This window comes from Sminthopsis crassicaudata, chromosome 5 (assembly GCF_048593235.1).
Source record: "Sminthopsis crassicaudata isolate SCR6 chromosome 5, ASM4859323v1, whole genome shotgun sequence".
Classification (NCBI taxonomy): domain Eukaryota; kingdom Metazoa; phylum Chordata; class Mammalia; order Dasyuromorphia; family Dasyuridae; genus Sminthopsis; species Sminthopsis crassicaudata.
The window spans coordinates 100,623,757-100,737,731 of NC_133621.1; the positions used below are offsets into that span (position 1 = coordinate 100,623,757).

Consider the following 113,975-nt stretch of genomic DNA (forward strand, 5'->3'; position numbering starts at 1 on the left):
TTGCATCTGAAAATTGTTTTATCTCTCCCTATTGAAATATTCTCTCTTTGAGAATAAGAATGTTTTGTTTTTCTATTTGTACTCCCAGCACTCACAAGCTAAGTCCTTTTTCATTCATTCACACAAACCCTATTTCACAAACAACAACCCTATAGAATAGGTGTATTATTAGCCTAAGACTCAACGTGGTTAAATAACTTGCACCTGTCACATTTTAAGCATCTGAAGTAGGATTTTATTTCAGTTCTTCCTCTTCCCAAATGTAGCACTCTACTTCTTGGCTATGTTGCTTCTCCCTCTGGTTAGGTAGCATGAAATCTTAATTTCTGCATTGAACTGCAATCTTTTGGCTTTCAAACACTAAACAACCCATTCTTCCGTGAGACTTTGATCCCTCCCTTCTCTACGTGACAATGTACCAATTTGCATCTTAGTTAAGAGTTGCTCAGTCTTTTCCCTGATCAATTGAATCTAGATCTGGACTCCAGAAACATCAGTAGATTTTTTGGGGAAAAATCAAAAGAAAGAAAACTGAATATTATGTCCTACATGTTCTTGGAGCTCTCTGGTCAGTCATTCCCTTCTCCGTGTGCTTGTTCTCTTCTGGTCTGCTCATCCTCTCCCTGGGGGGACATACCCAGAAGAGGCAGCAGCATGACAATGGCAAGAGAGACCTGAGCACCAGGGCCCATTTAAAAGCCATCAAAGCTATCTTCTCTTTTCTTCTTGCCCTCTTTCTAACTATGCTCAATGATTTCTTTCCAAACCCCAAACTGACAGGACTAACTGGGATACTGATTTTTCTGCTTATCTCTCTATTCAAACCTTTATTTTAATCCTAGGGGTGCCTAAAGCAGCATTCCTTGAAATGTTCCATGTCAAAAAGTGGAGGCTAAAATTTTAGGACTTTAAAATTCCACCCAAGCCTTTAAAAAAAAAATGCTTCATTGCCTTTCAATCTGTTTCTGTACTGGGTTCTTTCCCCATTTTCTCTTACTTTTCCAATAACATTTTCTTCTTGGCAAAAATTAAGGAAGTGGTATCATATAATGGAAAGAACCATGGAACTGGATCCAAAAGACTTGGAGTGAAAATTCTGCTTATCTTTGTGATCTTGGACAAGTTATTTAACTATTTTCTTTCATTCTATTATTGACCAAAAAAAAAAAAAAAATGGTCTTGGATGAGATAATCCCTTGGTCCCTTTGGAGCTTTGAAATTCAATCATGATAACTTCTTAAGTTTCAACCCATTCCCTGCTTTCTCTTTCCTCTTCCCCTCTAATGAAATCCAGACTTACCACTGACTATATGGACTTCAGTATCCATGAAAGCTCAAACTCTCATTCTCTGGAAGAAGTTCTTAATATCAGCAAATTTTTTAACTCTGTCAATTGTCTTTAGCTACATGTTAAATAAAATCATATTTTAAAGAAAACCATTATAACATGGCCATGCTGAGACTATTTACAAACTCTAACATGAAATCATAACTGTATACTCTTGCTTAAGCTGAGAAAGGCTGAAATCATAGATCAACAGCTAAAGGATAATTTACAGGTCAACTAGTTCAACACCCTCATTTAACAAAAAGAAAAATGGGAGCCATTGAGTTACTCAAGATCACATTGGTATTAAGCATCAAAGGAAGCATATGAATTTAATCCTCTATTAAATGGAGCTATGGACTATGAAGATTCTTTCTTCTATACTTCATTGAGTTCTGACCTTAGTCATCCACTTTAATTGTACTGCAAATAAGACACCAGGATATTATGTTTTATGAATTGATAAAGTCCTGGCACCCACTGAGATTAATAATTAATAGAGATTATGGATACATTAAGTGAATTTCATGATTCCACCCAAATGTTTAAGGAAAATAAAAGAAGGAATAATAGGATGCTTAGCCCTCTGTCAGTACTTGGATGGGAGAGGGACCGTGTAATCTCTTACAAGTGGAAGTCTCAAACACAATAGGAAAGATATGTGATTTATCCAACACCTGACTCGCCCTTTTTTCTTCTTCTTTTCCATTGCATTTAGGTGCAAAATTAGACCTGTAGAAAGAAGAATTCTGATAGTTGAATCTGTGTGTATAAAAAGGATAAAATTCAACAAAAAGGAATCTCTGATCTTGCACTAGAGCAAGTGGTATCTTCTGGTTCTAAAATTTTATTATCTCTAGATTAGGGTCAGGGAGAGCTATTAATCCCAAACAAAGAGCAATGTTCTTAATGTCTTCCTGCTTCTTTGGTAGCACTATAGGTGTCCAGACAAAGCAATAAATCCCCTTCTAGTTGAGAAAGGACATGAAGATTCAACAATTAAAAACAAAACAGAGCCACACCTGAGAACCAAGCTATGCAAAAGAGTTTGTCTCTGAAAACAGTCTAGTAATGGTGTCAGTTGAGAGAGGAAGGAATCTCATCTAAGATTGTGACATAAAAAGGAATCACCAAAGCATGAGTTTAATATTCATTGTGGGGCCTTTTGGAATGTTGTGTCACAATGTTTATAGATATTTCTCCTATACTTCTTGCTTTTTAATGAAAATTTTTGCATAGTATTTAGGAACACTGAGGCTGTACACTAACCAAAATATAGCACCAAAATCCTCAGATTTAACTGCTTGTTGGCTATGTATAATTAGTTATGAATAAAGAGAGATGATTTTGAATGAATTGATGATCATTCACAGAATATCTCAAATCTAGAGTGGCTTTCTACAGACCTACATGTTAGGGGGACTCTGGATGCTACATGTACAACAACTACAAGTATATAGTTATACTGTTGTATAATATATCTGTTAAACTATGCTGCAGTTCATTTCAGAGCATCCAGTTCATAATCTTTCTATAATCTTTTTTTAAGATGCATTTAAAGATATATTCACTTCTTAGAATTTTGAAGCTATTTGTAGTGTTATTCCTCACTCTGGAGAACATAAATTAATAAATTACTTGCTATAGAATGCATATAGTCATACATATTCATATTTAAAGTCTTTTTTCTCATTAAGATCTTTGTGCTTTGGGAAGTTATCCTCTAACCCCTACAGAATCAGAGTTAACATTCATATATAGAATCCCAAAGAGAAAGTCCATTAACACTTCCTTAATTTGATACTCACTCAGATAGAAAGACCAGAGTTCATTTTACTAATCTTAGTGTTTAAAAGGCAAGTTTAGAGACTGAATTTCCTGGGAAGATTTATATTCTTATTAAATATTGGCTAGAATTCTATATGTTTCATTGTTTCTAGATTTTTTGTTTTTGTTTTTACTCTTAAAATCTTCTGAGGTTTCTCCCTTTTCCCCCAAAATTCACTTCATAGATAAATGTTCATTTGGTCCCAAATGGCTTCATAGTACCTGACATGGACAAGACTATCCTCCTTTGGGGCTAATTTTGAGCAAGTCATAAAACATTCCAGTTTCATACTTTGACTCTCCTTAACCAATCACTGAGTTCAAAGATTTCGAAACTTAGATTAAGAAGAAGAGGTGGCAGATAACACCCTGTTCCCCCATAGCATCCTGGAACCCTGCAGAAGGAAAAGCACATCTAATATGTAAGAGTTGGGACTTATTCTATACAAAAAAGGAAAACTGAGAAACCATCTTTAAAATTGAAGTATCACTACCCTAATAAGGAAAATGCTATACCATAATCCCACTTTGGACATAGATTAGCAGCATCCCACTTTCATCTGCAGAATGCAATAGAATATCCTTTAATAAGTCTCTTTGGGACACATAATTCTTGTGTACGATTTTCCTTTTCCTCTGTTTAATGTGAATGCTAGGTGACAATATAACCAATATTTAAAGAAATTCCCCAAAAGAAGAAATTGAAATGGGTAGGAGAAATTGACTAGATTTCTTTCTCATTTTAAACTCCTGAAAATCAAAAAGTCCTTATTCCAGTTGCTGCAGAGAGTGGTTCTAATTAACTATGGATATGTGATAAGAAATTTAATTTTTCTATGCCTCCTTTTACTCATCTATAAAATCAGGGTTTGGAACCACAATTTCAAGTGCTTCTTCCACCTCTACAATTCCATCTTTATAACTAAATTCTTATCTATTGACATTCAATCCATTTAACAAACATGCGGTAAGGCATTTACAAGTAGTCCTTAAAAAAAAAAAAAACTATGTGATATTAAATATTCTAAACATGACTTGAATTGCAATTCTAAATGTGTTCTTGATTTGAAAGTTGATATTCTCTAAGTAAAAGATCATTCATTCCTATTCAGGTTACCTAGAGACATTGAAGTTGCCAAGTTGGGGAGAGATCATTCTGAAGACCTTTAACAATAATTCCAAAAGTTCTTTAGTTAATTAATCATCTCTTTCTACAGATAATTCCCAAACCTATATATTCAGTTTCATTTCCTCTGAACTCCAAACATGCATCTCCAAATGTTTGTTGGGTCTTTTATCTGGTTGTTCCATAAGCATCCTACTCTCAGTGTGCACAAAACTGAACTCATTATCTTTCTAACTAAAGACACCATTATTTTCACAATTATTTAGGTTTGCCACCTATAAGTTATCCTCAACATTTCAAACTTACTCCTCCAATTAACATGGTGACGGGTATAGAGAATTCACTTAATAAATGTTGATAACTTTATCACTTGCAGCTCTCCATCCAATTCATTCATTTATTCATTCACCAAGCATAAAGAATGTACTATGTGCAGAGCATAGTGCTAAGCACTAGGGAAAGTACAAAATTTAGAGTAAGACTTATTCTGTAGGGGTAGCTAGGTGGTGGAGTGGATAGAGCACCATCCCTGAAGTCAGAAGGACCTGAGTTCAAATCTGATCTCAGACACATAACACTTCCTAGCTGTGTGATCCTGGGCAAGTCACTTAACCCCAATTGGCTCAGGAAAAAAAAATACTTAGTCTGTACTTTTATGGAGTTTACAAGATAGCAGGAGGAGAAAACACAGAGACAGCTATAATATATAACATTAAATAATAAATATGTGCATCTTAGGGTTACAAAGCAAAGTATGAAGTGAGAGAGGATTGTTGTTGGGTTTTTTTAATTGAGAAGAATTACAGAAGATATCATGGTAGAAGCAGAACTTTTATTGTAGATGAAGGAATAGCTAAGAACTCAACAGGTGAAGACATAAGGAGCACCATGAGAAAAGGAATAAAGAAAGAAGGATCTTTGGGACATGTGGGGAACAGAAGCTGACCACTATGCTTTGATCATCCTACACCTTAAGGATAAGGGGATAAAATAAGTCGGGAGAGGTAAAACAGTGCTAGAACTGCCTTGGATGCCAGCTAAAGAAGTCTTGGGCTTTATTCATGAGACAATAGAGTGCCACTAAAGACTTCTGAGCCTAAGAATAATATGAACAAATTGATGTATAAGAGACATTTTTCCTCCAGTGATATGAGAGACTAAAAAATGGAGAGCAGTGCAGGAATGTGTGTTAAGAGCCTACTTAAACAGGTAGTAGTGAGAATTGTAATAGAATAACAGCAATAAGTGTGGAAAGGACATAAGAAGTGAGAGAAATAGCAACGCCCATTTGGAGCTCAAAGCAAAAGTCAAGTCTCGAGCTATAGATTTAGAAGTTAAGCTCACAGAGAAGGTACTGAGAGCTGTGAGCAAATAAGACTGATAGGGGAGAGAGTATAGAGAAAAAAAAAGGGCCAATGAAGAATATTCTCATTACATCATTACATTATGAAATACATTACATTCATACATTACAGAGAGGTGATGGACTTGAAATGCAAAATTACATATAAATACACATATACATATATTTGTATGAGTATGTGTATGTAGACACTACACAGATGCCTATTATATTCAGTCATTAAACTATATATAATCTTTATTTGCTAAATGCTTTGCAAACCTCAAAGCAATTATATAAATACTAGCTATTATTTTTTTGGTATACACACATATACAAATACATATATATTGTGTGTTTATGAGGATACCCCCCAAAAGAGAAAAAAGATCCAAGAGTACAAAAACGTTCATAGTAGCACCCTTTTTTGTAGCAAAGAACTAGAAAATATTGATTGAAAGATGATTGAATTTATCATAGTATATGAATGTAGTAGATTATTATCTTTGCCATAATAATGATAAAAAGTGTGGATTCAAAGAAATTTGGAAAATTTTGTATTTACCAGTGGAAAGTAAAAATAATAAATTACACATTACAAAGACTTAAGGGCTCTGGACCAATGCAGTGACCCACAATGACTGAAAAGAATCAATGAGGAGAGTAGGAGTAGTTTTGTGGCAGGAATGGAGTTTCTTTCCTCAGGTCTTCGACAGCTCCTTGCAACTGGTTTTTTGTGGCACTGGCACTTTTTTCTTTCCATGATGGAATTTCCAGACTTGGGAAAGCACTGTTTCTGAAAAAAACTTGCAAGCAGCTGGATTTTTCTTCCATTAAAAAACTGTAGCGCATGTGATAAAGTCTTCTGTAAAAGCTCTTGTTTCAGTTGGAGCAGCATAAATTCAGTGCTGCATATAAAAAGGATGTGCAGGTCTTAGTGTGTCCCACTTTGTCATGTCCCTATTCCAATATAGGGAGAAAACCGCAGATGTTGTGGTTGGACAACATATGGATGAAGACTGTCCCAGCTCAGGAGAAAAAGATGTTCATACACCAATGTTCAAAGGAGGGATGCAAGAAGAGAGAAATGTTCAAGCTGCTTTGTGATCAGTGTAATGACAAGTTCTGTATTAAGCACAGACATCCTTTGGATCATAACTGCAAAACATATTGGCCATCCCATCTCCAGAGGAGGATGTGTAACTATAATGAGAGCTTCTGAATCAAGTGGAGCTTCAAACAAATCATTTTTCCAGTTGGCTAGCTCAGTGATTAAGAGGGAAACAAAAGATTTGATGATCATGTGATCATCTTTATCACCTGGCAAGGACTGATTCTGTGCATTTTTATATAATTTAAAGTAGTGTGGGCTTTCCCACAAAATCTAAGTTATTTATTTCCTTTTAACTTTTACCTGAAAACATTTTCTTAATGTTTCTCAGGGATAACTAAAACTTTTTATTAAAATTTTGTTTTAAATTATATCATGTAATCAACTACATCAATTCTACTTAGAAATAAAAGTGCCTTTAGATTATAACTTTGTACATTTATACATTATACATTTCAATTATAATTAATTTATAATATGTTCTCAGTACATTTTTATAACTTAAATTTAAAATTTAAATTTTAAATGGCATAAAAAAGAATCAATGAGGAAACATGCTACCTACCCATCTAAAGGAGCATAATAAAACAGATTTTTTGATATAGTCAGTGTGGGGATTTGTTTTTGTTGGTTATGCTTATCTGTTACAAAAGAAATTTTTGGTTTTACTTTCTTAAATTAGGAGGTAAGAGATCTAGAGATCAGAAGGGCCAATGGATGCAAAAAGAAAAAGAAGAAAAAAAAAGAGAAAAAAGAAAAAAGAAGAGGAAGAGGAAGAAGAGGAAGAAGAAGAGGAAGAAGAGGAAGAGGAAGAAGAAGAAGAAGAAGAAGAAGAAGAAGAAGAAGAAGAAGAAGAAGAAGAAGAAGAAGAAGAAGAAGAAGAAGAAGAAGAAGAAGAAGAAGAAGAAGAAGAAAAAGAAGAGGAGGAGGAGGAGGAGGAAGAAGAGGAGGAGGAGGAAGAGGAGGAGGAGGAGGAGGAGAAGAAAAAGAAGAAGAACAAGAAAAAGAGGAGGAGGAAGAACAAGAAGAAGAAGACGAAGAAGAAGAAGAACAAGAAGAAGAACAAGAAGAAGAAGAGGAAGAAGAAGGGGAGGAGGAGGAGGAGGAGGAAAAGAAAGAGAGAGAGAATGAAGAGTTTAATTCCATACAGATGATAAATTTCTATGTCACACAAAGAGAATGGAATATGATCTTGGTACACGAAAAAGTACAGTCCACTGTACTTATATATGGAAATGATAAAAGGATTACACACACCTTTTTTTGTTTGGGAAGAGTCATTCTCCAAAAATTTCTTCCATTCAGTCTCTTCACCCTTCACAAGTTCTAGATACATCTCCAGTAGACTGTGCTTTCTGGTATATCAAGGACTAATTCTACTCGCTTTATGTGACACAAAAATTTATTATCTCTGTGGAACTTGAATCCTCCATTTTCTCTGGCTCTGACCGCTCCCTTCTCTGTGTGATACTAAATCCTGCAACTATTTGCATCTTAGCAAAGAGCTATTGGTCTTTCACCCACTAAATGACATTTTCCAAGTAATGGAGAAAACTCCAAGCTTGGGATCTGAACTAGAGAGCAGTAGCAGGCCAGTTTGAAAGGAACAATTGCAAGAATTTCTGAGCACTTTGGGACAGAGGGAGGGGCACGAGCAAGAGCAAATCAAAGAAGGACATAAAGGTCCTACTGACCCTGTGGGAAAGCAGGTATCTGCGTATGCACTCACCTCAGATCAGAGGAGCTGTAGAACAGGAGCAAGGCTCCAGATAAGCAGAACAATTGCCAAGGGTGAGGAGATCCATCTGCAAACATGCTGGATGTGTTCCAAATCTTTTTTTTATTGATGGCCTTTGGTGAGTTCATTCTGGGGATTTGGGGGAATGGCTTTCTTGGGTTCATCAATTGCATTCACTGGATCAAGAGGAACAAGATTTCCTTATCTGACTTCATCATTATGAACTTAGCTTTCTCCAGGATCATCCTGCATTGTGTGCTCATTTTTGATAGTATTGTCTTGATGTTCGGTCTTGATTTCTATTACGAAGTGACACTAACTACAATCCGTGAAGCTTGCTGGACTTTCAGCAACTATTTAAGCATCTGGCTGTCCACCTGTCTCAGTGTCTTCTACTGCCTAAAGATTGCTGTTTTTTCCCATCCTGCCTTCCTCTGGCTCAAATGGAGAATTTCTCGAGTAATTCCCTGCATCCTGCTGGTCTGTGTGCTCTTCTTTTTCTTCAACACTGTGTTACTGATTAAAAAATACTATATAGCTTTTGCACTCCTAAAAATGAGGGCATTAAACATTATAAACTACACTGAAAACGTCAGAAGAAAGCAAAGAGAATTATATGTCTTCCATTTTATTAACTTCCTGTGGACACTGGTACCATTCATTACATCCCTGTTCTCCTGCTTCTTACTCATCCTCTCCTTGAGGAGACACACCAGGGCGATGGGGCACCGTACCATTGCCCCCAGAGACATGAGCACCACAGCCCACGTGAGAGCCACCAAAGCGATGTTCTCCTACTTCTTACTCTTTGTTTTTTATTTTGTCATTCAGTTCATCGGGACCTCAACTATTCTCCTGAAAGATACCAAGGTGCTAATAATGATTATAGAGTTGGTCGCCCCTGTCTATCCCTCTGTGCACTCATTTATCCTAATTCTGCAAAACAAAACCCTGAAGGAAGCATTCCTAAAGCAGCTGTGTCTGAAGAAGGGCTGCATGAAAGATGGAGCCAGGGGTTCCTGTACCCCCTAGTGTAAGGACAATGGAGGTACTACAAGCTTTTTAAATTCTACTATTCTAGATACCTAGTGGTATAGAAGGGAGAGCACTGAACCTAGAGTCAGAAAGATCTGAGTTCAAATTCCACCTCAGATACTGAACAACTGCAAGTCATTTGGTCTCTGTCCACCTCATTTTCCTCACTTGTAAAATGGAGATGATAATATTTGTACTTAACTCATAGGATGGTTGTAAGAATAAAATGAGAAAATATGTTCAAAGCCCTTCTGCATAAATGCTGGCTACTATTATTATCATTATTAAACATTATACATGATTTTATGTATGTATGTATATATATATACATATATATATATGAGTGCCTATATATGTATGCATATATATATATATACAAAATGATGTCTATTTGGTAAAGTTTTCTTTTACATAAAGTAAAGTTTTTAAGACATTAGATAAAATCTAATTTTATTTCAAAAGATTGTTTTGGTAATCCAATTATTAAAATATGTTAAATAATATGTGTATATAATGTGCATATATTTAAACATATACATGTATAGATATAAATTAAATATACAGAGAGAGGACAAGGGTTTTCCCTTTGGAAGCAAAAAGTTAACTGTGGAGTTCCTAAATTTGGGCAATATTAATGATGGGGTAACCAGTGATCAGGGACAAACATTAAAGTCTTTGAAATAGGCAAGTGTCGCTTGTACTAGGTTCCCATATACTAGATATTTGAAAAGCTGAAAAGGCATAGAAAGATTTTTGAGGAGGAGATATAGGAGGCGGGAGGATAATAATAATGATATTATCTTTTATTTATGTAGTGCTTTATAAAGTGGCTTCATCAGACCAATGCCAGGAGGTAGATAATATAAGTTATCATATCACAAGGTAAAACGAGGTGACTGGGAAGCTGGGGCTCATATAGAAAAGATATGATCCTAGAGGCTGAAAACAATAGAATCATTTTTTTTTCCTCTTTGATTTGTTCCCACCTGAAGTGGGAGGAAATCCTTCCAGGCTTCTAACTGGCTTCTAAGTTTCTCCAAATGTGAATAAAAATAGTCCCCAGCTTCCATATATATACCATGGAAAATACAGAAGGCACAAAGAAGTCACAGGAGTTCATAAACAGAAACAAAGCCCTAAAAAACGCACACAAAAGCCTTCAAAAAACTCATAAGCTCCCTCCAGAAGGGAACTGAACAAGGAGTGACTATTAAGGAAACCTTTGACATTCGAGCCAGCCTTCTTCTTCACCAGATCCTACACTGTACCTGCTCCCCTACCAAAACCTAAAGTACCATCTTGTAATTAGGAATCATCCTAGAAAAAAAGAATACACACAACCACACACACACACACACACACACACACACACACACACACACGGGGAGAAGAAAAACTGGAGATGGGAAGAAAGACAGAGACAGTGACAGAAAGAGACAGAGACAGACAGAGAAAGAGAGAGACAGAGAGACACACAGAGAGAGACAAAGGGGGGAGAAGAGAGACTAGAGACGGAGAGAGAGACAGATAGAGAGAGAAACAGAGAGACAAAGACAGAGACAGACTGAGAGAGACATAGATAGATAGATAGATAGATAGATAGATAGATATGAAAAGACAATTAATGCTGGTGTTAAGTAGAAAAGTCCACTCTACATATAATGAGAGGGTATGGGAAAGTATATACCCAGTGGCAAGAAACTGGAAATTGAGTGGATGCTCATCAATTGGAGAATGGCTGAACAAGTTATGGTATATGAACATTATGGAATATTATTGTTTTACAAGAAATGATGAACAGGCTGATTTCAAAAACTTCTGGAAGACTTATATGAAATACTGTTGAGTGAAGTGAGCAGAACTAGGAGATTATTACAAACAGTAACAGCAAGATTATGTGATGATCAACTGAGATAAACAGCTCTTCTTAGCAATGTGGTGATCCAAGAAAATTCCAATAGATTTGGGATGGAAAATGCCATCTGCATCCTTCGGAAGAATATGGAGACTGAATGTAAATGGAAGTGTACTGTTTTCACCCTTTTTTTGTTTGCTTTTCTTAATTTTTTTCCTTTTGTTCTGATTTTTCTTTCACAACATAACAAATATGGAAACAAATGATTGTACATGTATAACCTACATCATATTACTTGCTATCTTGAGGAGGGTAGATAGGTAAGGAAGGAGGAGAAAAAAATGGAGGAGACTAAATATTTTCTATAATCACTACTAATGCTTGGAGAGGGGAGGAGGGGACAATTGCGCCAGAGGTACAGCAATTATAGCCAAATTCACAGAAGAAATAAAGCAAGATACTCAACAAGGTAACAGCCTCCTGAATTAATAGTGGAAAAACGATAGCCCATATCACATTCATTCAACACCCCTTCCCCACCAGTCTTCAATCTATTGCAGGATGAACAAATCATATCAGTATGAACTGACCCAAGGACTTATGTTTTGCATTTCCCTTCCACTACAGAGAGTCTAGAGGCTCATGCAAATTCACCCCCTTCTTCTTCTCTGGATACCATTCCTAACTCTCCAGATTTCTTTTTCCACCATAATCCAAGTCTTCTTTCCCTGAAAGATCAGTCCTCCCTGTAGTCTTTTTTCTTCTTAGTCAGTTCCTCCCAGACCATTATATTTGAAGTCATATTCACTCCTTTATTCCTCTATGAGCTCCAATATTGACTCTCTGGAATCCCCCAAATGGATACTTTCCTTCCAAACCCCATTTAGTTTTATGTTTCCCTTTCATCAGAATGCTAGCTCTCTGAGAGCAGGAACTGGATCTCTTTTTGCTTGTATTTATATTCTTGACACTTATTACAGTGCCTAGTACATAGCAAGCACAATAAAGACTTGCTGACTTGACCTAACCCTGTGTTTCTTCCCCTGTCTGGCTGCAGCAGGTAGACTTTGACTTTGCCTGTCCTGTGAAATAGAGGGGAAGAAATGGAGATGAGTTTCATTCTAAGAGATCCTAGGTTAGAAACCCCAAGTCTAAAAATCCACCTCACCTGTCCCAACCCTACAAAAAGCCAAAGATAATAATTAAGGAGGAACTAAAGAATGAAAAAAAAAATTGGGGCAAAGGACAAGAATAAATGGCTCTACTGGGCCTGAAGGAAAAGGAACTGGAATCCAGCTGAGAATCCCCAGCTAAAAATTGAAGCACAACCAGAGCTTAGTGAAAATGAGTGAAAAAATAACATAAGAAAAAAACTAAAACTACCCAAAAGTCTCAGGAGATAATTCAATCAAAAAGTAGAATTTAAGCAGACATATCAACAGAGAAATTATTACCATTAGAAGGTAAACAAATAATACTAGAAAAGGAAAACTGAGCCAATGCTTGATAAAACACAGAATCCTATAGTATACTAGAAGAACATAAAACAAAAGCAAAATATTCCATAATAGTTCAAAAAAGAAATTATAATGTTAGAAATTAGAAACAGAATATATGGTTTGCACAGCAAAAATACTTAGTAGAATAGAACAACTTGAATCCATGGTGGCAAAAATCAAGGAGAGTAAAAGAGAAAAACAGACTTGTAATACAAGTACATTAGAATAAAGAGCCATCTAGAAGAAGAGCTGCAAAAGAAAATAATGCTAACAGAACTCACTGTTTCTCTAATAGGCATAAGTTGTTGATCTCAAAGACAGGATGTATACAAAGACAATTTAAAGAGCATATATGTCCAAGAAAAATAAGGCAAACAGGAAAACCATAATGCCAAAAATAATACAAGAAAACTCTCAGATACTTATATGAACTGATGCTGAGTGAAATGAGCAGAACCAGGAGATCATTGTACAAAGCAACCACAAAATTATATGATGATCAATTCTGATGGACATGGGTCTCTTCAACAATGAGAGGATCTAAATCAGTTCCAAATGATCAGTGATAAGTAGAACCAGCTACACCCAGAGAGAGAACTATGGGAAATGAGTGTGGACCACAACATAGCATTTGTACTCTTTCTGTTGTTGTTTTCTGGCATTTTTGTTTTTCTTCCCAGGTTATTTTTACCTTCTTTCTAAATCCTATTTTTCTTATGCAACAAGATAACTATATAAATATGTATACATATATTGTATTTAACATATACTTTAACATATTTGACATGTATGGGACTGCCTGCCATCTAGGGGAAGAAAGGGAGGGAAGGAGGGGAAAAGTTGGAACAGAAGTTTTTGCAAAGGTCAATGTTGAAAAATTACCCATGCATATGTTTTGTCAGTAAAAAGCCATAATAATAATAATTTTTAAAAAAGAAAACTCTCAGAACTTCTGTACACAAAAATCCAAAAGGATTGATTAATCAAGAGTCCCACACATTACCTCCAAAAAAAATTCCTATTCTTCAAACTCTGAGACACATAGTAATTAAGTTTAATAATTCAAATTTTAAAATTGTTTTCAGGTGGCCAAGGGAAAGACCTTCAACTATAAAAGAAAAGAAATTTAAATATCGCTTGATTATTCTGCACCCATTAGAAACTGAAGGGAATATGATAATAAATTCCTAAAAGCAAAGGAGTTCAAGATGCATATCTAAATTATATATCCTACAAACCTGAGCTCAACTATCAATGAAAAAAGATAGATATTCAGTTTTTTAAAAAGACATTGACTAAAATAAAAATAAAAAATAAAACAGAAGGCATTGATAGCATACTTGAAAAAAAAAATAGGATCTGAACCCCAACTTCTGAAACTTCAGCTAAATAAACATCTTCTGCCATGAACTTCTGGTGGAAGTCTCTTATTTCTCTGACTGCTATCATGTCTTGAGCTGGGAAAGCTTGTTCTCAGGAATTTTAGGTTAGTTTATGATTTGTTATGGGCAAAAACAAGTAACTCCCAAAGTAGCTATTCTAGTTTCTCAGTATAGGGCACTATACAAAAGCACAGGTCTCTTTCCTTCCTCCCCACCCATTCTCCTACCTGATAATCTATTCTTTTACAGACCCTTTTGGGCAAACTGTTCTGTCAGCCCACTTTTACTGACCTCAGGAGAAAGCAGCAAATCTGACAGGCATCCATCCTCCTGAGTTTTGCCCAGCAATGTAAGAGTAACCTGTGTCCTCTTGGGAGACACCATTGGTCATACTTACACTTCCAAAAAGAGGCGTTAGTAAAGAGCTTGTTAACAAAAGCCAGCATCCTGTAAGAGTACATTAGGATGATTGGGGAATTCATCAGATTGGTTAGGGACTCTCTGATCAGCAATCCATATTAAATAAATAATAATAATATATTGAAGAAATTTAAAGGTGGGCAGCTGAGCTGCATTACTTGGATGACTTAGAAGGATTTGCTAAAACACATAGAGAAAGGAGGGTGCCTTATATTTCATCTAGCACTATGGTAGACTAATAAGAAGTAGATGTATGGTTTCTGCCACATTTTAAAATTCATATTATATTATTAGTATATACCTTGTAATTCATCCTTCCCTTACTAAAAAGGAAAAAAATTATTTGATTGTGCCATCAGATGGTAATAGCTACTTATCCAAATAAACGTGCAGATCAAAGACTCTGGATAGTAAATAGAATGTTTATTCCAGGAAATAATAATAATAAATCCTCCCTGCTGGCTTTTGCTAGTTTTACACATATAAGTTATGCTCATTCTCAAAAAGAAAAAAGTAAACAAAGAAATTCTGCATAGAAGAAATTAATTTGGAACTAATTCTCTTCATGATGGGAATATGTACATGCACCTAAAATCTTTTGATATAAATAGGTCATAGTATTGAGAAGTACAGGAAAAGTATAAAGGAAACTAAGAAGCTGGGGGCATAATGGTATTATGAAAAGAGTTATGTTTGAGAACTCAGAAAATCTGCCTTCATGTCCAGCTCTCCTAGAACAAGACACGCAAAAAAAAATGAGAAACAAGTTGCTATCAATTGGGGTATAATTGAACAAGTTATGATTGGTAAGTTTAATGGAATAGAAAGGTGTATTGTAATAAAAAAGACAATCTCAGAAAATTCTGAGTGGTATAAATTTATGCAGAGTGAATTAAATAGAACGAGGAAAACAGTTTTCATGGGCAAGAACAATATTGCAAAGAAAAACAGCTTCAAAAGATTTAGCTCAGAAAGGCAATAATCAACCTGTGATGAGGTCCTATGATGAAATAAATGTTACCTACATCCTGACAGGGAAGAGATGAACTCAAGGGATAGAAATAAATATGTTTTGTTTTGGTTTTTTGCTACAACTATTGTGTGGATTTATTTTGTTTGCCCATGCTTTTTTGTTACATGAGATTTTCTTTTTCTCTCTTTTTAATTGGGAGGATTAGAGGGAGACAGAGTATAGCAATAATGATGTCTCCAAAAAGAGAGCTAATGAAACATTTTTTAATTACATAAAAGGGAAGAGAAGTTCAGAACCAAGTTGAAATAAGCAGGGAAGTTGTGGAATGTGTGGAAATTATTATATGCTTTTTTTAAAAGTATTATGAAATAAACATTCACAGGTTTTATATAATCCTCTTTTTGAGTTTTCTCAAGTGAAAAAAAAAACAATATAAAAGACTGATTAAAAAAGAGTTAAACTGTATCTACAACTTTCTCCATTCTATTAGTTTAATAACCCAGTCAAGAAAAGAAATTAAATTAGTCTTATTTGACTTGCTCTTGATAAAGCAGTCTGGCTCTTTATAATATCTGCTCCTTTGTTCAGATATTTACTTTCCATCCCTTTAGAAATCTGTTCTAGACTTTTTCCAGAAATCAAGATCCAAACCCTGTTCCATAGGTGGTAGATTTCACATTCTTCCCTTTGTCAGGTTCAGATAAGAGTAAAAATCACGTGATGTAATTATGTAGAACTAGATATTCCTCTGTTTAAGCCACAAACATTTTCTTCCACGTGACTCTGATCTTTCCTTTCTCAATATGACACTGATTCTATTTGCATCTTACCAAAGAGCTACTTGGTTTTTTCATCTATAATAGAAAGGGCCAAGCCAGATCACGAAGAAGAAAAATTTGAGGGCTAATCCAATGAACACTAACAGGTGACATCTCCAAGCTTGGGCATACTCTGATCAAAAGCAGAAACCTACCCAACACAAAGAAGAAAACATTATCATGAGAGTGGAATATCAAGTATCTGTATCTTCTGAACCCGGGTCAAAGAAACTTAAGTAAAAGGAGACAGATTTATAGAAAATTCAAAAATCAAGGCTAAATATGCTTTTAATCATGCTAAATCTAACCAAAAGTATGTTTTTAGTGGTCTTCATCATTGAGTTAATTCTGGCTTTTTGCTATAATGGCTTCATAGGGCTGTTGAATTGCATCAACTGGGTCAAGAGCAAAAGGATGACATTGTCTGATTTCATTATTACCAGGCTGGCCCTGTCCAGAATATGCTTGCTTTGGGTATCTATAGTTAATATTTTAACACTGATCTATCCCATTTTTATGAGGAAATGACAGTATGTGAAGTTATTGATATTGTCTAGATATTTATTAACTTTTTAAGCATTTGTTTATCCACCTGCCTCAGTGTCTACTATTGCCTAAAGATTTCCAATTACTCCCACTCTGCATTCCTCTGGCTGAAGTGGAGAGTTTCCTGTATAGTTATGTAGACTCTGTTGGGCTCTGTGTTTTTCTCCTTTTTCAGCATAGTAATACAAATCAAAAAATCCGTTGTTTATTTTAGCAGCAGACAAATGAAAATCATAGCAAATTGCACTAAAAACATTACCAAAAAAAGTATTATTTCATTCATTTTAATTTTGAGTGCCCTCTGGATGGTCAATCCCCTTGCAATTCAATGCTCATCTCTCCTACTCATTCTTTCGCTGAGAAGACATACTCAGCAGATGAAGAACAGTATCTCTGGCTCCAGAGATCCCAGCACTGAGGCGCATTTAAGAGCCACCAAAATCATTCTCTTTCCTCTCTCTCTATATAGTATTTTTTTGTATTTTTTATACTTATGTTAAGCAATTTTCTGACAGATGACAATTTGCCATTGATGATTGGAGAGATGATTACAACTGTCTATCCTTCTGTTCACTCAATCATATTTATTTTGGGCAACAACAAGCTGAAACTGGCATTCCTGAAGATGCTCCAGATAATGCCTGAAAGATGGGACTAGGTGACCTTCCTCCCACAGACAAATCTGGAAAGCAATAAAGGAACTGGCTGTTCTGAATCTGGCTCAATCTGGGACTTGCCCCCTCCTTCACCATCAGTTTCCACTTAAAACCATTAAAGACAGACACAGACTAATCTGTCCTCCAGCACCAGGACCATTAACAGAGGATTTTCAAAAGTTGAATGAACAACATAATGAACAATATTAAACCCTTATTGTGAACAACAGGATTCACACATACAGGTTTCCCATCAATGGGAATGACTGAGTGTGGTATATTACTATTATTGTGTCTTTAAAAATGAAGACTGTGAGAAATTCCAAGGAAGTCTTTGAACTGTAGCAAAGAAAAATAACTAGATCCAAAACAGTATGTTCAATAACTATAATAATATAAACAAAAATAAAGAACAATAAAAGGAAACTAAATGCTTAGTAACCATGAAAACTAACCTTGGTTTAGGAGAAAAAAATAATGAAACACTCTCATCTCTGAAAAGTCAGAATTTTAACTACATCAAAAGAGTCAATTCTTTTAACAACTGCTTTTCATTAAATATTTATCTTTGTTATAAGAGAAGGGTTAATTCTAGGTGGTGGTTACATCTAGAAATGTCTATGACATAAAAAGAAATGGCATATAATCAATAAAACATATATTTCTTAAAAATAGAATTTTGCCTATAGGGAAATCTTCACTTGTCACTGCCTCTCTGCACAATACTTTAGAGAAGAAACATTCTCTGGGAAAAAGCCATTACTGTTAACACTGCTTCCTAACTTTGTCCATTTAGAGGGAGAATCACCATCTAATGAGTAATTCTGTAACACCTAATTGTACATATTCCAACTTACAAATTCCAACTTAAAGTTCAGTCCGACTCTGCTTTCATAATATGGAAACATTGAATTCTATAAGAATAAGAGGGAATACAGTGTGAATAACACCACATATTCATTAGGTCATGCAAAGAACATTGAACTAGAAGTCAGAAAACCTAGGTTCTTGTACCGGTTCTACTCTGAATCAGCTATGGGACATATTACTTGTCACTTAAATTCTCTATCCCTCCCTCAGTTTCCTCATTTGTAAAATTAGAGGTTCAGATTAGATAATAATAGGTAATATATCCTAAATTAAAATGTAAACATTTACAAAAGTATTTGGATGACTTTCAAGTTTCTTTCCAGACTCAAATTTCTACCTTTAGATGCTCCTCTTCATTTAGCATCAGGAATATTTAACAGGAATATTTTCCACTTGATGATACATTTGGTTATTGTAACTCTTTTGGAATATTTGTATGATAGCACATATTCTTTTTTCCCCCTGAGGCAATTGGGGTTAAGTGACTTGTCCAGGATCACACAGTCAGGAAGTGTCAATTGTCTGAGGGATGTCATATATTCTTAATAAAATTTGGATGATACCTCATTGTGTCAGTGATATGGTAGGCTTCCTGGATGTATATGCATGCATACATCTCCATACACACACACTAAAGGTTTTCTTAAGGAACTGAAGAGCAATTCATTTTGAAGGATTTTCCTTATTTGGTATGCATCTGGAAACAACAACAGGAAATCTAATTTTCAAGCAGTGACAATTCCTAGCTATCAGCTATATTATCTGTCCACTAGTCTCTTTTGAAATCTAAGAGACAAGATGAGAGGTTTTAAAGGCATTAGGAGGGATCTCAGATTATTCGTGGATCAGGGAAGGCAGAACTAGGCAGCCTCACCCCATTTCTGAGTCCTAGGGTGGTAGTTGTCAAAGGAAAGAAAAGAGAAATCTCCTTTCTCCATCCCCACTGTCACTGTCTGACCATTTCGGCTCAGCAACCAATGTCACTCAGGAGACCACTGAACCTTCCTTCACTCCACTCCAAGGGAGTCTGGGGAAAAAAAAAAAAAAGCTCAAAATACCCTGAGAGCATTTTAGAAATGATCATGCTTTAATTTCTAAGAAATCATGCTATGCAATTCATAATATGCCCGCATTAAGTCCCCTGGAAACTGGGCAAGAGACTCAATAAGGTGGATAAATCACAAGGAAGGGCCTGAACTGCTTTGTAAATCATCAGGGATTAGGTAAATCCACCTGGTGGTTTACAAAGCAACTTAATCCCCTCAGTTTTGTGTTACACTTGTATTTGCCCTTGTTGAGATATTTATTTAAATGTTTATGATGTATTTACAAATGTGGCTGCATGAAGTACCTTCATGCCATTCTAAAATTTAACACAGCTTTTACAAATTGTTCCCAGAAATTATTTATCTCCATTTTGGGTCACCATTTTAAGACTATCAATTAAATAACATACATATGAGGCTAAGGAACAGACCTAAAATCTCATTGGGATAAAGAGCTCAAACTGAGGAAAATTCCTTTTACTAATATAAGTTGACGGGTTTTCTGCAATATATAATCTTAGAGAATTGCCTAGGGTACTAAGAGCTTGTCTGTCAATGAATAAACATATATTAAGTGCCTACTATGTACCAGGTACTATGCTAAATGCTAGAGATGCAAAAAGAAGCAAAGGACGTTCACTAAAGAGCTCACAATCTAATGGGGAAAGCAAATATGTAGGAGCTTATTTACAGGATAAATAGAAGGCATTAGAATTAAGAGGGTTGGGAAAGACTTCCTACAGAAGATGAAAGGGAAGTCAGGGAAGCTCATAGGTGGAAATGAGAAAGGAGGGCATTCCAGTTTGGGAGACAGAGGAAATGCTTGGAACCAAGAAGGGGAATGGATTGTTTGTGGAACAGCAAGGTTGTCAGAGAATATACTGGGACGTAAAATGTTTTGTCCATCATTTTTGAAGAGAACCACTGACATCATGGGGAGGTATCTTGACTTGTCCAGGAATTGGATTTAAAGAGGCAGAATTATACAGAGTCGACAGCCTCATTGTCTCATACCAGCGATGGCCCAGGATGCCATGGATGAATGATCTGGACATCTGTGATGTCCCAAGCTCTAAGCTCTGCATGCTGCTTGCTTTAGCTGCCTAATGACCATTGGAACATCTTGCTCTCATCCACTCATTCCACTGGGTGTTCTTCACATGCTTGGGGCAGATACCCCCTAACACACTGACACCCCCGTGGAACACTCTCAACCTGGTTTGGCCATCTAGCCAGATGGCACCAGGAGGTAAACTACAGCTTCTTGGAGCCATAGATGAAAGCTGAGTGCTAGGTTGACACTATAACCCTTTCCAGGACTGCTCATCCACTTTGGAACATATGGGGTGTTCAAGGAGAATGATCATCTCTAATGTGAAGGTTGCGAAGCTTTTCAGGGCTTATTGTCCAGGGTCACAGAGCTAGGGAAAGATAGGAAAGGTCTAGATTATGAAAGGCATTGAATACTGAAATTGATTCTGGAAGTAATAGGGAGGCAATGGAGTTATTGAGTAGACCTGCTTGTTAGAATAAACAACTTTTTGGTGACTGGAAGGTGAATTGGATACCCAGAGACAAGGCAGACAAACCCACCAGCATGAGACTGTTGCCATAATACAGACATGAAGTGTTGAGGACCTACAACTGAATGGCAGTAGTGTTGGGGAGAATGGAGTGTATTCTAGAGACGTTGCAATAAAGACTCATCAACAGATTGGAAGGAGAAATGATAGTGAGAAGTCAGGGTGATGGACACTCAGCCTGAGGGATGAAGAGACCGGTGTTGCTCCCAATAGTAATGGGGAAATTAGGAGATGGGAGTCATTAGGGGGAAAAATGAGCTCTCTTTGGAACACGTGGAGCTTAACATGTTTACTGGACAGCCTAACTCATTTCTGCGCTATATGACTTGTTCTGATGCTCTATCCATTTTGCTAATTCACTGCCCCAAATTCAAGACATCTGAAAGGCAATTGAAGATTCAAGATAAATGGTCTGCAAAAAAATTAAGGCAAGCTAAGTAGATTTGAAAATCATTAACTATTTTGTGTCTTGAATTCAGGCTTTCCTGATCTAAGACTAATTCTATGCACTACACCATGATGCTTTTATTACATGCATGTAGGACTTTACAAAGCATTTTTCTTATAAGTCAATAAGGCGGAGAGTAAAGGTATTAATATTTCCATTCTGTACTTGAAGAAACTGAGGCTCAGAAAGTTTAAATTACTTTTCTAGGATCTCAGCTCAGACCATGAATGTAAAGTCTGGTTCTCATTCTACCTCATTCCACCGCACTCTCTCCTTCCTACAGTTATCCCATTTGTTCCCATGTAAGAGGATGATCTGGGGAATCCCTGTTCTATTTGAAGAGTTCTTTCAATCAACTTGACATTCCATAACACGGATCATTGTTTGAAGGCAACCAAAGGGAACCTCCTTATGGAATGTGTCTGTGCTCCCAAAATCTAAACAGATTAAGTTTCAGAGTTTAATACTATTCAATCACATCAAATTTTCAGTGACCCTATTTGGGTTTTTCTTGGAAAAACTACTGAAATAGTTTCCCATGTTCTTTTCCAGTTCATTTTATAGATGAGGAAACTGAGGCAAACAGGATTAATGACTTGTCCAGGGTCACAGAACTAGCAAGTACTGAGGCTGGATTCGAACTCAGGAAGATGAGTCTTCTTGACTCTAGCCCTCTTTCTATAAAGATCACTTAATTTCCCTCAGAGCCTAAGACATCTTCCCAATGATTGGCTACATAAAAATCAGTTGCCTCTCTTTGTGGCCTATAAATATGAACTTGGTGGTCTCTCTGATTCTCTTTGAATTTTCCCCTCTGTGTCCTTGAGAGTCAACAATAGCAATCAGTGTGCAATAGATTAAGAAACTATATCTGGGATCCCTATAGTTCTCTATAGGCAGACCATCTTATCTTTACAGTCTAGCATTTCCCAAGGGAAAAGAATGCTGCTTTTTCCATCTTACGTATTTGTGATTTCTCCTCCCCATCATTCCTATTTAATTGTTTCTCCTCTTTGTTAAAATTTCATAAACATGTAAAATGTTTGGATTATGAATTCTTTGCTATTGTGTAAGATATGAAATCGGGAAGACATCTTCATGAGTTCAAATCTGACTTCAGACACTTACTAGATATGTGACCCTGGACAAGTCACAGTACATGAACATTTTACATGTTCGTTTCTCCTATAATAAATCTAGTTTTCACATAAATTCCATGGAACTGCGATTACCTGTTGACAGTGGGCAACCCCAAGTTTAAGAGTTCCCAAAGACAAGATATGGAGCACTGGGTTTTCTGGGAAGATTCCTGATTCAATTGTTTCCCTGAATAAAAAAATAATAATAATAATCTACATAATTCTATACTGTGTCCTTTTTCCAAGTAATTCATCGTTACTTTAACAGTTGCAGACCAGCAGATTACAAAGTCTAAGTAGTCCATCTCTGAAGAACAACTAATTGCCCCACACCTAGATAGATCTCTTGTGAACCTACATGACTGTCTTCTGTATACTGTACATACTTTTAGGAAATGGTTTCTCTTCACAAGTCCACTTGCTTCCAGAGAGAAAAACTTTTCTGAGTCTTTTTATGCTTCTTCCTACTGAAGTTTGTAATTTATATACAAAATGCAGTCCTTTATTGACCCATATTTAAATCAGAGTGGTTCAATGGGAAAAAGTGCTAGGCCTGGAGGAAGACCTGATTTCAAATCCAGCCTCAGACACTTACTAGCTGTGTGACCCTGGGCAAGTCATTTAACCCTGTTTGTCATTTTACCCTGTTTGCCTCAGTTTCTTCATCTGTAAAATGAGCTGGAGAAGAAAATGGCAAACCACGTCACTGTGTCTGCCAAAGAAAACCCCAAATGAAGTCGTGTTTGATTGAAATAACTCAACATCACCAAAAATTCTGCAATCTTCTTGCAAGTCTTCTTATCACTGCAAGAAAATTAATGGAGAGATATAAGTGTAGCATGCAAGCTCTCCATCCATTCTCTCTTGCTCTTGCTCCATGACAGTCCTACTTTCTGCCATTTAATCATTTATTGATAATATGGTATAGCTTACTTATGTTTACCATGAGTCCCTCCATCATCTTTTAGGTAACCCCCAATTTTTTTTTCACTTTTGCAAATAAGCTTTGGTTGATGTTCTTTTGCTTTTTCGCCATCTATACTTCATAATGTGTTCCTACCTTCTCCTCTTCCCAGGGCAGCCAAGTGATGCAGTGAATAAAGGTTTGAGCCTCTTCCTGAGTTCAAATCCAGCCTCAAACTCTTACTAACTGTGTGACTCTGGGTAAGTCACTTAATTCTTTTTGTCTCAGTTTCCTCATCTGTAAAATGAGCTGGAGAAGGAAATGGGAAATTACTCCAATATCTTTGCCAAGAAAACTCCAAATGGCATCACAGAGAGTCAGATACAATGGAACAACAAATAAACTGTATTGTTAAACTTGTCCTTTCCCAACTCTTAAACTCCATGATTTTCTAATTTGTTATTATAAATGATACTGACTCTTCATTATGAGACAATGGCCCTTCTTACACTAAAATATTGGCCATTCCCCATCTCTGTGTGTTTTTATTCAGTATAATAAGAACCAGTCATGTTTCTGAATAATCCAACCATACTTCCACCCCACCCCATCCCCAATCATCTTGCAATCTCCTCTCTACACTTCATTGCTTCTCTTCACCTGACCCTTTTCTTCTTGTACTTAATGTGGGAACCTATCTTCTATGTGGCATTGAATTCTCTTAGAGATACTGATAACTTTCCTCTATATGACTTGTCCTTCTAGTTATGACACTGAATCCCACATCCATTTGCATATCAATAAAGAGCTGCATAGTTTTTCATCCATTAAATAAATTTACAATACAAATTGCTCAGAGGAGGACAGATTTGAATGCTGAACTAAAGAGTAATAGGAGACCTGCTTTGAAGGAGCCTGGGTTAATTTCCTGAGGTCAGCTACAAAGCCAGTCTTAAGGGTTAGAGGCTCTTTGGACAGTTGTTGCTCAGCCATTTCTAACTCTTCATGATCCCACTTAGGATTTTCTTGGCAAAGACAAGAATGGTTTGTTATTTCCTTCTCCAGCTCATTTTTCAAATGAGGAACTGATGCAAATAGAATTGGCTTGCCCACAGTCACAGAGCTAGTGTCTGAAGCCAGATTTGAATTCATGAAGATGAATCTTCCTGATTTCAAACCCAGTGGTATACCCACTACACCTTACTACTTGAATGGAGCAGTTGGAATCCCTGTGTTCTTGACTCCGTTATTTCAGTTATATCCGACTCTCCATGAACCTATTTGGGTAGTTTGACATTTCGTTCTCCAGTTCATTTTACAGATAGGGACACTGAGGCAAACTGAGTTAAATGACTTGCCCAGGATCACATAGCTAGGAAATATCTAAGGCTAAATTTGAACCTAAGATGAGTCTTCCTGACTCCAAGCCTTCTGTTCTTGACTGAGTTCAAGGAAATTAAAGAGTAACAGAGAGGATAGAAAGGAACAAAAAAATCATTGATAAGCAGAGTGATCCAGAGGAGTTAGGGCTAGTTGTCCTTCTGCAATCATGGGCAAGTTTGTCTAATTTTATCAACACAAATCTGGCTTTCTCCAATATCTGCATGCAATGGATTATCATAATCAATAAGTATTTGTTGTTATGCTATCACAATTTAGAGAATAACTTAATAATACCAGAAATTCCTTCTACTCTTCAGTTGCTAACCATTTAAGTACTTGCTTTGTTACCTATTGCTCCTGAACTGCCTGGAGATTGCCAGTTTCCCCCATTCAGCCTTCCTCTGGCTCAAATGGAAGGTTTCCCATGGGGTTGTCTTGAGCTCTTGAGCTCTATGGTCTCCTCATTCTTTAGCACAGTGTTACTGGCCCATAAATGTAATATTTATTCTGCTCTCAGACAAAGAACACACAAAGCAAACTGCCCTGAGTATGTGAAAAGAAAGAAAGAGAAAGATCATGGCACTTTGGACCCCAATCTCTTTGGCTGCATCCCTGATCTCCTTCCAGCTCATCCTTTTTGGGGATTCCCAACCCAGAGGTGCAGCATCAGTCACGTCACAGGCTCCAGTCTCGAGTTTCCTCTCCTTTCCTCTCCTTTCGCTTTTTTTATACTTTGTTACTCTCCTCATTGAGACAGTGATTTCTTGCCAGATCCCATAAAGATGACAAGGGATATTATTTTAGCTACCTCACCCTCTGTAAACTCATTTATCCTCCTTCTAGGGAAGAAAAATCTACCTGAAATAGAAATTCCTGAGACTCCGTTCACAAGGTCAAGCCAGCTGACCTTTCACCTCATAGAGAAACTTGGGGGAAATGGATGAGTTCAGAAAAGACTGGATTTCTTTGCCCTCTACATCCTCAGGTCCTTCTCCCATAGCATTAACTTCCACATATAAATAACTAAAACAGAGCTACTGATCCATAATGGCCTTGCTTATAATGAAGTAATTATTTAATATGGTCTGTATGTCTAGACTTTGTAGGAATTTTTATTCTCTGGTAAATACTATCATTAGAAAATTCTTTATTCCTATATAAGAATTCAAATGATTTTTTTAAATGTCATTATAATGTTTGACTTTCTATAATAAGCCTGCTGACAAATTGGGACCTCCTACTGTCATTGATTTGTTGATATGGAAAGAGTTTGTTAATACCCATATAAGATATATGTCCATATATCCATAGTATTAAAAAAAGGTAACTGGACTAAGCTTCAAAAGACCTGGATTCTGGTATAAACCCTGCCATTAGCAAATTATCTGACTTTATCCAAAGTGTCAGCTTTTTCCTCCAAAAAACTTGTGATAAAAAGAGACAACAGCATCTAGAGAAAGAACTATGGAGACTGAATGTGGTCAAAGTATAATAGTTTCATCTTTTATTTTGGTTGCTATTGTTTGTTTGCTTGATTGCTTCCCCCCCCCCCGCCCATTTTGATCTGATTTTTCTTGTGTAACATGATGAATATAGAAATATGTTTAGAAGAATAGCACATGTTTAATTTATATTGGATTGCTTGCTGTCATTATAGGGGAGGGAGGGAGAAAAATTTGAAACACAAGGTTTTGCAAAGATGAATGTTGAAAATTATCTTTTATGTATTTGAAAAAAATTTAAAAGCTATTAAAATTGTTTTAAAATTTATTAAAAATTAAAATCAAAAGATCTTTTCAGCTTTAAAATTCTGATTCTAAATCTTTGTCCATTTAGCATTCATCCATTTATTAATGAAATTGTCCTTTTGATCACGAAATGTTTGTTTTTTAATGATGATATCATCAGAGTAAAAAATTCTAGATGTAGAAATTTTCTTTGTAAATGCAGATCAGCCACTCATTTAAATTATAATATCAGAAAGTTTTATGAGGCCTTAAGTGATTTGTCTAAGATCATGCAGTCACTATGGGTTAGGGGCAGAATTGAACCTAAGTTTTTCTAATTTCAAAATCAGTATGCCATTGTTCACTCCAAAACATGAGGAAATAGGTGATGCAATAGGTAGAGTGCTAAGCATGAAGGCAGAAAAGCCCTAGTTCAAATCCAAACTAAGGGTACTCTATTACCTGGGTAAACTATAATGCAAATTATTTAATCTTTGTCTGCCTGAGTTTCCTCACCTAGCTGTCAGGATTGTTGTAAGGATCAAATGAAACATTTTTTAAGTGTTTGGCACTTGGCAGGTACTAAATAAATGACTATTTGTGTTCCTTATTCCACATTAATTCATCTTCAGTTCCGTAAGTTTGAATTTTATTTCTAAATGTTATATGATTTGGGAGTATATTTGTAGCTGTTCAGTTGTTTTTCAGTTGTGTCCAACTTCATGATCCCATTTGCAGTTTTCTTGATTAAGATACTGGAATGATTTTGCTGTATCCTACTCCAGCTCAAATGACAAATGAGGCAAACATCCTTAAGTGGCTTTCCCAGAATCACATAGCTAATTAGAATCTAAGGCTGAATTTGAATTCAAAAAGAAAAGTATTCCAGCTTCTAAGTCTAATATCCTACCCAATATACCACATAGCCATCCAATTAAGGTACCAGAGCTTTTGAATTAGTACAACTGTTTTGTAAAAGCAATTTGGAACCATACCCAAAATTCACAGAACATTTTGACCCAGTAATGCTTTAACAATAGGTTGACCTCAGAGAGGTCAAAAAAGAGGAAAAGAACTCAATTGTACAAAAAATATTTATAGCAACTCTTTTCTTGTACTGGAAAAGAACTAGAGACTAAAAGGATGTCCATTAATGGGAAAATGGCTGAACAAATCACAATATACGAATGGGATACAATACTCTGTGCCATAAAAAATAATAGGTTTAGAGAAATTTGAGTAAACCTGTATGAAGTGACACAGAGTGAAATGAGTAGAGCCAGAAAAACAATTTACCCAGGAACTACAATCATATAAAATAAAACAAGTTATAAAGACTAAAAATTCAGATAAATACAGTAAATAATTGTACAATAAACAATGCAAAAGAGATGCAATAAACGGGTTCAGAAGATAGATGATAAGGTATGCCTTCTAGCTATTTTGTGGTCTATTGTATTTAGGGAAATATTATTATTATTTTTTTTTTTTTGGTATTTAAGTTTAAAATAATCTTTTTTTTCCCAAAAAAAATTTAGGTAACAAAGTACCATATGGAGGCTAAACATTTTATTTATATGTGTGTATCCAAATACACACACATATTCATATATATATATATATAATACACATATATGTATCTTATCTCTTTAAGATTTTATATATATTTTTAATATTTTATATGTGTATAAATATTTTATATATGTATATTTTATTTTATATAGATTTTATATGTTTTACATATATACATGTAAAATATTTATATATGTACATATATATATTTTATACATGCATAAAAATAATATCTCTTTTACCTAATTAATCTATATATTTTTTACCTAAACATAATCTAGTTCCCAACCCTGTCAGGGAGGGTAGCCCTTTGCTACATATGGCACATAAAGGGAAATGTGTATCTTAACTGGGACATTGAGGCATCTGGAGGGGAAATCTTCTGTGTGAGGCCCTTAGGCTACTCTGTCCTGGTTGCAAGTGGATGGTTTAGCAGATTTGCTGTAAAACATTTAAAAGCAAATACAAAAGGCAATTTATAATACACTGAGCCCTGAAAAGCCCTAGGATCTGGCTGCTATTACCCAGCAAGGAAGTCAGTCAGAAATACCAGCCCTAAGGGAAACTAAAGCAGCTGTCACTCCTTTGCCTTAAGAGCAGACCTCAACCCTTTTAAAAATGAGCAAAAAAGCAAAAAGAACTCTGACTATAGACAGCTTTTATGGAGAGAGAGAGAGGAACAGACCTCAAACCCTGAGGTTCCTAAAGGCAAATCAACTCCAGATGAAGCCCCAAAGGGAGATATGAGCTATTCCCCATTTCACAAGGCTTTCTTGGAAGATTTCAAAAAAGATCTTAAAAGAGAGTTAGAAGAAAAATGAAGAAAGGAAATGACATCTTTGCAAGAGGGTATGGAAAAGGAAAAACAGAAATTATCTGAAGAAAACTCTTTTAAAAATATATACTATGAAATGAGAAAAGCATATACCTTCCTACAAAATAGATCTGATGAAATGAAAAAAGCATAGAATTCCTTACAAAATAGATATGAAAAAAAAACCAATTAGTTGAAAAACAGAATTTGTGAAATAGAAAAAAAAATGCAATAAACAAAACAATGCATTTAAAAATTCAATTGCCAAATACAAAAAGAGCTTTAAAAAGGTAACTGAAGAAAATAATACACTAAAAATTAGAATTGAACAAAAGGAAGTGAATGACTCAATAAAACTTTAAGAATCCATCAAACAAAACTCAAAAAGTGAAAAAATAGATTATGTAAAATACCTCACTAGAAAAACAACTGACCTGAAAAATAAATCTAGGAGAGACAATCTAAGGATTATTGGACTTCCTGAAAACCATGATGAAAAAAAGAGCCAAGACATCATCTTTCAGAAAAATCATCAAAGAAAACTACTCTGATGTCCTAGAACCAGAGGGTAAAATAACCATTGAAAGAATTCACTGACACAACCTAAAAGAGACCCTAACATGAAAACTCCAAGGAATACAGTAGCTAAAATTTAGAATTATTACATCAACCAAAAAAAATATATTGCAAGCAGCAAAAAAGAAACAATTCAAATATTGAGGAACTACAATCAGGATTATCAGGACCTAGAAGCTTCCACTTTAGGGCCTGGAATCTGATATTCCAAAAGATAAAGGAACTTAGATTGCAGCTAAGAATCAACTATCCAGCTAAACTGAGCATTATCTTTCAGGGAATAAGATGAACATTCAATGATACAGGTGAATTTCATTTATTTCTGATGAAAAACTAGAGCTGAACAAAAAAAAAATTAATCTTTCAATACAAAACTCAAGAGAAGCATAAAAAGGTAAAAAGGAAAGAACTCTTGAGAATTATATTTCTGTTACAGATATAATTTGATTTTATTGTGATAATATAAAAAAGAAAATAGAGATAGAAATGGGATGCATTTTTTCAGATTATGATGCAATAAAAATCACTGGCAATAAGAAGCCAGGGAAAAATAGACCAAAAATGAATTAGAATCTAAATAATCTAATCCTAAAGAATAAATGGGTGAAACATCAAATCATAGACACAATCAGTAACTTCATCCAAGAGAATGACAATTTTGAGACAACATACCAAAACTTCTGGGATGCAGCCAAAGTGGTTCTTAGGGGAAATTTTATATCTCTAGATGCTTACTTGCATACTTGCGTTTACAATTTAAAAAGCTAGAACAAGAACAAATTAAAAACCCTCAATTAAATACCAAATTTGAAATTCTGAAAATAAAAGGGAAGATTAATAAAATTGAAAAAAAAGAAAACTATTGGATTAATAAATAAATAAAACTAAGAGTTGGTTTTATGGAAAAACCAACAAAATAGATAAACCTTTAGTTAATTTGATTACCAAAAGGAAAGAAGAAAATCAAATTATTAGTCTCAGAAATGAAAAGAGAACTTTCCACCAATGAAGAGGAAATTAGAGCAATAATTAGGAGTTATTTTGCCCAACTATAAGTCAAATTCAAAGCCTGCCCTTGTCATTCAATGTCCAGAATCTGGAAACAATTCATGGAAACAATCTGGAAATAAAACAACTGCATAATTGTGGGCCTTTCCTTTCCTTGTTTCAAACTAGGAAACCTACTGTTTATGTAGAATTGGATCCTCCCCTGTTGGAGGCACAAATCATTTTCCTTCATGTAATTCTCACCCCTCCTTTCTCAGTGTGACACAGAAACCTGCACATATTTGCATGTTAGCTAAAAGCAGTTTGTCCTTTCAGCCATTAACTTAAAGTGACAACCCAAGTTCCTGACTGAATTGAAGGCTGGTCTAGAAGACATCAACAGATCTATGAAGGTTTCCTGATGACAGCTCTTCAATTTGGATACCCTCTACCCTATCCTCCCAAGGCAAGATCACAACCCCTGGAGAAAACAGATCACTATCAGAGAGGACCAGCAAATAGCTTCCTCTTTTGGACCCAGATTAAAGAGACTGGAGGAGCAGGAAGGTGGCTAAGCCAGAATCAGGGCTGCTGACAGTCCTTCTGCAAACATGACCATTTTAGTCCCAAGTCTATTTGCAGTTGTGACCATCAGTGAGTCACTTCTGGGTATTGGCTGTAATGTCTTCATCTGCTTAGTGAACTGCATCAATTTGATCAAGAGCAAGAAAATGTCTTTATCTGAATTTCTCATTACCAGCCTGACCATTTCCAGGATTTTTTTTCTTTGCATAATCATAGCTGATGTTTTAATAATATTCTATCTTGATTCTGAAATAAGCCTAGGAATGCAAATACTTTCTCTGCTATGGATCTTTGCGAACTTCTTAAGCATCTGGCTGGCCACCTGCCTCAGTATCCTGTACTGCCTGAAGATTGCCAATTTTTCCCACCGTGTCTTCCTCTGGCTCAAGTGGAGGATTTCCTATGTGGTTAGAGGGATTCTGCTAGTCTCAGTGATCTTTTCTTTCTTCAGCGCACTGGCAATGCTCAAAGGACTTGATTCTACTTTTTTTAGTGCACAAATGACATTCACAGCAAACTGCACTGAAAACATTAGGGAACAGCAAAATATTTTTTTTTACAAATATATCTTTATTGTCCTCTGGATGGTCATCCCCTTTATTGTGTCCTTGATTTCCTATGTCCTGGTCATTCTTTCCCTGAGAAGACACACCCAACAGATGCAGAACAATGGCACTGGCTCAAGAGACCCAAGCACTGAGGCTCATGTGAGAGCAATCAAAATCATCCTCTCTTCCCTGTTCCTCTTCATCATATATTTGGTTGCCTTTACCATCATTACATTGGGCTTTTTTCTGCCAGATACTAAATTGGCATGGTTGGCTGGGGAGATGATTTTAGCTGCCCACCCTTCTGTCCATTCAATCATCCTCATTTTTGTCAACAACAAGCTGAAACAGGCATTTCTGGGGATATTTCAGATAAAGAAATAGGGCATGAAGGGTGGAGTCAAGTGACCCTGTACCCCAAAGAAAAAAAAAGGATTTATTAAGAAACTTCTATGTGTCAGCTCTGTGTTAAATGCTTTACAAATATTTCATCTGATCCCCATTTCATTAAGGAATATGGCAGATAGAGGTTAAGTGATTTGCCCATAGTAAAAGAAGTTGGGCACATATTTGCTCAAGTCTTCTGCAGAGCTCTGTCTACTGTGCCAGCCAAGCTTGATGAACAGAGATGAGATTCAGAATCTTTCAATATGGCTGAAATATAGATTCCTTTGCTTTCCCATACTCTCCAAACTCTCCTACAATAATTTCCATTTAATACTAATTAAGAAAGAGACAGCATCTTATCTGTTTTAATATTGTACTAATATTACCAAAAGGAAATTTTGTCTATGGTAAAATCTACTTTTGTCACTCATTGGTCTCCCTGATTTTCTGTCAGGAAAAAAAGTTCCTATTTTGGGGGAACTCAATTTCATACTGCCCGTCTCTTTTGTTTTTCGGTTTCGTGGAGATCCTTCTTTTCTTTTCTTTCTTTTTTTTTTTTTTTTTTTTTTTTTTTGGCTGAGGCAATTGAGGTTAAGTGACTTGCCCAGGGTCACACAGCTAGGAAGTGTTAAGTATCTGAGGTCACATTCGAACTCAGGTCTTCCTGACTTCAGGACTGGTGCTCTATCCACTGTGCCAGTTGGCTGCATTAAATAACCTACTGTAATGTGGCTATTGACCAAGGAGGGGTTGGATCAGCATGCTTAAATGACTGAATCCCCTTGAGTGTGTGTGAGGCTAGAGAACATGACCTGGAAAGGCACAGCAATGTGCCATAAAAAGGCTCTGCTCCCCAACTGCAAGAATGTGCTGTTCGTCCGTGACTGGCCCAGCCTGCTGAGCCTGTGGTGAAGAGACAGACCATTGGTTGTCTGTGAAACTGGAACTGGCCAAAATTGCAGTCTTCTTTGACTTTTCTGACTGGTCAATGTTTGGGATTTGTGGTATACATACTTATTCATGCAGAATTCATTGTCTCCAAATCCTCAGAGTTAAAGTGAACTTTAATAGGAATGTGCATGTGGCAATGATCTGGACTCCTTGTCCCAGGACATCTCCATCTCCTCAGAGTTTTAGAGGTACTCTTAAAAGACTTGAATCCTCATTGGTTTGTTCTCTTCCAATATAATTAAGGCACTAGTTACATTTCACTATCTAATATGCAAGTATGAATGACAGATTCATCAAATCTGTCTAATTACAACTTGCTAATGCTTTGAGAATTACTCAGAATGATCAATGATTAAGGTTTCTTTTGGGGATAGCTAAGGTTTTATATGTAAGATTCAAATGATATTAGATTGACTCAGAATATCCAAAGAAATACGCAAATGTTATAGCTCTTAAAGAGCACAATTCTATGACTGTTAGCGAGATTGCATTGGTGTTGGTGTGGGGAACTCACTCGTTTCAAGTATCATTCAAGCCCACAATAAAACAGGATCAGTCTCACTTCAGTACAAAGGAAAGTACAGTTGCAAATTAAAACCACCACTTGTCAGAAAAGTTGGCAACATGTTACTGTAAGAAGAAAAAAGAAAAAAAGGCTAATTAATTTTCAGGAAGCAAGCAAAAAACCTTCAGAGGGATCTAGCAGGGGTATCAGAAGCCAGATTGGAACTCAGGAAGACGAATCTTCCTGACTTGTATGTAGGTCCAGCATTCTTATCTAATGTACATTAGCTACCAGAATTATAGGTTTTACATATAATTATATTTCTATAATTTCTATGATTATAAAGAATGACCAGGTAATAGCTACCAGAATTATAGAAATTTCCAAATGGAAATGGATTACATCATGACTTTATCCCGTTTCTCATCACAAAAAGTTAAGAAATTTCACTAAGAGACATAGGTATACAACACATCAATATTGGGAATTGATCTAATTTAAATTCCATTGAAAAACGATGATCTATAGTCATGGCTAGACTGAAAAATGGACTTCATAAAGAGTATGTTTATTATCCAATGTGATAAAAAGTATGGTTTCATAAATAAGAATTAAAGATAAATGTGCCAAATTCTAGCAAACATAATGGTGGATCATGAAAAACAAGACCATGACATGAAGGAAGTGGTACTAGAACATACAAGTAAATTGAATTTAAGTGAGAGAGAAGTCACCAGTTTCATTTTCTTCTCTAGTCATCTGGGCCCAGTAGCAAGGAATATAAATTTTAATTGCTGAAATCTCACAAGATATCTTGGGGTTTACAGGATAGGACTAGGTCTTAAACCCAAATCACTCTGGCTTTCACTGACTGATCAACAATAGTTCCCAGATTTGGGCCCTGATTGACTCAGAGAATATAAATTGTAAAACAAGTGGCTCTAGCCAAAGGAAGACTTACCATATATTAAGTTTCTTAAAAGATATAAGAAGTTGTGTTTATATGCAATTATTTTACTTCATTCCAACAATTCCCATACCACTGTGCCCAGTATCTTAAGGTATCAAACTTTTGATTCCCACAAAATGACAATTCCCAATTGTCAGCTATGGACTGTGTGTACTTGTCCTGTAATAGCTCTTTACTAGCAAGGGAGTTAATAAGTAACTTTTTTGCCCAGCTGGAAGAAGACTGAAGGAATAATGGAAATGGAAGATTCCTGGAACTTCAAAAGCCTAAAATCTTAGGAGTCCAGGCACAAGCATGGGACCAATGGATTATAAAATTCAGAGATTTCATCAATTTGTAAGGGTTGATCTCCTCCATCTGTGATCCTTCAGTTCTTCCAGCTGAAAAAACTGGATTTCTCTTTGTCCCCTACTATTTAGAAATTAAGAAACAAAAGAAGCAGGATAAACAGATGGGAAAGATGTGGATTGTGTAGGGATAAGGAGAGATAAGACAAAGATAGGTAATATTTGCATTATCCCCAATTCAACCCAAACATATTGCCAAATTTTCTCACTTCTAATTCCACATTTCTCAATCCAAACTTTTTTTCTATCACTGGAACCAGCTTAGTTGAAGCTCTCATCATCTCATTTCTAGACAGCATAATATTTCTATGCGTAGCTTAGGTAGGGAAGAAGGGAGTAGGCCTAGGGAAGCAAGCTGATGAACTAGGAAATTAGAATGTTGGAGTGAACAATAGTAATATTAAAATATTCATATATTTTACATATAAAGGTAGGAGGAGAAAAAAAAAAAAACTGAGCCAGGCATTGAACTCAATGGAGGAGAATATCCCAGAGGTCAATATTATTGAAATTGATTGTTAACTATGGGCTTAATGATGGCAAAAAGTCTGGAAGTGGCAATGGAGAACAAGAGTATGAAGGGAAGGGAGTGTTTAGGGAACTAAATTTGTATAACGATAGGGGCTGACAATTATTACAACTGTAAGATGCAGAAAAAATGATTGAAGAACTGATAATGACAGGTAAGGTACTGTTTGTTATGAAGCATTCCTCCCTGTGGAATAAAAGTGCAGATATTTGCAGGCCATGAAGAGCTGTCAAGAATCTGTACAATGTGCTTTTCCCCATGAAGATGCGTTTTTAACTTTGTATCAGTCTACTATGGAAAGAGATGATTAAAACTGTAAGCTTGAGAGAAGCTAAAGAAATGTTTTTTGTCATTACTGATGTGTGAGATCTTTTCTTAGGATGATGTTTTCAACTTTATGTTATAAAAGTTTAAAAAGGAGTAATACTGGATTTCCATATAAGTGAAGAAAATTAATTCTAGTACTTTAAGGGTCTGAGATGACTTTAATGATACTGGTCATAGTCAAAGTATAGGATGTAAGAGGAAGGGTTCTGGTGGCATATAGTCATATATATGAATTTGTGTCTGTATATGATGTATATAGACTGTTTAAGCCCACATATACACACATATGAATGCTTATTATTATTCTCATTTGTTAACTACACTTCTTTAGTAATTATTTTATTTCTAATTAAAAATAATTAGTAATGAAAAGGAAAATGATTGGGGCTCAGCAGCTACAAAAATAGGAATATAGCTTCCCCCAAAGATCTCACCAGAAAAGTAACCCTGAAAATAATTGTAACAGCACCTTTATCCCTCAGAAGAATGAGATTAAGGGGCAACCACCTAATAAACAAATTAGGTAGGGTTGTGATCTACTCAAGCGTTAATATACCAAAATAAAATGACCAGACCATTCAAGGGAACTTTTAGGACTTTCATATTATTCCTGTGGATAAGATGGAAATATATGGGCTAGATAATAAAAACGTTTGAATGAAGGATTCAAAAAACCGTCACTAATAAACTGATGTCAACTTGAAGGGGATTGTGTCAGAACATGCCCTAGAGAGTCATTGTTATTTTTGGATATTTAAAGTTTATATTAAATTGGATGAAGATATAGATGAGGTGTTCAGAGAGGCCCACAACCTCTAGATTTGTTTGGTCAATCAGTAGTTTTTGAGTAAAAGGGATTCATCTTCGTTGCATCATGTTTATACCTTTCAGACTGCCATTTACATTTACAGACAGAAGGCTGAATTAACTGATACTGAAAATCCAGTAAAATGTATGCTTGTATATACAATTTATACTTTAAAAATGTAAACCAGGTTTTAAGTGAATAAGATACAAAATAGGTCACTCAATGTTCACAATACAAGAGAAGGAAAAAAATGCTTTTTGTTCATTTAGTTCTTATGTATGTATGTAAAAATGTATTTTAATTCTTGTCAAAAGCAATTTCAAAAATTATACATGATTTCAAAATGAGGATGTCCAAACATAGGCTTTGAATGAGTCATTCATTTCACTCCTTTTCTTTTCCGTAGTCACTCAGAAATATGATATTTTCTGTAAGGAATCCAAAGAGAAAATAGTTATTTTCAAAATTCCCTTTTACTCCTCTTCTTCATTAGTCTATCTATGATGGCCATGATTTACAAAGTACTTAAAATATGGTTTCTCAAATGAGACTTACAACCACCCTATGAGACACACACTCTTAAGAATTATCATCTCCATTTAATAGACTAGAACATGAGACACAGACATTAAATGGCCTATCCAAGATAATACAACTAATGATTACCAGAAGAGGATTTAAACCCAGGTATTCCTGACCCCAAGTCTAGCCTCTACTCTCTCTCATACATACATATATTTATACACACACACACTGCTCACTAGAAACAGTAAATCAGTATTTGGGGAAAACTTTTTTGATTGATCAATAATTGCCCCTATGTTGTTATTCATCTTCAAAAATCTTTAAAATTGTTGAAATTGCTTCTTTATCTTTAAAAAGTAATTACAATTAAAAGAAAGACATGAAGAATTGATGCTATACTGGCCTTTTAAAAAGAATATCTAAAATTTGAAACACAAACTTTTACAAAGGTGAATGTTGAAAACTATTTTTACATGTGTTTGGCAAAATAAAATACTACTTTAAAAAAATAAAAGAATATTTAATATACTTAAGGGAAGGTACAAATTCTCTATCTCAAGTTAAAAAAATAGAAATCTCATCAGTCCAAACTGATTGGAAAAAGGTACTGTCAAAAAAATAGCAGGAGTATCAACTATGTTGAAGAAGGAGCTTTTCTAGAAACTCTTTAGACAAATAAAGGTGCTAAAAAGTCAGGCTGAGGAGCAATACTGGTCCTGAAAAATACTAAAAAACAGACATCTCGCCTCTTGCTAAAGAGGCAATAGGGAACCAATGATACAGAATGTTGCAAACATTGTCACATACAAAGCTGATTTAATGTCTTGGGGTTTTTTGTCACAGAGAAAGTTCACTAGAAGTACACTAGAAAACAACTATAGAAAATAAAAGTCATCAATACAACTTTAAAAATAAAAATAAACAGCCACAGAACTTTCACTTAGAAGAGAATATGCCCAATTTTCAATTCTCACTATCAGAAATGGAAAATCATATACTTCCACTTCTCCAGAGTAGGTAAAGATCACAATAAAAGCACATGAAATAAGTTAAAGAGACAGCATTCTGGAAATCTCTGATCTGAAACAAGGGAATCAAATTAAGACTAAATTTATGGTAGACTCCCAAGCTGAGTGAAAAAACAAGTAAAACATAAGCACTGAGTGTAGAGGGTAGCATATCCTCAAAGTATTTGTTCTCAATACTTGTCCATATATAAATGAACAAAGTATAAATAATAAAGAGAAGTACAAATTCTAATGCAGAGACAAATTTTACTTCATCACTGAAACTTGCTGGGATAGGATTCATGACTAGAAATTGTCTTTGAAAAGGCCTACCTTATTCAAAAGAAAAATTTTTTATAAGTATGATTATGAAGAGAAAAAAATGGGAGCCGAGACCAAAATGTCATACAATTCCCCTTGAATTTTACCCTCTATTCAAACTGAGTTTCTGTAAGCACACCCCATACTTTTCTAATCAGGCAGATAGCATCTAGAAGCCTCAAATGAACAAAAAGAACACAAGAACTGATCTGAGTTTTCTTAGTATCTCTAGGTAGTGCCTTTTTTTTTTAGTTAAACCGCTTCCCTTTATCTCTACCCTTCACTCTACCCCACTTTTGAAAAGTAACCAAAATCAGTGATGAAAATACACTGGGTCTTTTTTGTTTTTGTTTTTTTATGCTGGTAGTAAGGATTCAATTCTATTTTGGTGGAGAGTCAAAGACTTTTATTTATTTGTTTGTTTTCTGAGGCAATTAGGATTAAGTGACTTGCCCAGGGTCACACAGCTAGAAGAGTTAAGTGTCTGAGGCTGGATTTGAACTCAGGTCCTCCTGCCTTCAGGGTTGGTATTTTATCCACTGTACCATCTAGCTGCTCCAAATCAAAGACTTTTCAGAAAAGAAATAAACCTTCACCTTAGCTAAAAGAGTATAATGAAATAAAAGTTCAATTGAGTCCTATGAACAGCAATTAGACACTAAGTACTTGTCATATTTTAAAATAGCACCTTAAAATTTTCCAAACTACCACAGAGATGAGCAATCCAAATATTCTTACTCAATTTAATACATGGGGAAACTGAAACTCTGTCCTTTGTTAAAGGTCTTATGAACACTAAATGTCAGAACCAGGTTATGAACTCAGGTCTCCAGACACTTTAAAACTTTTTCTACTACATCACATTATCTCTAATTATCCTGAGCTCTTGGTAAATGTGCAAGTGCCTCAGGAAACACACACTTAAAATTTTTCTGGTCTACCTTTCAAGTAATTTAGTATTTAAATATAGTAACTAATGAAAACATCCCAATACCCTCAATTCAAAATCATACAGAACATGCTCTAGCCTTTACAAATTACAAAGGAGAATGATAAAGACAATCTCTCTTCCCCAGAGGATAAATCTTTTGAAGAAATAAATTTCTCACCAGCTATGATTGTTGTGGCTTGTCGTCTCACATTGTTTTTATCCGTGTATTCACCATAATCTATTTTCCCTTCCACAAAAACTCGAGCCCTGATGAAAACAAAATTTAAAAAAGTGAAAAGGTTGATGCATTACATGTTTCATATCAGAATTTGATTTGGAGAGTTAAAACACACATACATACAAATACACAATTAATTATACATACAGTGATAGATTTTGAAGCTCAAAATGAGACGTTCAATAAACTCGACTTCTTTAGCAGAGTCCTATCATTCCCACTTTCTTTTATCTCCAATCTCTCCCTACCTATTCTCCCTCCCTTCTTCCCCTGACACCTACGTTTCCAAGTTTTCTGTTTTCAAAAACCCTTACCTGATTCAACCATTCATTTATCATTTATATATGGCCTTCCCTTCATGATTAACACTTTTTGAGAAAGCTGTCCATACTCACTGCTTCTATTCTTCTCTTTTCTCTCTTCTCAATCCTTTGCAATATGGAATATGACCATTCAGCTTAACCTGCCTTCTCCAAATTTACCAATCACTTCTAACTGAATTCAATTAAATTAGCATTTATGGAAGCGCTTAGCTACAATTCCACTATTCCCTTTACATCACTGGTGGAATGATACAAAATTGCCATTTTCAGGTTCCCACCCTTACACTACAATCTCTCATCCTTTGAAGTTCAAGCTATCCATACTTGGGGCAACTAGGTGGCACAATAGATAAGCATGCCAGACCTGGAGTCAGGAAGATTCTTCTGAATTCAAATCTGGCCTCAGACCCTCATTTAACCCTTTTTTCCTCAGTTTCCTCATATGTAAAATGAGTACAAGAATAAAATGGCAAACCACCCCAGTAGCTTTGCCAAGAAAACCCTAAATGGGTCATGAAGATCAGGCAGGACTAAAAACAACAATAAAAATAAATAAAAATTCTAGTGACCTCCAAATCATTCCTTTTCCATCCTCAATGGTGGTTGTCCATTCTCAGAGGCCCAAAATGACATCACTATATCAGAATTGACTTACAGTGTATCCATCTATGACAGATCAAGCCAAAACAAGCTTGGAATGCTCTGCCACAGGTTGGACACTATAAATAGTCTCTATGAATATTTGGGGTGGATTCTCTTCCTTTGTGTATCTCATGTTTCTTCTGAGTGAATTTAATTCTGTATTATTCATAGAGCACAGCACCTTCACTGATGAGAGCACACCATATTCAGTATATGGCTTATAAATTTTCTCTTATAATTCTTGCTCTCATACTAGAGGATTTCAATATTCCTACTGACTCTTCCCTCAGACATTTTAATTCAGATGCTCAACTTATTTACCCAGCATTCCTTACTTCTACACCCCACTTCAGCCATCACCCACAAATGAGCCACTTCCACCATCAAGAATTTCTGACTATAATGTACTGGCTTTTCACCTCTCTCTCTACCTTTGTTTATTAAAACCTATCTCTGTGTAACATAGATCTTGTAACCCTTACCCCCTCAATGCTCTTCTAAGGCCATCTCCCTTATACGAGCCATTCTCTTTCTTCCCCAGCTTGATGCCTTAGTGAATCAATTCAACTCTACATTGTTCTCTATTGAGTCCTTAGTTCCCTTATTATATCAACAATTTTACCCTGCCAAACTTTAGCCTTGACCATCTCCCCATTCATTGCCTTTACTCCTACACACAAGTTGGTGAAACAAAGGTGGAAAAAGCACTCCACCATTCTGACTGGATCCACTACAAATCTATGTTACATAATCTCTACTGGGCCCTCACTGTTGCTAGGTATCTATGCTGTTATATAAGTCTCCTTTATCAACTCATTAATCCCACTATTCCCAACACTTTTCCAAACCTTTTCATCCCAACTCACTTCCCATAGTTCTCTTCTCCCCTATTTCTTGTCTGAGAACCTAATATTTTACAGGGAAAATCTGAGGCCATTTCCCAAGAGCTTCCTCTTCTCCCTATCTTAAATAACTCAAATGTCTTCTATCACTATCTAAATCTTCCTTCATCCCTATCTCATATGATAAAGTGGACCTACATTTTTTTAATTAAACTTATTTTCAAAACGTCTTTGCAAAATCTCGTGTTCCAAATTTTTTCCTCTCCCTTTTAATCCCCTCCTAGACAACAAATCCAATACAAGTTAAATACGTGCAATTCTTCTATACATGTTTCCACAATTATCATGTTGCACAAGAAAAATCAGATCAAAAAGGGAAAAATGAGAAAGAAAACAAAAAGCAGGCAAAACAACAACAAAAAATGCTCAGTCCCTACTATCCTCTTTCTGGGTGCAGATGGCTCTCTCCATCACAAGACTATTGGAATTGGCCTGAATCAGGGGCATCTAGGTGGCGCATTGGATAAAGCACCAGTCTTGAATTCAGGAGGACCCAAGTTCAAATCTGGTCTCAGACACTTAACACTTCACAGCTGTGTGACCCTGGGCAAGTCACTTAACCCCAGCCTCAGGAGAAAAAAAAAAAAAGGACTTGGCCTCAACCACCTTGCTGCTGAAAAGAGCCACATCCATCAGAACTGATCATTGTATAATCTTTCTACAACGTTCTCTTGGTTCTGCTCACTTCACTCAGCATCAGTTCATATAAGTATCTCCAGGTCTCTCTGAAATCATTCTGCTGATCATTTCTTATAGAATAATAATATTCTATAACATTCATATACTATAACTCATTCAGCCATTCCCCAACTGATGGGCATCCTTCAGCTTCCAGTTCCTTGAATGACCTTACTCTTTACCAAGGCTAAAACTCTGCTGGGGCAATTCCATTCCATACCATCTCCAACAGATTGCCCCCTCTGTCATCCCCAATCTATCACATATTTTCAGTCTCTCCTTGGCCACTGGCTCATTCCATACTTCCTATAAATATTTCTTCCCTATCCCCCAAAAAACCTTCATTTGATTCTTCTATACCCACCAACTATTATCCTTTCTGTCCTTTGTGGGTAAAGTCCTTGAAAAATCTTAAGTATAAGAGATGCATCTACTATCTCTCATTTCACTTTCTTCTTAATCCCTTACAACTCAGATTCTGACTTCATCATTCCATCAAAAGTGCTCTTTCCAAAATGATTAGCAATCTCTTATTATTGCCTGTAGAGATGCAGAACTCTGGAGAAGCATACTTGAAACAAGGTGTTAATTCAGAGGAATTGATAAGACAATGATTATCTAGTTCAGCACATGTACTTAGTCCTTAATATAGTTCTACAAGATTGACACCTACACTGATTGTGATTGTAATAGAGTATATAACAGCCAACAAGGACTGGAGGAGAGAGAATCACTACATCTCCCACCACCATGGTGGCTGGCCTGTCCTCCTTCATTTCTCCACTGAGGCCAAGTCCCATCTGAAGGGTCTCCAGAAAGCTAATCAGCCGCAAGTAAAGGAGACAGACTGTGAAGGAGACAATAAAGAATTTGGACTTTATCCCTGGCTATTCTTGTGGTGATTACTCTGCCGAAAGGAAAGCTGGTCCAAAGACCTTCAAAAAGCTAAATCAGAACCTTACAAATGGCAAATCCAACAACCTTTACTCAATCCTCCTTTGCAGCTTCTGAACTGTTGATTACTCTTCATTTTGATACTCACTTCTCTCTAGGTTTTTGGGATAGCACTCTTGCCTGGTTCTTATTAAAACATATTAAAACACTCCTTTTCCATCTCTTTTTACTTTCTTTTTTTTTTTTTTTTTTTTTTTAAGGCTGGGGTTAAGTGACTTTCCCAGGGTCACACAGCTAGGAAGTGTTAAGTGTCTGAGACCACATTTGAACTCGAGTCCTCCTGAATTTAAATCTAGTGCTCTATCCACTGTGCCACCTAACTGTCCCCTTTTCCATCTCTTTTGATGGATCCTCATCCAGAACACACCCTCTAACCAGAAGCTTCTGTCCTGGACCCCCTTTTCTTCTTCTTCTACTTTACTTGGTGATTTCACCAGTTCCTGTGGATTTAATTATCATCTTACTTCTTTCCATTTTCAGATATACTTATCCTGCCACAATTCCTGTGCTGACCTTCAACTGAGTTTCAGACATCTCAAGCTGGATATCCAGTAAATATCTTAAACTTAACATGTCCAGTATTATACCAGGAATGCAGCGCTAGTTCAATATCAGGAAAACTATAGGCACAATGGACTATATCACAAAAAAATAACAAAACTACCAGAAATCATATAATTATCTCAAAAGATGCAGAAAAAGCTTTTGACAAAATACAGCACCCATTTCTAGAGAGCACAGGAAGAAATGGTTTTCCTTAAAATTATAAGCAGTATTTGTCTAAAACCCAATGAGATCAGGGGCCAAACAATGACACTCATTACCACACTATTATTCAATACCGAATTAGAAATGTCAGCTTTAGCAATGAGAAGAAAAATTGAAGGAATTAGAATAGGCAAAACAAAAAATAAAATTATCACTCTTTAGAGATGATATGATGGCATACAAAGCCTAGAGAATCAACTAAAAAGTATTTCTATATGCTACTAACAGAGCCCAGCAACAAAAGATGGAAGAGAATTCCATTTAAAATAATTGTAGAATGTGTAACTTATACCAGATTGCTCACTCTCTTTGGAGATAGGGGAGGGAAGGAAGGAAGGAAAAAAAAATATGAAACAAAAAATCTCACAAAATGAATGCTAAAAACTATCTTTCCATGTATTTGGAAAAATAAAATACTATCAAGAAAATAAATAAAATAACTGTATACAATAAAAACTATTTGGGAGGCTATCTGCCAAGACAAACTCAGAAACTATATGAATCCAATTACAAGACACTTTTCACACAAAAGTCAGATCTAAACAACCTGAAAATATCAACTGCTCATGGGCAGGGTGAGCTAATATGAGAAAAATGACAATTCCGTCTAAATAAATTTACTTAATGCCATACCAATCAAACTACCAAAACATTATTTAATACAGCTAGAAAAAATAGTAACAAAATTCATTTGGAATAACAAAAGGTCAAGAATATCAAGGGAATTAATGAGAAAAAAAATACAAAGGATGGTAATGAGCCAGGCAGATTTCAAAAAAAACTTTTTGAAATGAAAGATTTACATGAATTGAAGCTGAATGAAGTAAGCAGAACCAGATGAATATTGTACAAAGTAATAGCAACATTGTGCAATTTTCAACTATGAAAGACCTAACTCTTCTCAGCAGGACACTAATCCAAGACAATTCTAAGATTCATGATGGAAAATGCTATACACATCCAGGGAATGTCTATGGAAATTGGATGCAGATAGAAGCATGCTATTTTAACTTTTTTTAAATTTTTGTTTTTTTCTTTCTCATGACTTTTCCCTCTTGTTCTTCAACAACATGACTAATGTGGAAATATGTTTAACACGATTGTATGTGTACAATCTATATCAAGTTGCTTGCTTTCTTGGGGAGCAAAAATTTGAAACTCAAAATCTTAGTAAAAAAATAAAATAATGTTGAAAACTATCTTTGCATGGAATCAGGAAAAAATAAAATGCTATTAAGTGCCCCAAAAAAATACATCCCCCAAAAAAAAAAAAAAAAAAAAAAAAAAAGAAGAAGAAATGATCTCACCCCTGAAGATTCTAAACTTTCTACAACCACATGATTCCTACAATCTCCTTGATGTAAGATCTTTTACCCTCAACTCTACAGGTATTTAATCATTCCATCCCCATTTCTCTACTTACCCTTTTTTCACATATTGATATGCCAAATCCCTCAGGCCTGGCCTGAAAACTGATATTCTGTGCCATGTAGTTCTTTGGCTGACATCACCTAAACACAAAGATGGTTAGAGATATTAGTAGATACCACACGAAGTAGAATTTCCTAAGAGAACCAACCAAAGAAGGCTCTTTTTAAAGCCTGCTGTCTAGGAAAATGGCATTGACAAGATCCAAACTCCTGAGTTTTATTAGTAAAATATCACAAGTATAGGTAAAATTATTTAACTAATAAGATGGTCAGCTGAGTGGCCTTGATGAAATGTGAACAACTATTTATTAAAAAGACTATTTACTAAAATAAGTGAAAAACAACTTATCTTTAAACAAAATAATGTTTCTTAATTCAAGAAATATATATATGTGTGTGTATATATCAGTCCTCCACCAATTTGGACAAAACTCTTTTTAGCAGAAAGTTGTCATGAACTACTTTGGCCAAAAGAAATGATTACTTGGTGGTAAACTGTAATGATGAGTTTCTCTAAACCCCAAAAAACTGTTCTCAGTATATTTAAAATCTTTTGACTATATACCATCATCAATTTTTTAGCACATAGCTGCTTACATATATGTTTATTCATAAATTATGTACATATCTCTATTGTATTAATGGCATATATTAAAAATACATGCAAAATAAACATTAAAAAATAAAGCTGAATTATTTTTTAAACTACTTTTCCTTCTCAACACTATTTTTTTTCTTTTTGCTCTCCTAAAAAAATCAATTCAGTGAAAGCGATGTGATCATATTTTTATTAGTCTAACACTTGGTGATTACACTGATATTAAAAAAGGGAAAAAATTTTAAAGTAGTTGAATTTCAACAAAAACTTTGCATAATTGGGGGATGAAACTGAAAAATAAGTAGCATGATTTGGAAGCATAGCCAATGAACAGAAATGTAATCTCTTAAAAAGAATAGATTCTCTACCCATCGAAAAAAACAGAAAAACAAAATCCTTTTAATGTATGACTTCTTCATTCGCTTCCAAACTGGTGTGTTTAGAATGTTTATTCCCATTCCTGTTAATAATCTATGGCTGAATTCCAACTTGATTTGGAAGGAAGGTGGGCCACTGAAGTGGGTAAGAAGGAATCCATGTGCCAGGATATCATCCATATAAGGTGGGTGCTATTGCAGTAGCAGGAGCACAAGAGAGACAAGTAGGGAATGACTGACCACTACTTTCATGATAAGAAAAGAGGAAAGAGGAATAATCTAGGCCAGATCAAAAATGGACTGCCTGACCAACCCCTAGGAGAGTAACAAATACAGCCGACCATCCTCAGCAACAGCCCACTATGTGCTTGGGCAAAGGGAGAGAACAGCACAGACCAATAGCTTGCTGAATAACTGGGCTGCTCTCCTTGGTTTGCATATTTTCTTTGTGCATCCCAATAGATCATACAACTTTGGCAATCAGTGCCTTAGAGAATGTACATATAGTCCATTATCAATAATACAGTAGGCTAAAAAAAAAAAGTCACTGAGGCATCTTTTTAAAAAAATGTACAGAAAAGAACAAAAGGCCAAAAAGAAGTACAAACAGGGCAGCTTTATTAAAAACACTAGGCTTCAAAAATACTATATGAGGATATATTCTGATGGAAGTGGATATCTTCAACATAGAGAAGAGATAATCCAATTCCAATTGATCAATGATGGACAGAAACAGCTACACCCAGAGAAGGAACACTGGGAAATGAGTGTAAACTGTTAGCATTTTTTTTGTTTTCCTCCCTAGGTTATTTTTACCTTCCAAATCCAATTCTTCCTTTGCAACAACAACAACGACAAAATTCGGTTCTGCACATATATATTGTACCTAGGATATACTATAACATATTTAATATGTATGGGAATGCCTGCCATCTAGGGGAGGGGTTGGAGGGAAGGAGGGGAAAAATTCGGAACAGAAGGAGTATAAGGGATAATGTAAAAAAATTTACCTATACATATGTACTGTCAAAAAATGTTATAATTATAAAATTAATAAAAAACAAACAAACAAAAAAAACCCACCAGGCTTAATTTACTTAAAAAAAAACCAAGCAGTACATAAAAGAGATTTGCATTTTTATGTATAATCTTCTCTTTTTGTTATCTTATATATAGAGAGATGCTCATTTAGTCTTCATTCAAATCAGAATAAAAAAGAAACACAAGGAAACACACAGAAAAATCTTATCCAATCTGTCTTAAGGAAGCCACTATTTAAAAAATTAGTATAAAATTGGAGTCTCTTTGAAAAGAATTAGGATAGTCAGTTTACTTACATAAGACAACAATGTATATATGAGGGGAAAGGATGTCTTTTACTTTATAAATGAGATTAACACTCCCATTGTTACCCAAAATAATAAAAATATTTGGTTCACCCAAAAGCCTTTAAAACTTACTCTGTTGGGATGTATCACTTTCCCCTGACCGCCACATTTCATTTGTGGCCATAGAAAAGATTGTGACCGGATTCTTTCCTTCTGACTGTCTCAGAACAGGATCCTGACCTACTCTTCCAAGTAACTGAACACGATTAAGAGCTAAAATAAAAAAACAAAGATAAAAGTACAATTGAAAAAGGAAAATCTTAAACTGAAAGAAATACTTCAAAAAACAACAAAACTAAATCTCTCTATGCTTTAATAGGAGAAAACAGGAAGAGAGCCATATGTCATGTACAGTGCTAAGAGCTTCACAATTATTATCTCACTAAATCCTCAAAAAAATCCCAGATGATAAGTGCAATTATGATCCCCATTTTACAATTGAAGTAACCAAAAAAGACAGAGTAAGCCTTGTCCAGGGTCACAAGCTTGTTAAATATCTAAAGCTGCATCTGAACTCACGGCTTCCTAATTCCAGACCTAGCCTCTATCCATTTCACCGCTCCAAAATGGAAGGTGAGGAAAGTGGGTGAGACACATGCTTGAGGAAAAAGGTGGAGAATAGAGCCTGCTTTCAGAAGAACACTGATAACTGGTATCAGAATAAAGCCTCAGAGGCAGCTCATCAGCTAGAAAATAGATCTAAAAATGAAGGGATAAACTTTAAGAAAAAACATTTATACATGATTCAATTTTACAGCGTTATTGCAACAATTATTACACTGGCACAGTCAAATGGCAGCTAAGTGGTTTCTTTTGATGAGAAAAAGGGAGAAAAGGTAGATTTCTGCTGATTACATAAAAGACAAAATATAATTTAAAAACAAGTAATTTTCTAGGATATGTCCTGGGCATACACCTCCCACATCCATACTGTGGAATAATTACTTTCAAAATAATAGCTATGAGCTTTTAAGTTAAAAAAAGTTAAACATATTTTAATAAGGCAAATAAATTTAGATAGCTATAAAACCATGTTAGTATTGTAACAGAGGGATTTCTAACTATTTTCACTTGCCATGTTTCCCATAAAATAAGATTCACAAGAGTCAAAAAAATCATAATTAAGTTAAATTCTTGCTCATAGTAACACAAGTAGACAAGACATATCTTCTCTGCTTATACAAAGCAACATCTTATTCCTCTACCTACTATTATAATTTAAGATTTCAGACCCTTCAAACCAAAAAAAGGATAGGAAGAAAATAGCATCAAACAAGCTAACAGGGGCAATTAGTCAAAGAGAGGCTCCAACGTGATCAAATGCACAGGCCAGACTAATCAGCAGACCTTTGAAATGTTGATGTCACCACAGAGACCAAGTGGAATGAGAACAAAGGATGCAAGTTGTGACTTGGAGATCAAACTAGAAAATACAAGGAGGGAAGAAAGTAAATAGCCACTGAAATGTGAAGTTCTACATAATGTGAACATGCTTCCTTTCTCCCAGAAAGGGCTGGGAGAAGGCATGTACATGCCCCAAATCTCCCATCACATATCCTCTTTAGCCCATGTCCAATACAGTATATCATGTCTCTCAGTCTACTTCCTTGGAGCTCTCAGTCAATTTTAAATGCTTAAGAACTTCAGGAAGAGTGGCATATAGATAGACATACTTTCACCTTGTTTCTCTTCCTCCCATGCCTAATGATGCTAGTATGTAAAATACTTTCTAGAAGCTATAGACCCACGTTTGGCAATTGTTTACAATGAAGTCAGTGGCTGATTATTATTGCCCTATTGAGAATTTCTGGGTGAGATTAAGTTCAACATTTCAAGGAAAAGCCAAATTATAGGCAAAGTAGGAAGATTAGATACTTGATAAGTACTTTGGTTAATAGCTGAGCTGCTCTTCTAACACTAGCAAATCTCAAGGACCTCTAATCTGTTCCTCCACATACCCCTTCTCCTACTTCTCTTTTATTTTTACAGAAGGAAGATAGATGGAAAGTGGATATCTTCTTCAGTTCTATATACCCCTTCTCCTTTACCCTATGTTCTGAAGTTCAGACTTTTCAGGGAGCTTGAACTCTAAACTGATTACACTCAATGAGAAATAGAAAATTGTCTGGCAAAAAAGCACAGACTTTCGGAAATGTATGCTGAGGCGGCCCATTCTACCTTAGTTAGTGACAAAATAGTGGCAGATCCCTGGATTTGGAATTAAAGGTCCTGAGCTTAATCTTGGCTCTGTTTCTTACTATGTGTCATGTTCAACAAGTCACTTCACCTGATTTGACCTATTTCCTCATCTATAAAATGAAGGGTTTGGACCAGATGTTCTCTAAGGGATCATTGGTTCAGGCACAAAACCTAAGATAATGAAAGAATTCATAGGTCATTTGTCATAGATAAATTAACACATATATACATACAATTGTTATATATGTTACATAAATTAAATATACAGAATTTAAGCTTAATTTAATTTAACCTTTAAATTTAAGGGTATTTACATAATTAATATAAACTTAGCTATTAGCTACTTACACCGTTCAAGAACTAAATTAGTACTTCCTTCAGAGTAATGTCTTGCAAATTGACGAAGTACCTAAATAGGAAAAAACAACAGCATAGTGTTAATTTCCAGAAAGGATAAACAAAACAAGCAGAGAAAAAAGAATATTTGCTAACCAAATGATATTTTTTTAAAGTAAGAAATAATTTGTTGTAAACAAAACTCAAAAAACAATTGTCCATAAAATCTGAACAAAATAATAGCTGGTTGAAAAAAGTACTGAATGGAATTTTCAAAACAATTCATCACGTTCCCCAAAACCCCCCTCTATCACAAAGAGAGTAAATTTCCCCTCTCTTCAAGGGCATAACAGAGACTATCACCATCAAAAGACCTAATTATACATTTAAAATGTTCCTAAGACTACAATAGAGAGCACCAGAATAATACAGTCCTTGACTGTGTCCAGGTTCTTCTTGGATTTCCATATGGTCAGAGTTCTTTTTAAGTCTCATGACTAAGCTAAAGATTGGCACAGTATGCAGAGTGGAAACAACATAGCAGCTTTATATACAAACTATATTCCAGTATTTTTTTTTATGTCATAGATCCCTTTGGAAGGCTGGGAAAAACCTATGGAATCCTGAGAATGTTTTTAAATAAATGAAGGAAATGCTAAATTTCAGTTAGAGGTTAATTAAAAATAAAAATGTAATTTTTCACCCTTAAAATTTATCTGCAAGATACAATATTTTTAAGCCATTTTCATATGCATATGTTTCAAATAAAAACAGTAGAAGTGTGTGCTCTAAAAAAAGATTTATATTGTCAAGTGCAGTTGTATTTGTTAGGGATGAATATTTTGATGTCTGATGAAACCAGAAAATGAACCCTGTTTTACTGTAAATTGGACAATTTTAGGAAGAAAAAAAGATCTATGATTTGGATTTCAGGATTTAGAACTCTGTCAACAATGTGGATTATATAAGGTCAATTATTTATGAAAAACTAGAAAATTGTGAGTGCAAAGAAATCATTTCATATACAGACTATTCTGTTGAAACCTTAAAGAGAGATATGACATGAACCTCCTTACATCTAAATGTATATGTGATTAAAGAGTTTGAAATTAAGAAAATAGGAGATTATATAAACATATGATGGTTGATATATGACTAAAAAGGGCTATGGACTAGATTAGCAAAGTTGTGACTTTTTCTATAAAAGGTAGGTCACTGAGAGTCAGGAGGGGCTCATTTATGACACTCCAGGACAATGAAGACAAGAGAAGGCAGCAACAGGTGAGACAAAGTGAAGGAAAATTCAGCAGTGGAAGCCTCCCACAGTCAGCAGAAAAGCTTCCTGGGCTTTGATGGCCAGTGAAAACTGACAGGACTGGACAGGAGCCCCAGGTGCAGCTCTTGCACTTCAGCGCCACCTACAGCTGCATCAAAGTGAAGCTTCTCCTACCAGCTTTGCTCTCTGGAGTCCTCTGGCCAGAGAAGAAAAAGCAGCAGAGACTGTAGCACCCGGAGAAGCTGGTTTGAGAAGGGAACTTGAACCTTACGAACTGTGCCATGACTACACAGTGGCTGCACTGAAGAGGATCTGATTGCCCTGCACAGTTTCTGCCTACACAGCTCAGAGTGCTGCTCCTGCATGGGCTGGTCTGTACAGCCTAGAGCTAGGACCTTGATGAACTTAGCAGCTGTTCACCTTAAAGAGAACTACCAGTCACATAGCTGAGGGTGATGATTAGCAAATGAAAAAGTCTGCAGAGGCTGTTTTCAAGTCAAGGAGGATTTCCACAGCTTTCACAGAAGTGAAGTTCATTGGCAGAGAAGTAGCTCCAAGTAATACAAATGTTCCTGAATGGACCCATGACAAGGAAGCTTGCAGTCCATTGCAGTTGCACTAATCACTTGTTTCTTTCCCCGACATGTTTTTCTTCCAGGCTGCTGCATATATCCCACACCCAAACACACTGGTGGAAGAGTGTGATCTGATATAATTTCTTTTGCCTTATTATTAAGCAAAAGCTATATTTAACTTCAGATAGAAAATGCCATCTGCATTCAGGGAGAAAACTATGGAGGCTGAATACAGATCAAAACATAACCTTTCATATTTGTTTTTCTGGTACTTGTTCTTTCTTGTGGTTTTCCCCTTTTGTTCTGATTTTTCTCCCAACAAGACTTCATGTGGAAATATGTAAAAACTGAAAAAATTTTTTTTTAAAAGGCTATGTTTAAGATCTTACATATGTCATTATTGCAGAAGGCTATATAGACAGAAAACATATTGGAAGGAGGTTCAAAAGCTAGAGTGATGAGGAAGGTAAATCCCCTAAGACGCTGAGAAAGTTTAGTTATAACCATCTGGTAGAGGTCGTTGGTAACTTAGGTACTGTGATTGTAGATTGGGAGAGCTAGCCAAATTCAGAAGTAGATTTCACACCAAGGTGAAAGGTGAAAGGCCCCACACAGAATAGATGATGAGTATAGTCACTGTAGCACCCAATCTGTCTTGTTACATTCTGAGGGCAATGGCAGAGTTCACAATCACTCCTTACCTGCCGCTGTATCCCTTAATCCCCTTAGGGGTCCAAGGACTTCATGTTAAAAACACCTAAGAGAGGTTTTTGCCCACCCAAGTAATGATTTAAAAGTGCTCAAACTTTTGAAACATTTCAGACAGCAAATGATTCCATTAACTGAGATGAAAAGAAAGTTACCTGTAAAGCAGGTCTTTGAAACATGGCTTCTATTTTCTTTTCTTCTTTGTCAATTTGGTATTTCTTCCTGAAGAACAGAAAACTGAGTTATATGCTGCTCTGTATGCCAATTAAAACAGCTTTAAAGTCTGGCTTCCAGAGGATTCCTGTGTAGTCAAGCTTAGAACAAAAGTTCTCATTAACAGAACAGAGCTGCTGATTTGAATTTTAAATGAAAAAAAGTCTGAAGGCTTGAGAAATTACTTCACACTGTACACAACCTCACTCTAAGAATAACGGATCTGATATATGGATAGCTTGTCCACACAGGCTATTCTAGCCTCACCCTTACCAGCTAGAAGAGGACTAAAAACAGCCTCAAAGCCATTACCACCTTATCTTCCACTCCCTTCTAAACCCCTTTTCAATTCAATTTATGGTTTCACTTTATTCAAACTGCTTTCTACCAGCAATCTCTTAACTGCTAACTCCAAAGGCCTTTCCTCAGTATTCATCCTCCTTTGACTTCTCTGCATCTTAGGGGCTTTGTGGAGCTGTGGAAAAAAAAAAAAAAAAGAAAAGTAAAATGGCTTCTGCCCTCAAGGATCTCACATTCTAATAGAAGAAGACAAAAGGTATATTTTTGGATATATACAAATGAATATTTTATATGAATAAAGATAGTTTGGGAGGGACATACATTTCCAGATGGGGAGGAGAGATCAGGAAAGTCTTATTCCGTGATACTGCCCTCCTACTTGTCTTCTTTATAGGATCATCCAACTCCTTTCCCCAGTTGTTCAATTAGGCAAAAAACTCCCAGATGGGTGGAGGGGGAGACTATTTAAAGAACTGTCCTACAGAAAAGGAATTGGACTTTCTTTATCCCAGATGGCAGAACCAGAAGCAACGGGCAGAAGTTACAAAATATAAACTCGGCCTTGGATATAGCTATCCAGAACTGGAACGGGCTGGGGAGTGGGTTTCTATTCAGTGGAGATCTGGAAGCAAGCTTTATGTGCCTGATATACATAACAGGTACTAAATACGTGATTATTGAATTAAATTGTGGTTTCCATCCAGTCATACTCCCGCTCTTGAATGCAGTGCTATACCGCACACTACCTGGTCATCTAGACCTAGGCTTCCCAGAGCTACCTCAGACAACACATGGAAAATAAAGCTGAAGCCCTTCCTCTTTAACAGCCTTCCTTCAAGCTCCCTGGCTTGTCTGCTATCCCTGATTCTATTCTCTCCTATTACCCAATAAGTTATCACGTTTTACCTGTTTGTCCTCCATCCTAACCACGACTGGGATTTAAAAGCCTTCTCTCCCATTGTAGTCTTTTAATTTTAATTTGTTTTTTTATTTGTATTTTTTATTTTATATAAATTATACATTTTTATTATTTTTAATTAGTCTTTTAATTGCCCTCCCTTTTCTTTTCCAAAATCCCCAGAGAATTGGAAACAAAAAACAACCCTCTAATTCGGATCATTGTGTGCGCTCAAAACCCCTTTCCTGAGCCCCCTTCCTTCCGCGATGACTCCCACGTCCCTCTCCAGCCTAAGTCTCATTACTTCCCTTCAAGAACGCTTCCATTCCGGCCAAACTGCTTCCCTGGCTCTCCCCCCAACGTGACACTCTAATCCCCAAAAACTGTCCCACAAGTGGGATCAAGTGATCGCAGGATCTTCCTCCCTTCATTCTTAGCCCGACTCTCAACTCTGGTGTAAATTCCCCGGGGGCCTCCAACGCAAAGCCAAGGATAGCCACGGGGACAAGTGGGGGGAGGGGGGGTCATGGCTGCGTCCGAGTTCAGCGCCCATCCCATTCGGAGAGGGGCATCAGGGGATCCACACCACCGTGGGGGGAGGCAGACAAGCGGGGTCACGGATCTGGGGGCCGAGCCCTGCCGTAGCCATCGGCTCCAATGGGGGAGCATCCTGGTTATGGTGTCGCAGGCCCCAAATTCTAACTCGGGGTCTGCCACTTCCTGCCATGGGAACAGTAATAAGTCATTTAGCCGCTCTCGATGCCTGCGGTTTAACTACAAATATGGGCGAACTCAATTTACACCACACAGAAACAGCAGCGGCCAGGATGGAAAGCAAACTCGGCTCCCGAGTCCCGGGAGCACTTCCGCTGTGTCACGTGGCCGGAAGAGTGACTACTTCCCTCCGCCTCAACCCCTTCCCCGCTTCATCACTTTCCCCGCACGCGGCGGCGCGGCCTGGAACACCTGTTCACTGAGCCCTGGCTCTCAAAGCCATGTCCGGGCGCCTTGCCCACGGCTTGGGCCGTAGAGGAGAGGAAGGAGGCAGCGCGAGAAGCCGCCCGGGTCATCCCGCCCCGCTCCCCGCCTTTACCTAACGCGGAGGCCCGCGAGCGGTGCCGAACCTGGCAGATGGGGACCCAGGAGCTGCAGCGCGCCGGAAGCGGAAGAGCCGCCGCCACGCGGCTAAAGAGGCGTCAGCGCCCCCCTGCGGCCCGGAGGGTCTGACGCATCTCCTCTGCGCAGGCCCCGCCCCTAGCCTGAAAAGTAGGCCCTGCGGCGCCCGAGCAGTCCTCTCACTCTCGTCCTTGCTGCTTCCTCCAGAGTAGAATTTGGCTCGTCTCTCCAACTGCTCCCACGTTCCTTCCTCCGTTTTCATAATTTCTTTCAATTCTATTAATACTTACATCTTCTATGGACGGGACTCCTTGCTTAAGTGCTGGGAAATCAATTAACGGAAAAGTTAGCTCCTACCTTCAGGGAGCTTCCGTTCTAGTGGGGGAGGGGCACGGTGGGAGGACTGCGTTTTCCTTCCCGCCTCCCGCCGTTCCCCGAGGAGCGCCTGCCGGCTCGGCTCCGAACCGAGTGCCCTCACTTTTCTCCTTGACCTCTGTCACCGCCATCCCTCTGTACTGCCATTTTTTATAACTTGTTAACTAAACCTAAAATATAAATACGCCAAAAGAGAAATATACCTCCACACCATAGTAATTTACATTCAATTTTTGGTGACTTTTTTTTAGCCTTTTCTACAAATTTTTATTAATTATATAATTGTGGTTAATATCTATATTATTTTGTTTTTATTTTCATTGCATCACTTATTTTCCATTTCATTAAATTCTTCACATTCATCTTTTATTTTGGCACAATAATATTCCATCATATTTCTATTCCGTTATTTATTTAACCATTCTCCTATCACTGAACACCTAGTTTGTTTCTAGATTTTTAAAAAATTCTAATTTTGGACAGTTTTTTTTTAATATGAGGCTTTAAATCTTTGAGTGCTGGTGCTGCTGTTATCAAGCAGAAAAACTCTAATTATTCTTCTGCCTTATAGCCCTTTAAATACTTGAAGATAAATCCTATGTCCCAGGTAAAACTTCAGTTTTTTAAGCCTAAATGCCACCACTTATTTTTCCAACTTTGCATGGCAGCTGCAAGGGAGACAAAGACAAAAATAAAATAGTCCCTGATTGAGTTTGCGTTCTAATGGGGGAACAATCCTTGCACAGAAAATTTCTAATATACATATAATTACTCTATATAGTTGATACTACATGTACAGTACCTATATGTGCCTCATAGGAAGCACAAGGAATGCATTCTGGATAAGAAGATGCCCTATAAAAGACACCAATGAGAAGAAACAATGTGCAAAAGCAAGCAAGCAAGTTTGTGAGGCAAGAAATGTGAATTAAGCCTAAAAAAGTAGATTGGAACCAGATTATGAAGATCTTTTGCCCCTACAGAGTTGTATGTATTTTACATAAAGATGAGAAAAAAGTCAGAGGATCCTCTTGAGTAAAGGTGACATGGTCAGATCTGTACTTTAGCAATCTCAAGTTGGCCACTCTGGAGGCAAATTGCAGAAGGGAAGAAAATGGACATGGGTACATCAATTAGTCTAGGACAGGGATGCTGAGGATCTGAGCCACAGAGGCATATGAGTGGAGAGAAAGAGAAAGATGTAAGAAATATTGTGGAGATGAAATCAACAAAATAAGGCAACCGATTGGATGTGCGGGTGAGGGTGAAATGAGAATGACTCCAAGGCTAGTGACTGGAAGGACAGTGGTACCCTTCACAGACCTGGAAGTTAGGAAGAAAAGTCTGAGGAAAATGATAAAAAATTTTATTTTGAAGATGTAGAGTATGAAATGATTCTGGGACATCAAATTGGAGACATCTAGTAAAGAATTAGTGATGTGAATAAAGACTAGGACTGGATATATAAATCTAGGAATAGAGGTCATAAACATTAATCTGAAGAGTGGGAGATCAGACAGTGGAAAGAATGAGGAGAGGTATAGTGTAACGTGCTGTTGTCTCCAGAAGCTGCCAATCTCTCTCTGGGAGGAGATCTGCTGTGTCAATTCAAATCTCTCGGACAGATTCTTCTTCCTGTAGAGAGCCCACTTCCCTTCCTGCAGAGAGCAGCCTCAAGTCTAGTCCAGACAAAACTCTCCCTTTCCTCCAGAGCTGCCCTCTTTTATCCTCCCAGAGAATGGGCATGGGATAACACAAAGGCTTCTGGGAAAAATTGCTTCAACCAATGAACTTGCTCCTCCTGAGTATGCAAGCTCTTCCCCAGGAATTCACAAGTAAAACTCTCAATAAAGGCCGGGAACTAGAGAATTGTTAAGTACCGACTTAGCACTTAGTAAGAACCTAATATCTCATTATCTCATTAGCACTTAGTAAGAACCGAACAGTATAGGATGATAGAATAAGGATATTAGTAGATTCAAGTTAAAATTTTTATAAGGAGGATAAAATTCTGGTCATATTTATGAGCAGAGTGGAAGAAGCCATTGAATAAGGAGATACTGAAAATTTGAGGTAAAGAGGATGCTCTGAAACAAAACACTCCTGATATAACCTGACCAGGACGGAGTTCAGTAAAATCATTACTTCACTCACACTCCAGTAATTATGCTTCTTATAACACAATTTAAGCTTATGTTAACTTCTTTATCTACTTACTAATATACTCACATATACTGCTACTGAGCTTATATTTCACTAAAACTCCTCAAATCTTCATACAAATTGTCTAACCAAGCCCCACCTCCATTCCCAATCCTGGACATATGCATTTGCTTTTTTTGAACCCAAATATCATATTTTACGTGCATCCCTATTAAATGTTATTGTATTTGGCCCATTTTTCTAGATTTACAAGATCTGTGGGGATCTTAACTCTGCCTACCATCCAATGAGTTAATTATTACTATTAGCTTTGTATAATAACAAAATTTAATGCATATGCCCTGTATGCTTCATCCAAGTTACTGGTAAATATGTTGAACATAAGGCACCAAGGCTTGAGCCTTGCAGCAGAGCCCTGGAGATCAACCTTTAGACTGAAACCAATCAAAGACATTCAATCAATGAATTCACTTAATCTTTCCACTTAACTCCCATGTCCCCTCTGGTACTATTTACCATTTTCATAAAGGAACAGAATCATAAAATTGTTTGGAATGATATCAAATTGGCCAAGACCTCTGGCGATCTGAAAGATGAGATAAGGACAAGGAGACAAGATAGGACAAGGAGAAAATTTTTAAAAATATTTTAATATTTTTATTTACCAGATATATGCATGGATAATTTTACAACATTGACAATTGCCAAACCTTTTGTTCTAATTTTTCCCCTTCTTCCCCCCCCCCCATCATGGCAGGTTGACCAATACATGTTCAATATGTTAAAGTATAAATTAAATACAATATATGTATACATGTCTAAACAGTTGTTTTGCTGTACAAAAAGAATCAGACTTTGAAATAGTGTACAATTAGCCTGTGAAGGAAATCCAAAATGCAGGCGGACAAAATTAGAGGGATTGGGAATTCTATGTAGTGGTTCATAATCATAAGGAGAAATTTTGTTAAAAAAAATCAATGATTAAGATAATATGAATAAGTTCAATGCCTCTGAATGCAGAAGGGCTTAGATTTTATATGTCATCAGAAAAACACCAAGAACCAAAATTGTGAAAACAAAGACATCATCTCAATTTTTGAAAAGGGCAGGTGGGGAATGATGAATCTTGGACACTTTGTACAAATTAGTGTGGTTTCAACCCTTTAAAAAAATTGTAGAAGGTAGTATTAAATAGATGCTTGCACACATTTACAAAAAAAATGCAGTGATAGGATCTTTTTTTCTAGTCATTCCACTTTGTGAGTTTCTGCATGCTCTTCCAACACTTTACCACAAGATGGCTGCCTTATTTGGAAGATAAAACTTTAAAACTAAGTCTCCAATTATATAAGTAATTTTACAATTATAAAAATATTTAACATTAATAAAATTATTTATTATATTAAAATTAAATAAAAATATTTAATATTAATATTTATTAATAAAATTGAATTTTAGAATCATAGAATATTAGACATGGAAGGAACCATAAATATCCTTTAGTCAAACTTTCTTCATTTTACAGATGAGGAAACTCATTAATTACTCCTTATCCACATATGCATTCATTCATTCAGAAATATTTATTAAGAATTCACTCACCGGAGACAAGCGCTAGATGCCATGACAGTAAGAAAGAAGACACCAAAAAATATTTGTAGCAACTCCTTTTATGATGGTAAACAACCAAAAATCGAGAGAACACCCCTCAATTAGGGAATGGCTGAATAAGTTGTGGTATATGAATGTAATGGAATACTATTGTTCTATAAGAAATACTGATTTCAGAAAAATTTGAAAAGATTTACATGAACTGTTGCTGAGGGAAGTAAGCAGAACCAGAAGAACATTTTACATAGTAACAACAACACTGCAACGATAACTACGATAAACAGCTCTTCTCAGAAATACAATAATGCAAGACAATTCTAAAAGACTTGTGATGGAAAAATGCTATCCACATCCAGAGAGAGAAGTATGGCATCTGAATATAGATCAAGGCATACTATTTTCACAGTTAATTTTTTTTTTTTCTTTCTTGTGGAAAGAGAAGGTAGAGAGGGAAGAAAAGAAATTGCAATCAAAATCTTATAAAAATGGATAATGAAAACTACATATATATATATATATATATTTGGAAAAAAGAAAATACTATTAAGTGAGGGAAAGAGAAAACAATTTCAGTAATTTTTAAGTAAAAATGATTTTTCAAAACCAAAAAAAGAAAGATCTATTACTCCTCTCATGGAGTTTACAATTTAAGAGGGGAGATAGAGGACAGGTAGGTGATATAATGGACAGAGTGCCAAACCTGAAGTCAGAAAGACTCATTTTCCTGATTTCAAATCTGGCCTCAGATATTTACTAACTAGATGATCCTGGGCAAGTCACTTCATCTTGTTTGCCTTGGTTTCCTTGTCTGTAAAATAAGCTAGAGGAAAAAAATGTCAAACTGCTCCAGTATCTTTGACAAGAAAACTTCAAAAAGAGTCATGAAAAGACAGACATGACTTCACTACAACAGAGAGGAGATAAACTACAACAGAGATATTAAAAAGCCAAATGTGAATAAGCAATAAGACATACAGAGGTACTATTATATGGTTAATATACAAATTATGAGAATAGATCCTAAGTGGAGCAAAATATCAAAGAACATAAAATCTATATACAATAAGTACCTAACTTGCTTTGTAATGCTTCACACATAGCCTTGTAAAAATAGGGCAGAAATTCAGACTGTCTTTGAAGATTAAACTAGGCTATATATGAATTAATCCATCACAGATTCACTCTTCATATAATAAACCACCACTGTCTGTCCCCCACCATACACAAATACCCTAAAGCAGAACAAGAGATGGTCACAGTATACAAGAAGTAGTGTAGAAATCCTACAATTATAAGCTCTCCTAGTTCCACCCCTGACTGTCATTCTATTGGGTCACTGAATAAAAGAAACATACAGAATGATCCACATAAATAAAGACATCCCTGGATACTCCGCCTAACCATCTATACTTCTTTCTCACCCTAAAAGTTTGCTTGGGTCAGTTCATCTCCTCACTGATAAATGGAGCACATCCTCAAGAGATGAAAGATGGAGTCCAGACCAGTAAAGAAACACCAAATCACATATGCCCTCTCTTTCTGGCCCCCGGTACTTAATGGTATTCTCCTAGATATTAGAAGTCTTCCTAAATAGACTTTTTAGGTTTTTGTTTAGGCTCATTCAACATTTCTATCATTACTGCATTCTATCAAACCAAAATGTCTCTCTAAACTTGCTTTTTAAGCCATCAATAATCATTCTCTGGTTTTTTTCTGAAAAATTTCAGATTGGGCTAAGAGCTCTGCTATGTTCCTGGAGTCAAAAGCACACAGCTGCCCTTTCCTCTGCACACAATCTAGAGTCCATGATCACTCCTCACCCTGGCACACTGCCCTTAGGACTGTGTCCCCTGCTCAGTCCACTCTGACAGAGCTGCTACTTGATGCCTATTCTTGAATATTCTTGAATACTGGACAAGAAAGGGCCCTTGCTTCCAGGGAAGTTTCTGGCTGGACACTGTCCCCACTATCAGATCTGTTTCCCCATACCAACTAAGCTGGAAAAATGAGCACCTATGATTTTTTTTTCTTGTATTAGCCAATCACAACTCAGTCTGGTGAGTTTTTAAGATCTCTTTGGAAGAATTATGGAGAACAGGTCAACTGTGCTTCTTTCTACTTCATCATCTTGGCTCTACCCACCATACTGGATGCTTAAGGATTGGTACCTCTAGGACCAAAAGTATCATTTATGTGGACTGCTGGTGTATATTTATTAAAGGATATTTTTTCTAGCCAGAGATAGAGATTGAATGCTTCAGGTCTTTAAACCAGAATCCAGATTGGGGAACTGGTGTGGTTGTCCCCCACTTTGGGGTGGTACTTCCTTTTTGTTTAGGAAAAGTCCCATCTCTGACGTGACAGAAATGATCTTTCATTATGGGATGGTCATTGGTGGGGTATGAAAGGTTATCTATAATACCTCAATTGGTGAGATGAGAATATTTTAAAATTTATTCAAGGTGAGCTATCAGGAGGGCATGTGGAGGTCTTAAGGAGGCCATTTTGGTCTTTATGGACACTTATCTAGTAAGTTATTATTGGGAAAAGCAATTTTAGGAATGAAAGCAAAAAGGAGTAAGAAATTATGAACATTTTCAGAGTACTAGCCAAATAATATGGGCATGACTCCTTCCAGGTAGTTCTAATTCTTAAAATTGGCTGACCTAAACCAGTTGTTATTTGAAGAAAATCAAAGGCATTATGGAAGAGTTTACAATATTTTCCCTTTATGGTACCACTATGAAAATTAGCTTGTATTCCACAAGAGAGGGAAATTTTTCCAAGAATTCTAATTCTCATCAAGGAAAAAATAATCCTCAACTCACCAATATGGTTATCTATCTATGTTCATGTTCTCTTATCAAGAATATCAATTGACAAATATTCCTCAGATTAAGAAAGGATATTACTTTTAGTTATAACATTTTAAAAATCAAATACTTCCTTTTATAACCTAATAATAAAGGTCATAGAAATCAGAAGCCAGCTATTATGAAATGATTACAGTAGTCACAGTTTAATTGGCTCTACAGCTGCTTATTTATGATAGTTCTGTCTCCAAAAATCAGAAATTCTATCTAAAGGCAATATAATTTCATTCAGTACTTCATCCACTTCCTAAAGCCATCATACCTGTTTCTCCTTAAATACAACCAACCAAATGTCACCTTTGCATGGCAGAAAGGTGATGCAATTACTTGGGACATATTAATCCTTTCAATAGTTCCATTGGGTTTCTCTAATGACTATGCTAATACAGTTTATATTTCACTTCCTTCTTTTCAATTACTACTACTCTCCAATCAATTACCAATCCATTCCCAGAAGTATCATTGAAGTAGTTTCTGTATCAACCAGGTGCTGTTTTAGCTTTTTGTCTACTGAAGTCAGGAGAGGCTGCACTGATAGTAATTACAAATTAATTTATTTTATACCTATTTGCATTCTTGGCATCTACTCTATCACAGAGTTCTTGCCCTAAACTAACAGCATACACTGAGCATGACTATTTGTACATGGATAGTATTTAGCCATCTAAGACTGAACCAAAAAAACAGGAGGAATTGAACTTTTCTTTCTTATCCTTCCTTCTAGCCCTAGGTGAAATTCAAAAGGAAGGATGTAAATGCTTTTCAGCCATTACTGCTTTACTTTTGCCAAATAATAGTGCATAATTAATGCTTCTATTTCTCTCTCTTTGTGTGTGTGTGTGTGTGTTTGCTTTTTATTGCCTCACTAGTATTTTATTTTTCCAAATACATGTAAAGATAGTTTTCAACATTCATTTTTTTAAAACTCTTTGTCCAAATTTTTCTCCATTATCTCCCCCACACACAACACAGCAAGCAATTTGATATAGGTTAAATATGTGCAATCCTTATAAACATTTTTATATTTGTCATGTTGTACAAGAAAAATTAGACCAAAAGGAAAAAAAACAAAGGTGAAAATATTTTGCTTCAATCCATATTCAGTTTCCATAGTTCGCTCTATGGATGTGGGAGGCATTTTCCATCCTGAGTTTATTGGAATAGTCTTAAATCACCACATCGTTGAAAAAAGCCAAATCTATCTCAGTTGATCATCACACAGTTTTGCTGTTATTGTGTACAATTGATGAGGGTTGGAGTCCCTTTAAGATTCCTAATTGCCCAACCCATGACTGACCCTTGATTCACAAATCCTGGTCAAAGGCACCCTTTGAATATCCGGGCCCAGCCCCCCACTCTCAGCTCAGCTTCCCCCAGCCCTCACCTGATCTGGGCTAACTGAAAAGCCTGCCAGAACTGGGTACCACCCATCATCTTCTAGGTATAAAAGAAACAAGCTGGACTGCACTCATTGCAGGAGCCCTCCCAGCCAACGCTTGGTATTCTTCCAGCCATGTAAGGGTCCCTGCCCATCTTTCTAACTGAGCTTTACTTCCAAATTCCTACAATAAACCTTTTATTTATTAATCTAGGTTTTCGGGCCTGTAAATTCATGTTACAGGGGACACTGTGCCTCAGGGAATTATCTATGCGCCGACAAATGGGGTTCCTCCTTTCCTTTCCCTCATTACAATGTTCTCCTGATTCTGTTCACTTCACTGTACATCAGTTCATGTAAATATTTCCAGGCCTTTCCGAAATCAGCCTGTTCATCATTTCTTATGGAACAATAATATTCCATTACCTTCATTGTAATGCCAGAGAAACTGAGGCAAGATAGAGATTAGAGAGTTTTTAATAATTTATTAAATGGGAGAGATTTACTGGGATCAAATGGATCCATGGTTTGGTTCCAGGGCTGAATGACACTGATGAGAATTAGATAAGGAGTATCTAAATTAAATTAGGTTTAATTGAGGTCTAGTGGCAGGTTCGGAGTACAGGGAGTCAATAGAGCTCCCCTGCAACCCCTTTGGATTTGTCGCAAGAATACAGAGTTAAATGAGGTCTATTTACAGACCCGAAAACCTAGACTGATAAAAGAGGTTTATTGTGGGGTTTGGAAGTAAGGGTAAAAGGTAGAAAGACACCAGGGCCAGGGCTGGCACCGGTGGGCAGAAATCCTTGATATGGCCCTGTGTGGTACGGAAATGGTGAGGGGTCACCATTTAATAAAAAAGCTGGAGAGAGCTCTAGAGAAAAGCAAAGTTTATTGTACATTCTCTCGAGAAGGGCGTCCCACCCTTTGAGTAGACAATCGAAGAGAGGAAGCACCTCCTGTGGGCAGGACAGCACTTTTAATCCCTAACACAAAACGCCCCCTCCCACCACTGACTCTCATCCTCATTGGCTGAGAGTCTTACATTCTAAACTCGAGATCTACCCATGAAATTGAACTTGACCAATAAGTACATAGTTGCCCATATTTGGATGATATAGGGAGATGATATCATAGGAGAGGAAGGCAATGTCCTTTGCTGGGAACTTCAGAGTCCTTCAAGCCTACTCGAACTCTGAAGTAGATGAAGCCTTACTGGATTTTCACAACTGTCTTGAAAGATCTCACCTCATCTCATTCAGTCCCTCCTCTTATTTTGTACACTGAGATCCCTTCAAATTTTTGTAACATAACTTCACGTTCCCTATGAATTCCTCACTTCCTTCTGGTTTCTGTTGGCCTTGGGCCACCGGCTCCACCCTTGCCCTTTTAACAGCATCCATCTAACAGACCCTTCAGCTTTCTCTTCCAACCTGATCATTCCAGATGATGAGTTTTGGACAATTCTGGTTATTAATCTGATCAAACAAGGGATGTAGATAGGGAATAATATAACACCACTAAGAGCTATAAGGCCAAACCAAAGGAGCTGCTTCCACCAGCTTCCCAAACCAGGATCATCAAGAAGTATTGAACAGTGAGGTCCAAGTCTGTACAGGAACATGAGCAAGTTTCCTAATGTTCTTAGTGATTTCCTTCACTAGATTACCATTGTTATCAATCTTTATACATGTGGATATGTGGATAAATTTAGTTTAGCACAAACTTCCCCTTCCTCAGACAACAAATAATCCAGCACAAGTCTATGTTGTAAAACAGCCTCTCTGGTTTGAGTAGCTTCATCAGCCAAAAGATCTAGTGCCTCAGCTGTCTGATTGGTGATAATCTCTACAACTGCCTGAAGCCTAATTATCCTGTTCAACATGTATATTGGAGTTCTGTATCCCCAACTTCCATCTTGAGCCCAGGTTGCTGGCCCATACTCTTTGACTATTCTTTCTGGAGGCCAGGCCTCACCCCAACCATTTGCATCTCCAGTCCAAGTGATGGAGGTATCTAAACTCCGTTTCCCCCTTCCCAAATCATCATACAACTGAATCCCTAAATATTGGTTTGCCTGTTCGGGAAGAAAGAAAACTTTTGGCTTTATTAGTCCAATATAACAATTCCCTGTCCAATTGAGAGGCAGGTGAGTATAGGCAGTTAAACCACAGATCCAATAATGACCCTTTAGAGCAGGTTGTTCCCTTGGAAATATGTCTGAGCTATTCCTTGTAAAAGGGTAATATTGTTGGTCTCTTGTCCCTAGGGGGCTTCCCCCCACAAAGGGGTCATACTGGCATTTCCATAAACCTTGCTCTTTTCTCCGACTACAATTGGCAACTGGCCACTGGCCTGTTAGAGGTACTCCAAAATGTGGAAAACAGAGTCCCATGTTGCCCGGGTGTCCCTGGGGTGACATTATACCAACCCCATTGGTAACTGTACCCAATGTATATGTTCCCTTTCCTCTTGTTCTCTTTTATACATCTTAATACATCCCATTCTACTTCATTACACTCAGCAGTAGTGACTTGTTGATAGCAATATCCCTGCTCTCCTATTTCTGGGAGAACATCCAAGGTACAATCTTTCCAGTCCTTCCCACACTTCAATTGAGGATTCCTCCCCGTATCCCGCCAATATTTAGACATTTTTGTACAGTCAATTGTCTTTGGCCTTAGGTCTGTTCTCGAGTAGGTCCACTCACATACACTAATTCCCAGCTTCAAACCTTGTCCTGTCTGATTTAAGCAGTATTTCCCTTTCCTATCTTCTGTCAATGACCACTGACTCTTCTCAATTCCAGAAACCGGTCCCATTATGAATTTGGGATCTGTTGCTAAGGATCCATGCTGGGCTTAAGGGGACAGGTACCCATGGCCATTGGTTCAACTGTTGGCTTCCTCCCCCCCTCAAAAAAAATTATCAGCTCAAATCACTTTTGGAGAAGGCTTTCTCCCATCCCATCAGCTGCTGGTGCTTTCCCCTATAAGATTTACATTCCTTCCATTCCTACATCTCTCCTCTGTACCAAGTTTCTTGCATATCTCCCCTAAAATTCTGAGAATGTAATTCCTGGAAACTGCATCAATACCCATCAGTTGGAAAATGGATGAAAATGTTATGGTACATGGAATATTATTCTATAAGAAATGATGAGCAGAATGATTTCAGAGAGGTCGGGAGAGACTTAAATGAACTAATAAGTGAAGTAGAACCAGAAGAACATTGTACATGACAAAGATCAATTCTGATGGACCTGGCTCTTTTCAACAATGAGATGATTGAGGCTAGTTCCAGTGATCTTGTGATGAAGAGAGCCATCTACATCCAGAAAGAGAACTGTGGGAACTGAGTATAGATGACAACATAGCATTTTCACTCTTTTTGTTGTTGGTTGCTTGCATTTTGTTTCCTCTCTTTTTTTTCCTTTTTGATCTGATTTTTCTTCTGCAGCATGATAATTGTAGAATTATGTATAGAAGACTTGCACATGTTTAATATATATTAGATTACTTGTTATCTAAGGAAAGGCATTGGGGGAAGGGAGGGGAAAATTTGGAACAAGATTTTGCAAGGGTCAATTTTGAAAAATTATCCATAAATACAATTTGAAGGTAAAAAGCTTTAATAAAAACTTTTAAAAAAAAAAATGTGAGTTTCTTGGGGGCAAAGACTATTTCTGCCTGTGTAACTCCAGTGCTTAGAATAAGGGATTAATAAATGTTACTGATTGATTGATTTTAAATATGCTTTGTCAAGTAAATGCCTAACAGAACATCTTTCTTTTTCTTTTGACTCCTATAAGCAATTTTGCTAGAATCCTCAAATTGTGCCCCTTTGGATATGTTGTAACTTTTCAAAGGGTTTAAATCTTATAGAGCCTTGATTCTTCCTTTCATCTCACCCACTTTGTCCTTGGCACTAGATAAAGATACCATTACCAACCAATTCAGGGATATTGCTAAGTTGCCAATAGAAAAATAGAAAGTCTAATAATTTCTGGATCTCAAGTTCACTAGTTGTCTAATCAAAACAAGTCCTTAGGGATAGGATTCTCTTCTCTAAGAAAAGATTTTTGAATCTTTCAGACCTAAAAACACTCAATATTTTATAGGCGACCCTCAATATATGTCCAAATTTGAAGCCATTTTTTGTGCAACTTAATTCCAATTGATCAAGGAGTTTTTCCACATAGTCTAATGCCTATGATTCAGTAGAAGTATTTTCACCTAGTAAAGGTATCAGGGCTCAGAATTTTAATACTTTAAATGGGATGGGACCATTTACTTAAACCTCTTGAGACAGCAATTTGAGGATCTGGTTCTGTATTCAGTTTATTTTAATACTTAGTTTAAATGGCTCTTAGAACCAAGAGATCCCACAGAGCTACAAAGATCCAAATGGAAATGTATAATTGATTATACTTAAGCACAATACCGAATTTCAAGTCTTATCCAACAATTACATAAAGTTTTGTTGAAATTTGACTAAAAAACATTCTCAATATCACCAAGTTGTTCTTAGAAAATAATTGGAAGGGATTCCATTTTCAAAGTTAAAAAAAATGGGCTCAAAATTCACCAACTCATTTCATTTGTAAAAAGAAAGAGAAAAAAATTAAATGTGCCAAAAAGTCTGTTTTCAAGTTCATCTGTACACATGTATAATTCTATAAATAGCACTATTTTTGGCAGTATAAGGGGACTTTAAAATATCTTCCTAATTATCAACTCTCAAAAGTTAGCATATTTGTAGAGAGATTTGTCATTGATAGTGAATATAACCCATCTATGATGATTGAGATTTGGGTCAACTTTTGTCAAGTCTGAGTAGTCATTGTTTTTAATCTCACAATGTGTCTGATGAACTCATAAGCTCTCCCATCTTCAGTGGTTCTTCATACTATAGTTTCTTTGTAAAAAAGATTTTCAAGTTATTTGTCCATTTGTCAGGTTTAGTAATGTAGTTAACTGGATACGTATATATCACAGTAAGTTACAATATATCAAACAAATAAAGGAGCTATTATCAATCCTCCCATGCTGTGAACCTCTCATTCTTCCCTCAAGATACAGTCACATGTTATACAAGATATAGAGTATATAAAATATATACCATATGTGCATGAGGACAGGGAAGAGACTAAGGTCAGCCTATATATTCAATATTAGTAAAGTTTATTTCTCATTTAAAATAAAAACAAGTAGAATATTTTCTTTCCTCACTCCAATGGATTTTGCATGCTTTGCTTCAAAGTACACGGGTAGAAAAGGTATATGAATTTGTGAATCTATCAATCAAAATCAGCTCTGAGCCCCCACCACCCACTACTTTTTTTTTTTTTTTAATATTTTCAATGAGTATTTTAGTCACTTCATTTTGATCTAATGGAGTTGGTTCCCTAGGGAAGCAGTTATGCTACATATTGTATTTTTATTCTTAATATAGAATCAATAAGCATAATGGTACTTAATAATCTGAAGCACAGTGCACAAGACAAAATCTACCAATTAACAATAAATTCACTGCTCTCCTAAACCTCCCAAATTCCCCGCCCCCCCATCCTCCAATGTGGAATCATATCCTCCTCTTCAAAAACAAAGAGCCTCTATCAACAATAACTTTGAAGCCAGAAGTTGCATATGATGCTCACTTGAAATTCCCCTTGGGAAGAAAAAGGAATATAATAGCTAGGCAGTGTTCAAATAAAGTGCCAGGTCTGGAATCAGGAAGATTCATCTTACTGGCTGTGTGATCTAGGCAAGTCATTTTAATCTTATTTGTCCCAGTATCCTCATCTATAAAATGAGCTGGAGAACGAAAAAGCAAACTACTCCAATATCTTTGAGAGAACCCCAAACAGGGTCATGAAGAGTCGGAAAACTGAAATGAATGAAAAATGATAACATAGGATGTTTAATATCTTCCATAAAATCGATAATTAGATGCTCTGGGATTTTCTATCACTGGAGCCATGTAAACAAGCATTTAAGATCCAGTGAATTCCAAGTAGGTTGGTACTCCAAACTGACTGATTTTTGATATCATCTGGTCACAGGCTATCCATACCAGAAAAGGGAGAGTAGTCTAACAAGGACTTCAAATTCCTGCTTCCCTTTCTTTTGGAACTTCCCATTATCCTCTAAAGATGCTAGACAGCTTCAAATCCTCTTAATTTTCTAGTCCCAAAGTTCCAGCAGTCGTTCTTCACAGTGCAGGGAAAGGGAGGAATAGAGATAGGTGGAGAGGTGGGAATACTGCAATTAATTACTGTGAATATATTTAAACTTACTTATTTGTACAACCATTAATACAAAATAAAAGCTTTAAGGATAGGGATTGTTTTATTGTCTCTCACAGAATTGGAGTGTTGAAAAGATCTTCAGCAGCCTATGCCATACATAAAACAAATCCCTCTCTTAGGTACTTGGCAAGTTATCATTCAGCCTCTTAATGAATTCCAAAGAGAATGCACTACCTTTCTTCCCAAACCATTTTACTTTGGAACAGATCAAATGATTAGGAAGTTTTTTCCCTTGGCATCAGCCAAAATCTTCTCTTTGCAAACTTTCATCCACTGCTGTTTGACTCAGAGACAAAAGAGGATGTAATCCCTTCAAACACAGCTCTTCTATATGTGAAGATATGTTTTGGAGAGAGCCTTCTGCATCCAGAGAGAGGACTGTGGGGAACGAATGTGGATCACAATATTGTATTTTCACTTTCTTTGCCATTATTGTTTGCTTGCATTTTGTTTTCTCATTTTTTTTCTTTTTAATTCGATATTTCTTGTGCAGCATGATAATTGTGGAAATATGTATAGAAGAATTATACATATATTGGAATTATATATATATTGGTTTAACATATATTGGATTGCTTGCCATCTAGGGGAGGAGGGGAAGGGAAGGAACAAAAAAAAATATCGAACAAAAGGTTTTGCAAGGGTGAATGTTGAAGACTAGCTATGCATGTGTTTTGAAAATAAAAGTTTTTTTTTTATATTAAAAAAAGTTGTGAAGATAGTTACTGTGTCCTTGATCTTTTCCACCTGGCTTAAATGCCCTCACTTCCTAATATCCCCCATAGCTGAAGCCCTATAAATATTTGTTGAATAAAATATGTCATCATAGGGAGGGATGATTGACTTCCTTGGTGTACCTAACTTAGAACTGGGAATACAGGTATTTGCGTAATATTTTTTGAGTTCTGTGTTTAATTTAAGAAAGACCTGGTTTCAAATTGTGCCTCAAGTTGTGCTACTTAATAGCTACTGATCTTCAAGCATATTGCTTAAGTTTATGCAATTCTGACAATTTCCAAGGACTTTTCTACCAAGTCAAACAGTTGAGATGAATGACAATTACCCAGAACCACGGGGATTACAGATCCTTTGTTTATTCCCATACTTATAAGAGCAATAAAACAAAAATATAATCGGGGCTCCTTGTACATAGTACATGTGACATTATCCCTTCTTCTATCCTTAATTCTCTTACATAGCAAGTATATAATCTAAATTATTTGAATGTGAACAAAAAGAAAATGGTTGGAGGAATTGAGGGAAAACAGGGCATACCAAAGTATGGTGGGAAGGAAGTGAGAACCAAAAAAATACCTCCCCCCCAAATATCTTTTTTTTTTAAATCCTTAGATAGCAGTTAATAATTTTTTTTAAAGGAATCCCAGTTTTGAAACACTAGATGAGTATGCCTTGCCTCATTTCCTCATCTAGTTATTTTATAGCAAGGGAGAAAAACTACTTCAGGACTTCTCTCTCAATTTCTTTCTGAAAATGGGAATGACTATAAGAAAAAGGAGGGGCAGTGAGTTCATATAATGGAAAGAGCATCAGGTCTGGATTCAGAAAGAACTGAGTTCAAATCCAGCCTCAGACACTTACTAGCTGTAGACCCTGTGGCAAGTCATTTATTGCCTATTTGCCTCAGTTCCTCATTTGTAAAATGGAGACATATTGGAGAAGGAAATAGCAAACCATTGCATTATCTTTGCCAAGAAAACCCCAGGGACAAAGTCTATGGGCACACAAAGTCAGACACAACTGAATGACTGAACAATAAAAAGAAAAAGAAAAAAAAAAGATGGATATATTCTAATAGAGGATAACATTTAGACAATTAACATCTGTCTTCTTTAGACCTAGAGATATTTCCAAATAGATTTTATCAAATATTTATGCAGATGATAATACATAGAATATAGCCGAGTTGTCAACTTGTTAAGAGTGTAAAAATATTGTAAATACTTTTCATTATCAGCTTCTTAAACTCTTATCCAAATGAATTAAAAATGCTTCTGTCAATGATTTTTCAAGTTACTGACTATCCTGTCCAAAAAAAGAGAATTTTCCCATGTTTGGCTTTGGAAAAGTAAAACCTTTATTTACATATGTTCTATTCATTTAAAAAAAGATGGAAAGGGGAAACACTTAATAAAATTAATGTTTTTAAAAATCACTAGAAACAAAGCCAAATTCAAGTTTTAAAATCAAAAGAAACTAGTGATTCAGAAGGGACAGGGAAATTAAAGCCAAACACCAGAAAGAAAGAGTAAAATTGTGACAAGACCGCAAAATCAGATTCCTCTTCCAATGTTTCATCACAGCTTGTTGGCAATCTCACAGGTATTCCTATTTGCAAATATAACTTCCCATTTCAATTAAAGGCTAGACTATTCATGTAACTATAGGAAGAACAGAAAATGTTCTCTCCCTCCAAAAAAACATATTAGAAGAATCACTAGTTCCAAACCCTTTAGGAATTGTTGGGATCAGGCATTACTAAAGTCTATTAACCTTATTTCCAAAATCTAGGCACAAGGCAAAGATTCCATTTCTCTCTAGGCAAAAATATCTTCAGAGGATCTTTTTGAAAGTGATCCGACAACCAAATCTCAGCCTGGAAAGTCATTTCATCAATCTCTTAGAATCCAAAAACTCTTTTATGCCTTTGCTCGAATACATTGAATAGTGGCATCTAGGGGTATAAGGACAGCAGAAAGAAATGCCTACCAATTAATTTTTTTCCAAGTCTGTATCCAGTTGAAAAGCCAATATACCTTTATAGTTAAAACTAGACCTTGCATACAAAATCCAGAATGTATCAGGAAGTTGCAATCATTCCTACTGGCTACTTTTCCATTTTTTAGCAGCAATAATTGGTGTCAAGTTTCAGTTTGGAGGAATCATCAAATGTTTCTAGAGCCTACCTTCAAAGTGGGGCTGATTAGCACAAAATGGAGCTCTTCCAGAGGTTATGTGGAAGATGAACAGGTCTAGGCTTTCCCAGATTTTCCAAAAGTGAAACTGTGGGATCTTTTGACTTTCCCTCCCACCAATCTATTGGAGCTACTTGACTCAGTTTTGGCGAGGAATCCAAGAAGTGCAAGAGAACGTTGACTGGTATCTTCTTGGTGGCTCTGGGCAAGATGAACTTCTTTCAGTTCCCTAAGATAAAAATAAAATTTGTTTTACTTGGTCCAGACAATTATCAGTTGTGGCAGGTACCAGTTTTACTAGTGACAAACTGCATCACGAACACAGCATGAGAAGAAACTATTAATTAATTCCATCCTACTATAAAGTAGTTTCCACAGGTAGGCTCTTTTATGTTCAGGACCAAATGTGTGGCAAACTAGAACTCATTTATGATGTTTTTGCCAGTCAGATATAATTAAGCAAAAAGGGAAGCCAAAACCAAAACCAAAGCCCACCATGTAGTAGCAGAAAGTCATAATATGGGGGGAAATGGAATGGCTAAGACATGAGTGGACTCAAGAATCAACGATACAAATCTCTTCCTGGAAAGACAAAGTTCAAGACTAGTTTACTCTTTAAGATTGTTCTATTATGTAATTCCATAGTACAAACTGAAGTCATTGGGTTCTTTTGGCTAATGCCATTTATAATGTTCATGCCAAAATATAGCACACGAGAGCTCTTTGACTAGAGCCTTTATTGCTTCCAATATTCAGAACCCACCTCTCTAACTCAGCCGTCTTAGATTTTTCTCTGTCCAGCTCCTTCTGAAGCTTTGCAGTTATACTCAAAAACGGTCTGATGACTGTGTTCCTAACCAAAGCTGCTGCTGTCGGCCTCTCCTCTGGCTTAGGATGGATCATATACTGTGAAAAGAAGTAAAATATTATTTATTTAAATGTGGTCCTTTTTGAAGATTTTAAAACTTCTTGACCTATCTCATACAAGTGTATTTATATATATATATATATATATATATATATATATATATATATATATATATATATTTAACATCTAGCTCTCTGGAGAAAAAATGTTTGTCTAACATATTTAATCTGCATTATCAATATTTTCTTCATCCCCTCAAATATTGACTATTAACAGAAAAAATAGATCAAGCCTTGATTTGTAATTTTTGTTAGATTCTGAGGTATGAATGCTCATATTAAAAAATTTAACAATTGGCTTGTTTGAATCTTCAAGATGATTTTAACATCCTTTTGCCTTTGTGCTCCTTCACACTGTTAACTATCTAGTCTTCCTTGTGATATTCTCTTCTCTTGACATTTAATTCTTCTTATCATTTGATTGGTCTTCCTTGTTATCCTTTTCTAGAAATTCTTCCTCCTAAATGGGATCATTTCCAAACGAGCTTGCCCAACCTTATAGCTTCTAGTCTCTATTGTAGATGACTCCAAAGTCTATTCTTGTCTTAACTTTTCCTCCTTACCTTCAATCTCATGTGTATTACTTACTAGATAATTACAATTAGTTGTCCAATCACCACAGTCTCAATGACCTTAAATTGAATCCTTTCTTCACCCTACATAAAAATGTTTCTTAGATATATCTATTTTTTATGAAAAAATTACTGTCAAGCCAAGACAATTCCAATAGATTTGGGATGGAAAATGCCCTCCACATTCAGAGAAAGAACAATAGAAACCAAATTCAGATTGATGCATTCTATTTTCACCTTTTTTTCCCCCTTTTCTTGTGATTTTTCCTTCTTCTGATTTTTCTTTCAGAGAATGACTAACATGGAAATATGTTTAAAATGATTGTACATGTATAACATATCAAATTGCTTGAAGAGAGGAAAGGAAAGAATGGGAGGAAGGAAAAAATTTGGAACTCAAAATCAATTTTTTTTTTAATGAAGGGAAGAGGACGAGGGAGACCATTGTCTCTCTAGTCTAAGGACTAGGGAACATTTAATGCTTTCCTTCACCCTTCACAATTAGTTAAAACCTGTTATTTGTCTGAAAAATTTCCAACATCCATCAATTTCCTTTTCAGTTTTACAGCAATCACTCTTGTCCCATTTCTTAACTACTTGATGTCTAAATTATAACAATAGCTTCACTGCTACATTTGTCACTGGCTTCTCTTCTTAAACCATTTTGGGCAAAGTTTTCACAAAAGGTCCCTTCCAATTCTAAATATATATACATACATATATATATATGTGTGCGTGTATATATATATGTGTGTGTATGCATATTTCTATTCTCTTCTTTTAAACCAAACAAAAACATTTATTATATGAATAAATCCTGTGATTAAAAGGGGAAATAGCTAATTAAAATAGTCAACATTTATAAAGTAATTTAGGAAAATTTAAAAGTAATTTGAAAGTTGCTATTTGATCCTTATAGAAATCCTATGAGGTAGGTGCTATTATCTTCATTTTATAGATGAGAATAGAGGGGAAACCATTCAAGAAGTAATTCACAAAAAACAACATAAGAAATCCACAGCTTCTAAGCCCGATTTGATGTATCTGATTAACATCAAGTTAAAGTTAGCATCAATTTAACTTGGTATTTGGGATCTCCAATCACATAGTGCCATTCTTCCTAGAGTTATCTTTTTTTTTTCCTCTTCCACAATGTATTATGTTTTCCTATTAGTATCTAAGTTCTTAAAATACAGAGCTATCTTATTTTTAATTGAATTCTCAATGCCTGGCACATAAATGTTTGTTGATGGATATTCATCATAGGAACCAGTTACTTCAACCAGTAGTGGCCAAATTGCTTCAAATCTTTCCTATGCATTTCTGCCTTTGATCATGGTTTTCCTCCTACCTGGATATGCTGGAATGATCTCTCTACCTAGGATGGCTCTACAGGAACAAAAAAGAAAAAGGAATATAGGGAAGTGTAGAAGAAGAAATATATATATATATATATATATATATATATATTTTAAAGAGGTAGATGATAGAGAATTCCTTGAAGACAGGGACTGGAAACTTTTTTCCCCCAAATTTTTCTCTACTATCCAACCTTAACATAATATTGCATGTAACACACAAATACTTGAACTGAAAGTGCCTTCCCCTCCCCCCCCAAAAAACAACACAAAAATTGACTTTTTAAAGTATTATAAAAGTTATAAAGGTCCAGATAGTAAGACAGCAATTTAATCATTTCAATATTCATCTTTGCAAAGCTTTGTGCTCCAAATTTTCTCCCTCTTTTCCCTCCTTTCTCCCCTAGATAGCAAGTAATCCAGTGTAGTTAATTATTCTCTTATATTCCAAGTTCAAATCAGCGTAGCCTCAAAACTCTGATCTTGCTTTGATGTCTTCTTCTATTTGCTCTGTTCTTTGAATCATCTTCCTTCCACTCTAATTCCATCAATATTCTGATCTTCTTATCTAACTTCTATCCCCACTTTCCAAATGCTAACCTGATGTCTTAAGAGATACAACCTTAAGCAAATTGTAAAAGTCTTTAGAAAGCTTCTGTGGGAGAGCTGGAAGGTTGCCTCTACGGATACGATGCCAAGGCTCATCATTGGTTGGTAATGGCTTTGCCCCTGCAGCTACAGCAATTGTCAATCCAAGGGCAAACACATCTGCTTTGGGCAGGAATCGATAGTCCTTCAAAAAAATAAAAAACAAGAAGGCAAGTAAAGAATCTACTAATGGTAATGAGACTGGACAAGTAGTCTCTGAGAAAAACTTCAGTAGTTCTGTCAAATACATGGGAATATACATCTGTACACTTTAGACTTTTAAAGTTTGTTTCTTTGTTCCTGGAAGGAAGAAATCAAAATTATAAAAATATTTTATACTCAGCTCATGAGCAGTTGTGAATTTTGAGGAACCTAACAAAACGATTATATACTCTGAGGTAAAAGACATTAAAGACATTTTTAAAAAAGATAATATACATAGTATACAGGAAAGAAGATTCTTTTCCTTTCTTCATTTTCAAAGCCATGAAGCGTTACCATGTTATCCTATATTTCATGACAGATTTCTTCAAAGATAGAAGATTGCTAAGATATTGCATTACAAGGAATGGACAGCACTACCAGAAATACTGGGAACAGGACAAGAAGAGGAGTGGAGGGCTATGAAGGTTTTACAAATAGGAGTTTGGCAGGAAGATAAAATCTAAATGTATTTGATCTATCAATATTTTATCTCAAAGCAGCATGAAACCTTCTTTACCAACATATAAAGTCCTTAAGAGCTAAAAGTATTAAAAAAAACAGAAACAAAAACAAACCTTGTTTTTATATCACCAAGGTACTTAATAATAAATGATCAAACTATACTGATTCTTAATGAATAAGAGATTCATCTAGAGTAATGGTTCTCAAAGTAGGACATTTTTATATTCTTAAAAATTAAGGGGCCCCCAAAAGCTTTTGTTTATGTGCATTATACCTCTCAATATTTCCTATACTAGAAATTAAAATGTCTTATTATTATGAAAATAGTTTTGGCCTCTCAGAGTACTTTAAACAAACTATATATACTTTGAAAACCATTAATCCAGGAAAATATTTGTAGTCTTTCTCCTACAACTGGACTGAGAGACTCTGTATTCTCATAGGAATACTTTTACATTTCCTGCCTCATTGTCAGTAGATTCAGCATCTGTCAGTACATATCATCCCCAACTACCTCCCTGATTACAACTGTACCTCTTGTAAAATCTCATTGGCCAAGAAGCGACTATCTCCCTCCTCTACTTGGGGGCTCTGAATTGAAGTAACAAGGCCCAAATCACCTAAAAGAAAGAATGAAAGAATCACTTTAGAGATTTCTCAAGGAAAGGACTACAAATATCAGTATGAATTTCACCAGAACACAATTAAATGATACGGAGAGCAGGCAGTCTCACCAATTTTATACATCACTTTAGCAGAAAGGAACCAGTCATCTTCATTCTCCCCTTCTTCTGAGACATATGGGATATCATCTTCTTGCTTTTTACAGATGAAGATGTTACCTGTACAGAATTGGACTAATTAAAGCATTAATGTCTCTCTCTAACTTTAGTTTTCTCAATGTTAGGGGAAGGGAATGAGGGAGGAAGAAAGGAAAGAATCTGGAACTCACTTTTAAAAACACATTTTAAAAATTATTTTATACATATCTGGGAAAAATAAAATATCAAATAAAGAGTTAATGTCTCCTCTCCCCAGAGGGGGGAAAATTGGAAAACATTAATTTGAACAAGATTCCTGAAATTCTTTTAGTCCATGACTACTTTTAATAGGACTCTTTCCTCCTAGAATTCCCTTCCTTTTCATCCTTACAACTAAGATTATTGTCTCTGTTGAAATTTTCTCTCATCTTTAATATGATACAATTTAATAAGATTGAATATGGATTATGGGCTATGACCAAAATCTGTCATCTGCTCCTCCTGGAGCAGAACTCTTTTCATTAGTTTATCTTTTTTCATTGCTAATCTACCTAACAGGAATAAATGAACACCCATAAGAATGGCAATTAAGGCTCCTTGAGAGCTTTTCTACATGTATCTCTATCAGCATTTAACATAGTGCTTTGCATATTTGTTGTTATTCAGTCATATGGGATTGTATGTGCTTCCCTTGCCTTGGTCCATGAGATTTTCTTGGTAGGGACAGACACCATTTCCTTTTCCAGTATGTTCCCATTTTACAGAGGATGAACTGAAGCGAATAGTGACTTGCCCAGAGTCACACAGATAGTTAGTGTCTGAGGCCAAAATAGAACTGATATCTTCGGGACTTCAAGACAGGTAGCCTCCACTGCATCACCTGGCTGTCCCCTAATTCTGGGGGGCACTAAGGTTAAAGCTTTCAATAGCAGTTATCCAGCTAGTCTTACATTTAGTTAATCCCTTAACAAAAATTAACAGGAAAAATGAAGTTTTTATTAACACCTTCCTTCCCCAAAATGGCAATTATCTGAATTAATATAAAACATACATGATCATTCTTTAAAATTAAAGAAAAAACTGCTGGTTTTATATAATCCTTTAAGTACAGAAGGCATTTTACATTTATCATCTCATTTGATTCTGACAACCCTTTGAGGTTGGCTCAACAGATACCATTATTCCCATTTAACAGATAAATAAAGAGAGGCTCAAAGAAATTAAATCACTTGCAAATCACACTGTATTCTTCTTCCCCTCACCTCCCAAGTCCTAAAAAAAAAAAAAAAAAAAAGGAAATATACCTAGCCCAACTCCAATTTCTGCATTTTTATCCAGTTACTTCTTGACTCAGAACGACATAAGAATTATAGTATAAAAAACAGGTATGTAAACCTACTCAATGTGCACATTTTTCTCTGACAATTGTAGTGAGACCTTTTTCCTCAAGTAAATCTGTAATTTTATTTTTCCTCCCACTTTAACATTTTTTCCCTTTTTCTCTCTCCCTGAAAGAGAAGGAAGAATTGTATCTCCATGCTATGTGAACAGAAACATTTGTTTTAATACACCCACAAATTCTGACAACAGTTAATACTGGAAGGACATTACAGTAGTAGCAAGGGGAAGAAAGGAGAGGTATACTGACTGGGCTTGATGTCCAGATGCACCAGGCCTGAATGATGGATATACTTTAGCCCCATGGAGATTTGCAGGAGCATATTCTTGAGTTCTGGCTCTTGGAAGAAACGGCCAAGTTTCTCATTTTCAGACACAGCAGCCTGCAAGCTCCCACCTAGCAGAGAACAACACACTGAAGTCAAATTGAGAGAGACCAAAGCAACAGTAAAGCACATAAGCCAATCTGCTAAAGAACAAATGCATGTGCTTTTGTTTAAAGGGAAAAATCTCCTAGGAAAGGCATGAAGAGAAAGCATAGCCTTTGGAAAGAGGCTTAAAGAATGGTTTTCTAACATTCTCCATGGTACTGCAATATCTCTGTACTGTTCCTACTGTGCTAAACCACTGCATGCTCTTTATAAACGACTTGGGCTATGGGCCTCCTTTGGCTGAGATCCATGAACAGTCCTGGAATGGAATTATTACTATTTATAATACCTGCCTCCTAAGGAAATACAAAGAAAGTATGTTAGAGACCCCTAAGTGCTATACATTTGTAAAATCATTGGGAAATTCTAGGGACCACTCTAGGAAATAGGACTAAGGTAGATGACAGGACTATAAGAATATCACTGTAAAAAGGCATTTAGACACAGTTATTTTCAAAAGCCTATTTTCTATAACTTAGAGAAAATACATCACGTCCCTTCTGAGGGCCAGAAGGCAATAGCAGATTATTAAAAAAAAAAAAAAAAAAAAAGAAAGAAAGAAAGAAAAAAGAAAAAGAAAAGTTGCCAGGACCTTGCTTGGGAAGAAATTGTTCAGTGTGGCTGGCTCATTATCAGAAAAGAAAGAATGAGTAAAAAGGAAAAGTATGGACGACTGGAAAAAGAATAAGTTTGCAGAGAACTGAAGCCCCTCAGTAAGTTTTAAGTCACTTGGATGACTTAAAGCGAGGGCCTAGATAGCATAAGAGGAGGCAATACTCTATGTGTATTTCACATTCCTTGGAGTCTCACTGTTGTGATTCTAGGAGATGAATTGGAAAGCATAATTTCCCAAAGAGGAGAGGAAGCACCCCAAAGTGAAGCTGAAATTTACTTAATACTTGAAGTTGCAGGCAAGTTGAGGGCAATTGGCCTCCCAATCTTGGGTGGTAGATGCTCTTTCTATGGTCCCTATTTTACAGATGATAAAGAGGCTAAGACATCCAAAAACACATGGCAACAAGAGTCTGAAGTAGAATTTGAGCTCAGGTGTTCTTGACTCCAGACCCCATGCTCCAACTACTGGGCCATCAAGCTGACAGTTAATCTGGACAGCTAGGGTATCCTGAGCAGCCAAAAGGCAAGAAAACTCCGATCTCCCATGTTAGGGAAGCATTTCCAATACCAAAAACAGGCAGCTGCTTAAATACTTGAGAACCTGGTCTTCTTTTCAAAAATTCACCAGGTAGATGAAAACTAAAAATCAGAGACATTTTTTGGTGGTTCAGACCTATTGATTGTCCCCTAGGCCAGGGAATTCATTCCAAAAATCAGGGGGAAAACTCAAATCAATTTCCTATATAAAGCAATATCTATAATTTAAAGTTCTCTGGAAGCATGTCAGCCAGTTAGTATGTGTGAGAATATGAACTCTGGTTTTCCTAACTCTACAACTGACCACCTACTTCGTTATGCTGTGATTCTTCTCTAATTCATGTTAGAGTAATCACACAGAACATGCAACTCTGGGGAGAACACTGGATTAGACAGAATCTGGTTTCAGATCCTATGAGACTTTAGGCAAGTAAGTCATTTCACTTCTCTGGCATTTACTTTTTATCCATCTACAAAATGACTAAAGGGAAGAGGGAGAAAGGAGAATGTAGACAACCTAAGATCACTTCTAATATAGAATTCTAGTTAAGTTAGAAGACACCAAAGTCATAATATTTCCTTAAATCATGCTACAGGCTTATCAAAACAAACCATACAGATTAGTTTATTAACAAGTGGATAAAAAAATTACACTGTTATGGAAAAAGCAATGTGAATTATGAGATGACTCACTATTCTTGACTAAAGAGAATTTACTGCACTCAAAACCCCAAGCACTAAAGCTAGGTCACAATTAGCGTGAATAATGAATTTCCTAAAGTAGTTCAAAGTATTTGAATTGGAACTCTTTGAAGTCATAATTATATAAAATAGGCTTATTGGTTCCAGCCCAATTCATAAACAAAGTAAGAATTTGAATTATGCAACTACTTTAGGCAAAATCATGTATTCATACTTATTGGGACCTAGCTATATAGCTTATCCAATGTTGCTTTGTGGAAGAAATACTTGCATTTTGTTGTTTGTTTGTTGTTGTTGTTGTTGTTGTTGTTGTTTTTTAGGAGCTAAGGCAAGGATGTGATGGTTACCTATTTTAAACACAGGCACTCCTTTCAATGCAATGTCATCTTAAGGATTCTGGGAATTTCAAAACTAATGTACATCCCACAGGAATCCTGTAGTTCTCCAAGTTTAGCCTACCATAGACGTATATGACAGGTACAGATGTAAACAGATCTGAGCTGATTCCACAATTAGAGATCTTTATAGTCACTTTAGAGCAGGGATATTCTTAATTAATTATTCTTAATTAATATTCTTAATCTCTTTTATGTCATAGATCCCTTTGGTGAAGTTTATGAAACCCTTCTCAGAATATTTTAAGTACATAAAATACATAGGATTATAAAGAAAATCAATTATATTGAAATATAATTATCAGATATTTTTTTAAAAGTTTATGGACTCCAAGAATCCCTACCTTACATAGTTCAAATGTTCTATCTCAGTATCGCTAATACACTGAACATGGCTTTATAATGCTCAACCCGAATGCAATTTCTTTAGTATACAGCCAAAACTAATTTTTCATCTTTGTATTCCCAGTACATGGTAAGTGTTTAATAGAATTTTGTTGAATTATTTGTCATACCTTACACACATGATCTAGGCCACATCTACCCCATCATTTAATCTGAATTTTATAAATACCTAACAAGTTGTTTAACAGTATAATAAGTTTAAAATTTAACTATATTTGAAGTAACTATGGAACTTGGATTAGATGTTGAATGCAAAATGAGAGGGATCAATAGCATGCATACACCACATGGCATATTTGGCCATAGTTGAAGTCAAAGAGCAGAAAATGGATCTGGAGTTCATCTTATTTTATTCCCCTGCCTCTGGGCAAGAGTACCAAGGAGACCCTCCCATAGTTATGCTGACTACAACACAAGGTGCCATCAGTGCAGGACAGTTCCTGAAGACCTTGGATTTTACTTCATTCCCAAGAGATCATTTCATTCCATTCCCTAGAGATCGGAGTACCAGCACTCACCATTACAGTACTCATTCTGAATGATCATGTGGTCATCCTCCGCCCATGCAGAATAGTAACGGACAACGTGGGGATGCTGTCCCAGCACTGCATGTGCGTAAACTTCTCGCAAAGCTGAGGGTCTTAGAGACAAAAGGGTAACAAAATGAGAACATTTTACAAAATGGTACAAGGTATAAACATTTTGGAAACATTCAAACGTATGGAAAATACGCATTCTACACATATAGAAAATACCAATAATGATGACTTTAGGAGGAGGTTTCTCAGTGGTCATTGCCAGGAAGGTAAATGTGTTTCTATTTCTAGTCCCATTACAAAGTAGAGTGGAAGGCAGAGGGGAAAATTTGAACTGTTACAATAATCCACTATACTTCAATAAGAAAAAAGGATATTTTCCTGTGCCCTGGAATAACTCTAAAGAGTTATTCTTTAGAATAAAGAATAGAGAATAACACTAAAGAGTTCAGTGAATAATTGAATTTTAGCTTTTCATTCTAACAACAAAACTATAATCCAGCCACAAGTATGTGACCACATAAGACCAGCCTTAAGGAAAAATTAGCAAAATAAAATGGGCAGGGGAATGGGAAATACATGGAACAGAGAGTATAATATTTGCTCAATTTCATCTTGAATACCAAGACCATATTTTGGACCTACATCTTTAAATTCTGTGTTAAATTCTCTTATTCTATCTCAACAGGGCTGTAAAAGTCATAGCTTACCTGATTCATATGGCTAATTTCCATGAGAAAAATGGCAACTCCAATATTTTTATACTCGAGGCTAATTAATGTTTTGTGCCTCTTCACACAAGAATGTTATCTGACATTAGCAATTGATGCTAAATGCAGTTTCATTTCACGTTGCCATAGTCAAAGCAGAACTTAAACACTGATTGTTCAATACTAGAACAAGAACGAGAAGGCAAAGCTACTAATTTTTCTCATTCATTAAACAGGATCTTGGATGCTTCAATTGTTTGTACAAAAGGTCAAAGAAAACAATCTTAAGCCAACATGAATGTTTTATAGATAGCATTCCTGATCTGCTGAATATTACAAGAAAAGTGCTTTCAAGGCAGGCACACATACAGAGGGCCAATTTATGTAAAGTTAGAACAACAACCAGAGCAAGAAATTATGCTTCTTACTGCATAGCATCATCAAGTTATTCTGTAAGATTTAATCCTCTGCTTCTGAAGCTGAAGTCTTAGGAATATAGTAACTAATACTTATGTAGAGTTTGCCATGTGCCAGGCAATGTGCTAAATGCTTTATAAATATAAATATCTGATTTGATTCTCACAACAACCCTAGATGGTAAATGCTATTATTATCCCCATTTCACAAGTAAGAAAACTGAGGGAGATAGGGATTAAGTTACAAAGCTTGTGAATATATGAGATTGGATTTGAGCTTGGATCTCTCTGACTCCAGGACTGGAGCTCTATTCATTTCATCATTTAGCTGTCTCAATATAACATTGGTATTGTTAAGACATTGGGGCCAGAAAGCAAGAAAATTTTGTATGAAGCTTCAAACTGTATTTCAATTAAATATCTAAAAGAGATATTGAAATATTACCATCTTGTGCGATTGTGAAGGAAATCTTGAATGTTCTAGATGAATTCCTCTATTTCAAAATAATAAATGTTTAAAACTTACTCATTTGTGGATCCTCCCAAACGTCTTGTTGAGCGTTTAATAGCATAAATATATCCATCCAGCCTCTTGATGCACTTGTAGACAGAGCCAAATGCTCCTACCCCAATTTTTTCTAACTCTAGGAATTCCTTTTCATATCGGGAAACCATGTTGCTTCCTCTTGTGACATATCTCTGAGAAGATTAAAAAAAGGGAGGATGGAATGAAATGTGCTAGGAAGGACATAGAAAAGGATGTTAGCCATCTTCCCTCCTAAATGATTTTAAGATACTTAACAATCTTCAAAAATTCAAGGGAGGGTCCTCCTTACTCTTTGAAACCAGTGGCAGCAGTGATTTCCTCTACATTATCTTAGTTTTCAATAACCTTATATTCTAATTTCTTCTCACATCCAACTTTCTTTGCTTCTTTTCCCAAACAATATGTTTATATGCTTAACCCTTGGGTGTTTTGTTTCTTTCCTTAATTTCCCTTTAAAGAACTTCTCTATCCTCTAATGTTTAATTGTCCATACACAAATGGATTCTAAAATTGTATTTGGGTTTTGCAACTTCCAAAGCCAAACTTATCTTTAATGATACGGTATTGAAGAAATGTGATGACAGTAATACCTTTGTACAACAGGGGAAATTGAGAAGTGAAACCTCTACGAATAAAATTAACTTTGACTTGTACCTCCTCGGTCATTAACAAGTCTTGCTGGCTCATCTTCTACAAGATCTCTTAATTATATTCCTTTCTATATATTTCTAACATAAGCTTATTTCAAAGTCATTTGCTCTAAGGTCTTACTCATGCCTTTCCAAATTTCTTTTTATCTTCAGCATTGATTGCTTTTCAATATGTTCTAAATATGATGATAAGAATGGTTTTCTTAAAATTTTATGAAAAATATTCTCTTAAAGACAGAGGAATTGAGAAGTAGTAATCAATTATCTCATTTGAAATTTACATTCTATATAGAATGTAAGACTCTCTCTACACCAACTACCTCCTCTACTTAGAGGACCATTGGTAGAGTGGACAAAGCATTGGACTAGTAAGACCTGGCAGCTAAGTGGCACAGTGGATAGACTACTTATCTTACTGAGATCAAATCTGGCCTCACACACTTTCTAGCTGTGTGACCCTGGACAAGTCACTCAACCCTGTTTTTCTCGGTTTTATCATCTATAAAATTAGCTGGAGAAGGAAATGGCAAATCATTCTGGTATCTCTGCAAGAAAACCCCAAATGGGGACTTCCTCACACTAAGCTGTTCAAAAGTGCTGTGGGATCCTCGAGAAGGTAATAGGATCCTTTTGAATAAAGGTGTTCGAATCTAGTTCTGATGACTGATTGTCAGACTGGATTGAAGGTGTGGATTTGACCAAGCAGCCCTGGAAGTCCCTTCTAACTTAAAATGTTTCCTTAAGTTGAAGACAGAGGGGGAGAAATTTAAATTACCAGCTTATTTGGTAGGATTTCTGGGAAGTGAAATTTATACAACTACTCTAACTAATTATTTTCAATTAAACTCTAGATCACCCTTTTTTCTTTTACTTTTCTCTTTTTTCTCCCCCAAAAGTCTTGAGATATATACAATTTCTGCAAATTGGCTTTTTCCAGCTCCTACTCTTATTTAGAAACTATTCATGGATTCCATTGGCAGTCTGGACTCCAACTCTTGTTTTTTAAGTCAAACTTTGTCCACTATCTAGTTGGAATCTGTGTTCCCCCTCTAAACTTCTTATTCCTTACCTCAATCAGTGCTTACATTTCCTTAATGTCAATAGGGGCAACAGTCTTTAGATTTGGAAATTACATGAGCTAAAGAAACTGTAAAAGAAATCCTAGGTTACAAAGATTATGTTAACATCAGAGCAAAAAGACCCTAGATTATATCCAAACAGATCTGGGCACTGTGGGGTGTTACAAACAGATGGCAAATCTCACAAAATACTCATGCTCCCATCAAAGACTCCAGGACCTGGAAACCCTCACTCACCTTGGCAGGAAGCCCTTGCTCTTCATTGTCTTCAGAGAAGTCAGATTCCTGACTAAAAAACAAAACCAAACCAAAAAGCCGAAACAGAACAACATATACATATAAATACACATAAGAAAGCCGTCCCACATTCCTCAATTCCATCATTAAAGTAACTATTTCTCAATATCCATAATAGGCGAGAAACTCTTTTGAGTTAGAGTTAATAATGTAAACAAATTCTAGATATCTTTATTGAATCAAAGATATAAAGGAAAAAAAGTCATGTGGATAGTTATAGAGAATCAGTCTTGCTGGGGGAGCTGAGAATTGTCCAGGGGATAGGGGGAGAAAAAGCACCCTGCCAGCCAAATTAGAGTCTGACATTCCATAACCTACTACTCCCTAATAGCAGAACATTTCTAATCAAGCTCCTTTCCAAGAAGGAGGGGAAAGAATCTGACTTCATCTCCCATACCTTTTGAAGAAAAGAAAACCTCAAGATCTTTTTAAAGGCCCCTAAGAATTAGTATTTCCAAGTAGTAGATATGCTAATCACATTTACCACTAGCTACACTGCTTCTGGATTCCTTTGAACCTTTCCATCATGTTTTCCTTCTTCAGTAAACTCATATTTCAGAAATCTCATTATTTATTCTACAAGACTGAATCTGTCTGGTAATAGTCATCTCATCAGTATCTTCAACCCCTTTGAATGGGCTCCAAGGCTTCTATTTAAAGAGAAATCTCAGTGCAATCTTTTCCCCATTTACCATCAGCTACATTGCTTTTTGACTTCTTTTAACTTCTCCATCATGCTCTTTTTACAAAGTACCTTCTCCTCTCACTTCCCAAATCTCACTGCCTTTTATGTGTTTTCTTCCTGCATTAAATTGTAAACTCCTTGCGGGCAGGAAGTATCATTGTTTTCACGTGTTTGTATCTCCAGTAATTCACACTATGTTGAGCCCGTAGCAGTTATTTAATAAAAGATTACAACAATGAGATGACCCAAATCAGTTCCAATAGAGCAGCAATGAACTGAACCAGTTCAGCCCAGCAAAAGAACTCTGGGAGATGACTATGAACCAGTACATAAAATTCCCAATCCCTCTTTTTTTCTCTGCCTGCATTTCTGATTTCCTTCACAGGCTAATTGTACCCTATTTCAAAGTCCAATTCTTTTTGTACAGCAGAATAACTGTTTGTACATGTATACATATATTGTATTTAATTTATACTTTAACATATTTAACATGTATTAGTCAACCTGCCATCGGGGGTGGGAGGGAGGAGGGGAAAAATTAGAACAAAAGGTTTGGCAATTGTCAATGTTGTAAAATTATCCATGCATATATCTGGTAAAGAAAAACTATTAAAAAAAAAAAAAGATTACTGATAGACAAGAGGGCAGGTAGTCTCAGTAGTTTATTTAATCTCTGAGCTCAATAGAGTTCATCTAAGGTGAACGTCATAAGAACTACATGAAGGGAAAAGAGGAATTCTTCCCTTTAATCTCAAGCTTTGAGTACCAACCATTATTATACCATATTATTAAATAGCCCTAAATAAAAACTAACTGTAGCTGACTGTTAATTAATGAGAAACACACTCCCAAGATAGGAATTGGAAGAAATTATCCTAAAATCAACTCCAACTCCTTGGGGTTACCCTAAGGAACGTAAGGTGAGGAGTTACCTGCTCCCTTCTGGGAACCCATGAGAGGAGAATGACACTAGAACGATTGTATATACTCCCCAACTCTCACTACAGTGAGAATGGCAGAAGTGATTCATAAATGAGATGAGAATTGTACTATGGTTTTTTGAGGCCCTTAACTTGAAGTCTAAAGTAAGTAGGTTTAATATGGATTAAATATACAAAGTTTCTTATAAGATATTATCAGGTTCAACAACAAAAAGTCTGCTTTCTCAATCAGAAAAAAAAAATGTTTCTAGAGCCCTAACAGCCTGGGGACTTGCTGCCATCTGGCAATTTCCTATTAAACTAGTGGTTCTTGTTAATGCTAAATTCTCTTGTGTTTCCTTGTAGCTGAAGGACTAGGAATGTCAATTCCTTCTAAATTTCAGCATCCAGGAGGGGAAACCTGGCCCCCCTAACTTTTCTTCACATAATTTCAATGATTAAACCTTCTAAAGGTTTACTTTTACTGCCTAGGAAGGGGATGTTAAGAAAAACAGATAACCAGAAGACAGGATTCACTTTATTTGATCATTTGTGAATGAAACTTGCAAGTGTGTTCATATGTTTGAGCAAAATCTAGGTTGATTATGGGAGTTTAGTTGAAGCTAATCTCCTTTTCAAGGTCCATATATCAACACTGGCCATAAATTTCACCACCCTGTCAGAAGTTTATATTAAATATCATTTCCGTCTTGTAATGAGTAATATACACATAGACAAGGGCTAAACTTCAAAGGGCTACCCACTATAATAATTGGCACCAGAAGCAGGCTAATAATGTAACTTGTGCAGAAATTCTATTTACTGAAGATTCTAATGATATCATGCTGGAGATCTATGCTGGCCAACACAATAGACCTAGGCATAAAGGAAATAAAACCGAACTTGCAATGTTAGCCTAAGGAGTATCTCTTAACATAACAGAATTCTTCTGTCAGCAGGCTTCCTTTCTCCAGTTTTAGGAGGAAAATACTTTTAAAACAGTAAAACTGTCCTGAAATATACAAAACATTAAGCAATTTCTACCTTTGAAACCATTTTGCAGGGCAATTCAATTCAACTGTTTAACTATCAAGCTCCCACATGATCCCCACTCAGCTATGGGCACCTCAAACTTTTTCCCTAGATCAAATACAAGCTGGACTCGAGAGGACACATAAGGTACTATGTCTGCCCCTCAATACTCAAATGCAATTAGAAGAGGATCCAATTCCACTAATCATTCACCTTAAAAAAAATTTCAGTCAACAAGCATTTGCTTCATAAATGAAGCAACTATGTTTCAGATAATGGGAATATAAAGAGCCTAGGATGCCCTAAAGAAGTTTACATCCTATCAGGGAAACAGGTACAAAAACATACACCCTATTTGTACATATACACATATAACATATAAACAAATACAGGCAAAATAAACTCAAAGATTTTCACATCTTTGTTCAATATCAAATACCTCTGGGCTTCCTTTGGTTTAGCCAAAATTGTCAAGGTTTCATATGTAGACAGCAACATATACAGAGACTTTTATTTTGATTAAAGTTGAAATCTCAATTTTACTTCTTGAAAATCCTTCACTCTCCCTCAAAAGCCAGGATAGCACTTAATTATTCTTAAAACAAAAAAATACAAAAATATTTTTAGCAGTTCTTTGTATAGTAGTCAAGAATGGGCAACTAAGTGGTTATCTTCCTTATTGTTTGGGGCATGGCTAAACAAATGTCTGCATATGAATTTAATTGGATATTATTGTGCCAAAAGAAGTTATAAGTTAGTGGTACAAAGGAAAGGGAGAAGACTTCTATGAAGTGACAAGAGTGAAATAAGCAGAACAGCTTATACAGTGATAACATTAGTGAAAACCAAGTCTATTCAATGCACTAACAACTCACAAATTTAAAGGAAAAAAAGACTGAAGGTAAAACACATTCCTCCTTTTAGAGGAAGAGGATGAACTTAACTACGGAAAGATGTACACGTACATGATCAATGCAGGAATTTGTTTTGCTGGACTATGCACATTTGCTGTTCAACTTTTTTTTTTCCAATTCGAAGAAGAGGCAGTGGGAGGGAAAGATTATAAATGTACATAAAACAAATGAAAAGAGATAAAAATAGAAAAATGTGATGAAACTCACGGCTCTTCCCTTATTTTCCTCTTGCCACTGGACTGAGAGACCATCCTCCTGTAGGATTCTGGGGTGAATGGGTTCACATTGACCTGAACTGGTGAAGACATCTGATATGTGCTAATGGCAGATGTACATCGGGCATGCTTAGAATTTCTTATGGGTGGCTTTCCAGAGGAATACATATTACTTGTCAGCAGGGTCTGATTTGAGAACAACAAAATTAAATTTCAAAAGATGTCAGGATTGACTAAAATTTTTTTTTTTACATTATGATTTCAAGGTAAGGGGAGGGTATGATGAAATTGCCTGGGTACTGGGAGGTTAAGTGACTAACCTCTGTAAGCCAGAAACAAACCCTGAATGCATGTCTTCTTTCCCAATTACTAAGCCAGGTACATGCTCTCTCACTAGCTCACTTGACAGCCACCACTTTCTCTTCTCTAATAAAGACAGTTCTACATCTCTCAAGTCACTATTCCACTTTAGATGAAGGCCCCCATTCAGAATATACAGGAGCTGGAAACCCTGACCCCAAGATCATATAATTCAGACTCTAATATTATGTTGCAAAGATAATCCCCTTTTTAAAAAGATGACAATTCTCTTCAATCATACAAATTAACAGAACAGTTTACAAAGTGGAACTTTCCCCCAAATTAGATAGGTCTATATAAAAAGGAGGACCAAGGAAAACCCTAATGGAAGAAAGGCTTTCAACCTAACCAGGACCCAGAAACAAAGCCAGAGAGAGTAAAAAAAAAAAACCAAACAAAGAAACAAAAAAAAAAAAAAAAAAACAAAACCAACTTTCCCATTGGAATATAAACTCATAGAGCAATAACTTTTTGTTGTTGGTTTTTCCCATTCCTGCCTTTTTTTTTTTTCCCATCCCCAACACTCAGAATAATGCTTGGTACATAAGCAAGTGCTCTCTGATTAACTGTGATTAACTCTGACATATATTATGCATATAAAAACCATAAAAAAAAAGATTGTTGTGAAAGATCAAGCCAAATGATAGGAAAGCACTTTATAATTTACCAAATGCCATACAGAAACCAAAATGACTAAAAATGCATTTTGATATCAGTTCACAAACATTGAATATATAGTAAATTAATTAAAAACAAACTTTCTTGGCCAAAACATGTGATGTAAAGAGTTTTGGATTTTAGAGGGCTTTCAACTAGATTAGGAGTTCTTAATCTAGGATCCATGCATTTTTAAAAGTATTTTCAACTACCACAGGGGGAAGAGAAAGGCTATTGTTCAGTTGCTTTTCAGGACCCCATTTGGGGTTTCCTTTGCAAAGTTAGAGGAATAGTTTGCCATTTCTTTTTCCAATTTATTTTACAGATGAAAATTTGAGGTAAACAGGATCACACAACCACGAATAAGCATTTAAATAGCACCTATAGTGTGCCAGGCATGGTGGTAAGCACTTTTTGAAAATATGATCTCATTTGATCCTGCAAGCAACCCTTCTAGATAAGTGCTATTCTCTCCTTTTTACAATTCAGGAAAAGACAGTGATTTATTTGTTCAAGATTACAAAGCTATGGTTCCATTTGGAATCTTCCTGAGTCCAGCAGTATGGCTGGAAAGGCAGCACAAAGGCCCACAAAAGGTTGTACAGAACAAAAACAATGAAAAGAGAGCAGTGGATAGAGCACCAGCCCTGAAGTCAGGAGGACTGGAGTTCAAATCTGGGGTCTCAGACACTTAACACTTCCTAGTTGACTCCGCTCTTGGGCAATCCTCTTAACCCCAATTGCCATGGGGGGGAGGAGGGAGGAGGGAGGAGGGAGGAGGGAGAAGGGAGGAGGGAGGAGAGAGAGAGAGAGAGAGAGAGAGAGAGAGAGAGAGAGAGAGAGAGAGAGAGAGAGAGAGAGAGAGAGAGAGAGAGATATTGCTATTTTTAATATGACTTGAAATAATATATTCGAAGTTCAAAGGGTCAAAGAATAGTAACAAACACTTCCCCAAAGATAAGCCATTAATAACCATAGCAAATAATTCTTCAAATTGCCAATTAAACAAATCAAAACAATCCTAATATTTCCACCTCACATCTAGTAAATTAATAAAGATGACAAAAGAAAGATGGCAGTCATGAAATGACAGGCATACTAAAGCATTGTAGGTTTGAGCTATGAATTATAATTATTTCGAGAAGCTGTTTGGAATTAGATAAAGTGATTAATCCTTTGACCTAGAGGTTTCACTTTCAGTCCCATACCCCAAGGAAGTCAGGGAGGAAAATACCAAACTATTTATAGCAGTACTTTTTGTGATAGCAAAGAACTGGAAATAAAATACATGCCCATCACGTGCAAAATGGCTGAACAAACTGGAATACACAAAGGCACTATTATTGTGCTATAAGACAAGGTAACATAATGAATGAGTACAGAGAAGTCTGAAAAGACAGCACTGATGTAAAATGAATTAAACAAAACTAGTAAATACATTCAAAAATTATAACAATGTAAATGGAAAGAATAATAAACAGTATAAATTACATAAAGCAACAACCCTCCCTGCCTGTGGACAAAGGTCCACAAATATGGGACATTGGAATAAAGTTAGATTTTTTTTAATGCGTAGATTACTTTTGCTTAATTTCTCCCTTAAGATCCTCAATCCTCTTTTTTTTTTATTTTTAAGATTTTTATTCATTTGCTTTTGTTTTAAGGGATAGATCACTATAGGAATAGGAAAGCAGAAGGATATGTAGGAGCAAGAAAAGAAAGATATCAATAAAAATCTATTTTTAAAAATACTGGAAGGGTTCCATAATGTGTACAAAATGTGATGCAAAATTTCATCTCAAGTCTTGCTATCTTCATTCATCTTCTGCCTTCCCCTTAATTGATTTTTACCAATTTATCCCATATATTCTTTATTTATACATAATTGTTTACTCTGAGTTGTTTGGACTGTCTCCTCTGTGAGTTTCTGGAGAGTAAGAGTCAACTTTTGTCTTTCTTTTGATCCTCAATGTTCAGTATAGTTAAGCTCTAAATAAATGTTTGAGAGGCAGTTAGGTAGCAGTGGACAGAAGGCAAGCCCTAGAATCAGAAAGACTGGAATGCAAATCTGACCTCAGTCCCTTATACTAACTGTGTGACCCTAGACAAGTCACTTAACTCTGCCTCAGTTTCCTCAGTTGGAGAAGGAAATGGCAAACCATTCCTGTATCTTTGCCAAGAAAACCTCAAATTGGGTCACAAAGAACCAGATACAACTAAAGACAACAACAAATGCTTATTGACTGATCATCTCAAGAAAAGTGCTTAAAGTTTAAGATTCAAATAAATAGAATACTAAATGGAAATATAAAATCAAATATACTTATTTTCTCCTCAGAAATAAAAAGCATATTGTGTCTCCAAAAGGGAAATATTTGCCATAGGCTTCAGCTATCCCCTCTCTATAACGTGCTTACCTTAGGGGTACATGGAGAGTCACAAAGCTGCAAGTTATTCCAGGATACTACTGGGGTTCTAGAGAGGTCAAGGAAAGATTGTGACAAAGGACTCTGCCCCAAGGAGCCATTTGCCTTCTGGTCAGGACTATCTCTGAAACTTCTGAGAGGGGGTGTAGCTTGACTGGAGATCCTTAGGGGAATCCTCTCAAAAACCTCATTTGTCAATGGAGATCCAAGCCAAAAGGTCTTTTCTGGGGTCTGGAATGAGGATGCAGGCCAATGGGGAGTTGGAGAAGAATATGGAGTGGAGTCCGAGGATGCTTCCTGCAGTTTCTTGTTGTTTCCTCCTTTCTCTTTTCCTCCCAGAATCCCAGCATCTTTTTCACTAAATGAGATATTTGATTCCAGCACAAGGTTACCCTTATTCTTATTGCCTTCCATCTCAACCAAATAGGCTTCAAAGTACTAGTCAGTAGCCTACAGCAAAGAGAATAGGAAAAATTTTGGTCCTCAAGTTATAAGCTTCCTTTTTGTTCAATACAGAAGCCAAGATATATCCTTAGTACAGCCATTGATACATCTTAAATATTACCTACCAATTACCTTAAATATTACTAATTGGTACACCATTGATACACTTTAAACATTACCCATCTTGTAATGTAAAGAAAACCTCTTAGAGGCTATAAGAAATCAAAAAAGCAATTCTATCCCTCAAGTCCCACCTTCCAGGTTCTTCACTCATTCTCTTACCCTTGTGTTTCACATGCTAGCCAAACATGGATTTCATTTACTGGATATATATTTTTTTAATCCCACTAGCAAAGGGTTGGAACGAAGTCCATTCTTACAGAGAAATAACTGAGCAGTGATCTTGAGCACACACTATTTATAAATACTCACCTGCCTCGTGTTTTAAGCTAACAGCTTGTAATTACCATCCAGCCCACCGGTACTTAATCACCATAACTAAAGAGCCTCACACAGTCTTTGGCACTAGCTCAGGGCTCTAATAGGGCAACATCTCTGGATCCTCTGACATATTCACCCCAACACAGATCCACATGGACTGCATCACTTAAATTTTCTGAAGCAAGAGTGATCAAAGAGCTATTAGGAAGGGAAAGGGCACAGACAAAACATAATCTAGGCTTTTACAATTGGAAAGATTTTAAGGAATCATCAGTCCTGCCAGGTAAAAGGCTCTTAGAAGGTGGATAAAAATCGCTCCAAGAAGACTGTTACTATTATTAAAGTTCTATTTGTACACAAAATAGAACTTTTAGCAATAATAGCAGTCTTCTTCTTGGAGTTTTGTTTTGTACTTTTTGTACTTATAAAATATCTTTCATTACAATTTCTTATTTCATTCTCTAGATAAAAGCAGGGGAGAGGGAGCAAATATTGAAAAGAAAAATGAAGGGAATAAAATGAGAACGAAAACCATCACCCAAACTTCTAAAATCAAACAAGAACACCCATGGGAAAAGTGAATGCCTCTTTAATTAGATTCTCTGCTTGCCTCCTAAAAGTCTGGAGAGTAGGGGAGACTCTCTCCAATCCTCATAATAAAGATGGGACAGAAATATTTTTTTCCTTCCTTTTCCTCTCTTTGATTCTCCCTCCTATAGAAAACTCCCAAAGGATAAACTTGGAAAAGTTTAAAAGTTTAAAGCAATTGGCCCCGAGGTACGAATGACTGGTAGACTTAACTCTTAGAAAACTAGAGAACTCTGGGTTCTGGATTTGAAACTCAGTCCTGCTACTTGCTATGGCAAATCCCTTCCCCTCATCATTTTTCTCAGTTTTCTTTTGTGTAAAATGGGGTATTAAAACAAGATTTCCAAAGCCTCTCCTAGTTTTTTATCCTCCAATTCTAATCCCAAAGATCTACAAGTAGAGGAATGGAGGGTATGGGAGGGCAGGGCAAGCAGGGATGGGATTGCTGTTTTGTTTTGTTTTGTTTTATTTTTTAGCTGAGTATCTTGCTTCTATCCCCAAATTATTCTGGGTAAACTCAGCCAGCATTCAATCCCCTGGAAAGTCCGGAGTGGAGATGGGGGTGAGGCAGGGGGAGGGAGGAATGGGGGGTGGGAAATAAAACCCAGAGAGTGAATTTGATTTATCAGCAACTAGGCCCCACCCCATCCACCTGCCCTTCCTCACTTTTGATAACTATGCTTGGTGAACACACCCCCTTTTGGAATAATCAAGTTCCTCACAGAATGAAAATCTTTTCTTTGTGGGTCACATTTGTTTCTACGGAGTTAAAGGTAAAGGTCTAGGAGTAAAATTTTTGTCTCTTTGATATTCATTTGAAGATTTGTTTTTATTGACTATTGTTATTTATAATCTCTTTTTAAGGCCTTCAAAAGAAGAGAAAGCCTGGGGAGAAGTGATGAAGAAAAGAGACCAAGTTCTGCAAAGAGCTATATGTGCAGTTATATGTTTCTTCTATATGTGAAACTAAGTTGACTGGGGAAGAGGGCATTTGGAATCAGGTGATCTGCCTTATGTCAGTGATATTTCTCTTGATCGTATTTATCTTTTTTGCTTCCTCTTCCTAGAAGTCTGACACTACTCCTAAGGGGGGGGGGGGCAGAGAGAGAGACATATAACATATATGTTATATAAACATACAATAGTGGCCCAAGGAAAGTAAAAGATTCTCAAGGAAAATGGGTAAGTCTGGATCTGTGATTTTGTCATGTAAAAGCTAGCATTTATATATAGCACTTATTATGTGCCCTGAACTAACTAATAACTTTATAAATATTAACTCTTTAATTTTCACAACCCTGAGGGGCAGGTGCTATTATTACCTTTTTACATTTGAGGAAACTGAAGCACACACAGGTTAAATGTCTTGTCCAGCGTCACAAACTTAGGGTCTAATTTAAATTCTGTGGGGAATTCCTTTTTAGGGGCAGGGCAATGTTCTATTTTCTCTGTAATTTATAATCTCAGAGAATTACCAGGGTTAAAAGACTTGTCCTGATCACATGGTAGGTGTTTGATTTTGGACCTAGATCTTCCTAATGCCAAGGTCAACTCTCTATCCAGTGGGCCATGCTGCCTATTTTGACTCTTGAAGTTGATTTGGCTTCTCTGCTGCTACTTTGTTCTACATTAAGCATTGCAAAGATCATTGGATTTGGAATCGGAAGTATATATCAAATGCCAGACTCCTCCATCACTATCTGGGTACTCTGGCAAGTCATTTTTACTGTTTGATGGACTCAGTTTCCTCATGTGGAAAATGAAGGGATTAGAGAGATTGGACTGGCAGCGTCAAATATAGTTTAGGCTTCCAGGATCGTGGCTGAGTGCTACTCAACCAGATTAAAATATAAATAGGAAACACTTAACAAAATATATTAAAATAGAATAAATGTGATCTTCACAGCAACCTGTAAAGCAAGTTCTAATCTATTTTACAGATGAGGAAACCAAGGAAACCAAATTGAAGTGATGTGCTCCAGGCACACTAAGTGTCAGACAGGATTTGAACTCAGATCTTCCTGACTCATGCATTCTATCCACTGTGCTACCTAGCTATCCTTGTGAATTTACTAATTATTTTTGCTGACAATTATATACAAATATATACATTTAATTCTCACCAGAGAAGCAGACATTATAGACATTTTAATGCCTCATTTTACAAATAAGGACACTGAGACTTAAATAATTGTTTTCAATCTATCTTAAGAGTATTTTATTTTTCCAATTACATGGAAAGACACTTTTTAACTTTTATTTCCTCTTCTATCATATTAGTCAAGATTATTTTTAAATAATAATAGCCAATATTTAGAGACCACTTTAGTTTATAAAGTGCTTTACAATTATCTCATTTTATTTCCACACCCTCCCTAGTAGGTGCTATTATCATTCCTATTTTACATATGAAGAAACTGAGACAGATTGGTTAAGTTATTTGTCCAGAATCAAACAGCTAGTAAGTATCTGAGGGATGCTTTGAATTTAGGTCTTCTTTACTCCGGATGTAGCACTCTATTCCCCTGGATACCTAATTTTCTCAGTAACTTGCTGATGATAACTAAGTATCAGAAGCAGAAATAAAAGCCAGATCCCTTCTGATTCTTAAATCGAGAACTTTATTCACTGCTTACCACTTCTTCAGTCTTGTGCTGTGAGTGCCGGCTATGATTCTGAGATTTTCTTGCCATACTCACTGTCATCAGTAGTAAATCGTCCTGAAATGTTTCTTATTGTGATAGCTTTCATCACAATGTTCACACTCCCACATCCTTGCTACTCAACAACAACACTTTAGAACCTGGTTGGTTTGCTTTATTCAATTATCACATAATTTTTACTTTGCTTTTACTGTGAAAAATCTGACCTAAATAGAATGTTTAGTGAAACATCATGCCAAAACTAGTGCTATAGGAAGGCTATTTGTGTTCATTTTCATTTCCTTTATGACAGCTACATTAAAGAATATTTGGATTATGCCTTTTCTAGTCCTAGGAACAGAAGGAGTTAATTTGTGTAGCTAGGTAGAAATTACAGTGTTTAATGAATCTTGGAACCAAATTTCTTAGGAAAGAATCTGTGTATCTCCTCAAAAAAAAATTAAGGGTAGTCCCCTACAGTCTAATGATAACACAAGGTTTGCCTGGGAGGGACAAGAGAGAATAAGTATTTATACAGTGGTTATTAACCTTCAGGCACAAGTGCTAAGAACTTTACAAATATTATCTCATTTGATCCTCACAACAACCATGGGAGGTAAATGCTGCTTATATCCCCATTTTACAACTGAGAAAACTGAGAGACAAACCAAAATTATGTGCCTTGCCCAAAGTTATGCTGCTAGTGTCAGAGACAGGATTTGAACTCAGTTCTTTTTGTCTATGGATCTGGTACTATATCTACTGCTCAAAAGCTCTCTTCTAGCTCTTACAATCAATGTCCTTATCTGATTTAATTCTATAATAAAAATAAGGTGTTTAGTTCATTATTGAAAATTTGCATTAACTTTAAGGATGACAGAAGAATTTAGTGGTGCAGAAACAGAGACCTGGGAATGGCAACTTAGGGATGAATCTTAAACATATAATATCAAGAAGCAATAGCATAGAAGATAAAGCATCAATCTTGAAGCCAGGAAGATTTGGGTCCAAATCCCTGCTGTGACACATGCTGGTCATGTAATTCTCAGCAAATCACTTACTCTCTCAGGGTTCTAAGCAACCAAAATTAGATATACTATGGAAAAGGGGCCTACCTGCTTGGGCACAAATGTGTTAATGCATTGGGGGTTCCTGATAGCAATGAAATTGTAGATCCAGACTCAATTCTTCATAATATTAAGAAGGTAAAATTCACCTGGTGAGGAAGAGGTTTTCAGTTATATTTCTCTGGCTTCCTTCCAAAACCCAGGATTTGGAGTCATATCAGAAAGCTGAGAGATTTGTCAAGATTTAAAAGGGATGAGTTTTCATGATTTTTGTCTACTGAGTAGACAAATGAAAAGACATACTCCTCTGCTTTCTGAGTCACTAGAACAAGGGAGGGCTATGAAGACCATGGAAAGACAACCAAGCCTAACTGGAATGGAGGGAGCACCTTGCATGGTAGTAGGGTAACTATCCCTTCTTCTATGGAGTTGGAGCCCACAGGAGCGAGAGAACAGAAAACTATCCATGCCATCAGACAATTTGTGGAAGCTAGCATGACTGGCAAGGCAATCCATCTACTTTTCTCACTGAGCTACTGATTGCAATATATGGAGGGAGACAAAATGCACCATTTTAGAAGCAAACTGTGTGACTAAAATGACTACCTTGTTTCTTTGGAAAGAGTTTTCCAGCTACACCACTGGTCTAGTTGAACAAGTAAGTGATACAAATTCTTGAGTCTCCCATTACTGAAAATCCAGTATGGCAGAACAATACCTCATTGTTCCAATTACCAGTATCCTGCTGATTTGCCTTATACTTTAAGGGGTTTGAAAAGCCAGGATTATCCAAATTTGTACTGGGGTGGGAGTGGGGGGAAGAAGGGTTTGCTGCACAGTGTACTAGTAAATTTCTTTTCCTTTCCATTTGGCTACTCACTTTATTTGATTAGTAGATTAGAGGACCCATTTATTAGAAAGTGAGATTTTCTATGGACTCTTTTTAGGAACTCACTGACAAATTCCCCCCTCCCCAACAAATGCTGGTGGTAGCCAATGTGGGAGAATGAAGCCAAGAAGCTGTTTTGAGCTTTCCTAGCTTCCCCTGAAAACCACATGAAATCAAGCCTTTGAACAGAATCTGGAACAACAGAAGCAACAAAGAGATGGAATGAAATAATTTTTGGCTCAAGAAGGGTTGGAAGGACTTCAAGAAAGATCAGTCTCACTGGAGTGAAAGGGATGATCAACCCAGTTCAGATGGTGTCTAGAAAAGTCAGTGGGGGAGTCTTAATCACAGCAGATCAACAACTAAGATCCTGGATTCTGATTCAGTAAAACAGTAGCAGAGCAGATCAGTGGAGCAACCTCCAGTCCTAGCTCAAAAGACAAATTGCCAGCCTAGGGAAACCAGACAACAACAAATGGCACTAGATCAAGCTATCTCAGTGCTGGGAACAAAACACCTAACACAAGGGGCTTCTGTGATCAAAGCCAAGGCTCAAAGCTGCACAAGAACCCTTGTTCCCCAGAGCAAAACTCACTTTAAAAGTCATAAAATAGAAGGGGAAGGAAAAATGGGGGGGGGGAGGGGAAGAGGTGGGGAGAGAGGAAGGGAGGAAGGAAGGAAAGAAAATGAGCAAGAAACAAAAAAGAACCTTGACGATAGAAAGCTGCTATGGTGACAGGAAAGACCAAAATACCTCAAAAGAGGGCAAAATTCCCACATGCAAAATTTCAAAGGGTAGTATAAGTTGGTCTCAAACCCAAAGAGCCTTCTTGGAAGAGCTCATAAAGGATTTTAAATGTCAAAGTCAAATAAAACAGGTAGAAAAAGTGGGAAAAGAAATGAGAAATATGCAAGAAGGAGTAAAAAAAAAAGTCGATTGAAGAAAACAAGATCTTTAAAAGTAGATAATTAAATAGAAAAGGAGATACAAAAGCTAACTGAAGAAAATCACACATTAAAAACTACAACTGGGCCAATGAAAGCTAATGACTCTATGAGACACAAAGAATCACTCAAACAAACTAAAAAGAATGAAAAAATGGAAGACAATGTAAAATTACCTCATTAGAAAAACAACTGGCCTGGAAAATAGATCCAAGAGAGACGTTTTAAAAATTATTAGACTATGTGAAGTCCATGACCAAAAAATGAGCCTGGATAGCATTCTTCAACAGATCAAAAAGGAAAATTGCCCTTATATACAGAATCAGAAAATGAAATTATCTTTGAAAAAATCCATTAATCACCTCTGGAAAGAAATCCCAAAAAGAAAAAGGAAAATCAAAAAAACAATTAGACTATCAAAGAGCCATGGTCAGTATTACCCAGGATTTGACAGCATGTACAATAAAGGATCAGAAGGCCTGGAAAACCATATTCCAGAAGGTAAAGGACCTGGGATTATAACCAATCTAATTATAACCAAGAATCAATTAACCAGTGAGATTAAGCATCATCTCTCAGGGGAAGAGATGGATCTTCCTCTTTCTTTCTTTCTTTTTTTTTTTTTTTTTCTTTTGAGGCAATTGGGGTTAAGTAACTTGCCTAGGGTCATACAGTTAGAAATTGTTAAGTGTCTGAAACTGGATTTGAACTCAGGTCCTCCTGACTTCAGGGCCAGCACTCTATCCACTGCACCATCTAGCTGCCCTGAGAAGATAGCTCTTCAATGAAGTAGGAGACTTTTAATCATTTATATTGAAAAGACCAGAGCTAAACAGAAAAACTATAAACACATGACTCAAGAGAAGCATAAAAAAGAAAATAGGAAAGAGGAGAAAAAAATATTATTTAAAGTTTAAACTGTTTACATCCCTACCTAGAAAAGTGAAATGTGTAACTCTTGAGAACTGTATTTTTTATTAGAGCAGTTAGAGGGGGCATATATATATATATATATATATATATATATATATATATATATATATATATATATATATATATATATATATATAGAGAGAGAGAGAGAGAGAGAGAGAGAGAGAGAGAGAGAGAGGTATAAATTGACTCTGATGTGATGATATCAAAGAAAAAGACATTAACAAGTAAAAAAAAGGATTATACTGGGAGAAGAAATGGTGGTAAAATGGGGTAAATTAAATCACTTGAAGAGGCACAAAAGATTTATTATAGTAGAGGGAAAGAAAATGTGTGAGGGGCGACCATTGTCTAAAGCTTAATCTCATGTTTTTGGCTCAAAGAGGAATAACATATACACTCAGTTAGGTATAGAAATGTATCTTACTATGGGAAAGTAAGAGGAGAAAAAAGAAAGAAAAGGGAGGAGTTGGATAAAGGGATAAGAAAAGGGAGAAGGGGTGATAGAAGGTAGGGTAGGTTGAGGGAAGAGCTGGTCAGAAACAAAACATTGTTAGTAGTTCTTCCCTAATAAAAGCATTCCAGCTTACCTGATTATACATATTGACAAAAGATCAGGGAAGGGAGGAGTGCTGAAATCTGCTGGTCTCCTTGGAAAATGAAGTCATCAATTCAAGCTATCAATTTTAGTCAATTTGGTGATCAGCCAAATGTAATATTCTTCTCTAAAATGTAATGTCCTCTAGGAGCAGGTTTCTTGAGGGACTTCTGGAGGCAGCCTTCCTTTCAGTTCAGTGTAATCATCTCAAATGCAGCCAGGGATTAAAGTCCAAATCTTTCATTGTCTCCTTCAAAGTCTTGTCTCCTTCACTTGGGGCTCAGCTAGTTTTTCTGGAGGCCTACTTCTCTCCTTGGTTCCAAGAATTTGAGCTGCCACTTGCCTTCTCTGACTTCTGAATTTCCCCAACTAAATCCTGGCTGAGGCTCCTAACTTATATGCTACACACTGAGTACAAACAAATCATTCTATCACTAGGAAACCAAGATTTGTGGTAGAATTAAATCAATGCTAAACTAGATTTAACTATTGTCTCCTCAATTCCATTTTAGTACCTTGTTTCAAGTTCTGGCCCATAACATCTCCTTGTAGGATCAGATCAATCATACTGAACCATGCTAAATTAGATAACTATTGTCTCTATCATTTCTACTGACTTGGCACCTTGTTTCAAGTTCTGGCCCATACAGTCAAGCACAATTGTAGAGAATTCAGGATGAAGCATGCTATCATATCCTAATGGGGAGGTGCTAAATTCAAAATTCAAAATGAGACATTTTAAAATATAGCCAGTATGAGGATTGATTTTGCTTGGTTATGCATATTTATTACTAGGGTCCTGTTTTTCTTTTCTTTTTCTACTGGGGTAGGGAGATGTGAGAGCGAAAATATATGCCTGTTAATTGAAAATCAAGCTGTTAATGGGCCAGATGGAGATGGCTGACTTTTTACCAGAGCTATGAGCAAATGCTTAATAAATATTTGTTGACTGATTCTTTGTATTCATGTCCCCCATTACCTAGCCCAGTACTGGCACATAATAGGTACTGAATAAATGCAAATGTAAATTTTTCTTGGTGTTCCTGAAATCACAATATGTTGTTGTCCTTGTAACTACTGCACACCTAAATAAACATGGGTTTTCCTGGGAAGAAGCCAATACCAATAGAATTATAATGGACTTGTTCTAAATACTGTGTCTATATTGCATTAACTTTTTTTCCTGACATCTTGGTAACCCAACTTTCTTTTTTTTTTTTTAATTTATTTAGAATTTTTTCCCACAGTATATATGCATGAGTAATTTTTTTTTATAATATTATCCCTTGTATTCATTTTTCCAAATTATCCCCTCCTCCCTGCATTCCCTCCCCCCCATGACAGGCAATCCCATACATTTTACATGTGGGTAACCCAACTTTCAAAAAATTAGTCCTCAAAACCATCCCCAGCTATTTAAATCTCTAATGTATTTCATTTTTAAATCTTTTATGTTAAATTTTAATAGTATTTTGCTTTTCCAAAAACACACAAAGATACAACATTCACCTTTGCAAAACTTTGTATTCCAAATTTTTCTCCTTCTCCACCCTCCCCCTCACCAAGACAGTAAGCAATTTGATGTAGTCCAAAATGTTGTTAAAAACAGGTTAAAATGTGCAATTCTTCTAAACATATTTCTATATTTATCATATTGCACAAAAAAATCAGATCAAAAGGGAAAAAATGAGAAAGAAAAAAATAAGCAAGCAAACAGCAAAAAAAGATGAAAATGCCATGCTTTGATCCACATTCAGTTTCCATAGTTCTCTTTCTGGATGTGGGTGACACCTTCCATCACAAGTCTATTGAAATATACTGAATCTTCTTATTGTTGAAAGAACCAAATCCATATCAATTGATCATCACACAATCTTCTTGTTATTGTGTACAATGTTCTCTTGGTTGTGCTAACTTCACTTAGCATCAGTTCTTATAAGGTTTTTGTTTGTTTTGTTTTGTTTTGTTTTTTAGCCTTTTATTTTCAAATATATATGCAGATAATTTTCAACATTGACCCTTGCTAAACGTTGTGTTCCAAATGTTTTCTTCCTCCCTTTCCCTCACCCTTCCCTTAGATAGCAAGTAATCCAATATATTTTAAACATGTGTTATTCTTTTATATATTTTTTATTTATCATGTTGTACAAGAGAAATCAAATCAAAATGGAAAGAAAATGAAAAAGAAAACAAAAAGTAAGCAAACAATCTGAAAACACTATGTTGTGATCCACATTCACTCCCACAGTCCTTTCTCTCTGGGTGCAGGTGGTTCTCTCCATAACAAGTCTGTTGGAAATGACTGAATCACTCCATTGTTGAAATAAGTCATGTCCATCAGAAGTGATCATTGCATAGTTTTGTTGTTATGTACAATGTTCTCTTGGTTCTACTCACTTCACTTAGCATCAGTTCATGTAACTTCATCTAAGTTCAGGGTTTTCTGAAATCAGCCTGCTCATCATTTCTTATAGAACAATAATATTCCATTATATTTATATATCAGAACTTATTTAGCTATTTCCAAATTGAGAAGCATCCACTCAATTTCCAGTTCCTTGATGCATTTGAATTGAGAAAATAGTGAGAAGGGTCATTTGAACTTGGGAAATTCATTGTCTTTCCCCTGTGCCCAAGTTTTACTATTGATAATAATAAGAACAAAATTTTCCCTTTATCTACATCATAGGGATGTGGTGAGGAAAAATGAAATATTGTCTATAATACATTTCCATTTCCTCTAAGAAAAATGCTATGTGCTGTTTACTTATAGGAGATTCAGTCTTGAATAATTGTACCTCAATTAAAGAATTGGGGGTGAAATTGAATTTGCCTGTCTCAAACACCTAATTTAAGAGGGAGGTCAAAGGAAGAAGCACTCATTAACCACCTATGTGCCACTGTTTTCACAAATATCTTATTTGATCTTCACAACATCCCTGTGAGGTAGATCCTATTCTTATCCACATTTTTACCATTGATGAAATTGAGGTGGACAGAAGTGATTTGCTCAGAGTAATGGCTAATAAGTGTCTGAGGCAAGATTTGAGCTCAGGTTTTCCAGGGACTTTACAAAGACTAAGGATGCATTAGGTATTACCTACATGCCTTTATTTCTAATCTCTCTTTGCCATTTCTACTTTACATGACAATTGCATTGAACCAAGATGGTGTTTGCAATCTTATCAAGAATGGTCTGAAGTTAAACTGGGAAAAAAATTTTACATGCAAGAGTTCTGATAAAAGCCTTGTTTTTAAAATACATAGAGGATCAACCTAAATTTATAAGAATACAAGTCATTTTCCAATTGATAAGTAGTTAAAAGATATAAACAGATAATGAAATTAAAACCATTTCTAGTCATATGAAGAAATGGTCTAAATCACTATTGATCAGAGAAATGCAGATTAAGACAACTCAGATACCACTACACGCCTCTCAGATTGGCTAAGATGGCAGGAAAAGATAATGATGAATCTTTGGAAAGGATGTGGGGAAACTGGGACATTGATGCATTGTTAGTGGAATTGTGAATGGATCCAACCATTCTGGAGAGCAGTTTGGAACTATACCCAGAACTGTGCCTACTTTTTGATCCAGTAGTGTCTCTACTGGGGGCTTATATCCCAAAGAGATCTTAAAGGAGGGAAAGGAACCCACATGTGCAAAAATGTTTGTGGCAGTCCTCTTTGTGATGACAAGGAACTGGAAACTGAGTGGATGCCCCTTAGCTGGAGAATGGCTGAGTAAATTATGGTCTATGAATGTTATAGAATATTACTATTCTATAAGAAACATTCAGCAGGATGATTTCAGAGAGGCTTGGAGAAACTTACATGAACTGATGCTGAATGGAATGAGCAGAAGCAGGAGATCATTGTACACAGCAACAAGAAGTCTATATGACAATCAATTCTGATGGACATAGCTCTCTTCAACAATGAGAGGATTCAGGCTGGTTCCAATGATCTTGTGATGAAGAGATGTAGAGATCCAGCTGCACCCAGAGAGAGGACTGTGGGGACTGAGTATGGTTCACAACATACTATTTTCACTCTTTTTGTTGTTTGCTTGTTTTTTGTTTTCTTTCTCAATTTTTTTCCTTTTTGATCTGATTTTTCTTCTGCAGCACAATAACTGTGGAAATATTTATAGAAGAATTCCACATGTTTAACATATATTGGATTGCTTGCCATCTGGGGGAGGGGGTGGGAGAAAAAAAACTTGGAATACAAAGTTTTTGTTATTATTCTTTTTAATTAAAGCTTTTTATTTACAAAATATATGCATGGGTAATTTTTTTCAACATTGACCCTTGCAAAATTTTCTGTTCCAAATTTTTCCTTCCTCCCCCCCACTTGCTCCCCTAGATGGCAAGTATTCCATTACATATTAAATATGATAAATCCAATATATGTATACATATTTATACAGTTATCTTGCTGCACAAGAAAAGTCGGATCTAGATAGAAAAAAAATTTGGGAAAGAAAACAAAATACAAGCAAACATCAACAGAAAGCATGAAAATGCTATGTTGTGATCCACACTCAGTTCCCACAGTTCTCTCTCTGAGTGTAGATGACTCTCTTCATAACTGAACAATTGGAACTGATATAAATCATCTCATTGTTAAAGAGAGCCCCATTCATCAGAATTGTTCATGGAAGTCTCCCCAGGCCTTTGTGAAATCATCCTGCTGGTCATTTCTTACAGAACAATAATATTCCATAACATCCATATACCACCACAACTTAGTCAGACATTCTCCAACTGATGGGACTCCTCAGTTTCCAGTTTTTTGCCAACACAAAGAGGGCTGCCACGTTTATGCAATGTGGGTCCCTTTCTTTCCTTTAAGATCTCTTTGGGATAAAAGCCTAGTAGAAACACTGCTAGGTCAAAGGATATGCACAGTTTGATAACTTTTTAAGCATAGTGGAACACAAAGTTTTGCAAGGATTAATGTTGAAAACTATCTGCATATATTTTGAAAATAAAAACCTTTAAATGAAAAAAAAAAGAATGGTGTGAAGTAGTAGATAATTTATAAAAAATTATCATCATCTCAAAATGGATCCATGATTTAGGCATAAAGAGGGAGATAATAAATAGATTAGAGGAACAGAGGATAATCTACCTCTCAGGCCTGTGGAGGAGGAAGGAATTTATGACCAGAGGAGAACTAGAGATCATTATTGATCACAAAATAGAAGATTTTGATTACATCAAACTAAAAAGTTTCTGTACAAATAATACTAATGCAAACAAGATTAGAAGGGAAGTAACAAATTGGGAAAATATTTTTAAAAACAAAGGTTCTGACAAAGGTCTCATTTCCAAAATATATAGAGAACTGACCATAATTTATAAGAAACCGAACCATTCTCCAATTGATAAATGGTCAAAGGATATGAACAGACAATTCTCAGAGGGAGAAATTGAAACTATATCCACTCACATGAAAGAGTTCCAAATCACTACTGATCAGAGAAATGCAAATTAAGACCACTCTGAGATACCACTACACACCTGTCAGATTGGCTAAGATGACAGGAACAAATAATGATAAATATTGGAGGGGATGTGGGGAAATTGGGACACTAATACATTGCTGGTGGAGTTGTGAAAGAATCCAGCCATTCTGGAGAGCAATCTGGAATTATGCCCAAAAAGTTATCAAACTATGCATACCCTTTGACCCAGCAGCGCTACTACTGGGATTATATCCCAAAGAAATACTAAAGAGCGGAAAGAGTCATATATGTGCCAAAATGTTTGTGGCAGCTCTTTTTGTTGTAGCTAGAAACTGGAAGATGAATGGATGTCCATCAGTTGGAGAATGGTTGGGTAAATTGTGGTATATGAAGGTTATGGGATATTATTGCTCTGTAAGAAATGATCAGCAGGAAGAACACAGAGAGGCTTGGAGATACTTAAATCAACTGATGCTGAGTGAAATGAGCAGAACCAGAAGATCACTGTACACTTCAACAACAATACTGTATGAGGATGTATTCTGATGGAAGTGGAAATCTTCAACATAAAGAAGATCCAACTCACTTCCAGTTGATCAATGATGGACAGAGGTAGCTACACCCAGAGAAGAAACACTGGGAATTGAATGTAAATTGTTAGCACTAATATCTGTCTGCCCAGGTTGCATGTACCTTCTGAATCTAATGTTTATTGTGCAACAAGAAAATGATATTCGCACACATGTATTGTACCTAGACTATATTGTAACACATGTAAAATGTATGGTATTGCCTGTCATCGGGGGGAGGGAATAGAGGGAGGGGGGGTAATTTGGAAAAATGAATACAAAAAAAAATTATCATCATCTTTATAGTAAAAACAATCCAAATAATATAACAATCCAAGTCCTGATAGCAGCTGATCAGCAACCTATTGTTTGACCACCTGGCATCCTTTAGTCACATGTGTACAGATGCAATATTTCAAACATTGTTGCCGTTGGCTTGTTACAGAACTTCTCGTTCTGCTCCTTTTCCTTGGCATTACTGTGTATTGATCTTTCCAAGTTTCTGTTTGCTCTTTGAGTTTGTCCTTCTGTGTGGCCACGTCATCCCCACAGCCTTGCTGTACCTTAATCCAGTCTGCTTAGTCATTTTCCAAGTGTGAGACATTTAGGTTGTTTCCAGTTTTTCCCTATTCCTTATAGCACAGCTATAAACCTCTTTTAGGTGTCTTTTTTCCTTCTTTATTTACTTGGGAGAGATTCCAAAAGAAAGCAATTGGGGGTTTGTCCAGTTTTATGACTTTTTCTGCTTACCATATTGCTTTCCAGAATGACTGGGCCAATTTTTATTTTGTGTGTGTGACTGCCACTTGTGAGAGGAGTAATAGTATGGAAAAAGCCCTGACTGGGGAAACAGAATCTGGATTAAAATTCTACCTTTGATACTTACTACACACATGATTTGGGACAAGTCATTCAACTTACTAGTGCCTCAGTTTCCTTATCTGCATTATGAGGAGGTTGAACTACATGACCAAAATTCCTTCTACTTAAGTCTTGAAATTTCTAGGACTTGTTTCCCCTTTCTTCTGTAATATTTCATTTGTCAAGTATTACCTTTCCCAAATATAGAAACTTAGAACTGGAAAGAAGTTTGGAAACCCTCTAGTTCAGCCATCTCATTTTACAGGTGACAGAGGCCCAGAGAAGGGAAGTGATTTGCTGGAGATCACAAGGGAACTGAATAGCAGGATCCAGGACTCGAAGCTAGGTTGTCTCTTCATACTACGACTTCTCCTTTAGGAAATGCAGCCTCATGGTTCTTATAGTTTGCATTCATTAATTATTGGTACAACTGCACATGTTTCAAGTGTAACGTATTATTTACAGTCTGGTTTCTCTTTGGTGAACTAGGTGATAGGCCAGTTTCCCATCCCTTGACATGTAGGTTAATTCTTTCTTTAAGAACTTAGTAGTATCCTAGTAAGAACCTCAAAACTTGATCATTCCAAGGAAGGATACATAGCTGTTGAAACATCTTTCTAGTGTCCTCAGGTTGGATTAACTGTACTTTTAGAGTCAGGGCCCTTCCGGACTTGGCAGCTTTCCCAAGGCTGAGTAAGGTCCTTCACCCCATCCTGTTAACCAGACCCATTTCTATATGGATATGAGGAAGGCTGAATCTTCCAGAGCTGTTCTTTGTTGAGTTACTTGCTTAACAAGGTTAAGTAACCTTCCTCTTATTAATTAGAAATAATATATTCCATTATCCAATAAACTACCAGAAGATTTGATTCTGTGATCTACCCTACCACATATCCATTGACTAAGCAGTAAGGAGTGGTCATTATTCTTACAAATAAATTCTGTAATATTAAGTTTTCATCTGGCAAGTACTTCACAAAATATTTTTCCTAATATGACTTCTGGCCCAGTAAGGCCGTTTCCACAAGAGGCTTTTGTTTTGAACTTATCAGATAGGTTCATGGTTAGGGAGGAAGGGAATAGTCCATGGCTCCCACACTAGAGTAAGTCAGGAAAATCTCTAAAACAAAGCTTATATAGGACCAACATCTAAAGCAGATAATAGGATTCTTCCTAGGAAAAATATTCAGGAGGCAATATGAATATTGTTATGGGATAACAGATTGTTTCTTTCACCATTAAAAATGCTTAAGACATAGAAGAACTAGAAGATGCATATTAACAAATATAAGTCAACATAAACATATTTATCACATATTACACTCTTCTAATAGATAAAGATAATTTTGTGTATACTTCACCTATACCTCGGATTTTTACTCTAAGAACAAACCAGCTGCTTCATGGTTTGGCCTCTCTTTTTTTGTCCATCTGTTGCAACAACAAAAAGCACAGGACCCCCCCCTCTGCCAATCACCAAACTAAAAACAAACTAAAAACAAAACAAAACAAAAAACAAAAAACAAACAAACAAAAAAACCTTTTAATAGTGGTGCTTTTCTCTTTTGATAAGTATCATGGTGGAAACCATCTCCTTCTGAGCATCTTGCACCCAGCTAGAAAACATGGAACTTTTTCAGTTTATGAGGTTACTGCCGGGACTGGAAAAATTCATTTTTTAAGGATTGTTGGTAATTGGACAAATTGTACTCAAAGAAAGAAACAGAGGGCAGAAGAGGGACCTGTAGTCTTGAGATTTAGTTGAAAGCTTGTCTAAACAATCACATTCCACTTGGGGAAGAAGGGGGAAAAATCTACCCTTCATCCCTTTGCTGGAAATCTAAGGGAGAGATGAATAAAGACAAAACTTCAAAGAGCCAGAGAACATTTCTCCTTGTTCTTCTTATAGATGACTCTTTCTGATTCAACTGTCAATCATTTTCGAAGTAACTCCTATCACTGGTGAACACTTAGCAGTTGCCTAGTCTTCCCAAAAAACTTTTTTTTTTTCCTATAAGGGACCAAAGCACATGCCCAGCTCTATAGGAGTTGCCCTTAGACCAGCAAAGCAGATGCTATCTTGACTATTCTAATCACAATAAACTTGTGTTTTTATTTTGATACTATTCTTATCATGATATTTTTTTCAAAATCGCATAATTAAAACTGTTATTAGTAGTTGTTCTGTTGTGTCCGATTCTTCCTGACTCTATTTGGAGTTTTCTTGATAAAAACACTGGAGTGATTTGCTATTTCCTTCTCCAATTCATTTTACAGTTGAGGAAACTGAGGCAGAGTTAAATGACTTGCCTAGGGTCACCCAAGCTAGCATCTGAGATTTGAACTAAGGTGTCTCTGATTCCAGGCTAAGTTTTCTATCCACTGCACCACCTAGCTTAATGTAGCCCCAATAATTTCTTCTTTTGCTTCATTCAAAAATTTATCTCCCTCCTTTGTGATATTTTTTCTCTTACATTTTCTTCCAGCCTGTTTTTGTTTTTAAAATATTTAACTTGGGGCAGCTAATTGATGTAATGGTTAGAGCACCAGCCCTAAAGTTAGGGGGACCTGAGTTCAAATTTGGTCTCAGATACTTAAAACTTCCTTGCTGTGTGACCTGGGCAAGTCATTTAATCCCAACTGCCTCAGAAAAAAAAAATTAACTTATGGATCCTTTTAGAGTTTTTGTTATATGATCTATATGATATAAGACAGCTCTCAGTTTCCTTCTATAATGTTATCCAACTCTCCAACAACATTTATTAGATATAATTCTTTACCCCACAGGTTAATATCAATTTGTTTATCTCAAGTTAAGCTTCTGTAAGTATTTAAGATTTGTTTCAGGGATTTCTATTCTATTTCATTTGTCTTATTTTTTTTGACCACTACAAGATAACTGCCAAGTTTTATTGCATCATTAAAGTCTGGAAGGGAAAATCTTTCACTGTGGATTACTTTGGAAAGTAGTTTTAATTGATATATTTTGTGGTTAGTGCCTTAGAATGTGATACTAGTTTGTACTGATAAATCTGTACTGATAGCTTCAGGATGTTAAAAGACATAGAGATAAGCTTTCAAAAGTTGGAGTGATCAGCTATTCAGAGTATATGGGAAAACACTGACTAGAATCACAAGGAAGCACAGGCTAGTTATACCCTTGATAGCAGTATCCACCACCATATGAAGGATATGAATATAGTGTAGTTGCTAGAATGATGGAGTCAGAGAGAAAAACTGACTGAACTCCTTCAATACTTACTAGTTGATTGATTTAATAAGTCACTCAAACTCTTTGAGCTTCAATTTTCTTGCCTGGAAAAAAGGAAACAATGATAACACCTGCCAGACTGGTGTGAATTAATATCCAAAAAGAGCTTTTTGAGGAGGAGTGGAAGAGTTAAGGGGATGCAGCTACCAGGAGTAGGAGGATCTGAATTCAAATGTGACCTCAGACACTTGACATTTACTGACTGTGTGACTGGACAAGTCACTTAAACCCAATTGTTACACACACACACACACACACACACACACACACACACACACACACACACCACAGAGTTTTGCAAACCTTAAAGCATTGTGGGAGTACTATTTTTGTTGCAACTGTTACAAAGTATTATTCTTGAGCCACTAATTGCTTCTCCATTTTGCATTCTATTCTTTTATTTCTGCACAAACCATTTTCAAAATTATTATAAAGACGCTACATTAATTTTTCTTTAAAAGTATTGTTACAAATAGGCAAAAGGTATGACTGGCCAGATCTATGAGCTAAATTAAAGAACAGGAAACTCCACCCTGAAATTTTTTTTCTAGTAGAAATGAGACACTAGTTCTCTCAAGATTGTGAGACTTTTCCTAATTCCTTAGGCTTGGCTTTGCTATGATCCATCAGGAACATTATTCCCCTGAGCTTTCAAATGTTTCTCAAATTCATCGTATTACTTCTCATCTGATTTCAGGTTCAGCTTCCTTCTCTCCCCTTCTCTGGTGGTATTTTGGACTTGTTTTATTAACTGCATAGTCTTCCCTCTCCACCCTTTTTTCCTTTTCCTTATCTTAACATTTAAAAAGGCCAGAATTTCCCATGGCATCCAGGGTCATCTTCAGTCATCCTGATCTACATCTTGCCACTGGACCTAGATGGCTCTGGAGGAAAGACTGAGACTGGTGACTTTGCACACTCTTCCCTCACTTAAATATTATTTACTTGCATGTCATAGTATCATCTTCCCCATGTCGTGGGCCTCTTTAACAATGAAGGACAAATAGCAAAGAGAAGTCTTCCCTCTTCACACATTCTTCCCTTTCCTTACCTGGTAATAGTATTTTATTTCTTCCAAGAAGAGTTTCTCAGGTTAGTTCCTCTGGAAGTATATCTCAGGGATGTAGGGTCCAGATTCTACCTCAACCCAATACAAAAATGAATAATATCTCCCCTTCCACCCTTTCATTGATGGGCAAAGAAAAGGGCAGAAAGGGTTAAATAAGAAGGTTATTCAGGATAAATACTCTTTCAGGCTCTATATTTATGGAGAACAGAGGCATTATCATCACTTGCAAGAAATATTTACTTTGAAGAATGATTTGCACATATTAGATGTTCAATAAATGTTTGTTGAATTTATTGAATGAACTCCATTCTGTGAA

At 36.2% G+C, this 113,975-nt stretch overlaps 3 protein-coding genes and 1 pseudogene across 3 annotated transcripts; 2 read left to right on the forward strand and 2 right to left on the reverse strand.

The window, feature by feature from the left end:
* Positions 1-6,386: 6,386 nt before the first annotated feature.
* Positions 6,387-6,918, forward strand: LOC141543888 (AN1-type zinc finger protein 2A pseudogene; annotated as a pseudogene).
* Positions 6,919-8,462: 1,544 nt separating this feature from the next.
* On the forward strand, positions 8,463-9,503 carry TAS2R3 (taste 2 receptor member 3). Its single transcript, XM_074269558.1, has one exon. The coding sequence runs from the start codon at positions 8,547-8,549 to the stop codon at positions 9,501-9,503; it is 957 nt and encodes a 318-aa protein (XP_074125659.1). The 5' UTR covers positions 8,463-8,546.
* A 24,724-nt stretch (positions 9,504-34,227) lies between these two features.
* SSBP1 (single stranded DNA binding protein 1) lies at positions 34,228-55,463 on the reverse strand. The gene is made up of 7 exons (XM_074267718.1): positions 55,342-55,463; positions 52,993-53,059; positions 50,291-50,351; positions 47,816-47,956; positions 45,374-45,461; positions 39,624-39,712; positions 34,228-37,089 (listed from the first exon to the last, which is right to left on the reverse strand). The coding sequence occupies exons 2-7, from the start codon at positions 53,014-53,016 to the stop codon at positions 37,046-37,048; spliced, it is 447 nt and encodes a 148-aa protein (XP_074123819.1). The 5' UTR covers positions 53,017-53,059; positions 55,342-55,463; the 3' UTR covers positions 34,228-37,045.
* Positions 55,464-72,145: 16,682 nt separating this feature from the next.
* Positions 72,146-94,729, reverse strand: WEE2 (WEE2 oocyte meiosis inhibiting kinase). Its single transcript, XM_074267720.1, has 12 exons — positions 94,593-94,729; positions 93,858-94,316; positions 90,416-90,609; positions 86,598-86,649; positions 84,611-84,783; positions 82,941-83,062; positions 79,588-79,734; positions 77,913-78,020; positions 77,713-77,798; positions 76,487-76,657; positions 73,771-73,913; positions 72,146-73,236 (listed from the first exon to the last, which is right to left on the reverse strand). Exons 2-12 carry the CDS (start codon positions 94,278-94,280, stop codon positions 73,065-73,067), a joined length of 1,791 nt encoding a protein of 596 aa, XP_074123821.1. The 5' UTR covers positions 94,281-94,316; positions 94,593-94,729; the 3' UTR covers positions 72,146-73,064.
* Positions 94,730-113,975: the final 19,246 nt, after the last annotated feature.

Excerpts from the sequence above, each read along its gene's own strand:
- TAS2R3 (XM_074269558.1), top strand. The coding sequence starts at position 8,547 with ATGCTGGATGTGTTCCAAATCTTTTTTTTATTGATGGCCTTTGGTGAG.
- SSBP1 (XM_074267718.1), bottom strand. The coding sequence starts at position 53,016 with ATGTTTCAAAGACCTGCTTTACAG. Across the intron at positions 45,462-47,815 it reads AAGTGATACATCCCAACAGA|GTGATGTCAGCCAAAGAACT; the intron begins GTAAGTTTTAAA and ends CTTTGTGTTTAG. Across the intron at positions 37,090-39,623 it reads AGCCACAACAATCATAGCTG|AAAATATCATATTTCTGAGT; the intron begins GTGAGAAATTTA and ends GATTCCTTACAG.
- WEE2 (XM_074267720.1), bottom strand. The coding sequence starts at position 94,280 with ATGGAAGGCAATAAGAATAAGGGTAACCTTGTGCTGGAATCAAATATC. Across the intron at positions 83,063-84,610 it reads TTGGGAGGATCCACAAATGA|ACCCTCAGCTTTGCGAGAAG; the intron begins GTAAGTTTTAAA and ends TTTGTCTCTAAG. Across the intron at positions 79,735-82,940 it reads TCAGAATGAGTACTGTAATG|GTGGGAGCTTGCAGGCTGCT; the intron begins GTGAGTGCTGGT and ends GTTCTCTGCTAG.